General features: G+C 38.3%; 10 protein-coding genes and 1 pseudogene across 12 annotated transcripts; 7 read left to right on the top strand and 4 right to left on the bottom strand.

Moving 5' to 3' along the window:
• Positions 1-569: 569 nt before the first annotated feature.
• LOC129244883 (phospholipid scramblase 1) lies at positions 570-11,971 on the bottom strand. The gene is made up of 6 exons (XM_054882779.1): positions 11,890-11,971; positions 8,383-8,421; positions 8,170-8,319; positions 5,828-6,219; positions 1,357-1,500; positions 570-1,271 (listed from the first exon to the last, which is right to left on the bottom strand). The coding sequence occupies exons 1-6, from the start codon at positions 11,969-11,971 to the stop codon at positions 1,242-1,244; spliced, it is 837 nt and encodes a 278-aa protein (XP_054738754.1). The 3' UTR covers positions 570-1,241.
• Positions 11,972-17,434: 5,463 nt separating this feature from the next.
• Positions 17,435-34,620, top strand: LOC129246272 (protein dopey-1 homolog). The gene is made up of 11 exons (XM_054884963.1): positions 17,435-17,732; positions 18,794-19,054; positions 22,180-22,361; positions 22,437-23,370; positions 26,135-26,454; positions 26,518-26,857; positions 26,928-27,886; positions 27,950-32,799; positions 32,868-33,063; positions 33,133-33,478; positions 33,560-34,620. The coding sequence occupies exons 2-11, from the start codon at positions 18,902-18,904 to the stop codon at positions 33,779-33,781; spliced, it is 8,502 nt and encodes a 2,833-aa protein (XP_054740938.1). The 5' UTR covers positions 17,435-17,732; positions 18,794-18,901; the 3' UTR covers positions 33,782-34,620.
• LOC129246273 (60S ribosomal protein L24-like) lies at positions 24,256-24,661 on the bottom strand (annotated as a pseudogene).
• Positions 34,621-49,812: 15,192 nt separating the features above from the next.
• Positions 49,813-60,080, top strand: LOC129246411 (uncharacterized). 2 transcript variants are annotated; one of them, XM_054885219.1, is made up of 5 exons: positions 49,813-50,018; positions 57,001-57,080; positions 57,172-57,334; positions 59,752-59,886; positions 59,954-60,080. In XM_054885219.1, the coding sequence occupies exons 1-4, from the start codon at positions 49,895-49,897 to the stop codon at positions 59,841-59,843; spliced, it is 459 nt and encodes a 152-aa protein (XP_054741194.1). In that variant the 5' UTR covers positions 49,813-49,894; the 3' UTR covers positions 59,844-59,886; positions 59,954-60,080. The 2 variants fall into 2 exon arrangements, with proteins under 2 accessions (XP_054741194.1, XP_054741193.1); XM_054885218.1 differs by having other exon boundaries at positions 59,752-60,080.
• Positions 60,081-70,844: 10,764 nt separating this feature from the next.
• Positions 70,845-89,851, top strand: LOC129246412 (uncharacterized). The gene is made up of 5 exons (XM_054885220.1): positions 70,845-71,126; positions 74,423-74,502; positions 74,595-74,757; positions 76,894-76,985; positions 89,520-89,851. Exons 1-4 carry the CDS (start codon positions 71,009-71,011, stop codon positions 76,983-76,985), a joined length of 453 nt encoding a protein of 150 aa, XP_054741195.1. The 5' UTR covers positions 70,845-71,008; the 3' UTR covers positions 89,520-89,851.
• LOC129246413 (uncharacterized) lies at positions 80,133-89,851 on the top strand. 2 transcript variants are annotated; one of them, XM_054885222.1, is made up of 5 exons: positions 80,133-80,418; positions 85,014-85,093; positions 85,185-85,347; positions 89,429-89,562; positions 89,630-89,851. In XM_054885222.1, exons 1-4 carry the CDS (start codon positions 80,295-80,297, stop codon positions 89,512-89,514), a joined length of 453 nt encoding a protein of 150 aa, XP_054741197.1. In that variant the 5' UTR covers positions 80,133-80,294; the 3' UTR covers positions 89,515-89,562; positions 89,630-89,851. The 2 variants fall into 2 exon arrangements, with proteins under 2 accessions (XP_054741197.1, XP_054741196.1); XM_054885221.1 differs by having other exon boundaries at positions 89,429-89,851.
• Positions 89,852-95,605: 5,754 nt separating this feature from the next.
• LOC129246410 (uncharacterized) lies at positions 95,606-97,977 on the bottom strand. The gene is made up of 2 exons (XM_054885216.1): positions 96,885-97,977; positions 95,606-96,749 (listed from the first exon to the last, which is right to left on the bottom strand). The coding sequence occupies exon 1, from the start codon at positions 97,839-97,841 to the stop codon at positions 97,032-97,034; it is 810 nt and encodes a 269-aa protein (XP_054741191.1). The 5' UTR covers positions 97,842-97,977; the 3' UTR covers positions 95,606-96,749; positions 96,885-97,031.
• A 3,273-nt stretch (positions 97,978-101,250) lies between these two features.
• On the top strand, positions 101,251-103,448 carry LOC129246409 (zinc finger Ran-binding domain-containing protein 2). Its single transcript, XM_054885215.1, has 3 exons — positions 101,251-101,565; positions 101,695-101,930; positions 102,080-103,448. Exons 1-3 carry the CDS (start codon positions 101,504-101,506, stop codon positions 102,877-102,879), a joined length of 1,098 nt encoding a protein of 365 aa, XP_054741190.1. The 5' UTR covers positions 101,251-101,503; the 3' UTR covers positions 102,880-103,448.
• A 2,841-nt stretch (positions 103,449-106,289) lies between these two features.
• Positions 106,290-108,107, top strand: LOC129245042 (cyclin-dependent kinase 9). The gene is made up of 4 exons (XM_054883004.1): positions 106,290-106,643; positions 106,703-106,787; positions 106,864-107,121; positions 107,185-108,107. Exons 1-4 carry the CDS (start codon positions 106,447-106,449, stop codon positions 107,869-107,871), a joined length of 1,227 nt encoding a protein of 408 aa, XP_054738979.1. The 5' UTR covers positions 106,290-106,446; the 3' UTR covers positions 107,872-108,107.
• A 282-nt stretch (positions 108,108-108,389) lies between these two features.
• Positions 108,390-109,487, bottom strand: LOC129245041 (28S ribosomal protein S15, mitochondrial). The gene is made up of 3 exons (XM_054883003.1): positions 109,185-109,487; positions 108,990-109,123; positions 108,390-108,924 (listed from the first exon to the last, which is right to left on the bottom strand). Exons 1-3 carry the CDS (start codon positions 109,394-109,396, stop codon positions 108,449-108,451), a joined length of 822 nt encoding a protein of 273 aa, XP_054738978.1. The 5' UTR covers positions 109,397-109,487; the 3' UTR covers positions 108,390-108,448.
• A 138-nt stretch (positions 109,488-109,625) lies between these two features.
• Positions 109,626-110,648, top strand: LOC129245040 (39S ribosomal protein L43, mitochondrial). The gene is made up of 4 exons (XM_054883001.1): positions 109,626-109,734; positions 109,800-109,948; positions 110,007-110,113; positions 110,182-110,648. The coding sequence occupies exons 2-4, from the start codon at positions 109,812-109,814 to the stop codon at positions 110,517-110,519; spliced, it is 582 nt and encodes a 193-aa protein (XP_054738976.1). The 5' UTR covers positions 109,626-109,734; positions 109,800-109,811; the 3' UTR covers positions 110,520-110,648.
• The last annotated feature ends 21,656 nt before the right edge of the window (positions 110,649-132,304 follow it).

Raw genomic sequence — 132,304 nt, 5'->3', positions numbered from 1 at the left:
TAAAAAAAATAATTATCTAAGTTTTTTATCGTGCACCTGGTGCGTCGGTGCGACTCTAAAAATCTTCTAGTGATATGGAACAAAAAGCCTGCGGAGGTACTCAAATTCATCAGAAGTCTCCAAATTTTAGGCTTGCGGTCAAGCGCAATAGACCCTCAACAGTGTCAGTCGCAGTGCATTGTGGCCCAATAATAATATGTAATAATACTCTAAGTTTTTTTAAACCATAAATCAACAATATTTTACTTGCAAGTGCATAAAAATATTAAAGTGTCGTGTACAAAATTGTGTATGTATTTGTAAGAAAGCATTCAGGCAAATATATTTGCATTGCAATAGGTTCTATATTTGTATGTACGTATGTCATAGCTGATTAAATTATGTGTACATGTATGTATGTAATAAAATGATATTTGTCTAATCAATTTGTATGTCTGTGTGATTGTATGCATTATAATTGCTATTTAGTAGCTTAACAAAAGAAAACCGCAAGCAACAAGAATAAATGTTTAAACAAGTGATTATTATATAATTGTAAATAAGGTAATTATTATTCAAATTAAATGGTTAAATGTGTATATAAATGAATATATACGATTACTTATACAAATACATAATTATAAATATATATAAAAATATATAAGAACAGGGCCGATGAAAGTGAAATAAAAACGAAAACAGCAAAAATGTCATACATAATGGCTTTAATTTACAATATAAAAAGAAAATTTTACAGTTTTTTGGTTCTGTTTATTTGTTTGTGTTACACTCCTGGTACACTGCTGTTGGAGTGACAGTATTTTGTTGGCGCATATAAAGGAGCACATACACTATTGCATATGTGAGAGGAAATGGATATTGATGTTTGTTGTTATAGCAACGTTAGTAAACTGCAGCTGGTCATGGGTGTTCGCTCAGAGCCGTGTTTGAAAGTACTTGTGCTCCTGCTGTGGGAGTGACAGTATTTTGTTGCCGCTTATAAAAGAGTACCTACATTATTACATACATATGTGAGAGGAAATGAATATTGATGTTTGTTGTTATTAGTAACGTTACTAAACTGTATGTAGTTGGTCATGGATGTTCGCTCAGAGCCGTGTTTGAAAATACATGTGCTCCTGCTGTGGAAGCGACAGTACTTTGCCACATAGAGAAGAGTACGTACACACTTGCATATGTGAGAGGAAATGAATATTGATGTTTGTTGTTATTAGTAACGTTACTAAACTGTAGTTGGTCGCTCAGAACCGTGTTTGAAAGTACATGTACTCCTGTAAGTAAAAAGCAAAACAAAAACAAAAACGCTGTAATCACCGAAGAATTCAATTTCAAGAACGAAGGGAAATCAAAACTCACCAACAAAAATGCCGCGCCCAAAATCAGTGCACGTTCCTTTGCCGATAATTTGGAATCACTAAAATATATGTTTGTGGTATACTGCGATTTTCCGGCCACCCACTTGTGGTCTATGGATGCGCGCAAATCACCGCCAGAGTGAATCTGCAAGTATATGCGTAAGTATTTATGTATTGTATATAATGAGAAAATCATAAGCAAAAATATGCTAAACAATAAACCACACAAACGCGCGTATTGAAGGGATTACATGCGTCCAGAATTTTCAAAAAATTGATTTTTTTTTCTACAGATTATTATTCTTTATAGTTTTAGGCGTATTTCTATGAAATTCAGTTGGAAAAATTCCCCATAGGTACAAAGTAATGGTAAGAAATATAACTGTCCGACAAGAGTCAGACTATAACTGCAACTTTATTTTACAAGATGTTTTTTACTCAACATTTCAAGGAGAAATGATGCAGACCGTGGATCAACTTTTTTTTTTTTTTTTTCATTGTACTTTGGGTCACGTGATTTTTATATACTAATTTTTGTAAAGAAAGATTAAAATACTCTTTTGACGTGATAACGTCTTATAATTCGATTTAACAGGCTGCACGCACGAAAAAATGTGTCGTTACCTTGCTCATTACTGTTCATATGTAGTTACCTTGCTCATATGTAGTTACCTTGCTCATATGTAGTTACCTTGCTCATATGTAGTTACCTTGCTCATATTAGTGTTACCTTGCTCATATGTAGTTACCTTGCTCATATGTAGTTACCTTGCTCATATGTAGTTACCTTGCTCATATGTAGTTACCTTGCTCATATGTAGTTACCTTGCTCATATGTAGTTACCTTGCTCATATGTAGTTACCTTGCTCATATGTAGTTACCTTGCTCATATGTAGTTACCTTGCTCATATGTAGTTACCTTGCTCATATGTAGTTACCTTGCTCATATTAGTGTTACCTTGCTCATATGTAGTTACCTTGCTCATATGTAGTTACCTTGCTCATATGTAGTTACCTTGCTCATATGTAGTTACCTTGCTCATATGTAGTTACCTTGCTCATATGTAGTTACCTTGCTCATATGTAGTTACCTTGCTCATATGTAGTTACCTTGCTCATATGTAGTTACCTTGCTCATATTAGTGTTACCTTGCTCATATGTAGTTACCTTGCTCATATGTAGTTACCTTGCTCATATGTAGTTACCTTGCTCATATGTAGTTACCTTGCTCATATTAGTGTTACCTTGCTCATATGTAGTTACCTTGCTCATATGTAGTTACCTTGCTCATATGTAGTTACCTTGCTCATATTAGTGTTACCTTGCTCATATGTAGTTACCTTGCTCATATGTAGTTACCTTGCTCATATGTAGTTACCTTGCTCATATGTAGTTACCTTGCTCATATTAGTGTTACCTTGCTCATATGTAGTTACCTTGCTCATATGTAGTTACCTTGCTCATATGTAGTTACCTTGCTCATATGTAGTTACCTTGCTCATATGTAGTTACCTTGCTCATATGTAGTTACCTTGCTCATATGTAGTTACCTTGCTCATATGTAGTTACCTTGCTCATATGTAGTTACCTTGCTCATATTAGTGTTACCTTGCTCATATGTAGTTACCTTGCTCATATGTAGTTACCTTGCTCATATGTAGTTACCTTGCTCATATGTAGTTACCTTGCTCATATGTAGTTACCTTGCTCATTGCATTGAATGAACTGCAAGCGAAAGAGCGGAAGGAACGACAAAGCAAACAAAGCAAACGAACGGCAACGTTCGACATCTTGCTCTCCCCTACTTAAGTGAGCGTATATATGTATGTATGTATATGCGCATATGTACATATATAAATTCACGTATTTGTATTGGCATATGCCTTCTTATTGATTATTATTATTTTGATTTACTTGAGAATTTCAAATAAAACCAAGTTTGTTAATAATACCTGTTGTTTTAATGTTATTATTATTATTTTTTTATTATATCTGAAGGAAAAAATGTATGGTAATATTTACCATATCTATACTAATATTATAAAGAGGAAAACTTTGTTTGTTTGGTTGTAATGAATAGGCTCAAAAACTACTGGACCGATTTTAAAAATTCTTTCACCATTCGAAAGCTACATCACGAGTAACATGGATTATATTTTATTTTGGAAATAGGGCTCGAGATATAGGTCAAAACGTGGACCCGGGTAACCTTCGGATGTGTATGTACAATATGGGTATCAAATGAAAGCTGTTGATAAGTGCTTTAATACGGGGTAATTTTCATACCTATTGATGACTAGGGTCTGGAAATATATGCCAAAACGTGGACCCGCCGTGTCTTTGCACCGAATTAAACCAAACTTACACACATTGTTAAGTAGGTATTGAAGATGATTTGCGTATAGTTTGAATACCTATTGGTAGATAGGGTCTCGAGATATAGGTCAAAACGTTGACCCGGGTAACCTTCGGATGTGTATGTACAATATGGGTATCAAATGGAAGCTGTTGGTGAATGCTTTAGTTCAGAGTATTTCCATCCGCTCCGTGACTAGGGTCTCGAGATAGAGACCAAAACGTGGACCCTAGAATGTGTTTGTACAATATGGATATCAAATGAAAGCTGTTGATAAGTGCTTTAATAGGGGGTAATTTTCATACCTATTGATGACTAGGGTCTGGAAATATATGCCAAAACGTGGACCCGCCGGGTCTTTGCACCGAATTAAACCAAACTTACACACATTGTTAAGGAGGTATTGAAGATGGTTTCCGTATTGTTTGGGTACATATTGGTAGATATGGTCTCGAGATATAGGTCAAAACGTGGACCCGGGTAACCTTTGGTTGTGTATGTACAATATGGGTATCAAATGAAAGCTGTTGATAAGTGCTTTAATACGGGGTAATTTGTTATGTTATGTTATGTTATGTTATGTTATGTTATGTTATGTTATGTTATGTTATGTTATGTTATGTTATGTTATGTTATGTTATGTTATGTTATGTTATGTTATGTTATGTTATGTTATGTTATGTTATGTTATGTTATGTTATGTTATGTTATGTTATGTTATGTTATGTTATGTTATGTTATGTTATGTTATGTTATGTTATGTTATGTTATGTTATGTTATGTTATGTTATGTTATGTTATGTTATGTTATGTTATGTTATGTTATGTTATGTTATGTTATGTTATGTTATGTTATGTTATGTTATGTTATGTTATGTTATGTTATGTTATGTTATGTTATGTTATGTTATGTTATGTTATGTTATGTTATGTTATGTTGTGTTGTGTTGTGTTGTGTTGTGTTGTGTTGTGTTGTGTTGTGTTGTGTTGTGTTGTGTTATGTCATGTTATGTTATGTTATGTTATGTTATGTTATGTTATGTTATGTTATGTTATGTTATGTTATGTTATGTTATGTTATGTTATGTTATGTTATGTTATGTTATGTTATGTTATGTTATGTTAAAGTATATGTTATGTTAATGTTAACTCATTCTCTATATCCATACAAAATATGTATCAAACAAATAAAATTAAAATTTTCTTTTGAAAAATGCAACCATTCAATCAGTATTTTCTTATGACGTTATCACGTTAAACTATCGTCAGTAAACCGACTTTGCAGACAACCTCTTTTTTATAAAATTTAAGTACTAATAAACAATGTATACAATTTTTTATATTTATTTCTTTGTTATCCCTTCTAAAAATAGTTTTTCTTTTAGTGCATTTTTGGCTGCTGGATGTATGTAACCCTTTAAAGAAAATATTAGTTGGGGGGGAAAGAAAATCCATTATTTTCATTTTTTATTTTGCGCAAATGGTTTAAAACTATTTTATGGTCGATCTTTAGTTCCTGAGTGATACTACGACTACTAACATCCCGCTAACAACATCAAAAATGCCTGAACGGAATCGACGAAACTAAAATTGGACGTATATTAGCTGTTATGGTGCTCACACTCACCAACGTAAATGTGCATACGCGCCTAGGCTCATATCAGCTGACACGATGAAACAACGATCTATGATACTACGGAACGAAACGGTGGTGAGAATTCATTTACATGGGGCTCTCATCATTGCATCTCTTTCACTGTATCAGCTGATTCGGGCGTACGTTTACGGTGGTGAATGTGAATACCATTACAGAATCGGCACCATAAAAACCATTCACATTTTCAGCCGTTCAGGCCTGGCTTACATTTTCGCCTCCATCAAAACTTTAACAAAAACTGTAAAATGGCCCGAATTTTCTCTTTGCTGACTTCTATTGTTGACACCCTGTAACTCACAACTAAATGGAACAAACAAAAAACAGCAAAGAGATTTTTTTAGTGTGAAATGTCACCTTGACAGCGAGCATAAACTTTAAATTTTTTGTGCGATACTTTACGAAATATCGATCACTGCCAAGAGAATAATGGACTAATATTTTACATTCTTCCTCTTACCCTAAAGAACGACTCTTTTGGCAAACAGAAACAGCAAAATCCCGACTTTTCTGGTCCCTCAATGCAGAAGATCGGCTCACCGGTAACACCATCTTGTATAAAGTATGTGGGTCTGAAGAATGTTGGCGAATGCACTATGCGACCCAATAAATTGCCAGGCATTGTCCAGACCTCTAAGTTTTTGGGATGGCAACAAATTGAGCCGAGAGCAAATTGTTTACGAAACAGCATCGCTTCCTGGTGCGTTTTATCCAGTAAATGCATTTGAAATGGTCGTGCAGAGCCCCATAGTAAACGATTGTTGGACGTTGAACTCTCGGAGGCAGCATAAACGGCATCGCCCAGCGGTGAGCGGACCACATAGCGATTCTCAGAGGACACAGAGGTCAAAGCTAGGATGAAAAGAAAATACACGTTCAATTGGATTTCTTTAAAGTACAGTCAAAAGTAAATAATGTGATCATTCGAGGCATTGGCTACTATTTATCACTCCTATGGTTACAGAGACTTAATATGTCAGGATTCTGCCGGCACTCACTGATCACTAATAGAGGTATATTTAATCGCTGTAGCGACTGATGGCTGTACTTTGAACCATAAACCAGTGAAAATATTTGTCTTTTATTTATAAGCAAATTTTTTTTTTTTGTTTTTTGATAACATTTTTTTTAATAACAACAATTTTTTAGTAACAAATTACATCACGCAGCAGATAGCTAATTAGAAAAATTATATTTTAACCGGTTTTCGCTACTTTTTTATTTTCGTAATTTTTTATGAAAATATGGTTTTTACGTTTACGACCCTCCTACCCTCAGGAGAAGAGTGGGAACGGGACGATGTAAGACAGGGCGAGTCCATCCATGTATACACAGATGGCTCAAAGCTCGAGGGCGGTGTGAGCGGAGGTGTATGTTCCGAACATCTGGGGATCCCCTTCAGTTTTCGGCTCCCCGGCTGTCTTTCAGGCAGTACTGATGGCAATAATAAAAGCCGCGACACTGATACAGTGCGATGCGATATCCGGAAATGATATCTACATTTTCACTGATAGCCAAGCGGCGATAAAATCCCTAACAAAACAGTCGACAACCTCCAAAGTAGCCATGAAATGCCGCACATCTTTTAACGAGATGGCTGAGTCATTTTACCTAACATGGGTTCCTGGCCATTGCGACATTGAGGGTAGCTATAGAGCCGATGAACTAGCGAGACTCGGCACCAAATTGACCGATAAGTACATATATAGATAATAACATAGGGATACCCCTACAAACATGTAAGCTACTCATCCTTGAAGAAATCGTAAGGAAAGCAAACGAAAGATGGAGTAATGAAGCCACCTGCAAAATCGCCCGTCAACTGCGGCCGACTCTAAATACTAAACGCACAGTTTCTCTGCTAAGCCAAAATAAACACTGTCTTAGCACATTGATCTCAGTGAAAACGGGGCACTGCCTAATAGGTAGACACGCCCAAAGGATGGGTGTGCAGACACATGACTTCTGTAGAAGTTGTCTAGATAAGGACGAGGAAGCTATAACCTCACACCTACTGTGCCACCATCCTGCTCTATCCAGGCGTAGGTTTACTATACTATTCTGGGTAAACAATTTTTTAATGAGTTGGAAGATCTCAGTTCTACAGAAATCAGATATATTCTAAAATTTTTAAAAAGCACACACTGGCTTTAGGAGAGATAGGGACCAGCTCCCCACGCGGCATCACAATGGGCTATATGAGCCTGAGTGTGTCCCACAGGACAACCGCTTCAACCTAACCTAACCTATGGTTTTATCTACATTAAATATCGAATAAATCAAAGCTTTAAACTTTGCAAAGAATTTATAAAAATTCCAAAAATTTTCATCAAAAATTCGACATTTCAGTTAGAATCAGAAAGAGAAATTTGTGTACGTAGCCCATTAGATTGTCGTATAATAAAATGTAAATTTAAGTGGCTCAAAACTCTCGTTGAATTTTGATAATTGCGAAGTTGCTATGCCAAATTAGAATTTTTATGGCAACATTAAAAACAATGGAATATCGACAAAAAAAAATAATATCTTTGGCTTGGAAAATTTACAATAGCTAATACTTTTAATATATTTCTTAGTTATAATAACATTTTTATTGAAAAATATGTGAGTTTTTACGCCATTTTCTAGACTTTTTGATACGATTTTATATGAAATTTAATTTTCATGATTTCATCGCTTAATACTTTTATACAAATCGAATACCCAACTACAACACTGACAACTCCACCATTATCTCGAAATTTACATCTGGTTTTTTTTTAGTGAAAACCATCAAGGATTCACTGCATTCGCATGACTTACCTGAATTTAATTCGAATGTCTGCTCAATATGCACTGACGGCAAATCTGTTAAAAAGTCATAACCAGTCATGGGTATGCTGAAAGTGCGTGTGGTGGAGAAGTTGTTATCCACCGTGGAGACTGGTAGGGGTAATGGTATGCGTGCAGCAGCTACGGTGGAAAAATTCATAATAAGTATTAAGTGAAGTTAGATAATATCAAAATCAAACTTACAATTCGGTTGTGACGTAATGCTGACGGGGCCATCATAAACTGGAAAAAAGTGTGAAAATGGCAAATTTGGTACAAAAATTTATTTACAAATAATTATTTGGTTTAAAACAATGGAATATCGACACAAAAAAATTAAAAAATAATATCTACGGCTTGGAAAACCTACAATCGGTGCTGAGTATATCCATAAGTCTATACACTACGCACTATTTCGCCAACGAATTCACGGAAAAGCTATGGACTTTTTACTCATATAAAAGAGGGACTTATAGTAATAAAAACTAGAGTATTATCCACAAATGAAATCTTCATATACTCGGACAGTCAAGCGACAATAAAAGCGCTAGAATCTAAAACCTACTCGTCAAAAAGAGTCTTAGAATGTTTTAAACCTCTAAATGACGTATCAAACTACTACAGAGTACACCTTATTTGGGTGCCAGGCCACAGGAATATAGCAGGGAACTGCAAGGCAAATGAACTTGCTCGAACCGGTACAAGGCTCGATCTCCAACCGGATAAGACGCTGATACCCATCCATGCCTATAGCCACTAGTAAATTACTTATAGATAGGGAAACCATCAAAACGGTAAATTCAAGTTGGCAAAACCTCCCAACATGCGAACTAAGCAGACAGACATGGCCGAAATGGAACGGTGCGGTCGATCGAAAATCTTGTTAAGATTTAACAGAGAAGCTATAAGAAAAATGATAGAGGTATTACTGGTCATTGCCTGATAGACAGCCACGCTAGAAGGTTAGGACTCCCGCACTTCGATTTCTGTAGAAGCTGTGTTAATAGAGAAGTAGAGTGAAGTGAGACACCTTTTATGTGAGTGTGAAAGCTTAGCAACAAGGAGGCTCCGCACCAGGGCCGTAGGGAGCAATTCCGGGCCCCGCGGGAAAATTGCAAATGCGGGGCCTTTCCAATTAAGTCAAATTTATATAATTCGAATTACTCTCGAGTCCGAGCCCCTCTGAGATCTTCGGGCCCAGCGTAAAAAGTCCCCGATCCCCTCCCCCTCTCGTCGGGGCTGCTGCGCACTCTTGATGCGGCATTTTTAACCGATGTAGCGGACATAGCGCATCTAAAACTAACGAAGCTCTGTTCGTTTATTAAAGCTACCGGATGGTTTGAAAAGGAATCCATAGGGTAAGGATAAGCTCCAGTGGTATCACAATGGACCTGCGAAAGGTCTAAGTGTGTCGTTACGACAACCACCCAACCTACCTACCTACCTAGTGTTCATATGCGGGTTACATATATTCTAAGGGACGGTTTTTCAAACAAAACTTAAGTTCTACTTTAGCCGAATCTTAACTAAGTGCAACTAAAGTTTTTTTTTTCAAATTTGCATTTCGCAACGCATGACTTCATTCGGAATATGAATTTATTTTTTCATTTCCAATTTCTTTTATTTTGTGCCCCACAATTTGCTCTCAGCTAATCTCATCTTCTCTTTGCCAAGAAAGCACAATTTAAGTCATTGATGTCCATGACTTAAGTTCAACATAAGTTTCATTCAAAAAGATGTTAGTGAAACGAAAAATCTTAATTGAAACTTAAATTCGACCTAAAAGTGCATTATACTAGGTTGTTCAATAAATTTTTCGGTTCGATAAGAGAGGGCTACTTTTGTTGTTGTTATTATTATTATTATTTTTTTCTTGTTCACTCCTCTCGGAAGCATAGGGCCTCGACAAGACTCAGTCTTGCATTGGTTTCGTTAATCTATTTCGATGTCTGCCAGGGTTGGTGATTAGCCTGTCGCTACCAGTCCTAAGTAGTGGGAATGCCCACCTGTCGTTGCTTAGGAACAACGCCTTTTTACTGTTTAGAGCGCCATCTGTGTTTCACATTTTTCGGCCAGAAGGATCGCACACATGGTTGAGGTCTTCGCTAAATTTTTGCTGTGTCTGCGCTATTGCCGCGGTTGCCCGCTTCTCTTGCTGGCGCCGCCACTGATGCAATATTTAACTGTGTGTTTTTCTTTGTTTTTGCTTATTTTACCAGCCACAATGCAAATAATGCTGACTATTGTGCGGGAGTGAGGATGGAAAGGATAAGTTTGGGTTTGAGAAGTGAGTTTTGAAAATTTTTTTGGAATGGAAAATTATTAGAAAGACGGAAAATATACGGGGGTTTTTAATAAGCGGTGTATATTCAAAGAAAAGTGTTATTTTTTAATATAAATGATCGGATGTTTATTTCATTATAAAGAAGAAGGTATGCCATTAATAGTGGAAAATAACATATGGCAAATGACCACCACGACCACGCTTACGGGACAATATCCTTTTCATGAAATTTTCTATAACCAAATTGCAAAGTGGCTGCCCTATGTCCTCGATAGAATCACGAATTCCATCTTTGAGGTCGTGAATTGATCCTGGGCTGTTGGCGTAGACCTTCTCTTTCACGTGGTTCCCAAGAAAAAAGTCACAAGGTGTTAAATCACAAGATCTTGGTGGTCAATTGTGATCACCTCTTCGAGAGATAACATTCCGGAAACTCATCCCGTAAAAGATCAATGGTTTCCTTGCTTGTGTCGCACGTAGCGCCGTCTTGTTGAAAATAAACGTTATCTAGATCAATACCATCCAATTCTGACCATACAAAATCGTTAATCATCTCTCGATAGTGCAATCCGTTCATCTGTAAGACCTGTTATTGGAAAACCCTTTATTTTAAGAAAATGCAAAAAAAAATCCAAAAACCCCCTAACCCCTTAATCAAATGTTGAGGTCATAACAGCTGTGGAAGCGTTTTTTACAGTTCTGCCAGATTCTCACTTCAGTGATGGAGTTTATAAATTGGAATCTGGCTGGGAGAAGTGTATTGATGTTCAGGAAGGCTATACTGAATACTACAGTGTACTTCAAACCATAAAATTTAGTATTTTTCTTATAGAACCGCAAAATTTATTGAACAACTAGTAAGTCAAGGCCGTAATCTTTTCTCTATAAATAAAAAATAAGGAACAAGTACGCACTTCTTTAATTTGCACTAGAACTTTTTCGCCCACTGACAATTTCATAACGAATTGCCTCGAAATTTCGAAATGCAAGCCATAAAACTTGCACCTGCATTATCTTCACTACTTTTATGGGATGCGCTTTAACGGTTGCATATTGCAAATGAATGTCTATTTTATTTATTTGTATGTTCGATTTTGAAAAGTTATTGCAGCTAATCTGCAAAGTATCGACGTTAACAATAAAAAGACATATCAAACGAGATAAGATAAGTCCGAGCAGGCGGAAAACAAAGACACAAAAATAAATTGAGCCAACAAGGAAGGCTGTTGGTCGCAAAATTGAGTTCTTGAAAACCGCAAACTATTATTTGACTGAACTATACAAATTCTTAGTCACTAGCTTTTCGATATATATTATAATTATCCACTGATTATATGCCAAATTAGTAAGGTAATCGTGCGAAAAAGGTCCGCTATTTATTTACAACTTATCATAGAAATTCGTAAAATTTGTTAAAATTTGTTAACCTCTTGGTTCCGGATTATTTTGTTGAGCGACACGAATTTCACTATCAAATTGTAAATTTCGAACAGCGTCGTTTTGTAACATTTTTAGCGGATATTATTTTTTTATATTTTATTTTATTTTTGCACTTTTTGTTTTTATTAACAAGAAACTCCCGATTGTTTGTTACTTCAGGTTGTTCGTTCAAAAACTGAACACTTGTTCTTGCTGCGAACTAACCACAAACTTCCACCAGCCAAATCAATCTATAAATATTTCTACATTTGATCACTATTGTCTGGAAACCACTCGCATTATTTTTTTTATTTTTATTTTTTTTTTTATCATTATCAGTTGCCGAGGTTTTAGTTACTAATACTTATCAATGACTGATAAAGCAAGTTAAATTTTCCCCTTCACGTAGCACTTAATCAGTAAAAACAAAATTACACATTCACACGCATGTACAGTACGTCTAATAGGAGCGTGACCGCCACAACTTGGAAACCTTTTATTTAGGTTAGGTTAGGTAAAGGGTTTTCCAATAACAGGTGTTATCTATCGCTATCGGGAGATGATTAATGTTTTTTTTATAGCCGGAATTGGATGGTATTGATCTGGACAAGGTTTATTTTCAACAAGACGGCGTTACGTGCCACACAAGCAAGGAAACCATTGATCGTTTACGGGAAAAGTTTCCGGAACGTGTTATCTCTCGAAGAGGTGATCACATTTGGCCGCCGGGATCTTATGATTTAACACCGTGAGACTTTTTCTCTGAGGCTACGTGAAAGAGAAGGTCTACGCCAACAGCCCAGGGTCGATTCAAGACCTCAAAGATGGAATTCGTGAGGCTATCGCGGACATAGGGCAGCCACTTTGCAATTTCATGAAAAGGATATTGTCTTGTAAAAGTGGTCGTGGTGGTCATTTGCCTGACCATTTTTCTTTGAATATCAAAATAATACCTCTTATTAAGAAACCCTATATTATTTTTTTTAATTCTTGAGATGTTTTAAGGGCCCCTATAAAATATAGCTTAAATTATTTTGTTCTTCACAAGCCAGTCATCTAGGATCATAGCGATTAGCCAGGAAATGACTTGCCGTGGGAAACGAGCTGCATCACTATCAGAAGATTTTGGTTATACCTGTGAGAATATGTGAGCCAGTAATGTGCCTGTTAACCCTGAAATCCTGGTGTTCCTGAAAAATGAAACTAAACTAGTGTTTGATACAAGAAGCCATACCAAAAGGTGTGACCAATTTAGAGGTATCGGAAATAAAATAACGAAAATTCAAACTGACGTAGTCGTTAAGGCGAAAATGGGCCTCAGCACTGAACAAAACACTTGAAAAAAAAAAAAACAGTTCAAAACACTACGATGAACACTTCTCACAGATAGTTGATTTTTCTAAGGTCTACGCCAACAGCTCAGGGTCGATTCAAGATCTCAAAGATAGAATTCGTCAGGCTATCGAGGACATAGGGCAGCCACTTTACAATTGGGTTATGGAAAATTTCATGAAAAGGATATTGTCCTGTAAGCGTGGTCGTGGTGGTCATTTGCCTGATGTTATATTGCACTATTAATGGCATACCTTCCTTCCTCTTTATAATGAAATAAACATCCGATCATTTATATTAAAAAATATCATTTTTCTTTGAATATTAAAATAACACCTCTTATTGGAAAACCCTTTATATCCGGTTGATCTGAATAGATGTCACATAGGCCACATTAAACATAGTTCGTGCTACATCTCCTGGGCAGTTTTTACGAACAGTTTAAACTTTTGCAAGCAATATCCTTCAGAGAAGAAAAATATACCGAATCCCAGGCAGTTGTAACAAGTAAGCAGGGCAATGCCAAGGAGGGGTTCTAACTCCCAAACTACCAAAAGGAGGTACCGAAACTCCACATCGATTAGACGCAATGTGTGCAACAGGTGATTCCACATTAAGACCTGCTCAGGCTTTAAAACACATAGAGAATGGCTGTGACTGTGACTGAGTGACTGTGTGGGCCAGTTTGTTGCCCGCCGACAATAGACGTACTTAGCCCCCACGGCCTCTACCTCGCGTAATGCACTGGTGAAACCACCTATTACCACAAACGGAAACTCAAGCACTCCGTCCTATTATATGGCGCAAAAGTTTGGACGATGACAACATCCAATTAGGCGTCCTTGAGGGCGGGTTGACTCCTGATGTCCCCTCTTCAACACCTTCACAACGAGGCACAGGTGCTCCCTATAATGAAGCACAACAAACAAGCAAGCAGTTCCTGTTAGATTGCTACCGCAAGTTTTACCCTTGGAGATACCTGCTTGAGCCAGAGCTGCCTCCAAGGCACGTCAGGAGACACATTCCTCAATTACGCCGACGAGATTCAAGACCAAACGACCAGACATCTACTGGACTAGACAGTGTTTAGACATATAATAAACGACATTCATCGGGAGACCGTCACTTCCCGTAAGCCCCCGACCACCGAATGCCGTAATCGGAGTCCAACCACCACCTACAACAGATGAAGAGCTCCTGCTCCCATAAGACCCGCGTAACCTTAGCACTATTACGTTCGGAATATTGTAGCAGGTTAAACTCCTAGCTCTCCAGAATTGACCCCGACATATCAAACATATGTCCGGTATATGAAGGCACATACACATGACACTAACCACCTTTTCACATGCCCCTTAAAACCTACTCATCTAACACCCTTCTTCCTCTGGACCCCACCTGTCGAAGCAGCAAGTTTCCTGGGCCTACCTTTAGATGAGCTAGACGAAGACGGCCGGTGATATACACTGCACTGACAGGGCTTATATTACTGCTACAACAACAACAATAGGCGTCCTTGAGGTGTTTAAGAGAAAGGTTCTGGGAATGATTTTTGGACTCGTTGGCAAGACCGAGTATCGCTGATGATGAAACAATAAGCTGTACAAGCTTTACGGCGACATAGACTTGGTGAACCGAATAAAGATTCAGCGGCTCCGCTAGCTGATGGTCGCAAAGGAAGAGGAAGAGACGCTGTACCGACAACATAGAAAGTGAGGACGATAGAAGAGATAAGAGTCTTGTGCAAAGTACAACTGTAAGTAAGGGCGAACGCTTTGAAAGCGGAAAAGGGTAGACCTAAAGCTTCCAAAAACTCGAACCATGACTGAAATTTCCGAAGGGGCATCACGTCACCAACTAGGATGTGGATCATTATCACCCCACCTGGCATCACCAAATCGATGATACGATTTTCGCAATAAATCGCCAGCTATACTGGATCTCTTACATACAAGTCGCAGTCAAGCGAGCTACCATCGGTAGGTCAGTTGTCCAAAGACAGTGTTACGCCATTCGTGAGGCCATTCTCGTATTTTGGATTAGAGAACATGGAGCCATACGTAATAGCAGCACGTCGTCGAAGGGAGAAACGTTGGATAGCCCTGTTTACCTGTTTAACTACTGATTTGATAACCAGAGACCTATCGAGCGACACTTGCTTGATGTGTGTTCACAACATTTTAAGTCGCCAGGGTACTCCAGTGCACATTTTGTTGGAGCAGATATACAACTTAAGAAACAGCTGTACGAATTCGAATGTAGCAAGATTGCTTATGTGTTGTCCAAGAAGGAGATGGAATGGATTTTCAATTGCCCTCTTAACCCTCATGCGGGAGGCTGCTAGCAAAGGCGAAGCCCAGAGCATCGTCAATTTCGGTTCGCTAAGACATATTCCCTTAGATTCACCTACCGATGGAACCCTCACTCCCAATCACTTTCTAATAGACAAAGCTATTTCCGAGCAGACAAACTACGGGCGATCAGAAAGCATTCGATAAAGGTGCAGCGCCTCCAAAATCGCTTCTGGAAGAAATGATTTCCGGAATATCTTCCAGACTTGTCGCGCAGGACCAAGTAGCGCCAACCAGTTAAAGCTCTGGCATTTGATGTCGTCGTTTTGGTATGTGATGCCTGCGATCACCACTCAAAATGGCTGACGGCACCAGTCATCCGAGTAAACCCAGTTCCTTACCTGGGCAGTACAGCGGAGGTGGAGGCGAATTTCAGTGTGTTCAAGAGGCCTTACATACAAAGTGAAGTTAGATGTTGGTAAATCTGAGCTGGATAAGATTCACGGAGGCTGGGGTGTTGGGGATATTTTTATTTGATATGCATATCATTGTGAATGCGAACTCTTGCTTCTGAATTGCATTCATTGGTAAAATTCAAAGAAAACCAATCAGGCTGCTCTCATATATCATCAGACGACATTTGAAATGGGACTTATAGTTTTGCGTAGAATTACTTTCTTGATCGCACCAACAGCAGGAGGATGCACAAAAGCATGAGTAGCAATAAATATTGCCTCACACTAAATATTGTTTAAAATTTATTCGTTTTCCAGCAAGGCGAATTGAATACAGAAGGTGTATATTCTCGGAGCCTGACGTCATAGTGAATCCGGAAGGCGCAATCTCTTATTCCATCATTCCTGGTTTTCCAGGAACTAAAACGTACACAAAAAATCGACTGTTTTATTTACAACTCCTGTGGGACTGTAACATATTATATATTTTTACGTTGGTTCAGCTGTTTAAAATTACCAATTTTCAAACCAAAGGACTTTCCTTGACCATTAGACAATAAAGAAATAATTTTTAAATTGTGTTTAATTTCTTAATCTGAGATAACAAGGTTTTACAGCACATTAAATCCAATTTTTTTGAAACCATAACATGTCGGGCACTATTGGACTCCAGAAACGAGGTCCGCCAATATAAAAGAAAGAAAAGTTACAGTAGGCCAAGCATGATAGAATACTTGTTTGCGCTTTCTGAATTCGCTGTGTCGTAAGAGCCCATGAATAAACAACCAAAAGGAAGGGACATTATTTGATTGTGAAGAGAGTTACTTGTTTGTGGGATGAATGAAAGAGTAGGCGAAAGCAATGAAAACAACCAAACAGAAGAAATGTTACGCACATGCACACACACTTTCTTGTCACGGCGTCTTCCGCATAAAAACGCAAACAAACTGCATTTGAGGCTTTATATTAATTTGTGCTTTCCCAATTTAACACACGGCCCTGCGTTTTCATTAGTTTGTTTACTTTAAATCTGTGGCAGCACCGCTGCTCAATCAATTTTATGTCAGTTCGTCAAATAATGTCAACCTTAAAATTCAATGAAAATTTATTCTCTTTTCAACCGGCGACGAGACCACACCATAATTTGATTCAACTTATTTAAGTTCCATTTACTTGCGTATTTAATTGGATATAATAAAAACTCCATAAATCATTCACTGAATTTCCACAAACATGTAATTTCGCCTCGACGTCAGACTTACCAAAATCGCAAAAATTAAAACAGCTGTTTTTTAATGGCGCCACCTAAGATACGCAATTCGCCTTGATTGTTTCCTCTTTAATTAACGGTAACATAAAAATAAAACTCCAACTCTGCTACACAACCGAACTGGCAACTTCGGTTAATTACTGGCCAAACTTGGCAGCACTGCCTGCACTTGTCAAATGAACAAATAGCAGATTCAGATTTTTTCACTGTTTTTCACTTCAAAGTTGCGATAATCGTACGCAATTTTTACATTTCTTGCGAAAAAGCGATAATCGAGAACCGCAATTATGTGAAAAAATTCAAATATAGGTAACATTTAAGGCTCTGGAGCAATATTTTGCCGACAGAAAGGCATTGAAAACATAGAATTAGTTGAAAAGTTTGGGGATTTGGCAAACAAAAGAAAGAAAAAGTGAAGTGGAGTGAAAATAAAACTTGAAAGTTGTAAATTGGGTTGGCATTGGCAGATTGACTGGTGTGTCATCGACAACAACGCAATAGAGGTAAAGTAAAGCTACGGTGGAGAAGCACCTACAACCAATCAGATGTAGTAACAACCAACGCAATGTATAGAATCCAATATCGAATTCAGTGTCCCTTTGTGTAGTTTCTGATTAGCGTGGAAAGGTAAGTGGTGGTGGTGAAGGTAATGGTGCTCTTGCTTCTTTGAAAGGCTCAATAACGTAAGGTCACCCATCACCCATTGATTTGAATAGTTCACACAAAGTTACCGATGCAATGTACGGTGGAGCAACAATCAAAGGAAGAGGCGAGGAAACAAGCGGACAGCAAAATTTAAATACCACAATAGTTTTTAAAAAAATAAACCTACGTTAGAAATTGTGGATACATGCACATATGTATATGTATGTACAGAACACAAAACGACACGAAGTAAATAAACAATTGCTCGTTTGTGTGGAATTAGATTCGCAATAATTGAATGAACACATTGGTGTGGTTCGTTGCTCGAGTGACTGCTCGACGCTGCCTTTCGTACCATATGTGAACGTTGCTAAATTATTGCTTGATTAGTGGAATTATGCGTAAATAGGGGGGCAGATGTATATACAAATTTCATTTTCGCAAAACGACAGTTGCTAAACAAAAAAAGATTACAAAAAAACGGCGAGTCTAATCGACAAAGAAAATCTGTTGTAAGCAATGTATGAAATATCCAAAAGATTCTCACTGGCAAACTTTTTCAAAGCATACATAATAATGCTGCGAAGAGCGAAAATATTACTGCCACATCAAAGTGTTATTATATTGGAATGCTTTCTTACACACTCCGCGCAACAAGTGTTCCTTGCCATGTAAGATTGCTGTGGACAGAGTTCAATGTCAATCGATTTTCCTGCTTACTATATTTTTATCAAATTGATGTGGAATCACAGCTGTGACGTTCTCAGAATAGAAATTTAAAAATGCCACATTGCCTGGAGATACTTTGTAAAATCGTCATGAAAGTTGTTTATCAAAACCTAAGATTGCATTCAATTACAAATTATTGATATATGCACGTATGTATTGTATTGTATAATTAATTGCAATTACTTTACAGGTCTAACAGCATATAAAAGGGCGTCATCATACAAAGGGCAGTCTTAATTCAATTCATTAGAAATTCTAAAATAAACATTTGGAGGGGAAATAAAACGAACACATCAAAATGGATACAGCTGATGCTTTGATGGAGGAGAAAAAACTACTGGCGGAAACTAAGTATCGTAATTATATGTCAAATATTGATAAAGCATTGCGCAACTTTGAATATTCGAGCGAGTGGGCTGACCTGATATCGGCGCTTGGAAAGCTTAGCAAGGTATGCAGCAATAGCGATTGTAATTTTTTTTTTAGTTAAGTGTCATATGGCATACTTAAGTATTTATATAAGTAGATTAATGAAATCATAGCAAACAATTCCCGATACTTTGCAAATGTTTGTTTGCGTGACAATTTATGTCAGATATTGAGTTTATTGAATAAACATTGCAGTTGACAATTAGTAATTGACTCATGCCCAACTATTTATGTACACATAGATAACACATTGCAATGAAGATAACGCGCTAGGTGCTTCCTGAAACCAAGTAATTCATTGTATGACTCCTCGACTGCTTGGTGATAAATTTCTTGAGACCATTGTTCGTGTTGGGAATAATTAATACATATTTTTACGGAATAACTTGAAGCTGATTGTTGTATTAAAGAGAGATGTGAACAAGTAAATAAAAAAAAAATTAACAGTTAGTAAAGCTGATTTCTGCGCTATCAGCAGAATTTATTTTGAATGACTGCATAGTACACGAAAACTTTTACAGAAACGATTAAGTGAGTGGGGGTGCTTACATCAAATGGATGCTGAAGATAACTTTAGGACGTTTAGTGGATGAAAACATTGAAAATATTTGTAACATGAAAATAAAATCTCATGGACAATTTTGCTGATTGATATGTACTACATACATATTTATCAGGGCGGGTCGATTTAAAAATTCCTCATTGTTCTGTGAAAATCGTATTGTAGGGATCAAAATAAGAAACTTTGCCGAAGGAACCATACCTCTAAAACGAACTCTGATGTCCCCCAATTTGGGTTGAACGAAAAATCCCACTTTGACCCCTTCAGAATTCGTTTTAGAGGTATGGTTCCTTCGGCAAAGTTTCTTATTTTGATCCCTAGAATATGATTTTCACAGAGCAATGGGCGATTTTTTTGCCTCCCCACAAATCGACCCGGCCTAATATATATGTATACAAATATGTATAATTGGCGTACACATTTTTAGTGTGCTTGGCTCAGTTCCTTCTCTTATTTGTAATGTGCGTTTTGATGTTGTTCCACAAATGGAGGCGCCTACAGTTTTCAGCCGACTCCGAACGGCGAATGGTTTTTTATGAGGAGCTATTTCATGGCAGAAATACTCCCGGCGGTTTGTCATTATCTGATGAGGGGCTATCGCTATTAGGAAAAGCTATATTTTGGTGTTTAATGCGCGGAGATTCAAACCTACATACTTCCGAATGTTAGTCACGTACCAACGCATTCGGCTACGGCAGCTGTATAAGATATAAGTAAAGGGTTTTCCAATAAAAGGTGTTATTTTGATAAAAGCTCAATGGTTTCGTTGCTTGTGTGGCACGCAGCGCAGTCTTGTTGAAAATAAACGTAGACGTTGTCCAGATCTATACCATCCAATTCTGGCCATAAAAAATCTTTAAGGGTACCCGGTGGTCTAGAGCACGATAATTTCACCTATTTTCACGATTTTTGGTTTTTGCCATTAAAAATTTAAAAAACGATGTTTCAACTTTTCGGGCTTATTAGTACGTTTATTGAGCATGCAAAAAAATTTTATTATTATTATTATTATTATTATGACCCTCTAAAAATCGAACCCGGACGGCGTAGATGATTTCGAGACTTCTACTCATTGGAAACACAAAATTCAAGAAGATTCTTAATCAGAACGAGTGCAGTTATGGTCGGAACTAGAACAAATCGAAAAAATGAAAAATTGACAAAATGGCGCACCTTTGAAAAAAAAGTTCGTAAAATCGGGGTTTTTTCACTGGTTTTTTAGTTTAAAGAATACGAAATTATTTAAATAAAATTATGATTCTAGTTCCGACGATAGCGATACATGTTGTGAACAACATATCCAAATTTCAAGTGATTCGGTTGAATAGTTTTTTTGTTTTCATCCCCGCCGTGCCGAAAAAAGTCGTTTCAAGATAAATGAGTTTAAAGTTTGAGGCACAGAAGCGCGCGGACCGCTCTCTACCTACTTAATGGGCTGTTGAAGCTATAATATTGGGGATTTCCGCATGAAAATTTCACTGTGTATTTTTAAAAGCCTATACCTTCGAAATATCGAAAAAAAATCGATTCTTTGACATTTCTAGACCACGTGGTCCCCTTAATCATCTCTCGATATCGCAATCCATTCACCAGCTTCATTTTCGAATAAGTAAGGTCTAATGACTCCGCCGGCCCACGTTGAGGATAGAGAGGCTTTTCAATAATAATTCTTGGATTTTCTGAGCCCCAGATCCGATAATTTTGCTTGTTGACGAAGCCTCCGAGGTGGAAATGGGCCTCATCACTCAAGATGATTTTTCGTTGGAATTTCAAATCATTTTCATGCATTTCAATGACCCAATTAGCAAAGACACTACGTTGTTGATGATCGGCCGGCTTGAGTTCTCGTGTTAACTGGACTTTATGAGCCTTAAGACCTAAATCGTTCTATTTTTGTTAATGTCGTAGTTTCTACTTGTCAAATATCAAAAAATAACAGCTTCGAAAGTGACATCTACCGAAATAGCGGGATATTCAAAATAACACCTGTTGTTGGAAAACCCTTTATAACGCCGCTTCATTAATGTTGTTTAAGAGTTGATAAAAATTAGTGTTGTTTAAGTTTAAGAATTCTTTTAACAGATCATATCAGCGCTGGTTTACTTAAATTACGTATTTGTTTTAATTTCGGTTTGAAAATCTGCCTTTATAAAGAAGCCCAAATTAGTTACGCTTATTTCACTGGCTCAATTTTATTTTATCAGCTTACATATTTATTTGCTTGCTTTTGTTGTCTATGACTCCTGCCATTAGCACATCCATTTACATCCATTCCTTTGTTATCGGTCTATATTTGCTACTTTAAGAAAAACGACGACCTGATAAGTGTATAAAAATCAGGAAAGAAGTCAAATGTCAGAAAAGTACTTTTACCCAACACTCATCCACACACACACACCAGACATACATGCATATGCAATAAAACGCACACACGCTAAGCGTTTGCTGATAAAAGTATGTGTCCGCTTTAAATGATTATTTTCTTTCTTTTTTTTTGAACAAATTACGCTTTTTGTTTTATAATCTTGTAAATAACTCTGCAATGTTTATCGTTCACTTCACTTAGTTCAATTTTTCCTTTGCAGGCCATATCCAGCAATACACAATATCAGGTGATACCGCGACGCATAAAAATCTCCAAACGTTTGGCGCAATGCATGCATCCAGCACTGCCATCTGGAGTGCATTTAAAGGCGCTGGAGACGTACGATGTCATCTTCAGCAAAACTGGTGCAGAGCGTTTGGCGCAAGAGCTCTTCATCTACAGGTGCGTGTGTTATATTTTTGGTACCTTTCGCCTCATGATTATTCTCACTCTGCCTCACTTTCATAAATCTTTCAGCGCCGGCCTCTTTCCGCTACTTGGCTATGCAGCAATGAATGTGCGTCCCGCATTGTTAGGCATTTACGAGACCTACTTTGTGCCACTGGGTGATAAATTGCGTCCAGCGCTGAGTGGCTTTCTTAGCGGTGTGCTGCCTGGCTATGAGAATGGCTTGGATCACTTCGATCGCACTAACTTACTACTGACACAAGTTTGCACCGCCGTCAATCCTACACACTTCTACTCGGTGCTCTGGGAATGTATGGCTACAAATGCCTCCATTCGCTTGCCTGCCGTCACCTATCTACTGGAGCATTTCAACAAGCGTCTGAGCATGCAAGAGCAAGTATTTATTATGGGACACAATCGCGATATTATGATGTCGGGTTTGTGTGCTTGTCTCAATGACAGCGTGATTTTAGTGCAACGCAATACGCTCGAATTTTTGTTACTCGGATTTCCTATGCATACCATCTACTTAACCGAATCTGATCTAATTAAGTTGGTCACAAACGGTTTGAATACTATTTTGCGACGCGATATGTCATTGAATAGGCGTTTGTATTCGTGGTTGCTGGGCAGCGAAGTGGCAAAGAACTCACCGACATATGACACAACATCCTTAGATGGTGCACCAGCTGAGACGGAAACGTATTTTGAAAAGCATTCAAAACACATCGTAATACAATCCTTGATTTGTACATTGAAATTCAGCTTGGAGAGCACACCCGTGGATTTGAAGCCTTATCGCATTATGGTTTCACTGCTGGACAAAGCTGAAATTGGCAGTGCAGTGTTGGATCATGTGCTGTGCGACATTATACGCACCATGTCGCTATCGAGCAGCAGTAATGTGGAGGTGGTAAAGTCGGCTAATCTGCTCTTTGCCACATTCGATCCGGCGTATATTTGGAGTTTTATGACCACCATGTATGACAAGTCCTGCAAGAAGGTGAGTGAAGCAGAGCAAGAGTTTGCATTTGTATACATTTTTCTACTAGAACAACTGATATTACCAAAATGCAAAAAATACTTCAACATATTTAGTCTGGCCATAAATCCTGTGGCAAATTTTACAATGCATACGGCGAGAAAAAATTCGCAGAAAAAAGTTCGATTATTTTTGCTTTTGTTCGCTTGCATTGTCTGCTCATAAATTATACTCAGTTTCGTGACAAATTTCGCTTGTTAGCAAGGGAGTGGGGAGCTAAGGAAAATCGCATTGCAGTGATTGCCTTACAAAAGTGTGTTAATAGTGCAAGTGAGATTTACGACTTGCTGAAAAAACTTAAAATTTCAAGAAGATTTGTTTCGCAGAATCAATTGCTTTTCACAAACGTTTGAAGTGGCAGACAAACAGACAGAAGTGGTCGTCCTCGCGTGCTTCGAACCAGCGCAGCCATAAAAGTCGTTCGAGAGAGAATTCGCAGAAATTCCCTTAGAAAGCAGAAAATCATGTCTAGAGAAATGAATGTATTGGCCAAATCCATGTCAAGACTAATTAGAGATGATCTCCACATGAAAGCCTTCCGTCACTCCTCTGGTCATCTTTGGACAACGCGCCCGAAGAAAATTAGACTCGACAGCTGCAAGCAGATTCTTCGGTGGCACGCGGTCAAAGGCCATGAAAATATTCTTATCACAGATGCCTAAATTTTCACTGTTGAAGAAGTTTTTAATAACTAAAACGAAAAAATCGATGACAAAGTAAAAGGACGTCTTATGTATACTTCCTCAATACAATTAAATTATCTTATTTTAACCTCAAATGCGTTCACAGCCCACAAAAAAATGCTACCGATATTGCAAAGCAAATCGCTTCGGCATCAGCACTAATTTATCGCTTGCCCCCAACACGGGGCGCAGATTTCTGCTTCACTTTGGCGGTCTTCTGCTTGGGTGCAGCCTTAACCTTGGTCTGAGCGGGCTGTGTGGCAGTCTTAGCAGCACGCTTTTACTCCTTGGCGGCTTAAATAGCCTGCTCGCGTTGGGTCTTTGCGTACTTTGGGTTTCATGTTACGTATAGCCATGATTTCGGCAAGCGAAACACCGACGATCGCACGCTGGATACCTTTGCGGTGTTTACGAGATATAACACAGTCCAGGTAACCTTACGCGGATTGCGCTTGATCAAGTGGGAACGTTCGCATTTCTTGTCGAGGAAAATGAAGGTCTTTCCGTCAATTTTGACCATGGTCAGGGTTGATTTGGTACCCACTGAATGAACACAATCCGATTTTCATCTTGCTGTTGTTGTCAGTAAAAACATTCCCATGGCAGCCGGTTCTACGTTACCGGAATGACTCGGGTTTTTTCTGACCAAGGGCTGCCCCTCAATAAACTAGCCCTGTATAGCGAACCGTTTATCATTATCAGAAAATCGACGCTAAAACTTCTAAAGACGCAAAAAATGTTGTTCCAAGGGTGCAGATTAAAGGTTTGGTAGGGACTGTCTTGTAAAGGCGTTATATCTCTTCATTTCTGCGAAAAAGGTGTTAAGACCGGGGCAAAAGTGTACCAGGAGGATGTCTTAGAAGGCATGGTGAAGCAGTAGGGCAGTACTCTCGTCCTGGAAGTCCAGATCTGAATCTATTGGACTACAGTTTATGATCAGAATTGGAGAACAAGGGCCTGTCGAAGACCTCACAGAAATTTGGAGAGTCTCAAACAATCTTTGGTTCGAGCAGCGGCGTCTATATCCATGGAAACCGTGCTTGCTGCAATAGGCGAATAGCCTAATCGTTTGAAGGCTTGTGTAAAAGCAAAGGGCGACCATTTCGAATGAAAATTATTTTTTTTACTATATTTATTTATGTTTGGCCGAGCTTCTCCTATTTGTGGTGTGCGTCTTCATATTGTTCCACAAATAGAGGGGCATACAGTTTCAAGCCGACTCCGAACGGGAGAAATTTTTTATGAGGAGCTTTATGATGTAAAATGATAAAATATACTCATAGTCTTGCCATTGCCTGCCGAGGAGCGATCTCTATTAGAATTTTTTTTTTTTTTCATTTTGGTGCTTCACCGATATTCGAACCTACGTTCTCTCTGAATTCCGAATGGTAGTCACGCACAAACCAATTCGACTACAGTGGCCGCCGAAACTAACTTCATTAAAAAAAGTGTTATAAAGGGTGGTTAAATTTCAAGGGCCGATGTTGAATGTGAACCACACCTAAACGTCAACGACACCGTTGGACTTCTTTCTTTGGGCTTGAAAGAAAAGGTGTACGTCGATAAACCCTCAACAATTGAAGAGCTAAAGGATGAGATAATTCGGCACATTAACAGCATAGAATCTCAATTATGCCTCTGCGTCATCGAAAATTTGGACCATCGGATGGAGGTGTGCCGCCGAGGCCGTGGCGGCCATTTGTCCAATATTTTATTCCATACGTAATTGAACCATACCAATATTATCATAATAAAGAGAAATGACAATAATTTCGTAAAAAATTGTATTTTATTCAAAACCAACACCGGCCCTTGAAACTTAACCCCCCGTTACTTCCTCATCTATAACGGACAAAACTTGTAACAGAATTTATGGCAGGACTAAGTAATTTCATACAAACAATGAAGAATTTGTGTATTTGGAAAAAGTTCCAATAGAAAAGTTTTAAATCCAATTCTTTTTCGAAAATTCATACCAAGAACTCTTTTTGAACTAAAAAAAAAAACAATATATTCAAAACTAATTATCAAATTTGTTTCAGTCCAACAAAGCTATGAACCGCTCACAATCCAGAGGTAGATTATCCCGCAGCATCTCGCGCAGCAGCACTGAAACCAAGTTTCAATGTGAAGTCGGCTCAGGAGATCCGAGTCTGGTAGAAATATGTTACCTCACTGAATTCCTTTTGGAAACCATCTCCTTGGAAATGTACAACGAGACGACGCGTATTTATTTGCCAAAAGTATTTCTAGCTATCACGCAGATGCTCACCATACATCTGGATAATATAAGCAGCGATGAAATTACCGCTTCCTTAAAGCTGTGCATGAAAATCGTTTCCCGTGTACAGCCCATGATCACGTAAGGAGTTTGCTTTTGTTTTTTTGGTTCAAATATTTAATTTTAAAATATTTGCTCTTTTAGTAGCCCCATTAAGTTGCTTCCGCGTGCCAATCACGGCTATTACTCGTCTTCGGATGAGAAGGGCGGCAGCGCCAACAAGGGCGTGCTTAAGAATACATCGATCGCACAGGTTGCAGGCGCTATGTTTGCACTAGAGAAGAGCAAATCTGATTCCAAGCTAAATCATTTTTCGGGTGACGATAGCAGCATGTCACATGGCAAAAATAAAGAAGGGTCCGTGCACAGCGCATACACCGAACCGCCCATGCGACGCTCCAACTCTAATCAACACATGGAACGCAAAAGTCCTAAGAAGAAGAAGGCCAAATCGACATCGAAGTTGTCGGAATTAGACAAAGAGGTATTTTAGTGCATATTTGAATGTTTAAATAGAGTTGTTGAAATATTTTAAATGTAAAAACATTTTACAGATCTGTCCCGACACTGGCCAAATCATCGAACCACAATCATCTTCAGACTTGGACACGCCGCTAAGCATTAAAAAATTGAAATCCAAAGCAAAAACGCCATATATGCGCATGCGCACCAGTCCCAAGAAGACGCGCCCCAAGGACATTGCACTTTCGGGGCCCAAATCGCTAGATCCAGCAATACTTAAAACCACCGACGAAACAGATGACATGCCGAAGAGCGCACCCGCCACCGAGCAATTGTCGAAGGAACGTGAGGAAGAATTGATTTTTGATTATAACGAAGTGAACGCCAACAATGAAGAAGAGTTCACTATTTTGGAGAAATGCATACGCCAATACGAAATCTTTTTCGAACTCTATCTAACGCGTCATGTGCTACAGATCAGACAAGCGACTGCTGTAGACGAAGAAAAGTGTCGCATCAAAGTCGAAGTTGAACGCGATCAGCCGCTCAGTGTGGAGCATATTTTCCAGAACGAACAGATATATGAGGACCTAAGCCCAGAGCGCTTGTTAGAAATCGAACGATTGTTCGACACATTACGCGTGAATATAATGAGTCGTTCCAAGCAGCTGCACAGTTTGCTCAATCGCTCATTGGGCCACTCGGTTAACGCATCCACGGCCACCGACTCGACTACCAGCGACGCCAGTGATGACGGCGATGAGTCGCAAGATGCAAGGGTTTTGCAAAAATGCGATGACCGAACCGAACGACGCATTCAAGCGCTCATGGACTTACGTTTATCGAATAGCCTGCGTAACGCAATCAAATTGGCTGCCAATTTGTTAGTGGAAATGTCAACATTCCCCAATTGCAATAAGAATATTGTGCTGGACAAGACTGACAAGGACATACCGAGTTGGCTCAAGGTGTTGTGCCTCGCAGCGGCATACACGCAAAGCGACAAAGAATTGCAACTGTCCACAATTACAACGCTCTTCGATTTGATCAGGTACGTATAGAAATTGGTTGTAGAATTTAATGGCACTAATGTCGCTTTTGCATCTGTCAATAGCCTCTTGAAGTCGCAGATTGAGCACACAACCAGTCCTGGCGTCACTTTTGTGGTGATGCTGCCTCTGCTCAAATTCGGGCACGTGAATTACATTGAACACAAGACGCGCATCTTCCAGCTGGTCATCTCAGTGCTGTGGAACTACTTGGGTGAGGCGGGCATCGATCCTGCACAGATAACAGCATTGCTCTATCAGCTGCACAACTGTCTGGAAAGCGGCCTGGTCGAGACCACCATCGGCAATCGTATGTATGCGCACAGTATGCACCAACAATTCGCTGCCGCCGACGCCTTGGCAGCCACCGGCTGGGGTGAGCAATACAGCAGCTTGCTGCCCCAAACCGCCTTGCGTAATTACCGCTACGACCGCGCACGCGATGTACAGTTGGTGTGTGCCTCACCAGCGCGTCCAGTATCACGGGCCGCCATTGAACAACTAAAGGAGAGCGAATCGAAGAGTTTTCGCAAATTCGAATTGCTCTGGCATTTGGGACGCGATAAGCAGCCATCAAAGGGCTTCGAGAAGACGCTGTTAAAGGTGCTAGATACACTGGCGCTGCCGCAATATATGTCCGTACGCACTTGCGTCACTAAATGGCTACAGTCCGCACTGCTGCGCGGCGATTTGCCACGCCTCATTAAGCCGCTGTACAAGATACTACTGGGCCCACAGACAAAACGTATCAGCATAATGCATCTGCATTTGCTGCAGCAGGAGCACGGCGAAGAGGGCGCAGGGCGTTCGAAGGCGGGCGATAATCAACAACAAGGCGGTAACAAAGGCGACAGTTGTCTGGAGCGTGATGTGTACGCCATTAGCTCGGAATATGGAAACATAAAGTATCACATGGACACGTCGAGCAGCAAGAAGCGGAGCCCGATACGAAGTTTTCACAAAAAAATATTCGGCGTTACTTTGAGCAGCAAAAATAAGACATCAAATTTTGTGAGCGACAAAACACTACCACAAACCATTGCTGCAACTGAAGCGCCGGACGCAACCATAGGGCTAATAGTCAATCCCTTAGACAATTCGCCGGACTTTGATGACGAAGGTGACATTGAGACAGAGTGCGAAATGCGGGAAATGTCGCTGAAAAACGACTCACAGTCCATGGCAAAAGCAACAAATCAGTCACAAAGTGCGAAAGCCACAGAGCAGGAGCAGCAAAACGACGATGCGGCCCCGGAGGATGACGATGACAAGGAAGAGTTGGATGCGCATGACTTCGAACGCGACTTCACAGATGATTCCGAGAGCAGCATGTTCGATTCGGAGTCGGAAAATCGCGAAACGAGCGTTGAAAAGGATGACAGCTTGACGATAAGCTCCAGTACTGGCGCCGGAAATGGCACCGCTGCAGTCGGCGGCAATCTCAAGCGTTTCGTGGGCGATTGCGAGCGCGTAACTGAACTACTTTCGCAACACGAGCGCACGAAGAATCGCAAAACTTACAGGCTAACACGCGAAAAAACGCCTGGTGATTCAAGTTTGGCTTCCGTCAATTCAACAACAGACGAACAATCCTCGCTAGGTCTTCAGGGTCAAAATTGTGTACTCGACGACTCTGCGCATGCTGCCGATGAATATTTCAATGCCGCAAGCAATGCGAGCGGCAGCGATGTAGCAGCAGTGGAGACGATTGTCAAAGATTTGGTGGAGCAAATACAGACGCCGCCAGGTGATGCCTCGCAACATCGGGACGAAGAAACGCATAAGCATAAACCACAACGCGCGCAGGGCACGACAAAGTTGCACAAAAAGAAGCACGCGGCCGTCAAAAAATCACCTGGCAGTGGTGACAAGAAACGCATGAGCTGCCTTTCGAAAACCTCCACTGATAGCAACAACAGTTACTCTGGTTTAGCTGAACCGCATAGCTTACAGGAGGAGCACATCGCCTGCAATTCGCTGCAAAGCGACGATGACGATGACGAATTGTATGAGTCGCGCTCACAATCCAACTCGCTCACGACTGCTTCCACAATCAATGTTGAAGATAAACGACGCACTCTGAGCCTGGAGACAAGTCAAAAGCCCAACAACCAGAAATCCGAATGGGGGCTCACTCAGGAAACACTGGAGAAAAGCAAGCAGAATTTACAAATACTGCGACAAAATGCGGCAGCGCAGCAGCAACAGAACGGCGTTGGCGACGCGGGCAGCAAACGCTCTTCTATGAAAAGTGGCAATTCCAGCATAAGCGTAGGTGATGCATCCGCGCGTCTAGCCGCGGACCAGATGCCCTGTTACTACCAACACATGCTCATCTACGCAGGTGGCGCCTACGACACCAAGCAAACGCTATATGCGTTCCAAACGCTGCGCAATATTATCACTTGTGACACGCGCACTTTCCTTTGCCTATCGATCACCACTTCGGTCGCTAGTGGCACGCTGAAGCAGCTGCTTATACGACATCGCAAATGCATGCAGGGCAAAGGTTTCAACGGCAGCATCAGTAATACAGACTATGCGCAGAGCTATCGCGCTTGCATGCATCTGGAGGTGCTTGTGACCATTTGTCTTTACTACGCGCGCGGTTTCTTCCACCATGAAGCGCGCTATGCAGACAGTGCGGCAAACGCGCCCGGCGCCGAAGACGTGATGGGCAACTGCCGCGTGCAGCTCGAGAGCGTCGAGCTGCTGTCGCTAATATGCGCCGAGCTGATTGACATTGTGCGTGGCATGGGCAAAGGACTCGCCTGCTACATCGCCGATTTGATGGCGCGTTGCAAGCTGCAGAAGGTTATACTGCACTGCCTCAACTCCTCGGTGAGCATATTCAACGGGCAACAGCGGCAGCACCGGCAATACGCCGACTCTCTGCCAGCACGCATTCTCAACTTCAATAATCCACTGGACGATCAATTGCACGCTGAATCGTTGCAGCTGCAGCTACTGCGCCTGCTCATGTCTGTGATAAAACTCGAATATGAGGTTCAGCTGTTGAAACAGGAGGGCAACGGCGCAAATGTGAATGGCGCTGCCAGCGGGAAAGAGGACTCCTCGGGTAATATATCGCCAACACGTCTCTCCAACTTTGCCAGCGATGCAAGCGCCACCAATGTGAAATATTTGCCCAACTGTCTGATAAGCCAACAGCCAATGTTCTTGGCAGCGGTGTTAAGTGCACTGCAGAATGAGCAGCTACGTCATCTGCATCGCAACTGGACCGATCTAGTGACTGCGTCACTGAATTGCTTCAGCTGCGGATCGCTCACGAACATTGTAATTAGTGTCGTGCATCAACTTTGTCACAACATTGACCGCATTGCCAAGCTGACACTGAAGGAGCAGAGTGGCTTCCCGCCCGACTATGTCGTCTCGCAGCTAGAAGCCATCACTATTCTCTGCCACTACTGCCTACTCGACAACACACAACAGACTACGCTCTCACACCTTTTCAACCAGGCCTACCCACAAACCAGTGTTTCGGCACAGAGCTCGAATACCGGACAGTTGCTCAACAGTATTGTGCATTCATTCCTCTCTAGCGCTGCTGCCGCCGCCGCCGCCACATCGCAATCATCCGAAGCGCAGGCGCCACGAAACCCGCAATTGCTGGCTGCGCGCAATGCAGTGCTCTCACATCTCTCGCGAATCGTCACAAGCGTTGCTGCTATCTGGGACAGCGAATTGGGTCAGGTGCGCCCGGTGAAGCAACAGTTGATGGAATTCCTCTCACCGGTATCGCTGCATCACGGTGCTAACTTCCTAGCGGCCGTGGCAGTTACTTGGCAAGAGCGCGGTGAAGCGCACATCAAGCGCGCAAAGCCGCTTTCTATGCTCAGCATTACCGAACAGTATCAGCGCAATTCGGCGCCACAAGCATGCGCTGAGCAGCTCAGCCTCGTAACGCTCGTCTCCAGCATACGTGTGATGCCCATGGACTCATTTGTGCAAACGCTGCACCAGGTAGTGCGCAACCCACCACCCATACACCGCCCGCCCGTGCAGCTCACCATCGAAGTGAGCGCACTGGAGCTATTCTACTTTTACATGAAATCGGCGCCCGCACCACAGCTTGGTGATTCGTGGAGCTCTCTATTAGCCTTGCTGCGCGATGGCCTCAGCTTGTCGCCACCAGCACAATTTGTGTTGCTCATGTTGCTCAATGAATTCGTACAGCGCTGCCCGCAAATGCCATTCCCTGACAAAAAGGATATACGCGATTTGCATGATGTGACCGCGCGGCTAGTCGATTCGCTGTCAAATGTGGCCGGTTCTTGTCTGGAACAAACCACTTGGCTGCGCCGCAATCTCGCTGTCAAAGAGGACATCGCACCTGCGCGCTCTGAAGGAAGCGTGCGCGATAGCATTGGCGGCCAACAGCAACAATATGCGGTGCAAGCGCAGAGCGTGTTGGCGGCTACGTTGGCTAATCTGCTTGATGTGGCGTACGGCTCTCAAGAGAAGGATAAGGTGGTGAATATTATAACGACGCTGCTGTACAACATCACGCCGTATTTGAAGAATCACACAGCGCGCAATGTACCTTCATTCTATGCAAGCTCCAGTCTGCTAGCCAGCCTCAGCGGCTATCAGTACACGCGCAAGGCATGGCGCAAGGATATGCTGGATTTGCTGCTCGACAACACCTTCTTCCAGTTAGACATTTCCTGCCTGCCCTTCTGGAAGCAGATCATGGACAGCCTGATGACATATGACAACACAACATTCCGCGAGTTGATGAGTCGGGTTTCGCTCACACAAACCGGCAGTTTGAATATTTTTACGTCGCGCGAACAGGAGTACGAACAGCGCGCCATGCTGCTGAAGCGATTGGCATTTGTGATATTCTGCAGTGAATTCGATCAGTACCACAAGTATATGCCCGAGATACAAGGTGGGTATTTCCTTTAATGCATTGTTTTGTTGTTTCATTTTCATTGCAATGTCTTATTTATGCCGCAGAACAACTCGCCAACAGCTTGCGCCTACTTTCCATGATACCCTCCGTGCAGGCGGCCGTTTTTCTTTGCTTCCGCGTGCTCTTGCTGCGCATGTCTGCCGACCATGTGACTTCGTTATGGCCCATCATCATCGCCGAAATGGTGCATGTATTTTTGGCTATGGAGCAGGAATTGAAGTCCGACAGTGAAGACTTGAGGTGAGCTGTTACTGCCGTTTAAATTTAATACATATACCCATATTCGTTCTCATTTCATGCGCTCTACAGTCAACAAATGCGTTTACTATCCGGCATGGATATTTCGTGGTCATCGAACTCCTCTGGCAATGGTTTGAGTTCGCAAAATCAAGTAACACACTGGCGTTCGGTGCAACTGGAGGCATCTAAACTGCTCGAACTGGGCTGTGTGCTACCTGCCACGAATTTGCCACACTTCCAAATGTATCGCTGGGCCTTTGTCGGCACCGAATTCGATGTGCATGAAGAGGTGCCAATTATGAATGGCAGCACCGATGACCAGACAGTCACTGCTACGCTGCCAACGACAATCTATGTGCCACATATACGTCGCATTGGACGTCTAATGGACATGAAATATGCAGTGCACTCGCCGGTAAGCTAGCAATGATGTCCCACTTGCCCCTTTGCATAACAACATTTCCTATTTTCTTTTGTTCATCTGTTGTTTTCGCAGACCAACAATACGAAGCGTGGCCGACATTTGATGCTCACCTGCCAGCAAATCAATTCGCTGCAGGATTTATACGGTTTCTTTTCAACACTTAGCGTCAATTGCCCCAATCCACATAATCATGCTGACATCGACAAAGAGGTGTCCAGCTGCTTGGCCGAAATTGAAGATGTGCTAGCTAAGGATTTCCTTGAGAAGATGCAAACGAGCACAACGCCTAGGTGAAAATTAGTTACTACGATACGGGAAGTCGCTGGCGAATTGGAGACGAGTGGTAGCGCTTTCAGCAGTCGCGTCACAGCAGCCTGTCACTTCAAACTATTGCATTACCATCACCAGCAGCCGTCGCACGCCGAAACGAGCTACACGCTCAGCAGCAGTCACAGCACCACCACAACTACAACTAAGAAGAGTAATTTCCCATTCTACGTTTGAAGCAACTAGCCAAGAGCAACAGGTGAAGGCAGTGGAGAGCAGTGGAACATAGAATATGCATACATAAATACGAGTATATAAATGTGTCAAGTAACGTGCGTTGGGTTGGAGTAGGAATGAATTCAAGAGTGAAACGTATTACACTTTTATAACTTTTAAGCTAAATGGATATTAAAGAAAAATCACACTAAAAATACTTACCAATATTACGCTCTGTATTTATAATTAATTATTATTAGCTAAAATGCAAAGAAAAAGTTAATTGCTATAACTGCGTATTAAAGTGCGAGAGCTGCATTACTATCAAACACTTATATCTACATTACATACATACATACATGCATACATATACATACATACTATTTGAATGACTACATACATTTAAATAAATCTATATATGATAATCCCGATAGTTGTAACGATGATGATGTTGATTGAAAACTAAACAAAGTAGCTGAAAGACGGGTGGTGTCAATGTTGGTGATGGTGGTGGTGATGGTAGTGGTGTTTGGTGAGTGGTAAATACAAACATATGTACATGCAGCAAAACCGCCCTCACCCATTGCCTCACCAACTGTCACTGTGTGCAATTATGATTGTTAAATATATATACATACATATATGTTCAATTGACTTTTTTATGATATGAGGGAGGGTATTGCAAGTGCATGGGTTGCACACAAATATATATGCAATGAATTTTGCTAACCTTTGCCATTTACAATTAGGGCACAATGCAAAGACAGACATATAAGTTGTAGAGGCGTTACCATCTGTTAAGTTACGGTTTGGGGAGGACAAATGACAAGTTCATATGAGCAGTGCATATCGAATTATTGTAGATTTCGCTTTTAAGATAACGAATTTTTAGGTATACATATACAGTTAGAATTAAAAAAAAAGAAAGTGTGTGGTAGTTCACGGAACCCGCACGATTGAAGTGAAACTTCTTTTATCAACAAATCAATAATTTAACTATTATTTCAATATAATGCATGCAGAAGTCATGGAAAGCATGGAATGGAATTTTATTAAACAGAATTATTTATTTATTTTAATATAAAAAGAAATGAATTTATTGTACTCAATTACATTTGGTTCTCGGCATTGTCATTATCATTATTGGATTCGTTTTCCAAAAATGAAACAAGGGCTTTATGGTAACTGAAATACGTAAAAAATGATCTACATTCTAATCTATCAAGGTATCGATGAAATACTGCATCAATGGTAGTTCCGCATCTTGTTGTTGGTACTACAAATTATCACTTATCGTACAACCGGAGGATTCACTGTCACGGTGTTCAACAGTAGCTCTTAATTTTTTACGCTCCAAATACTCACGTTGCCGTTCAGCACCTGTTTTCGGTTTCCGTTTTTGTTGATTTGATGCCATATTTAACAGAAATCAATCAACAAAACAAAATATGTTTGTAAGATTTGCTCAAAACTACACACACACTCTATGACGCGTCTCGCGTTACTAATATAATATTGTGTTTGGGATAACTGTCAACTGTTTCCACCGAAATGCGTTCGCAAAGTGTATGGTCTTTGGTATGGTAAACAGATTTATGATACATTATTTTGCGGCGACAGCACAGCGCGATAGCCCAGCGGCTAGCAATGTGGGCTTCCGATCCGAAATCCTTGGTTCGAATCACAAGAAAATTTTTTTTTTTTTTTTTTTTATGCATTTATTTCATTTTGTTTTATGATATGTTTATGAGCAGATTTTTTTCATGGCAGAAATACACTCGGAGGTTTGCCATTGCCTGCCGAGGGGCGACCGCTATTAGAAAAATGTTTTCATTAATTTTGCTTTCACCGAGATTCGAACCAACGACCTCTCTGTGAATTCCGAATGGTGATCACGCACCAACCCACTCGGCTACGGCGGCCGTCAATCAAATGTCATATTTACAAATTACATTCGATAAGAATGCAATAATAAACGACCGCATTACATTCACGACGACACGCCACGCCAGTCTTTTAACAGATGGCGCTGGCATAGCGTGAGTTTTACGTAGTTTAGCGTAGTTTTACTCCTCACAGCGTTTCATCCACGCCACGCTTTTAACAGATGGCGCTGGCGTAGCGTCACATATCGATGAAACGCTATGGTTTTACTCCTCACAGCGTTTCATCCTTCGAGACAAAAGAAGTTTCACTTCAAAAAAAATCGATTATTATAATTTTTTTTATTATTTTTTTGACGTGATAACGTCTTATAATTCGATTTAACAGGCTGCATGCACGAAAAAATGTGTCGTTACCTTGCTCATTAGTGTTACCTTGCTCATTTGTCGTTACCTTGCTCATTGCCGTTACCTTGCTCATTTGTCGTTACCTTGCTTATTACCGTTACCTTGAATGAACTGCAAGCGAAAGCGCGGAACGAACGACAAGGCAAACAAAGCAAACGAAAGGCAACGTTCGACATCTTGCTCTCTCCTATTTAAGTGAGCGTATATATTAGCCCTTATTATGAGCAACCAAGGCGAATTTATTACAGGTGACAGCAAACACATATAAGTAAAACCATACATGTATTTGTTGTTGCGTTTGGTGAAACCATCACGTCAAAATCAGCAAGCAAATGTAAACATACGAATGTAAACATACCAATACATACAAACAAAGCATATCATTTTGACGTAAGCCATACCTACGGTGAAAAATTCAGCTGGGTGAATGCTGTCACCTTAATAAATCCAACTAGTGAGCAACATTCGATCTTCGACTGTAGTCGAAAGTGCTGATCGAACGAATTTTCATTTGGTATTATGGTGCTCATTCGTTGAAGAATAGGACTATTGTGAATTTCGATCGCTCGACGCATTTACAATAGATAATTTTTCTCAGCTGATACAGCAAATCAAAATAAAAGAAAAACCGATTGTGTTGAAATTCTTTGCTAACAACATTTTTAAAAGTTAAAAAAAATTTTTTGTGAAAATGAGTACAACGGAGTTGTGGTTCGACGATTCATCGGACGATGAAAGATTAGTGGAACTAGCTAGAAGTAGAAAACAGTTGAGGGACGCATCCAACCCCCTAGAAATGGCTCCCACTGAGTAAATTTAGAATTTTCAAAATGTGTTGACGTACTTAATATTACAGAAATTTCCTTACAGATTTTTATAGAACTTTAGATTATCTAAAGAGGCGTTTATGAACCTACTGTCCAGTACAGAAAACTAGTTGCAGCAGTGCACCCGAGCCAAATCCATTCCAAATATGTTAAAACTAGCCACAGTTCTGCGATTTTGTGCTCAGGAATCGTACCAATTGAGTATTGGTAATGAAGGTATGCTAGGACTTGCTCAGCCCACTGTGTACGATGATGCTGAAGATATTGAAGTGGGGTCAAATAACGGAGAAGTAGAAAACATAACAAATGAAATTTTGAGAATATTATATATAGAAAAATCTAAAAAGTATTAAATAGAAATCTTTACGCCACAGTTTCTGTTTTATTTTTATTATAAATTTTCTTTATTCAATTATTCGTCATTCGAAAAAATATGTATTTCAGTTCCTCTGCGTATTTCAGCCCATACCTACCAAGGGAAAATAAAAATGTATTTCTATAAACATCACAAAAAAAAACCATTTTAAGCTTAATCCTTTTTGCTGCCGTTCTCACTGGTGGTCCCAAGCAATTCAGCTCAGTTGTAAATTCCTCCCATTTTTTTGCTGCTTGAACTTTGGTGCAAATCCCCTTTGCGAATTGTGGATTCGCTTTTCTAATTGTTATTTCGTACTCACGACCTTTCGACCTGCATAAAATTAACAAAATTAGTATATATTTATTAATATATAAATAATCGCAAACAACTTACACTTTAACAAGTTTTTCCACAATACGCCACACAATCGAAAGCAAAATTGCATTCGACTCTAAATTCGGTAAACAACGAAAATTTCGATAGGGTTGCACCGCTCATAATACCAAATTGACATTCGATCTTCGACGACCAGCGAATATCGAAGATCGAATGTAACTCATAATAGCGGCCTATGTTTTTTTTTTTCTTTTATATTTTTTTATATATATTTTTTTTATATATTTTTTTGGAGTTTACTCCTTAAGAAACGATATATAAGACCCACGGTATGAAAAAAATATGAGTAGTAAAATCGTGTGAATCACTGGCGTACGCTGACGGAAGTGGCGCATTGCCCTTTTTCTATATTCTAGTGAGAAAAAGCACTGCCTACCTTGTGGCGCTACTTTGTTGGTGCAAACCAGAGAACTGCAAGCGGTTGTATTTTTCTGACTTGTGATCCACTCACAAAAAAAGCGGTATCAATATGTACGACCAACGCAAACTAAGCGGTGTTTGCGCTGAGCAGAACCGCAACAGAGCAGTAAATGTTCTATGTATATCGTATATCGTTTGTACATCCGAGTCTTTCTTTGTTCAGTCTTTGCTTCGTTTATAACTACCGCTTGTGCGATCACTTCGGCTATGCGGTGCTGCATATAACCGCTACCGAATGACAAAAATACTGAAAACACCGCCTGCACAAATAGATCATAACACATCGCGCGTTCACTCAATACATAAATGAGTAGCACTCGAAAGAGTCCACTTTCTTATTTATGTTTTTTTATCTTTGTTTTCGTCGGCAGTGCATTAACAAAGGGCACGAATCACTCTACTTGCAGATATGTATATTAATGTGTGCATGTGATTATATGTTTATTTTTAAAAGATTTATAATGGCGGATAATTCAAATTTTATTGCTGAGAAAATTTCTTTATATGTATCTTTATACATAAGTATCTTTAGAAGTAAGTTAAAAGAAAAATTATTATTTGTTTTTGTACGATAAGTAGTTTGTAAAAGAATGAATTTGGTTTTAAATTTTTATTTTAAAGTTCATTTTATTTTCTTTCATAATTAATAGTAATATACAATAATATAATAAAATAATATCACTGCTTCAATAAAGAAAAAACTTTTCATTTAAAAATACTGCTACATATGTATAAAAATCCTTTTTTACCGTGCGCTGCTATGAATTATAATATACTGCAGACAATCTCACTATTTGCAAGGGATGACGACGCGGTGTTTGCGGTGTTTTCCTCATGTGACAGATTTCACACGTCACACCGCTTAGCCGAAGTTAAATATACGATTGCTTTCAAATCTAACACCCGAGTATACGAGATATTCATACACTCAACAATCGCGGTAATAGCGGTATTGATCAGCGCACACACCGCTCTTTTGCTTTCCACTCAAATGCGTGCAGTTTTTCTGAAAATGTACTGTGAAGATCGAACAAAAAGAGAGCAGGTTTTGCATTTGACCGTCATGGAAATGAATGCTTGAGCTCAAATCACTTGGCGTTTGAGTATGAGTAGTGGTCTTGAAATTTTATTTGTAGAATTTTTGCGTTTCAGTTATAGAAAAACAGAGTATTGAAGCGGTGTGCAAGCAGTAACATTACACCGCTGCAGTTCTCTGATGCAAACTTGTAAGAAATATATATTTCCTTCTGGTTCCTAATTTTCGATGAGAAACAGCACTGCCTGCCATGTAGCGCTTGTTTGTTGGTGCAAACTTGTAGGAAATATATATTTCCTTGTGGGTGCTAATTTCTAGTGAGAAAAAGCACTGCATACCTTGTGGCGCTTGTTTGTTGGTGCAAACTTGTAGGAAATATATTTTCCTTGTGGGTGCTAATTTCTAGTGAGAAAAAGCACTGCATATCTTGTGGCGCTTGTTTGTTGGTGCAAACTTGTAGGAAATATATTTTCCTTGTGGGTGCTAATTTCTAGTGAGAAAAAGCACTGCATATCTTGTGGCGCTACTTTGTTGGTGCAAACTTGTAGGAAATATATTTTCCTTGTGGGTGCTAATTTCTAGTGCGAAAAAGCACTGCATATCTTGTGGCGCTTGTTTGTTGGTGCAAACTTGTAGGAAATATATTTTCCTTGTGGGTGCTAATTTCTAGTGAGAAAAAGCACTGCATATCTTGTGGCGCTTGTTTGTTGGTGCAAACTGGTAGGAAATATATTTTCCTTGTGGGTGCTAATTTCTAGTGAGAAAAAGCACTGCATACCTTGTGGCGCTTGTTTGTTAGTGCAAACTTGTAGGAAATATATTTTCCTTGTGGGTGCTAATTTCTAGTGAGAAAAAGCACTGCATATCTTGTGGCGCTGGTTTGTTGGTGCAAACTTGTAGGAAATATATATTTCCTTGTGGTTGCTAATTTCTAGTCAGAAATAACACTGCCCACATTTTGGTGCTTATTTCCGTTTCCTATCTAGTGCTTGTGCGTTCGTACCTGCATATATCAGTGATATCGTCTGAACTTTTGGAGGAGATTGTCTTCAAAAACCCTTACAATGGTTCATCTGCCACGCCAATGAACTACCGCTTAGACATTTGTTTGAATACATTGATGGCTCTACGTCTGAAAGCTTTAACGGTGAAATAGAGAAAAAATTGAAGGATTGTGAGAAGCTTTCTTTCGTCAATTATAAACCAATTATAAACCAATTATATTCACACTACCAGATATATCCAGTGAAAAAGATTTAAGTACGGATCAAAAATACCTATTTGATATTTGTAGTGCTATTATAAGTGGACATTGCAACGACAGCTTAAAAAAGAAAAACCCCAAAAAAATTGTTCATTCCAGGTGGATTACTATAGCGAATAGAATAAATAAATTTATATTTTTCCAGTAATATAGAAAAGGTCTTCATTTACTCCTTGTGCATATTAAATATTACAGTAATCGTTCTTAAGGAGTACACTCCAGTCGCGTGTAGGAGCTGACAGACACCTCTTTTTTTATATATATATTTTTTTCTTAATGTACATATATTTAAGAATACACACAGAATATTTAATATCGTTCCGGTGAATATCATGATTCAATTATAGAAGGTTAGGTAAGTAATGACAAGGGCGCTTTGACACTCCCTTATTAACACACTTTTATAAGCTCGGGTTGTATGTATGTATGTATGTATGTATGTATGTATGTATGTATGTATGTATGTATGTAACGGAATCTTTGAGCTTAATTTTCACTGGCTTCTAAAAATCTGATCGACTTGGAATTTTGCACACCTATCAAGGACCGATGACAATGCAATAATTTGATAAAAGTTTTCCATTATCCTTATTAGGATTGCCAGGATTAATATTTTCTTGTTTTACCTGTGGGCAAAAAGTAAGGTGAATTTGGTTGTAAAATGAAAAATCTTTATTCTAATGAAATCCGTCTTTTATGCGTATTTAACCCCAACATCTACCGTTTCTACTAAATGTGTCTTATAATACGTTCACATATAAGTAGTTGATCTACTTTTTCGCGCTTAATGAACGTTGAATCTGCGAATGTATCTATTTGAGTACCTATGTATGTATCGACGCTGCTCCGACAGTATTTATTATTTATTTTATTTATATATACTTTTTTTTACTTTATATTATTGTTTTAATTATTTCTTAATTTTTTTTATTAATTTTAAAAATTTTTTTTTATTAATTTTTAATATTTTTATTTTATATTATTTTTTTTTTAATGAATTTCTTTTTATTTTATTTTAATTAATTTTTTTTTATTTATTATATATTTTTTTATTTATTATATATATATTTTTTTAATAATTTCTTTTAATATATTTTATTTTTTTATTTTAAGGTATTTTTTAAATTTATTTTTTTCTTATTATTTATTTTATTTAATTATTGTATTTTTTTTAATTATTATTTTTTTTAATAATTTTTTTTGTTATTGTTTTTTATTTATTTTATTTTACTGAAATTTTTTTGTAATTGTCGCGATTTCCCTCGCCAACAATTTCGTCAGCTGTTCGTGAAATTTGCAAATTGTTAATATATAAATATAATAATAAAATTGTTAATAATTTACTGGCAAGTAACTCGATAATTTTTACATGAATGGAGCTAATAAATATAATATAAAAAACCCTTTCTAAAACACTCTTCGGAGACAAGTGCGAAAAGTTGCAGCTGTGTTACTTTTTATGAGAGAGCATCACGTCAGGGCGCAAAATTAAGTTCAAATGAAACGAAGTTATTAGTCGATACGAATCAGTCAATTCTGCCCAGTATGAGGGCACCCCTTTTATTCAAGCAAACTCTGGATCAGATCAGTCTGCAACGCACAAGCCAACAATAGGAGCTCACTTGGGAGGTAACTAGACAGGGCTAGAAGGAATGAACAGCGAACTGCATACGTCTATCAATGAACACTTAGACCAGCCTTTTATTAGTACAATGATTGATACCATCACCGGGCGCTACTAGCGTGTACTGTTCCATGGTAAAAATCTGCTTGGACTGACGCTTCCAACGCGGTATGTCATTAAGCGATCTGACGTCTCTGTCAAAAGATACAGGGTTGCCAGATGGGTCCGTCGAACATGGGCAACCCAGTTATGGGAACACATGTAAAAAGTATGTGATTTCCCTCTAATAACTTTGTTACACCTGCAGGAACGATAGCGCTGTCCCGCTCTTGCCAGACCTCGACATCGTGTCTAAGCTCTTACTTTTTTGGATGTCTGGCAGGCTTAGAATCCGCAGCCGTTCACAATATTTCATTACTTATTAGAGACGAACTGGCTACCGAAGGTATCACACCAGCTTCTTCAACTACACTGACGCGATTCAGAACAAAAGACAACTGCACCGGACTGTATATAGAAAGACATCAAGCGGCATTCATCGGGAGACCCTTACCATGTTCCTAAACTCCTGACACCCGAATACCGTTATCGGAGACCAATCAACACCTATTGCAGACGTAGAGTTTCAGCTGCCAGGTGATTTTCCTACTTATACAGAATTGACCTAGACATACTCAATATATGCGCGGCATTTGAAGATACCCCTCACGACATTAACCACCTTTTCATATGCCCCATCAAATCTACTCACCTAACACCCCTCTCCCTCTGGAACCAACCTATCGAAACAGCACGTTTTCTGGGCCTACCGTTAGATCAGTTAGACGAAGACGATCGGTGACTATACCGCACTGGCAGGGTTTAGTAAACTGCTACTACTACAGCAACAACAACGAGCTGATTTTGCCACATTCGGAATTTTAGGAGGAACTTGAGCCCAAACAAATAATATCAAAATGGGCCTCCAAGCCTGCAGCCTCATGTAGAGTGGCATTCCACCATAACTTAACTAAAATTTTACTTAATAAAACAAGTTCAAATAAAATGTAAATCAAATTACTTCCAGAAGATCTTCTACCAGCTGTTGAGGAGTTGAGGTCGGGAAAATATGTGCATACAAACGATCAAGTATGAATTTAAGAAAAATCGATCCGTTAGTTAGTTCTTTTTTCAATGGACGTCCGTACATATCTGTGTAGGGTAAAGCTTGTAATTAGTACGAATACGTGATGCATATATGTAATTATGATCAAGAAAAAAGCTGATTAGCTAAACATACATACATACATACACACCAAAAGCGTTAATAAAGTTTTAACCAGCAGAACATGAAGAAATTTATTAATTTCCTGGTTTATAATTATTTCAATATTTTCAAGATGAATCAACCACGAAAATAATCGCAAATACTTTTTTTTTTATTTATTCAAATATAAGACACTCAATCTTATTTGTATACTCAAGGCGCGAAACTTCTCAGAAATGTAAGAGATGAGATGCATAAAGGAAGAGCGCAAAGCAGAGCACTAAACATATTTTATATTTTGATAATTTTATGGAGAAAAGTGTCTCACTACTTTCAAGCGGAAAAAGAGCTGTTTTGATGTAAAAAATAAATACGGCTATGACAGTATTTCAAATAAAATATATGCAATGTGTTTTTTTCTAGTTTCTTTTTGTAAGTTTTTGAATTTTACAGTCATTTTTTAGTCATTCGTTTAGAAGTAATAGCACATTAACATCAACTTAAGAATTGAGAAGGTTCAGAAACGTTTCACCAGGTTTGTCATTCTTTCTCTTCGTTGGCCTTGTTTGCTGCATATAAAAGTAGATGCCTTTTTTTAGCGTATCGCTTACTACATAAAAACTCTGATATTTCTCTCGAAAGTAGGCTCAATTAGCCCTCAATTTTCTGACTGATCTGAAACTTTGACATTTATTCTTCCAGTAAAAGTGATATAATTCGCTTAGCTTTGCTCTGATTGGCTTGAAATTTCGACACGTAATTGCAGAAGCGTCAGTCTTTCTAAATATGCAAAAATCATGAAAATCGTTTGTCAAACACCATAACTGTCAAATCTGCTCGGTAAAAGTGCTGTAACTCCCTCAATTTTGCTCTGATTAGCCTGAATTAGCCTGAATTAGCCATATAACCTTCCAGTAGAAGTGCTATAACTTAGGCAGCTTTGCTCTGATTGGCATTCAACTTTGTGGCACTGCAGCTAACTCCAACATCGAAATATAGCGTTTTTCAATAGGTGCGCTTCAAGTAGGGAGGGCGAACGGCGCAATATTTTTTATTTTTCGCTTGTCATTTGTAAACTTCATTAGTATACATTTCATCATGGAACGCTACACACTTGAGCAACGGACTCTCGTGTGAGATGAGATCATTAAGATAGTGCAGACTTGAAGATGTCTCTTTTTTTGAAAGACATCTTCAAGTCTGCACTATCTTAATGATCTCATCTCACACGAGAGTCCGTCCACAACTTCCTCCAACCACATCTATCACATTCGAAAAAAAACAAAAAACAACATCATTTTCACAATCGACATGAGGGACAACGGAAGCTCTAAGGGGGACTGGAAACTAGGCCTTTCCGGCTCCCAGCTACGAAGAATCGGAGACTGGAAACCCGTCCTTTCCAGCTCCCAACTATGAAGAATTGGAGATTCACAACCGATTTAATCATATATGTAAATATATGTTCATTTGAGCAAATAATTCGTTTCTTAGCACTGGCAAGGAAACATATTACTCTAGTATATAAGATTTGTAAACTTATTGTTAGTTTCTTATACAAGAAAGATTCAATAAATAAAGAAAAATGGAAAAAAAAACTTGAGCAACGATTGCAAATCGTGCAAAGTTTGAAACGAAAATAATCGTTCTGTTGCTGCTACTTTAACCCATTCGATCCCATTGTACTCGCTTGAGTACAGAAAAAGCATCTTTTTCGAAACGACGTCAAAAGCCAACGCTTACAAATTTTTAAATGTACTCGCCACTTTATAATACAGAGAAATGTCGAAAAGGAATACACATGTTTCTCCTTCTTTTTTTTGAGTCCCGTTATCCGTTATTCACTTGTCTTTGCGTGCACCTTTGCTATTTTTCTTCTTTTCATGGTTTAGTTTGCAATAAGCTCTCTGTTTGACAAAATCTAAGTTATCACGGAAAAAGTTCAGTGTTGTAATATTCATAATACATATAATTTGTATACTTTATACCAAAAAAATGAAAAAAGTTGTGGAAAAGTGCATTTCGGTAGGTTTAAATTCTAGTGTACTCGCATGGGTACAGTGGGAACATTCATATATATTTTGTGTGCATATTTCATGTAGATTTGGTAATGGATGTAAAAAAATTTTACGGAAAGAGGTTTCATAACCTTTCTGCGGCCACCGACTTTATTGAATCAAGCGACCGTAGTCACTTCGACTTCGCTATTATACCGCCAAATACCCACTGTGACACAGATGAGGAGGACATTGAAGAGGATTATATATTGCGTGATGATATTCCAACCTTGGAATCGTATTTTTCGATTCTTCTTTACGTCATATGACCTTCTTAGAATTTTGAAAGAACAAGGATTTAAGGCTACTGGGACTGTTCGTGAACGGCGGACCAAAAAATGTCCTCTGAAAACGAACAAAGAACTACAAAAGAAGCAACGGTTTCCCCGTTTGATTTTATGTAAGTTTATCATAATGATTTATTTGAATAGTTGTTTTGTATCAAATTTTGTAGGTTTTCTGACTCAGGAATACTTTTTGTGATGTGGAATGACAATAGCGTTGTGACAGTGGGAACAAACTTTGATAGAATTGAACCTTTACATACCGTCAAACGATGGTCAAGACAAGAGAGGCGCAAGGTGAATGCCCATCAGCCGAAGTTGATAGCGGAATACAACTCAGGAATGGGAGGAGTTGACCTCCACGACCAAGCTTTGAATACTTACAATATAAAGTTTAGAGGAAAGAAATGGTGGTGGCCTCTTTTCACTACAATGATAAGCTCGTGCGTAGTAAACGCATGGAAGCTTTATAAAATGGCAAGTAAGAGTCAATGCGACTTGTTGCAATACCAACGTGAAATTGCGCGATTTTATTTACGCAATTATAATATCCGGGACATATCTTCAAAACGATCGACAACGGCATCAATAGCTGGTTCCTCATATAACCATTTTCCCAAAAGGATATCGAATCAGCTGAGGTGCAGGGAGTGTCACCAAAGAATTCGATGGATTTGCGAGTTATGCAATGTAGCCCTTTGCATAGAGAGAGAATGTTTCAAAAGCTTCCATACTGTTAACCGAACTAATAACCAAGGAAATCTTTGAAAGTGTCTTTTTATTTAATACTCCATATTTTCATATACAGGCAATGTATATACATATTATCCCATTGTACTCGATTGGGTACAGCCCAAAAAATGCATTTTTTTGATTTTTTTTCGTGTTTTTTTTTTTAAGGAGCTTAATTACACTATTTCAATGAACGTTTTATAAACGCATTTAAAAAAAACATTGTTTTATATAAGCTTGGGATTTAATGGGTTAAGAGTATTACGGCCATTTTACGGTCCATTTAACAAGCCGTTCCGTTTTGGGGTTATGTGAACTCATTGGTCTACAGTAACAAGCCGGCGACGATTTGTAAGCTCAGAGCCAATATTGAACGCGAAATTGCTGGAATTTCGGCCGATTTATGCAAAAGAGTGGTCGAAAATTGGGTTCAACGATTGGACTTCGTAAAACGTGCACGCGGTGGTCATGCAAAAGAAATCGAATTTTATACATAAATGTATATGTTCAAACTCGATAATAAAAAAAAAAATAGTTAAAAAAGTTAAAAAAGTCAAACCGTTTGTGTTTTATTCAAAAAAAAAAGTTGAAGCGCTCTGACTGAAAAACGCTTTACTTCAAAAAGGCACAAATTCATCGTATCATCGCGAAGGTACGGTTTGTTCTTCGTAAGATCTAGCGTTCAAGCTAATATTTCTAACGAGATATAAATTTCTTGAAGTTGAAATGAAGTAGATTCCAGAAAGAAGTAAGAAGGTAGGTAGACAAGCTGCCCTTAAAGTTTTCACAAACTCTCTAACTATTATACAAAATGGTTTCCACAAATGTTATGTACTTAATTTGCTCGAGTTAGGTATGCTAGACAACAAGAGATCTTTTTTATGTGATAGTCCACATCTGATCATCGGGTCAGAGTATTATTTGGCAAGGCTTTCTTTGATGCGCATGCAGTTATAGTACCCTTTTCTTCAGCTAACAAGGCCTCTATCAGAGGGTCGGCGGTTCTTTCACCAATTCAGAACTCGCTACCATACACATAGCCCATAAATTGACTTTTCATTATTTGATCGGTTGGCGAACTCAATTGCACATTTGATTTAAAAATATTAATACGAGGAATTTGAAAACATGAAAACCAAAGTAAGAGAAATTAGTGTATCAGAAAGAAAAAAAGAAATGAAATTGTGGAAAGATGGAAATAGTTTCTGAAATATTGAAAAAGCTATTGGGAGAACTTTTTCCTCTATTTAACGCGTAGTAAACAATTACAAGCAAAACAGGGATGTTAACATCTAATCCCAGGTCTGAGCGTCTAAGAATACTATCGTTCCGAGAAAAACGCAGCATAATCAATATGGCAAAGGTTAACCCTCGAATTACATCATCGAAAATTATTGAGAGCGAAAACCAAACATTTAAAAAGAGTATTTGTGCTAGAAAAGTTTAAACATTAAGCTGGTTACCATAGTCCAGTCGCTCGTTTATTTCACTTGTGAACAGAAGAAAGAGCATTGAATTTGCTAATAATTATATAAATAAGCCTCCCGGGTTTTGGAAATAAGTAATTTTTTCAGACGTAACTAAATTTTGTATATTGGGATAAGAAGTCGTCAAATTGTTTGGCGCAAATCAAACGCAGCTCTTGACAAACAAAATCTGTTGCACAGTCAAACACGGCGGTGGCGGAGTTATGGGTCACAAAATCGAAATTTTTTTTCTTCACTCATCTTATAGTAAATCATTTCAAGAATGTTGTGTTAAAATTTTAAGTGGATCGGAGCAGAACTCTCAAAGTTATAGCCTTTGTAGGCACTCTACCTCGAATGCGGAGCATCGATAATTTTTCAGAGTCATTTTTTCAAACGCGTTTTTCCCGAAACGACTTCTTAAAAGTCGGTGCCAATCACAACTCCGAAACTATTCAACCAATTCTTTTCAAATTTGGCACACGTTTTCTAAATCAAAAATACCTCCCCCCCCACTGGGAGCATTACGTCATACTTTAACTGAAAAATTCGACTTTTTTAGTTTCAGATGATTCTATGACGAATGCCGATTGGCACCGCAGAGCACCTCTCGAAAAACATATCTCCAAAAAAACTCTGTCATGGGCTTATTTGTCAATATTTTATTATTAATATTTTTTAAAAACTTATTGAAAAGCTGTACAATAACATGCAACTGATTTTATTAAAGTATCTTAAGCCATATTTCTGTAAAAAATTAAAAAAAAAAGTGTTTTTTTTTAGCGCTAAACCCTACCACACCCTTAAAGACGAACAAACTCAATGTTATGGACGCTGTGTTGTTTGAGAACAATTTTCTCTAACTTTGTGCTTCCGATTGCAAGCTAAAATTTTGTTATCAAGCTTCCCATAGAGTCACAGAATGATGCGAAGCTCTTGCAAACTGCTTAAGGGGGGACTCTACTGTAAAACTTAAAAAAAATCGATTTTTTACTTTTTGTTGAAACATACTCAGAAACAACTCCAGAATGTTCCATGAAAATCTTAAAAAGAAATCTTGAATAGTTTTCAAGTTATAAAAATTTTAGCAAAGCAGGTATAAACTGAGCGCTCGAGCGGTTTACGGTCATATGCGTGTTTTTCTCGAAACCACGTTTTCAAAATTGCCCACATCACAGCTCCGTGAAAAATTAACATATCAAGCTCAAACTTTGATAGTATATTTTTAACAATATTTACTAGTTTTTAAAGCTATGGTGGGAAAAAATTTATTATTTATAACCCCTTTTTTAATAACAAAATGACAACAAAAAAATGTCGATTTTTTAAAAAACTTCAAAAATTTTACAAAAAAATTTTTTTTTTGCAAGTAATAGGCTTAACAACTAAAAATAATGATATATAATAAAAAAAATTTGGTTTTTTTCATTTCAGATTTTTTTTAAATGCGCGACAGTGTGGGCAGATTTCAAAAGGCGTTTCGGGGGAGCGGCTGTACAGCTGCCATTTTGAAATGAAAATAAATTAAAAAAATTTTTTTGTACACTCAAGACCTGTGTTTATGTAACCCTAAACTTTTTTTTACTAAATAAATTAATACAAGTATGAAAACAAAATCCATAAAAATTTGATTTTTACAGTAGAATCCCCCCTTAAGCTCTCAGCTAAGTTACTTGTTGCACTCTCGTATGCATGATTTTTTAAAATCCAGCAGCTGCCACCTTGACGATCTCACTCAGCCAGCCAAGCATGTTCAGTCTCAATTGAGAAATTGATCGTGTGTGAATTGTTTAGAACTTTGTGCGGCTTTCGAAATACTCTATGCTTACATACATCATACATACATTAATACGTGGAAATTTAAAATAATTTGTAACACTAATTTGTATTCTTTTGGTAACCAGTTTGTAAAAACAAGTGAAGATGCCCAAATTCGTTGCGGACAAATCGCTATGCAATATCAGCCTGCGTAAAGCCTGCCTAAGCATATCGATATTCTTTCTGGTCTCATTGGTGCTGGGTTTCGTAGGGGCACTGATCGATGGCGGTAAGTGAAAACAAAAAGGCAGAGAACGTTAATGTACAGAGAATGTAATGTAATACACTGCTGGTCTTAGGTTAGACGCACGTTTAGTTCCATACAACCTTGCTTCATAATTATTTATTAAAGGACGATAGAAAAGAAGTTGAAATGCAAAAACATTTCTTATTTAATGATACTTTAAATATAATATTCAAATGATTATACAAGAAAAGGACTTTCAGTCCAATACACTTAAAAAAATTAAAGGGCCAACTTGTCCTGCAAATCAAACACTAAAGGATGAAAGTTACAATTACAAAGTTTATTAACTATACAGATAATCAAACGTTACAACTAGAGTTAGTGTCCACTACGCAACTGCCCCTTGATGTGCGCTGTAGGCCTTTATATAGTAGGTGTTGGTCGTTCTGCTGTCTTCAGGTGCGCCGTGTCTTGGTACGCTGGCTCCGCCCCTAGCTTCCCACGGTTGGCATGCACTGGTGGCATGTGCAAGTATTTCACAATCGTGTGAAACATAATTTGCTGACGCTACGTCTGGCTCTGTTCTTATTGCGTAAGCATTAGTACGTGGTACTTGATATGCAATTGGCCTTGACTTAGGGTGTTGGGTTGCATTATGGAATAACAGCGATTATGCCGATGCAGCGGCACGTGTATCGGTAGGGTGTGGGAATGCAATATGTTGGGTGCCGCAGCGTGTTAACTTACATATTTAACAAAATTGTGTTTTTCAAACATTTTCTTAAAGCTAATCAAAATTAGGCAAGTTTTTCTTGGTCATTAGAATAGACGCACTTTGGCTTTTGAATTTTTATAAGAAAAGTATTTGGATTTTAACTTAAATTACTATTTGATTTATTCGAAATAAAAAAATAATAATTTCAGTAATGAGTACTGCCTCCTTTGTTAGTAATAACTTCATAAATCCGATCCTTCATAGAATGATACAAGGAATCTATGTAGTTCAAGGAAATCTCGCTCCAAGCACGTTTAATATCTGCAGTTAATGTTTCCTTATCTTCGTATTGCTTTCCTCCCTTGTATACCTTCCGTGTTAGCCAGCCCCAAACATTTTCAATTACGTTAAGATCTGGAGAATATGGTGGCCAGGTCATGATATTAACGTTTTGATTGATTTTACTACTCGAGAGTTATGAATAGGAGCATTGTCTTGTTGAAAAATCCAAGAAATTGGTCCAAATAGATCTTTTAATTTTGGAAATACGGACTCCAACAATATTTTGAAGCGATCGCCGTTCATCTTTTGATCGATAAAAATCAAGTCAATTGTTCCATAAAACGTGATAGCACCCCACACCATTATTCCCCCTTCTCGGCTATGGTGGCGACTTAAATATAGCTCATCTTTCGCAAATCGTGATAATAATATTGAAATCCATCAGGGCCATCTAAATTAAAACGTTTTTCATCAGTAAATACAACTGAACGCCAATCATTTAGTCGAGTGTCAGATTGGACAGTCCACGTCATGTATTCTTTCGCGAATTGAAGCCGGTTTTCTTTGCGTATTGCATTCAAAGGGGGTTTTTTCTTCAGGTGTTCTGCATTTCTGATCGTACGCTGAACAGTTGATAGGCTTGCTTTTACTCCAGCCAATTCCTTTATCTTAGCAGCAGATTTAGTCGAATTCGAAGCAGTTCTAACAATTTGGCGTACTGCTTGTTTTGACAGTGCCTTTTTCCCCCTTTGAAGTTATTTCCATATGCCTCTGGATCGTTCAAATATCTGTCAACAGTTCTGGAGCTGCGATTTATTTGTTTGGCAATGTTCCGATTGGACAGTCCTTGGGAGTGAAGAAAGTCTACTTTTCGACGTTCCAATAAGCTCATAACAGCAGCTTTTCCCATTTTTTTCTTCAAATGTAGCTCGAAATCACTTTATTTGTTTATTTTTGATATTTTTCAATACGAAAGTTTACACGTGTCCACGCAATACGAAGAAATTTAAGCTGCGTCTAATTCAGTGACCAACCGAAAACACGTGTGATTGCCATAGAAATTTCTATAATCTCCAAATGTACAGTTCTTTTTTCGCAAATCAACCAGCTGTCAGCTGTTTTTTTCGAACAAGATTCGCACTTTGATAAGAAAAGCATTTTGGACAATTAGAAAAAGCATGATAATAAATAATTGATTTTGTTTAAAAAAAACGATGGTGCGTCTAACCTAAGACCAGCAGTGTACATTCACTTTCTCTGAAAATGGGCAGACTTTAATCAAAATAACGGAAATACATACATACATATATTAAATTCTCCTTAAGTGCTTGAATAAAAGACGGTATTCAGCGAAATTAGCGAGTTTAGAATCTTGTTTATATGTACAATTCACGATAGGTCGACATGCATATTTTAATTTTTTTAAAAACCGCACTATTTCAAAACCGCAAAAAAACAGAATCTACTGTACTTGGCGTGGTGTGGTGTGGTGGCCGTCGACAACATCGCTCTGGCTGAGAATTTGGCGCTCATTCCCTGCGTATGCATAAATAACGCTCAAATTACATAAGTCATTTCGACTTTTAAATTTGTCAAATAAATTAAAAAGAAATGACATCATTCCCCATTCTTCAAAACAGCAAGCAACATGGATACAAATTGTTTTCAGTTTTATTTGTTATGAAAATATAATAAAAAAAGTATTCCTTCCTTCCACAAACTGCTCATAGACGTATGGAGAGTAAAATGTAAAGTATGTATGTACATATGTACACATATCCTGGTCAACAAAGAGACAGACTGTTGCATTGTCGCGGATTGACGCGGAGTTGATATCCATTATAGCTGATAGATGGGGAAGCTTTATGTACAAAGCAGAGAACTGCAGCGGTGTAATGTTACTGCTTGCACACCGCTTCAATATTCTGTTTTTCTATAACTGAAACGCAAACATTCCACAAATAAAATTTCAAGACCACTACTCATACTCAAACGCCAAGTGATTTGAGCTCAAGCATTCATTTCCATTACGGTCAAATGCAAAACCTGCTCTCTTTTTGTTCGATCTTCACAGTATATTTTCAGAAAAACTGCACGCATTTGAGTGGAAAGCAAAAGAGCGGTGTGTGCGCTGATCAATACCGCTATTACCGCGATTGTTGAGTGTATGAATATCTCGTATACTCGGGTGTTAGATTTGAAAGCAATCGTATATTCAACTACGGCTAAGCTGTGTGACGTGTGAAATCTGTCACATGAGGAAAACACCGCAAACACTTCGTCGCATAGTGCGGCCGATTCCCGAAAAGCTGGCCAAAACTCAAAAAATTAAGTAATTGATTCAAAATTTCTTACTCGGGGGTTGTCGGGGTCGCTGATTACGAATTTGATCTTAAAATTTTGAAAATCCACCCTCTTCCACCCCTATTGGCCACCCCCTCACGTGAAATAGCGTATATTCAAGAACATAATCAAGATGCACGTAACTTTATATGTTTTCGGGGTCGCAAGGTAGCAAGTGGTAGCAGCTGAATCTTGTTTTATTCAGTAACCATTACTTTTTTGAGTAACCTTTAATAGGTTTCAAAGCAGCATATGACGGCGTTGCATTACTATACAGTTTGAAAACTCAAATTTTATAAAAAAAATTGCAAAAAATGTATCTACGTATTGCTGCAGCTAAAAATTTTGTGTCGAGGTATTGATATGTACTAAAGATTTCTCGTATTTTACTAACCTTCCGAAGATGATTCCATTTGGTTTTGTTCAATTTACTCCATTACAAAATCTTTCAAATGTGTACAACTTTCACTATTCATCGACAGTAATACGATGCTCAAACGAAGGCCACGTTGCGACTGAAAATACAGAGGATACTAAGGGTACAGGACGTTGCTATGAACGGTTTTCACTACTCAAGGCATTACTGTAGCCAACCCAAAGACAAAAAAACTCTATCTAGAAACTTGTTTTTTTCGACTTTTGGCCAGCTTTTTGGGAATCGGCCGCACTGTGCGTCGTCATCCCTTGCAAATAGTGAGATTGTCTGCAGTATAATTCATAGCAGTGCACGGAAAAAAAGGATTTTTATACATATGTAGCAGTATTTTTAAATGAAAAGTTTTTTCTTTATTGAAGCAGTGATATTATTTTATTATATTATTGTATATTACTATTAATTATGAAAGAAAATAAAATGAACTTTAAAATAAAAATTGAAAACCAAATTCATTCTTTTACAAATTACTTATCGTAAAAAAACAAATAATAATTTTTCTTTTAACTTACTTCTAAAGATACTTATGTATGTATAAAGATACATATAAAGAAATTTTCTCAGCAATAAAATTTGAATTATCCGCCATTATAAATCTTTTAAAAATAAGCATATAATCACATGCACACATTAATATACATATCTGCAAGTAGAGTTATTCGTGCCCTTTGTTAATGCACTGCCGACGAAAACAAAGATAAAAAAACATAAATAAGAAAGTGGACTCTTTCGAGTGCTACTCATTTATGTATTGAGTGAACGCGCGATGTGTTATGATCTATTTGTGTAGGCGGTGTTTTCAGTATTTTTGTCATTCGGTAGCGGTCATATGCAGCACCGCATAGCCGAAGTGATCGCACAAGCGGTAGTTATAAACGAAGCAAAGACTGAACAAAGAAAGACTCGGATGTACAAACGATATACATAGAACATTTACTGCTCTGTTGCGGTTCTGCTCAGCGCAAACACCGCGTTGGTCGTACATATTGATACCGCTTTTTTTGTGAGTGGATCGCAAGTCAGAAAAATACAACCGCTTGCAGTTCTCTGGTTTGCACCAACAAACAAGCGCCACAAGGTATGCAGAGCTTTTTCTCAGTAGAATATAGAAAAAGGGCAATGCGTCACTTCCGTCAGCGTACGCCAGTGATTCACACGATTTTACTACTCATATTTTTTTCATACCGTGGGCCTTATATATCGTTTCTTAAGGAGTAAACTCCAAAAAAATATATAAAAAAAATATATATAAAAAAATATAAAAGAAAAAAAAAACATAGGCCGCTATTATGAGTTACATTCGATCTTCGATATTAACAAACACTGCCGACGAAAACAAAGATAAAAAAACATAAATAAGAAAGTGAACTCTTTCGAGTGCTACTCATTTGTGTATTGAGTGAACGCGCGATGGCATAGATATTTTTTAGCGGTACTCTTTTGCTTGTGTGTTATGATCTATTTGTGCAGGCGGTGTTTTCAGTATTTTTGTCATTCGGTAGCGGTCGTATGCAGCACCGCATAGACGAAGTGATCGCAGAAGCGGTAGTTATAAACGATGCAAAGACTGAACAAAGAAAGACTCGGATGTACAAACGATATACATAGAACATTTACTGCTCTGTTGCGGTTCTGCTCAGCGCAAACACCGCGTTGGTCGTACATATTGATACCGCTTTTTTTGTGAGTGGTTAGCAAGTCAGAAAAATACAACCGCTTGCAGTTCTCTGGTACAAAGTCTCTGCAAATAAACATAATTAAAAAAAAAAATAGGTTGGGAAGCCAACGATGTCCATATTCTGCGATAACAAGAATGCCATTCAAGTGGCATTGAATAAATCCTACTCCCACACCTAAACATATACACATAAAGACGAAATGTATTCGTCAACTTATTAAACATAAGCAAGTAATTTTGAAGTATTTACTTACCAGCTCATTTAGGTCACAGGACACAGAGGTAATAACTAGAAACGAAGCAAGATGATAGATTACTGGGTTTGCCAATAACTGTGCTGAAAAACAAAGTTGTGTGGGTAACTACGGCTGCCACGTAACGGGGTGATTCGCTCGCCGAATTCTGCACTAACGTTTCACATATATTCACATACTTGTAAAATTTGTCGTTGTTGAGACGGCAGCGAAGTTTCATTGGTCGATTTTTTTCGTATAACACCAACATATTCTTAGTATTTTCGTAAACAAACAGATTCGTTACCCAAACTACGTCAGTCCATCCGCCCATCAGCTCATTCTCATTCGTTGAGAGCCGGCCAACGGTCCGATTTTGGCCACACCATTAAAAATCGTTTCACCATGAGGCACGAACTAGCGGATGTCCCCTTGCTTGCTATGGGGCAACACACCATCAAGGGGAAGCTTAGAAGTAAAGAGCTAAGGTTTAAAGATGTAGGTAGGTAAGGGAAAAGGTTGAAGTGCCAGTCTGGCACTCCCCAAGTAGCACTAAAGCGCCGTTCTGATACCATTATGAGGCATCCAACAGAGAGATATCTACATCCAACCAGAACTGTTGATATAATGAAGAAGATTGATGGGATTTAGGTTGGCGCACTGCCCCAGGCTGTCGAAAAAAGGAGCAACAGAGACCTTAATCGTTTAGCTGGCAAACCCGGACATTTCCAGAGAAAGTTCTCAGCAGTCTCCTTTTCTGAAAGGTCTCCATAGCTTCTGCAATGAGGGTTAAATGGTAACCCTAGCTTTTCCGCGTGTGTATCGATGTGCTGAGAATTTGATTGTACTGATATCTTAAGAAGATTACCTCTTAACATGCCTGCTACGGGCTTGTGCCATTTCGACTTGTTGCATATGCAATTGAACAAATGTGGAATGCTATCAATGCACCCATCGCGAGAAGCTCGAGCGAGCCCAATAATGTCAAAACTAATGATTCCTCACCTAGCTGCTTTACTGTGTCGCTTTGATAGCTATCAAATATAGGCGCTTGTATTCCTAATAGGATTCTAAATGCTCTAAAAGTGCAATATAGAAACGTTTCACTACGCCGTTGCTGCGGAGGATTATTTAGTTTTAGAAATGAAGAAAGAAGCTACCCATTTCCAAATTATTTTCCAAGAAGTCAGTTTGGTGTAATTTACATACACTTAAGACAGTATTAAAATTTCCATTAAGCTGAAATATTCCCTATTTACATATATTTACATATTCATATATATATATATATATTATATATATATTATATATATACATTTTTTTTGTTTTTAAAATTTCAGACTTGTTCAGCACCTCTATACTTATAGGCTTTTTTGTAATGCTGATTATTAACTTAGCATTGCTTTTCGGTGTCTTATGGGTATGTAAAATATATTCATGAATTCAAAAAATTATTATTCTTATTCAATAAAAATAACTTTTATGCTTTGCCTTTTAATCTATTTTCACAGAGTAACCCCTGGCTGGTCTTGGTTTGGCTTGTGCATGCCGCGCTGTTCTTCATCGGCTGGCCCATTGCAGTGTTGGGTGTAATTTTCAATTTTGGAGATTATCGCAACGATTCGTCCTTCGACAACGTGTTTCTCATACTATTTGAATACATTCTGGCGCTGGGTGAGTATTTTCATTTATTTTATATTTTTTTAATTTTATCTAGATAGTGTTTAGATTGAACGGGGCAATGTATGCCATTGTTTAGCGAAAAGGGGAAAATGTTGTAGTCGTTGCCTAAATCGGTTATGTCGTTAATTAACGTCAACGAGTTAATTTATTAGTAAATCCAAGAAAAACTCGTATGCTGTTTCTACGACGTTAAACCAATGAAAATTTAGTGTAAATGAATCGATTGAATCAGATAAGTGAAGAACTGGTTAGCACCAGGGTTGCTATTTACATTCTATCAAAAAAATATCGGAAATTGTTCATTTAAAAAGCGCGCGTTACACATACAGTCTGTGTCAGAAGAAAAGAACCGCTTTTTTTCCAAGTAACTTTAAGATATATTTCGTTCTGCTTTTTGCTGCATAATAGTCCCACTCAAGGGCTACGTCGCCAGTGGTAACTCAGGTTAGTGTCTTGCGAAACTTTCCAGTAAACGCAACCAAACCAAAATGAGTGAGAAGTACGCGAAACGTTTTAAGTCGGTATTTTTCTGCACGCATTCGAAAGAGCTGAAATTATCTTTCGCGGAATAAATAGATTGAAAATTTTGATGACCTTTCTGAGCGCAGCTTGAAGCGAGTGACGACAAAGTGATCGTCCAACTTTTTAAGTGGGAGCGTTCTTTGTGACTTCGCCAAGCACGATCAGTTCTTGCTAAACATCGGATAGATGTGTGTATCAACATCATCGTACATCGACTGAAGGAGGCGAACATATCCTGCCGTCCCACATCGTCAAAATCATTGCTCTCAGAAAAACACATTGAAAAACAAGAAAACAAGAAAATGGCGTCACAGTATTGAACTGGCCTTTCCAGTCCCGACGCCAACCCCATTGAAAATGTGTGGGGAACTACCTTGCCAGAAGGTCAGTCCATGCCAGAAGGTCAGTCCATGATTGCCAGAAGGTCAGTCCATGATTTAAAGCAACTCGTGCGTCAAGTTCGCAAAGTCTAGTCCTGTTTGTCGACGAGCCACGCAGAAAAACTGGTTGAAGATGCAACGAATGAAGAAGATGCCAGGCTATATCTACTCAACGATTGCGACTCGTAGTTTTTTACATACTTTCATGTAAACAAATTTAAAATATATATCTTTTATACTTCATGAATAATCGCCTTTCCTTTTTTCTGACACGGACTGTTTGTCTAAATTTTTTTTTGCCAATTTGGTCGCCCAAAAATGTCTTCAACGGATGAAAACGTCGACAAAGTCAAGGAAATTGTGCTGGAAAACCATCATTTAAGTTTGAGGGAGGTAGCTCGTGGCCTTAGCATGTGTCACGAATCAAATCGCAACATTTTACACCATCAACTGGGCATGAGACGCGTCGCTGCTCGACTGGTCCCAAGAGAGTTGAATTTCTTTCAAAAAAATCATCGGAAGAAGGTGGCGGAAGACATGCTTAAGCAAGTGAATTCGGACCCAACGTTTATCCAGCGCATCATAACAGGTGATGAGACGTGGGTATATGAGTTTGACATGCATACCAGTTAACCAGTCAACAAGGGTCTGAATGGCGCTATCCACATGAGCCGAAACCCAAAAAACCACATCAAAGTCAGAAAGGTCAGAAGTGAAAGCCACGCTACTCGTTTTCCTTGATTGTCATGGTGTTGTAAGCTCGAAATTCGTTCCCAAGATTTTACGGTAAATAAAGAATATTATTTGGCAGTTTTGCAACATTTGAGAGAGAATGTGCGTAGGAAACGGTCCAATTTGTGGAAAGAAAATTCATGGATCTTACACCATTATAACACACCGTCTCACAAGGCTCATATTGTGAACACTTTTTTGACCAAAAACTCATCAAATATCATCGAACAACCACCGTATTGACCGGATTTAGCCAGCCTACTGTCTTTTTCCCAACTCTTAAATTGCCACTCCGCGGATGCCGCTTTGAGTCGATAGAGGCAATTAAGGAGAACTCGCTGAAGGAGCTGAAGAAGATCTCTTCAAACGCGTTTAAAAGGTGTTTTTATGACTGATGCTAATTTGAAGGCGACAAAATAAATTTTGATGATTAAACAACTATTTTGCGTTTTATTGAACAATTCCCCCTACTTTTTGGACAGAATATATACCGTCAAAAACTAAGAGACTTCTCTGAAAAAAACTTTATGCGAAATCAAATATAACTATACAAAATCCTCACAAGAAATGTTTGTTATGTTTTTATTTCATTTTTTCATTTCCCACTCCACGCAACTTTGCCTTTAGATAGTCGCACAGTGCTATACTCGTATGTATACATAGGTATATGTGGTTCTTTTTTGGCTTTCTTTTTTGTAGGTGTTTTGTGTGTGAATTTGATTCCCATGAGTTCCATGAGTTAAACATTTCTTATTTTTCATTCTTTGATTTCAGTGATTTTCGGTTATTTCACGTATCTGGTCTACTCCTATTTTCATCAGTTGAGAATCAGGCTGTCCGCTACACCTCGCAACGTTGTAGTTTAAATACTTATATAAATTATATGTGCTTATGCATAAGTGTACCAATGTGAGTACAAATATTGTACGAAAACACCAAATTATTAATATCCTTTTCCATGTATGCCGCAATGCAGACACCAAAACTTATGCATTAAGAAATATTATATTTTGTATGCCATTATTGTTCGCTTGACCGAGAAAAAAAGATTGTAACACCTTTTAAAATAGTTACACACTTAATATGCATTTTTACAATTTTTTATATATATGTGTGTATCTTTTAACTTTGTTACTGTAATTAATAAATAAAATAAAAGAAAAATACATGGCAGATGTTGTTTTTATTAAGAGGATTTATATGATTTGTTTCAAAGTCCAGCTCGGTTAGTGCATTCTTCTTCTGGTGGAGCAAAATACGATGTTGGCGTCAGAGAAAAACAAAATTTTTAAAAGCCCACGTAGCCTTAGAAGACCTCAAAAATTTCAAGTTGCCCTGGTTAATTTCTTCAAACGATTCACTAGAAAGGCCTAGTTTACTGAGGCGGCAGCCCTTGGTCGGGGAAAGTCCGAGTCATTCCGGTAACGTAGAACCGGCTGCCATGGGAATGTAACTTCTTTCAGTAAAAGTGCTATAACTCACTCAATGTCAGTGAGCTTTGATTGCTTTGAAATTTCGGCAAGATTGAGGGTTGGTTGGTTAGAGTGGTGATTCATCCTGAATCCAACTAGCGCTTCCGCACCATTTTGTTGCCACATCCTCGTTACCAACTTGTTATTTACGGCATGTCTATACCCAGTCTGTGCGGTTCAGGAACCTTATTAGGTTGTTGACCTCTAAGCCAGACAGTTGTTCGAGCTCCTCGAACAGCGGTTTGCCCAGGGTTAACATTCTGTCCTTCCATAGGGCAGGGCATTCACAGAGGAAATGGAAGATTGTTTCCTTTTTCTCCGGTTGTTTGCAACTGTGACAGTATGTGTTGTGAGGGATGCCCATTTTGGCTGCCTGTTCTCCGACAGACCAAAAGCCAGTTATGACTGCCGTTAGTCTCCAGGCATCCCGTCGTTTCATGTTTAACAATATTGATGATTGTTTAAGGTTGTAGGTGGGCCATAACGTTCTGCTGATTTTGCATTTCGTCTGGCCCCTCCATCTACACTCCGCCATTCGGAGGTATTTTAGGGAAATTGTACTCTTGACTGCACCTAATGGTGTGAATACCGGTTCTGCAAGAGCGTTATTCATGGCAGATCCCCCTCTTGCCAGTTCATCTGCTTTTTCGTTACCTTCAATATTCCGATGTCCTGGGACCCAGATTAAGGTAACATTATGTTTTTCGCTCAAGGTGGAAAGGCTATTCCTACTTTGTTCCACCACCATTGAGGTTGTAGTCGCTGAATCCAGTGCCTGGATTGCAGCTTGGCTATCCGAGAGAATAGCGATATTGCTCTTAAAAGAGAAGTCTGTGATTAGTAGCCTACAAGCTTCCCCAATTGCCAGTACTTCCGCCTGGAAGACACTGCAGGTATTGGGGAGGCGCACAGATTTTTCAATTTTAAGTCTATGAGAATATATACCAGCTCCAACACCACAATCCATTTTAGAACCATCTGTATAGACTGTAGTGTCGAAGTTGTTTAATGAGAATCCCTTATTCCACTCTTCCTTAGATGGAAAGAGAGTGGCAAAATTCCTATTGAATGTTACCGTCGGGACGATGTAGTCAGTCCTCACCGAGGTTAACTGAGTTTGCCGCAATAGTAGACTGGCATGACCATAAGTGTTTTCTTTCCAGCGGCCCGCTTCGTTTAACCTAAATGCACTCATGGTTGCCGTCTTCTTAATATGTAGGTCTATTGGAATAACGTGTGTCAGTGCGTTCAGAGCCTCCCTAGGACATGATCTGATTGCGCCGACCGTTATTGCACAGGCTGATCTTTGTATTCTGCCGAGTAATTTGATGTTGCTATCTCTCCCTAGAGCTTTCCACCAAACTACCGAACCATACGATAAAATTGGTCGTATAACCGCCTTGTACAACCATAATGTATGCTTAGGTTGAAGACCCCATCTTCTTCCAAGCATACGTTTACAGGCATATAGAGCAATTTCAGCTTTCCTTACCCGTTCTTCGACGTTTAATTTCCAGCTAAGTTTGGAGTCCAAAATTACCCCTAAGTACTTTGCACTGGGTGAAAGTGAGAGGGTTTGTCCATTAATATTTGGTAGGGTAAAGCTTGGTACCTTGTATCTGGTGGTAAAGAGCATGAGTTCTGTTTTACGCGGGTTTAAACTTAAGCCACAGCCTGTTGCCCAAGAATTAAGCTCGCCTAACGCCCTTTGAATGATCCCACTGATCGTATTAGGACACAGTCCTGACGCCATTAGCACCACATCATCAGCGTACGCCACCGCTTTTACCCCTCCTCTATTAAGTTTTATTAGGATTTTTCTAATCACACATAACCAAAGAAGTGGAGATAGTACTCCCCCCTGTGGAGTACCCCTGTGGACTCTCTTAGTTATGTTGATGTTACCCATATTAGCTCTAATGATCCTGGTTTCTAGCATAGAGATGATCCAATTGGTGATACAATTTTCCACCCCTAAGTCTATTAACGCCCGTTGGATAGCATTCGTGCTAACGTTATTAAATGCGCCCTCTATGTCAAGAAAAGCTGCCACCGTATACTGTTTGTTTACTAGAGACCCCTCTATTGTTCGGATTACCTCGTGAAGCGCTGTCTCCGTCGATTTGCCTTTGAGGTAAGCATGTTGTGCAGTTGATATACTAAAGCTCTCCAGCGAACTTCTAATGTGCATATCTAAAAGCCGTTCCAAAGTTTTAACAAGGAAGGACGACAAACTGATCGGCCTAAAGTCCTTCGCTGATTCATGTCCTCTTCTGCCTGCCTTTGGTATGAAGACGACCCTAACAAGTTTCCAGATGTTTGGAATATAACCTAGATTTAGACACGCTTTGAAAATTTCCATTAGCCATGGTAGAATACTATCAAGAGTTTCCTGTAACATCTTAGGAAAGATCACATCAGGGCCTGGAGATTTGAAAGGTGAGAATGATTTGATTGCCCATGCAACCTTCTCTTTCGTAACTATTACATCGACAAGATGCTGTGGGTCATATCGGCTCCGCCGGATTCTCCCAGCATCACTGTCATGGGTGCTACATCCCGGAAAATGTGTATCTAAAAGAAGTTCTAGAGACTCTTCCGCCGTAGAAGTCCAAGTGCCATCCGGCCTCTTGACCCAAGAAGCCATTGAATGATCCTTGGACAGAATACGGCTAAGTCTCGCAGAATCTCTGGTAGATTCGATAGAAGAACAGAAATCTCTCCAGCTCTCTTTCTTGGCGGCCCTGATTGCCTTCTTGTATTGTCTCCGACTTTCTCTATACAACTGCCAATTACCTGTTGAGTAGCTGAGATTGAAATTTGATCTGGCTTCTTCCCTTAATTTTGAGAGCTCATTGCTCCACCAAGGAGGATAGGCTTTTTTGCTATATTTAATTGGACATGACGTTTTGTAGGCCCTACTGAATGTCTTTTCCAATGTTGTGACCCTACTCTCAATGTTTTCTGCGAGAGTGATTTGATGGATCGGAATCCTTCCTATCCTATTCCCTACTACATTTTTGAACCGTTTCCAATTTGTTCTAAGTGGGTTTCGATATGGTAAGGGTGGATCTACCTCAAGATCCAGGTGGTAGAGGATCCAGCTGTGGTCCGAAAAGGACTTTTTGCTTGAGACTCTCCAATTTTCTACCCTCACTGAAGTATTTTCAGACAGTAATGTCACATCTATTACTTCCGCCCATCCTCTAAAGCTTTCCGTGCTTGGAAAGGTGAAAGTCGGGGTATTACCCCTGTTACATACTGTTAGGTTAGTATTGATGATAAATTCATATAGGGACTCACCTCGGGAGGGAGTTATAACACTTTTACTGAAAGAAGCTAACCAGGGGAATTTGACTATGTACTAGGGAGGCTTTAGGCTGATTTCACCGATTTTTGATTTTAGCCCGATTGTTGTTTTTAACTTTTTTGAAAAGGGTGACGCTTCCGTAGATTTGCGTCAAAATTTCAAGCAAATCAGACTAAAACTGAGGAAGTTATGCAAATTTGGCCTGAAAGAGTTTGACTGAATTTATTCACTGAAGATCAAATGAACAACGCAAACGAACTCACCCCAAAAAGCGTATATTATCATATTTTTGAGACTTTTGGTAAATATTATATGTTTGACCTTGAACTGACCTCTCAAGATCAAATTAAAAATGAAAACAAAAAACGTATATTATCAATTTTTTGAGATTTTTCTGGTGAGTTTTCTATGTTTAACTCTGAACGGCGACCTTCATGAACGGTGACGACTATTTTGATATGTAGCTGTCCTGCTCTTTTAAGGTACGAATCCGCAAAATTACATATGTCTGATTACCTGCAAAATAAACAATCAGCTGACAATACTGTTTTGAAAGATTTTTCTTCATAGAAATTGGTTTGGTAGAATATTTTACACAGTTTCTTATGAAAACTCACCTTACAACTTAACTGTCGGATACAGGGAAAATATTTTTAATTACCAACCTTCCAAGTCAAGAAGCGTGGGGGAGAACGTTTTCGGTCACTTGAAAGCAAGGGTTAGAAAAATTGATAAGCCAGACAAATTTCGAATTCGCAAATCTACGAAAGCAACCTGAATCGAGGTACTATAATCAAGACCACAACGTTCCCACGACGGTCGGTTCTACGTTCCCGACACGACCCGGATTTATATCTGGCCAAGGACTGTCACTTCTACGTAAACGCATTCAGTTTGCTAATGAGTACATAAATAAGCCTCCCGAGTTCTGGAAAAAAGTAATATTTTCAGACGAAAGTAAATTTTGTATATTCGGAATAAAAGGCCGTCAAATTGTTTGGCGAACACCTGGAACTGCTCTTGAAAAGCAAAATCTTGTTGGCACGGTTAAGCACGGAGGTGGCGGGGTTATGGTTTGGGGCTGCATGGCGGCAAATAGGGTGGGTCAGTTAGAATTTATTGATTCGACGATGGATAAATGGGGATACTTGAACATACTAAAACGGAATTTAAAGGAAAGTGCAGAAAATCTGGGCTTATTAAGAACATTTTGGTTTCAACAAGATAACGACCCGAAGTACACAGCCAAGATCGTTAAGCTTTGGCTCTTGTACAACGCCCCAAAACAGCTTAAAACACCGCCACATTCCCCAGATCTTTACCCCATCGAGCATCTGTGGGATCTATAGGAAAAAAGAATACGTCAGCAAGTGATTACTAGTAAAGAGGTTTTGCGGAGTGTCATGCAGGCCGAATGGAGGAAGATAACAGCAGAGGAAGCAGAGAAACTAGTAAGTTCAATGCCAAATAGGCTGAGTGAAGTCCTAAAGCAACGTGGATATCCAACTAAATATTAGATTTAATTTTTGCATATAGCATATCATGTTTTTGTATTAGACTTTTAGTCTGAACGCAGACTTTATGGTTGTTACTGCCATTATTCACCGTTATCTAAAAACTTATGTGAGGAATCTTGAAATTTACTTTTGTTTTTGAAACTTAAACATATAATAAACATACAGTATCGGACAAAACATTTACAACTGCAATGCAGCCTTCAATTTATTTTTTGTCATAATGTCATTCTTCACTCAATTGCAATTCAATTTCACGCTATGGATACTAGAGCATCTGAGTAATATTTTCCAAAAAATCTTTTCAAGATCCTTCCCTTTTTGTAGCTGTATTTAAAAAAAAATTAAATTATCTGGCAACTATGAGCGACAAAACAATTGCAACCTTGTGAGCTTAGCTATATAACGGTAAAAATGCTTGAGCTTGGTTTTGTTTTCCAACTGTTCTGAGTTTAGTTTAATCGTGTCAATTTGTGAACATCAGTTTTGTGCAGAATTTGTGATAACACAATTTTTTTGTAAAGTTGAGTTAAATGAAGTAATGGCTCGAAATAAGTTCGGTGAAGTATTACGCGCGCGTGTTGTAGATGAATATAATATATAAAGATATATCCATAAAATATAATATTCATAAGTCATCAATTTCTCGAATTATTGCGAACTTTATAAAAAACAAAACTATCGCGGTGGTGCATCGAGGAGGCCGACCAAGAAAAACGGATGAAAGAACTGACAAACTGATAGCGAGAGAGGTAAAAAAATATCCATTTAGAAGTGCCCCCCAATTGGTAAAGGAGCTTGGGTTACCAATCAGCTCAAAAACTGCCAACCGTCGCCTGGCTGAAGCTGATTTACGGACGTACCGACCAGCAAAGAAGCCGTTTATTAGTAAGCGTAACCAACAAAAACGATTGCAGTTCGCAAGGGATCACATAGATTGGCCATTAAGCAAGTGGAAAGCTGTTCTTTTCAGCGACGAATCCAAATTTAATTTGGTGGGAAGTGATGGCGTATCCTACGTTCGACGCCCACGTAACAAGCGTCTTCAAAAATCATACTGGGTAAAGACTGTTAAGCATAGTGCTTACATTATGGTCTGGGAATGCTTTTCTGCTGCTGGTTTGGGACCACTCCATCGTATTATGGGCATAATGGACCAGTACGTTTACAGGGACATTATGGAATCGATAATGCTGCCACATGCTGAGTGGGAAATGCCCTTGAAGTGGGTCTTCCAACAGGATAATGACCTGAAGCATACGGCGAAGGTCCTGAAATCATGGTTCCAGAGGAATAAAGTGGACGTAATGGAGTGGCCCCCACAATCCCCAGATCTTAACCCCATAGAAAACCTATGAGAAATAGTAAAAAAGAGAATTGATCGGACTAATGTGGCAAATACTGACCAATTTTTCCAAAGAGTCCTGGAGGCATGGAGAAATATACCACGAACGATAGTTGACAATTTGATAGCTTCAATTCCGAGACGATGCAGAGCTGTTACTCAGAGCAATGGTTTTGCCACGAAATACTAAGTTTAATAAAAATAGTTTACTGATTTCCTTTAGTTGCAATTGTTTTGTCTTATTAAATACAGGTGTTGGACACATTTGATTTTTAAATTTAAGATATGAACTGTTGAATTTGAATAAATTTGTTTTATTTACGTAAATCAACATCTTTTATTACAAATAAAGTGAAATTAACAGGTTCCAAACAAATAACGGCTGAGCAATCGAAAGTTTTCATTGCCCACATTTTAGTTGCAAATGTTTCGTCCGATACTGTATACATATATACAAATTTATAAAAATTATAAGATCAGGTTGATCAGTGTTTCATTCACTAAAAAGTTTTTGTAGGGTGAACTCAGACTTTGTGTGCATGTGTATGTATTATATATATAATTCCATTTACGCTTCTTGTTTTAATGAGAATTAGACGGCGAAAGAATCTTCTTTGAGGCTACGCAACTTTCGATATGATTGGGTATGCCTCTTTGGAAAATGCGTTAGATGAGACGAAAGTCTAAGCTCCCTACGCTCCACTAGCCAGATTTATTTTATAAATAAATAAAATTAGTTTAATAAACAGTTTGTCCTGTTTCCAAGCCATCCAAAACCACAGCAATTCAAGCAAAATCATCGACTGTATTAAAACATACATAAACATACTCATTTCCCACCGGAGCAGCATCAAAATCATGTGGATACCTAGGCACTCCGGCATCTAGGGTAACGCACTGACAGATACAATTGCCAAGGACATTTCCATTACACCAACAATCACATCTGAAGTCATCCTACCCAGCGACATATACCGACTTATTCATGAACAGAGGCAAACGAAGTTACTTCGTGAATGGTCGTATTATAAACACCGAACACCGTTATTCGAACATTAACCCGAAAGATACAAAACCTCCCTATCCTTCATCGGTACCCACCAACCACATTACCCCACACACACGGCGTCATCTATGCACACGGCTCCGTATTGGGCACACCATAATAACTAGCGCACACTTATTACATGGTAGTATATCCAACAGCTGTCCCTTCCCTGCCAAGCCACAGCCAGTGTGCATCATCTACTGGTATCCTGCCCAGAACTTGCTTCTCAAAGGCACTACCACTTCAACAACAGAGATCCTCTTCAACTTTTAAAAGGTGCCACTGAAGATAACAAAAAAATGTACACATTTGTAAAGGACACCGACCCAATCTGATTAATTATAATAATACTAGCTTATACCCGTGGGTTTCACCCCACATGTCTATCAAAAAGTATGCAATGTTAATAAAAGAACTTTAACTTTTTTAAGTCAGTTTAGGTATATTATTATTTAAAACGATCGGATATACGACATTTTTGTTATATTATTTTGAGTATAAATAAAAAGGTTTTTCGGTGCGCCAACTCTGGAGCAGACTACATATAATTGGCCATGGGTAAAACATGAGTTGGTTAGATTGACTCCTACTACAGCTAATGATTGTCCCTGAGCTTTATTTATGGACATTGCGAAAGCCAGTCTAATAGGAAATTGGAGGCGTTTAAAATTGAAAGGTTATCCGTCGGTATCATTGGAATTCTTGGTATGAAAACTTTGTGGTTTTCAAAATTTCCTGATAAAACCATAGCTTCTATAACATTTGGTAAAAGTTTCGTGATGATTAGCCTTGTGCCATTGCATAAACGTGGAGGATCCAAATTACGCAGCATAATTATCATGGCCCCCTTTTTAAGCATCAGTCGATGAGGAGGAATTCCTGATGGGTCCAAGGAGTTAAGAAACTCAACGGGATAATGAACAGCCTGGGATTCTTCGACGACTGTGTCAATGGAATGATAAGTTGTGACATTTCCTGGTAGTATTTCTTGAATTTTGGAATTAATGACATTTACATCGTCATTCTTAGGTGCCAAAATTGCCCTTTCTCGAAGCCATCTATAATTTGCGTGATTGGCTGAAATATTTGGAAATACCCTTTCTATCAAAGCATCGACTGATAACATAAGTTGACAAAAACCTGGAGGAAAAGAAATTAAATTTGGTGGTAAAGAAACTGGTATTTTTCCATTGCCTATTGTAAGTAGTTGTTCAGAAAAAACTTTTGCTGAAGCATCTCCTCCCAAATTTGCTCTCATATTTGTAGAAAGAGTCAATTTTCGAACGTAGTCCCATAGGTATGACGATTTTAAGCAGGCATTCACTTCATCTGCGGCGGTTCCTTTCGGAATAACTGGAAGAATTTGTCGAAAATCCCCTGCCATTATGAGTAAGGCACCACCCATTGTGCACTCATCCCACACGATTAGCTTACATGTCTTTAGAACCCTACCTTGACCTGAGTTTTTCCTTATATTGCACATCGGTGTGTCAGATATTTGCATAGACAGTGGTAACTTAAAATCTGAGTGAGCTGTTCGTCCGCCACACAAAAAGGTAGCCGCTATTCCTGAAGAAGCAACTGCCACAGCGATTTCATTCTTTTCTCTTACATCAGCCAATATCAAATTAAGCAGAAATGTTTTGCCAGTTCCTCCAGGCGCATACAAAAAAATCAATCCTCCCTTATTTTCAATAATCATTCCTTGAATAGTTTCGTACGCGACTTTTTGATCCGTAATCTCTATCGTTGATAATATAAATTCGTTTCTATATCAAATGGTCTAACCCCCATTTTTCTCTAAGCTCATATTTTTTCTAGGAGTACTAAATACTAACTTCATTAAACTTTTTCCCAATTTTTGTTATTCTTCCATAAATGCGTCCAGTAATATGCAGTATGAAAAATCCCATTTGTATAGGAGGTGTCACGCCCCATTTCTAGCTATCACCAGTTTTCATCTGCACCTGCAGGTATTAACCTTATATAATCTCTTACCAAATTTCAGTTGTCTAGCCCAAATACTTCCGGAGATATGTACAATGAAAAATTGCATTTATATGGGAGGTGCCAAGCCCCCTTTTTCGTTTTTCTCAGTTTTCTTGGAGGTGTTAGGAATTAACCTCATATAACCCCTTCCCAAATTTCATTGGTCTAGCCTAAATACTTCTAGAGATATGGACTATAAAAAATTCCAGTTGTATGGGAGGTGCCATGCCCCCTTTTTCGTTATACGCAGTTTTTCTGCATGTGGTAAGGATTAATGTCATATAACCCCTTACCAAATTTCAGTGGTCTAACGTAAATACTTCCAGAAATACGGACTGTTAAAAACTCCAGTTGTATGGGAGGTGCCACACCCCCTTTTTCGTTATACCCAGTTTTTGTGGATGTGGTAAGGATTACTGTCATATAACCCCTTACCAAATTTCAGTGGTCTAACGTAAATACTTTCAGAAATACGGACTGTTAAAAACTTCTTTTGTATGGGAGGTGCCACGCCCCCTATATATATCAAAATATTTTTTAGCCTATGACCATCCCGGTAAGGTATCCAGTTCGTGTTTCAAATTTGGTTACGATCGGTTTATGCGTTTAGGACGCAAGTCGATCTATAGATACATACATAATTTGAATTTTATATATATAGATAATAATATATAATATATATAATAATTTTATTATCATGTAAGCTAAATTAAAAATACAATAAAATAAATAAATCGGATATCATCTTAAAGATGAACAAACTCAATGTAATGGACGCTGTGTTGTTTGAGAACAATTTTCTCTAACTTTGTGCTTCCGATTGCAAGCTAAAATTTTGTTATCAAGCTTCCCATAGAGTCCCAGAATGATGGGCGTATTCATTTGTGAATTCTAGCAATTTCCTCTCATTTTATCATTTGTAATTCACTCTAAATAAGGTAGAATACACCTGATGGGAATTGTAAAATATTTGAAGATTCTGGGTTCACAGACAAAAAACTGGGCCAAGCCATTTTGAGTCACCCTACATCATGTGTGATCATGAAACTCATGCAATAGCACAACAAATGCGAAGCTCTTGCAAACTGCTTAAGCTCTCAGCTGAGTTACTTGTTGTACTCTCGCATGCATGATTTTTTAAAATCCAGCAGCTGCCACCTTGACGATCTCACTCAGCCAGCCAAACGTGTTCAGTCTCAATTGAGAAGTTGATCGTGTGTGAATTGTTTACAACTTTGTGCGGCTTTCGACTTATTCTGTGCTTACATACATACATTAATACGTGGAAATTTAAAAGAATTTGTAACACTAATTTGTATTCTTTTGGTAACCAGTTTGTAAAAACAAGTGAAGATGCCCAAATACGTTACGGACAAAGCGCTATTCAATGTCAGCCTGCGTAATGCCTGCCTGGGCATAGCGATATTCTTTCTGGTCACATTGGTGCTGGGTGTCATAGTGCGACCGGGTTGTAAGTGAAAACAAAAACCAGAGAACGTTAATGTACAGAGAAAGTAATTTAATACATTAACGTTCTCTGCAAAAGGGCTATCGGATGAAATGGTGAAACAAAAGAGAAAACAACAAACAAATAGATATGGAAACTAATGTCTGCCTTAAGTATAAATAATGCAAAAAAATCATTTTTGGGAAATTCAAGCCAGAAGATTTACAAAAAAAAGATAAAAAGCTATGAATCATTAGTTGTCGAAATGGACAGACTTTAATCAAAATAACGGAAATACATACAAACATATATTAAATGCTCCTTAAGTGCTTGAATAAAAGACGGTAATTCCACTAAACAAATAAAGTTGCAAGCCAGCACTTTGTTGTTGCAGAATATCTGGCGCGCATAGTGGCCACAAATTGCATCAAAACATTTCGCAAGCCACAAACCGCTGAAGTATGATAGTATTGGCGCGATGTTTGCTTTGTATTGAGATTCTGTGTTGCTTTTTTTGTGTTGCTTTGTTTTTTGTTTTTGCTTGTGGTTTCACCTTCTTCTTCAGTATATAGAGAACGTTAATGATCTCTGATATACTGTTTATTTTTTTGTTTTTTTAAACTGATGAAACTGAGACGTAATACGTGGGTGGCCGCAGCATTGAATTTCTTCGATATTTTGCGCTAAAACATGAATTATAGTAAGAATCGCATTCGGTTGTTTCAGCACTGCTGATTACACAAAAATTGTTGTCGTTGTGTTTTGTTGATTTCATTTGCCACTTGTTGACATCATTGCTAGCTTTGCTGTTTGTTTATTGTTTTTTTTTTCTTCTTTTGTGTTTGCTGCTTCTCATTGTTCTTTACCACTTTGCAATTTCGTCATACTTGGCGTGGTGTGTTGTGGTGGGCGTCGACAACATCGCTCTGGCATCCCCATCGCATCGACGTTGAGAATTTGGCGCTCATTGCCTGCGTATGCATAAATAACGCTCAAATTAGGTCATTTCGACTTTTAAATTTGTCAAATAAATTAAAAAGAAATGACATCATTCCCCATTCTTCAAAACAGCAAACGAAATGGAAAACAAATTGTTTTCAGTTTTAATTGTTATGAAAAAATAATAAAAAAAGTATTCCTTCCACAATATGCTCATATACGTGTGGAGAGTAAAATGTAAAGTATGTATATACATGCATATGTACACATATCGTGGTCAACAAAGAGGCAGACTGTTGCGTTGTCGAGCATTGACGCGGAGTTGATATCCATTATAGCTGATAGATGGGGAAGCTTTATGTACAAAGTCTCTACAAATAAACATAATTAAAAAAAAAATAGGTTGGGAAGCAAACGATGTCCATATTCTGCGATAACAAGAATGCCATTCAAGTGGTATTGAATAAATCCTACTCCCACACCTAAACATATTCACATAAAGACGAAATGTATTCGTCAACTTATTAAACATAAGCAAGTAATTTTGAAGTATTTACTTACCAGCTCATTTAGGTCACAGGACACAGAGGTAATAACTAGAAACGAAGCAAGATGATAGATTACTGGGTTTGCCAATAACTGTGCTGAAAAACAAAGTTGTGAGGGTAACTACGGCTGCCACGTAACGGGGGTGATTCGCTCGCCGAATTCTGCACTATCGTTTCACATGTATTCACGTACTCGTAAAATTTGTCGTTGTTGAGACGGCAACGAAGTGTCATTGGTCGATTTTTTTCGCATAACACCAACATATTCTTAGTATTTTCGTAAACAAACAGATTCGTTACCCGAACTACGTCAGTCCATCCGCCCATCAGCTAATTCTCATTCGTTGAGAGCCGGCCAACGGTCTGATTTTGGCCACACCATTAAAAATCGTTTCACCATGAGGCACGAACTAGCGGATGTCCCCTTGCTTGCGATGGGACAACACACCATCAAGGGGAAGCGTAGAAGTCGTTCTGGTACCACTACGAGACCTCCAAAAGGCAGATATCTACATCCAACCAGAGCTGTTGATATAATGAAGAAGGTTGATGGGGTTTAGGTTGGCGCACTGCCCCAGGCTGTCGAAAAAAGGAGCACCAGAGACCTTAATCGTTTAGCTGGCAAACCCGCACATTTCCAGAGAAAGTTCTCAGCAGTCTCCTTCTCTGAAAGGTCTCCACAGCTTCTGCAATGAGGGTTAAATGGTAACCCTAGCTTTTCCGCGTGTGTATCGATGTGCTGAGAATTTGATTGTACTGATATCTTAAGAAGATTACCTCTTAACATGCCTGCTACGGGCTTGCGCCATTTCGACTTGTTGCATATGCAATTGAACAAATTTGGAATGCTATCAATGCACCCATCGCGAGAAGCTCGAGCGAGCCCAATAATGTCAAAACTAATGATTCCTCACCTAGCTGCTTTACTGTGTCGCTTTAATAGCCATCAAATATAGGCGCTTGTATTCATAATAGGATTCTACGCCGTTGCTGCGGAGGATTATTTAGTTTTAGAAATGAAGAAAGAAGCTACTCATTTCCAAATTATTTTCCAACAAATCAGTTTGGTGTAACTTATAGTACATACACTCATGACAGTATTAAAATTTCCATTAAGCTGAAATATTCCCTATTTACATATATTTACATATTCATGTATATATAAAGCGTTTTTCAGTAAGAGCGCTTCAACTTTTTTTTGAATAAAACACAAACGGTTTGACTTTTTTAACTAATTTTTTTTTTTTATTATCTAGTTTGAACATATACATTTAAGTATGAAATTCGATTTCTTTTGCATGATCACCGCGTGCACGTTTTACGAAGTCCAATCGTTGAACCCAATTTTCGACCACTCTTTTGCATAAATCGGCCGAAATTCCAGCAATTTCGCGTTCAACATTGGCTCTGAGCTCACAAATCGTCGCCGGCTTGTTACTGTAGACCAATGACTTCACATAACCCCAAAGAAAGTTTTTCGGCAATCTCTCTTGGATTATCTTTCGCCCAAATGCGGAAATTCTGCTTATTGACGAATCCACTGAGGTGAAAATGTGCGTCCTCACTGAAGATGAAGTGCGCGATATGCATTTTGATTTGAACGCCCGTTTTCATAATAAGCCTGAATAACTTTAACGCGTTGCTCAAGTGTGTAGCGTTCCATGATGAAATGTATACTAATGAAGTTTACAAATGACAAGCGAAAAATAAAAAATATTGCGTCGTTCGCCCTCCCTATCGGAAAAAAGTTGAAGCGCACCTATTGAAAAACGCTTTATATATATACATATATATATATATCTTTTTTTTTGTTTTTTGTTTTTAAAATTTCAGACTTGCACAGCAGCTCTTCACTTATAGGCTTTATTGTAGAGCTGATTAGTAACTTAGCATTGCTTTTCGGTGCTTTATGGGTATGTAAAATATATTCATGAATTAAAAAAAATTGATATTCTTATTCAATAAAAATGACTTTTATGCTTTGCGTTTTAATCTATTTTCACAGAGTAACGCCTGGCTAGTCTTGGTTTGGCTTGTGGTTGCCGTGCTGTTCTTCATCCATTGGCCCATTGCAGTGTTGGGTGTAATTTTCAATTATGGAGATTATCGCGCAGCTGCGTACTTCAACAACGTGTTTCTCATACTATTTGAATACATTCTGGCGCTGGGTGAATATTTTCATTTATTTTATATTTTTTTAATTTTATCTAAATAGTGCTTAGATTTGGCGGGGCAATGTATAATATGCCATTGTTTAGCGAAAAGGGAAAAATGTTGTAGTCGTGGCAGCAGAGAAAAAATTGCCTAAATCGGTGATGTCGTTAATTAACATCAATGAGTTAATTTATTAGTAAATCCAAAAACAACTAGTATGCTGTTTCTACGACGTTAAACCAAAGAATATTGAGTGTAAATGAATCGATGAAGGTTAGCACGAGGGTTGCTATTTAGATTCTGTCCAAAAAATATCGGAAATTGTTCATTTAAAAAGCGCGCGTTACACATACAGTCTGTGTCAGAAGAAAAGAACCGATTTTTTTCAAGTATAGTCCCACTCATAATAGTCCCACTCAAGGGCTACGTCGCCAGTGCTAACTCAGGTTAGTGTCTTGCGAAACTTTCCAGTAAACGCAACCAAACCAAAATGAGTGAGAAGTACGCGAAACGTTTTGAGGCGGTATTTTTCTGCACGCTTCGAAAGAGCTGAAATTATCTTTCGCCGCGGCCGCAAAAGTAATTCGAAAATCTAAAAAGTTTGTTGTGATGTGGAATCAGCGGAATAAATAGATCGAAAATTTTGATGACCTTTCTGAGCGCAGCTTGAAGCGAGTGACGACAAAGTGATCGTCCAACTTTTTAAGTGGGAGCGTTCTTTGTGACCACGCCAAGCACGATCAGTTCTTGCTAAACATTGGATAGATGTGTGTATCAACATCATCGTACGTCGACTGAAGGAGGCGAACATATCCTACCGTCCCACATCGTCAAAATCATTGCTCTCAGAAAAACACATTGAAAAACAAAAAAACAAGAAAATGGCGTCACAGTATTGAACTGGCCTTCCCAGTCCAGACGCCAACCCCATTGAAAATGTGTGGGGAACTATGAAAACGTATTATATCTTGCCAGAAGGCCAGTCCATGATTTAAAGCAACTCGTGCGTCAAGTTCACAAAGTCTAGTCCTGTTTGTCGACGAGCCACGCAGAAAAGCTGGTTGAAGATGCAACGAATGAAGAAGATGCCAGGCTTTACTCAACGATTGCGACTCGTAGTTTTTTACATACTTTCATCTAAACAAATTTAAAATATATATCTTTTATACTTCATGAATAATCGCCTTTCCTTTTTTCTGACACGGACTGTTTGTTTAAATTTTTTTTTGCCAAGTTGGTCGCCCATAAACGTCTTCAACGGATGAAAACGTCGAAAAAGTCAAGGAAATTGTGCTAGAAAACCATTACTTAAGTTTGAGGAAGGTAGCTCGTGACCTTAGCGTGTGTCACGAATCAAATTGCAACATTTTATACCATCAACTGGGCATGAGACGCGTGGCTGCTCGACTCGTTCCAGGAGAGTTGAATTTCTTTCAAAAAAATCATCGGAAGATGGTGGCGGAAGACATGCTTGAGCAAGTGAATTCGGACCCAACGTTTATCCAGCGCATCATAACAGGGGATGAGACGTGGGTATATGAGTTTGACATGCATACCAGTTAACCAGTCAACAAGGGTCTGAATGGCGCTATCCACATGAGGCGAAACCCAAAAAACCACATCAAAGTCGGTCAGAAGTGAAAGTCACGAGTCGATAGAGGCAATTAAGGAGAATTCGCTGAAGGAGCTGAAGAATATCTCTTCAAACGCGTTTAAAAGGTGTTTTGATGACTGATGCTAATCGTCGGCATATGTGTATTGTTTCGAATGGAGCTTATTTTGAAGGCGACAAAATAAATTTTGATGATTAAACAACTATTTTGCGTTTTATTGAACAATTCCCGCTACTTTTTGGACAGAATGTATACCGTCAAAAACTAACAGACTTCTCTGAAAAAGCTTTATGCGAAATCAGATATAACTATACAAAATCCTCACAAGAAATGTTTGTTATGTTTTTATTTCATTTTTTCATTTCCCACTCCACGCACCTTTGCCTTTAGATAGTCGCACAGTGCTATACTCGTATGTATACATAGGTATATGTGGTTCTTTTTTGGCTTTCTTTTTTGTTGGTGTTTTGTGTGTGAATTTGATTCCCATAAGTTCCATGAGTTAAACACTTCTTATTTTTCATTCTTTGATTTCAGTGATTTTCGGTTATTGCGCGTATCTGGTCTACTCCTATTTCCATCAGTTGAGGAACAGTCAGTCCGCTACACCTCACGACGTTGTAGTTTAATACTTATATAAATTATATGTGCAAAAACACCAAATTATTAATATCCTTTTTCATTTATGCCGCAATGCAGACACCAAAACTTATGCATTAAGATATTTTATATTTTGTATGCCATTATTATTCGCTTGACCGAGAAAAAAAGATTGTAACACCTTTTAAAACAGTTACACACTTAATATGCATTTTTACAATTTTTTATATATATGTGTGTGTATCTTTTAACTTTGTTACTGTAATTAATAAATAAAATAAAAGAAAAATACATGGCAGATGTTGTTTTTATTGAGAGGATTTATGTAGTTTCTTTCAAAGCCCAGCTCGGTCAGTGCATTCTTCTTCTGGTGGAGCAAAATACGATGTTGGCGTCAGAGAAAAACAAAATTTTTAAAAGCCCAGGTAGCCTTAGAAGACCTCAAAAATTTCAAGTTGCCCTGGTTAATTTCTTCAAACGATTCACTAGAGAGGGCTAGTTTACTGGGGCGGAAGACGTTGCTCGGAGAAAGTCCGAGTCATTCCGGTAACGTAGCACCGGCTTCCATGGGAATGTAACTTCTTTCAGTAAAAATGCTATAACTCCCTCAATTTCAGTGAGCTTTGATTGCTTTGAAATTTCGGCAAGATTGGTAGTCGCGCACCAACCCATTCGGCTACGGCGGCCGCCGTATATATACATACCTATATATATATATACAGTAAGTAGGTGGTATGCAGACTGAATAATCTCGTCCAAAATAAGAACGAATGATAATCATGTACGCGCTTCGCTAATGTATTAGTTGCTCCGCTTAGCAGCGCAAAATCATAAGACTAAATAAAGATAGCGGAAAAAACTTATAGACAAAAATGTTCACAAAAGAATGCTCTATAAAAAAGCTCCGATGTATATTTTTCATAAAATCTATAAAAAAAAAAGTTATTACGCTTTAAAACAATTGATCCCTTAATTTTTTGCGTAATTTTGTTTATAACTTTTTTATTAAATATTAATTTTACAATAAAAAGTTTTGAATGAAAGTTGTAGATAATATTATTGTCTACAAAAAAGTATCTTAAAAATGTTCGTAACTTTCGGAATTCACGAGATAAACGCAAAAAACGAGTTGCACCCTTATTTCTAAGATGGTGGCCGCGGGACACAACCCCCGACCCCGAAAACTCAAACTTAAGTTCACAGTGATGGGTTTTACATAATAAAACCATAAACTCGCATACTCCTAAAATTACTTACTTGGCTATTTTTTTTTTCGTCTCTTTTGACTGGTCTAAACAGACGTAAACGCATTCAGTTTACTAATGACTACATAAATAAGCCTCCCGAGTTCTGGAAAAAAGTAATATTTTCAGACGAAAGTAAATTTTGTAATATATATTCGGAATAAAAGGCCGTCAAATTGTTTGGCGAAAACCTGGAACTGCTCTTGAAAAGCAAAATCTTGTTGGCACGGTTAAGCACGGAGGTGGCGGGGTTATGGTTTGGGGCTGCATGGCGGCAAATGGGGTGGGTCAGTTAGAATTTATTGATTCGACGATGGATAAATGGGGATACTTGAACATACTAAAACGGAATTTAAAGGAAAGTGCAGAAAATCTGGGCTTATTAAGAACATTTTGGTTTCAACAAGATAACGACCCGAAGCACACAGCCAAGATCGTTAAACTTTGGCTCTTGTACAAGGCCCCAAAACAGCTTAAAACACCGTCACATTCCCCAGATCTTTACCCCATCGAGCATCTGTGGGATCTATTGGAAAAAAGAATACGTTAGCAAGTGATTACTAGTAAAGAGGTTTTGCGGAGTGTCATGTAGGCAGAATGGAGGAAGATAACAGCAGAGGAAGCAGAGAAACTGGTAAGTTCAATGCCAAATAGGCTGAGTGAAGTCCTGAAGCAACGTGGATATCCAATTAAATATTAGATTTAATTTTTGCATATAGCATATCATGTTTTTGTATTAGACTTTTGGGGCATGTGTATGTATATATAATTCCATTTACCCTTCTTGTTTTAATGAGAATTAGACGGCGAAAGAATCTTCTTTGAGGCTACTTTCGATAGGATTGGGTATGCCCCTTTGGAAAATGCGTTAGATGAGACGAAAGTCTAAGCTCCCTACGCTCCACTAGCCAAATTTATTTTATAAATAAATAAAATTAGTTTAATAAACAGTTTGTCCTGTTTCCAAGCCATCCAAAACCACAACAAGTCAAGCAAAATCATCGACTGTATTAAAACATACATAAACATACTCATTTCCCACCGGAGCAGCATCAAAATCATGTGGATACCTGGACACCCCGGCATCTAGGGTAACACACTGACAGATACAATTGCCAAGGACATTTCCATTACACCAACAATCACATCTGAAGTCATCCTACCCAGCGACATATACCGACTTATTCATGAACAAAGGCAAACGAAGTTACTTCGTGAATGGTCGTATTATAAACACCGAACACCGTTATTCGAACATTAAGCTCAAACGAACAAAGCCACCCTATCCTTCATCGGTACCCACCAACCACATTACCCCATACACACGGCGTCATCTATGCACACGGCTCCGTATTGGGCGCACCATAATAACTAGCGCACACTTATTACATGGTAGTATATCCAACAGCTGTCCCTTCTACTGGTATCCTGCCCAGAACTTGCTTCTCAAAGGCACTACCACTTCAGCAACACAGATCCTCTTAAACTTTTAAAAGATGCCACTGAAGATAACATAAAATATTTACACATTTGTAAAGGACACCGACCTACTCCGTCTTGTCTGATCCAATAGACATCACCAGCCAGCCGAAAGCCTCTGCTGCTAGCACTGCGTTTGCTTGAGTTTACTAATAATTTTATTATCATGTAAGCTAAATTAAAAATACAATAAAATAAATAAATCGGATATCATCTTAAAGACGAGCAAACTCAACTAACTAACTTTGTGCTTCCAATTGCAAGCTAAAATTTTGTTATCAAGCTTCCCATAGAGTCCCAGAATGATGCGAAGCTCTGGTAAACTGCTTAAGCTCTCAGCTAAGTTACTTGTTGTACTCTCGTATGCATGATTTTTTAAAATCCAGCCGCTTCCACCTTGACGATCTCACTCAGCCAGCCAAACGTGTTCAGTCTCAATTGAGAAATTGATCATGTGTGAATTGTTTATTATTGAATCATGTGAATTGTTTACAACTTTGTGCGGCTTTCGAAATACTCTATGTTTACATACATAGATTAGTACGTGGAAATTTCAAAGAATTTGTAACACTAATTTGTATTCTTTTGGTAACCAGTTTGTAAAAACAAGTGAAGATGCCCAAATTCGTTGCGGACAAATCGCTATGCAATATCAGCCTGCGTAATGCCTGCCTGGGCATAGCGATATTCTGTCTGGTCATATTGGTGCTGGGTGTCGTAATGATACTGGTCCGTGGCAGTAAGTGAAAACAAAAAGGCAGAGAACGTTAATGTACAGAGAATGTAATGTAATATAATACATTCACGTTCTCTGCAAAAGGGCTATCGGATGAAATGGTGAAACAAAAGAGAAAACAACAAACAAATAGATATGGAAACTAATGTCTGCCTTAAGAATAAATAATGGAAAAACATCATTTTTGGTAAATTCAAATTAGAAAAATTCAAAAAAAAAAAAAAGATAAAAAGCTATGAATCATTAGTTGTCAAAATGGACAGACTTTAATCAAAATAACGGAAATACATACATACATATATTAAATGCTCCTTAAGTGCTTGAATAAAAGACGGTAATTCCACTAAACAAATTCTAAGCAAATAAAGTTGCAAGCCAGCACTTTGTTGTTGCAGAATATCTGGCACGCATAGTGGTCGCAAATTGCATCAAAACATTTCGCAAGCCACAAACCGCTTGCTTTTTTTGTGTTGTTTTGTTTTTTGTTTTTGCTTGTCGTTTCACCTTCTTCTACTGTATATAGAGAACGTTAATGATCTCTGATATACTGTTTATTTTTTTTGTTTTTTTAAATTGATGAAACTGAGACGTAATACGTGGGTGGCCGCAGCATTAAATTTCTTGAATATTTTGCCCTAAAACATGAATTATAGTAAGAATCGCATTCGCATGCCGGACATGTGTTTGGTATGTCGGGGTCGATTCTGGATATGTAGGAGTTTAACCTGCTACAGTATCCAGAACGTAATTGTGCCAGTGTTACACGAGTCTCACGGGGAAGCTGGAGCTCTTCATCTGCAATCGATGGTGGTTGGACTCAGATTACGGCATTCACAGGACGGGAGTTCATGAAGGTGGTAACGGTCTTCCGGTGGATGTCATTTATTGACTGTCTAAATACTGTCCGGTCCAGTAGGTTGCGGTTAGTTTTGTCCTGGATTTCGTCAGCGTAGTCTAAGAGGTGTCTCCTGATGTGCCTGGGAGGCGGCTCAGGCTCAAGCAGATGTCTGCAGGGGTGAAACCTGCGGTAATTGCTTGCTGTTGTGCTCCGCTACTGGGAGCATTTGTGCCTCGTTATGTAGATGTTGAATCGGGGACATCAAAAGGCACCCGGTCGCTGTCCGAATGGCGGTATTTTGACATGTCTGTAGCGTTGTCCACTGCGAATCACTAGTTGCAGGCGACCAGACAGGCGTAGCATAGTGTAGAACCGGCCGGCCAATTGCCTTAAATGTCGAAAGCAACAGTTCTTTGTCTTTGCCGGCCAGCGATTTGAGGACCTTGTTGCGATTTTGGACTTTAGTGGCAATTGCGGTTGTGTGCGCAGAGAAGGAGAGCAAGCTGTCAAAGGTAACACCCAAAATTTTGGGGTTATTTACCGTCGGAATTGGTGTGTCATCGACTTTTACCTTAAGGGACAGCTTGACCTCCTTTGTCCAGGTGGTAAAGAGGGTCGCCGTGGACTTGGTGGGGGAAACTTGTAGATTCCTCGCAGTGAAAAAGCGAGAAAGGTCGGTGAGGTAGTTGTTCACTTTGGAACACAGGCCATCGATGTCATTGCCCGACGCCATTATCGTGCAGTCGTCAGCGGATGAGATCAGGGAAACTCCCGCTGGTGGTTGGGGGAGCTTCGAGATGTAGAAGTTGAACAGCAAGGGAGAAAGGACACCACCCTGCGGTACACCTAGCTTAATCTTTCTCTGCTTTGAAGTTTGATCTCGAAATATCACTGACGAGTGCCGACCGCTCAGATAGTTTGCGGACCACCTCTTCAGCCCTGGCGGGAATGTCGACTGATAAATATCTTCTAGTAGCGTGGAATGGCTGACTGTATCGAAAGCCTTCTTCAGGTCCAACGCTACTAGGAGAGTTCTCTCGCAGGGGCGGTTTTGGTTAAGCCCGCGATTTATCTGGGCGTTTATGGCGGTGAGTGCAGTGGTGGTGCTGTGCACTCGTCGGAATCCGTAGGGCTGGGGCCAGGTGTTTCGTATAGAGTGGGAGTAGGAGGGCTTCAAGTGTCTTCACTACTGGGGAAAGGAGAGTTATCGGCCGATAAGACTCCCCTTGGTTGGCGGGTTTCCTAGGTTTCAGTAGTGGGACCACTCTCCCTGCTTTCCACTTGTCAGGGATGATGAGAGTGGCCAGGGACAGATTGAAGACCCTTGTGAGGAATTCTACTCCCAGGGGTCCCAGATGCTTCAGCATCAGCGCGTTTAATCCGTCAGGGCCAATGGCTTTCGATGATTTCGACTTGTTGATGGCGCCCTGAACCTCATCACCGGAGAAAGTAAGTGGCACACTGTCGTTCGTCAGTTTGTGCAGCCTTCTGCTAGCACGACGTTTGGTTCTGTCGCCCGGAGGATGCGGTATGAAAAGCCGGCTAAAATAGCTCGCGCATCTCTTCGGGTCCGACGAAGTGCAACCGTTGAAGGTGATAGCCACCTTGCCGTTGTGCTTCGTCGGGTTCGACAGGGACCTAACGGTGGACCAGAGCTTACTCACTCCGGAGGTGAGGTTACAAGTCTTCAGGTGCTCGACCCATTTAGTCCGCTTGTGTTGATTTACCAGTTGCCGGATCTCCAAATTGAGATCCCTTATGCGGGGATCCCCGGGATCGGCCTGGCGTAGGTGGTCACGCTCGTTTGCTAAACTGGCTGCTTCGGCTGAGGACGAATGTCCTTGTAACTTTCAGCTGGAATGACGCGAGCCGCAGCAGCTGTGAGCACCTTGCGGAATGCGCGTTCGCCTACGCGCACATCAGTGGGGATGGGAAGAGAGGCGAAGGTGTCCTCGGTGAATTCCGTGAAGCCGGCCCAATTAGTTTTTTTAAAGTTAAAATAGGACCGGTGATTCGCGGAAACGAAGTCGGCAAGTCTCTCAGTCGAGACGATAATGGGCAAGTGGTCTGATGCAAGCGATAGCATAGGTCGCCACGTTATGCTATTTATCAGACCCGCGTTAGCTATTGTTAGGTCAGGCAAGCTGCTGCAATTGCCCACTACCATGGTGGGGGCGTCGTCGTTCACAGTGCTGAATTTGGCGCTCATTGTCTGCGTATGCATAAATAACGCTCAAATTAGGTAATTTCGACTTTTAAATTTATCAAATAAATTAAAAAGAAATGACATCATTCCCCATTCTTCAAAACAGCAAACGAAATGGAAAACAAATTGTTTTCAGTTTTAATTGTTATGAAAAAATAATAAAAAAAGTATTCCTTCCACAAACTGCTCATAGACGTATGGAGAGTAAAATGTAAAGTATGTATGTACATATGTACACATATCGTGGTCAACAAAGAGGCAGACTGTTGCATTTTCGACCATTGACGCGGAGTTGATATCCATTATAGCTGATAGATGAGGAAGCTTTATGTACAAAGTCTCTACAAATAAACATAATTAAAAAAAAATAGTTTGGGAAGCAAACGATGTCCATAGTCTGCGATAACAAGAATGCCATTCAAGTGGCATTGAATAAATCCTACTCCCACACCTAAACATATACACATAAAGACGAAAGTATTCGTCAACTTATTAAACATAAGCAAGTAATTTTGAAGTATTTACTTACCAGCTCATTTAGGTCACAGGACACAGAGGTAATAACTAGAAACGAAGCAAGATGATAGATTACTGGGTTTGCCAATAACTGTGCTGAAAAGCAAAGTTGTGAGGGTAACTACGGCTGCCACGTAACGGGGGTGATTCGCGAGCCGAATTCTGCACTATCGCTTCACATGTATTCACATACTCGTAAAATTTGTCGTTGTTGAGACGGCAGCGAAGTGTCATTGGTCGATTTTTTTCGTATAACACCAACATATTCTTAGTGTTTTCGTAAACAAAGAGATTCGTTACCCGAACTACGTCAGTCCATCCGCCCATCAGCTCATTCTCATTCGTTGAGAGCCGGCCAACGGTCTGATTTTGGCCACACCATTAAAAATCGTTTCACCATAAGGCACGAACTAGCGGAAGTCCCCTTGCTTGCGATGGGACAACACACCATCAAGGGGAAGCGTAGAAGTCGTTCTGGTACCACTACGAGACCTCCAATAGGCAGCTTCTGCAATGAGGGTTAAATGGTAACCCTAGCTTTTCCGCGTGTGTATCGATGTGCTGAGAATTTGATTGTACTGATATCTTAAGAAGATTACCTCTTAACATGCTTGCTACGGGCTTGCGCCATTTCGACTTGTTGCATATGCAATTGAACAAATTTGGAATGCTATCAATGCACCCATCGCGAGAGGCTCGAGCGAGCCCAATAATGTCAGAGATAACGATTCCTCACCTAGCTGCTTTACTGTGTCGCTTTGATAGCCATCAAATATAGGCGCTTGTATTCATACTTGGATTCTAAAGGCTCTAAAAGTGCAATATAGAAACGTTTCACTACGCCGTTGCTGCGGAAGATTATTTAGTTTTAGAAATGAAGAAAGAAGCTACCCACTTCCAAATTATTTTCCAAGAAGTCAGTTTGGTGTAATTTACATACACTCAAGACAGTAGTAAAATTTCCATTAAGCTGAAAATATTCCCTATTTACATATATTTACATATTCATATATTTTGTTTGTGTTTATAAAATTTCAGACTGGCACTTCACCTCTCCACTTATAGGTTATATTATACTGCTGATTAGTAACTTAGCATTGCTTTTCGGTGCCTTATTGGTATGTAAAATATATTTATGAATTCAAAACATTGTTATTCTTATTCAATAAAAATGACTTTTATGCTTTGCGTTTTAATCTATTTTCACAGAGTAACGCCTGGCTAGTCTTGGTTTGGCTTGTGCTTGCCGCGGTGTTCTTCATCTTCTGGTTCATTGCACTGTTTGGTGTAATTTTCAATTATGGAGATTATCGCGCAGCGGCGCCCTCCGACAACGTGTATCTCAATATATTTGCAGACATTCTGGAGCTGGGTGAATATTTGCATTTATTTTTTAATTTTATCAAGATAGTGTTTAGATTTAGCGGGGCAATGTATGCCATTGTTTAGCGAAAAGGGGTAAATGTTGTAGTCGTGGCAGCAGAGAAAAAATTGCCTAAATCGGTGATGTCGTTAATTAACGTCAACGAGTTAATTTATTAGTAAATCCAAGAAAAACTTGTATGCTGTTTCTACGACGTTAAACCAAAGAATATTGAGTGTAAATGAATCGATGAATCAGATAAGTGAAGGACTGGTTAGCACGAGGGTTGCTATTTAGATTCTGTCCAAAAAATATCGGAAATTGTTCATTTAAAAAGCGCGCGTTACATATACAGTCTGTGTCAGAAGAAAAGAACCGGTTTTTTTTAAAGTAACTAAAATATATTTCGTTCTGCTTTTTGCTGCATAATAGTCCCACTCAAGGGCTACGTCGCCAGTGCTTACTCAGGTTAGTGTCTTGCGAAACTTTCCAGTAAACGCAACCAAACCAAAATGAGTGAGAAGTACGCGAAACGTTTTGAGGCGGTATTTTTATGCACGCATTCGAAAGAGCTGAAATTATCTTTCGCCGCGGCTACAAAAGTAATTCGAAAATCTAAAAAGTTTTTTGTTATGTGGAATAAGCGGCATAAATAGATCGAAAATTTTGATGACCTTTCTGAGCGCAGCTTGAAGCGAGTGACGGCAAAGTGTAGAGTACCTTCACTTCACTTTCAAACTTCTTTCGAATTCTTTACATATATTTTTAATAGGTAAATGAACTCAAACTTAAATTATTTAAACCATTTCAATGTCAATGCCATTGTTGTCAAATAAACACTTTAATTTCAATGACAAAATTCTTTTTCTTTTTTTTTTGAAACCCAAAACATAAGTAAATACATGGCGCACACCAAATACATTTTTTCTGTCATATGATACCTCACTCCAAAGCAAAACCATAGCTTACTGTCAAGTAAGTCTGCCTAAGCAAAATTTAAGTCAGCCTGAACAAAATTTTATTGTATAGTCTTTTTTTTGAATTTATAATTTTGTTATTGATTTTTACTTGTAACAATGTTTAGTTGTAATTATATATTTTATTGATGAGAAGACAAAAAGAAAGTATAAAATAGAGCCATTCTATCGGAAGGCGGGCAATTCAGTCTTAGCCTGGTAGTTGGAAGGCAGTCATTTGGCCTAACTAAATAGAAAAGAGGTTGTCTGTAAAGTCGGTTTACTGACGATAGTTTAACGTGATAACGTCATAAGAAAATACTGATTGAATGGTTGCATTTTTCAAAAGAAAATTTTAATTTTATTTGTTTGATAGATATTGTTTTGTATGGATATAGAGAATGAGTTAACATTAACATAACATAATATACTTTAACATACCATAACATAACATAACATAACATAACATAACATAACATAACATAACATAACATAACATATCATAAAGCGTTCACCAACAGCTTTCATTTGATACCCATATTGTACATACACGTCCGAAGGTTACCCGGGTCCACGTTTTGACCTATATCTCGAGACCACAGTCACGGAGCGGCATGAAAAATACTCTGAACTAAAGCATTCACCAACAGCTTCCGTTTGATACCCATATTGTACATGCACGTCCGAAGGTTACCCGGGTCCACGTTTTGACCTATATCTCGAGACCCTATCTACCAATAGGTATTCAAACTATACAGAAATCATCTTCAGTACCTACTTAACAATGTATGTAAGTTTGGTTTAATTCGGTTCAAAGATACGGCGGGTCCACGTTTTGGTATATATTTCGAGACCCTAGTCATCAATAGGTATGAAAATTACCCCGTATTAAAGCACTTATCAACAGCTTTCATTTGATATCCATATTGTACAAACACATTCTAGGGTCCACGTTTTGGTCTCTATCTCGAGACCCTAGTCACGGAGCGGATGGAAATACTCTGAACTAAAGCATTCACCAACAGCTTTCATTTGATACCCATATTGTACATACACATCCGAAGGTTACCCGGGTCCACGTTTTGACCTATATCTCGAGACCCTATCTACCAATAGGTATCCAAACTATACGGAAACCATCTTCAATACCTCCTTAACAATGTGTGTAAGTTTGGTTTAATTCGGTGCAAAGACACGGCGGGTCCACGTTTTATATTTCCAGACCCTAGTCATCAATAGGTATAAAAATTACCCCATATTAAAGCACTTATCAACAGCTTTCATTTGATACCCATATTGTACATACACAACCAAAGGTTACCCGGATCCACGTTTTGACCTATATCTCGAGACCCCAGTTACGGAGCGGCATGAGAAATACTCTGTACTAAAGCATTCACCAACAGCTTCAATTTGATATCCATATTGTACAAACACATTCTAGGGTCCACGTTTTGGTCTCTATCTCGAGACCCTAGTCACGGAGCGGCATGAAAAATACTCTGGACTAAAGCATTCACCAACAGCTTCCATTTGATACCCATATTGTACATACACATCCGAAGGTTACCCGGGTCCACGTTTTGACCTATATCTCGAGCCCTATTTCCAAAATAAAATATAATCCATGTTACTCGTGGATAATGTAGCTTTCGAATGGTGAAAGAATTTTTAAAATCGGTCCAGTAGTTTTTGAGCCTATTCATTACAAACAAACAAAGTTTTTCTCTTTATAATATTAGTATAGACAACATATCTTATAAGGTATATGGTAAATATTACCATACATTTTTTCCTTCATATATAATAAAAATAAAATTAATAATAATCAATAAGAAGGCATATGCAAATACAAATACGTGAATTTATATATGTACATATGCGCATATACATACATATATACGCTCAGTTAAGTAGGAGAGAGCAAGATGTCGAACGTTGCCGTTCGTTTGCTTTGTTTGCTTTGTCGTTCGTTCCGCGCTTTCGCTTGCAGTTCATTCAATGCAATGAGCAAGGAACGACAAATGAGCAAGGTAACGGCAATGAGCAAGGTATCGACATATGAGCAAAGTAACACTAATGAGCAAGGTAACACTAATGGGCAAGGTAACGACACATTTTTTCGTGCGTGCAGCCTGTTAAATCGAATTATAAGACGTTACCAACGTTTATCCAGCGCATCGTAACAGGTGATGAGACGTGGGTATATGAATTTGACATGCATACCAGTTAACCAGTCAACAAGCGTCTGAATGGCGCTATCCACATGAGCCGAAACCCAAAAAACCACATCAAAGTCAGAAAGGTCAGAAGTGAAAGCCACGCTACTCGTTTTCCTTGATTGTCATGGTGTTGTGCGCTCGAAATTCGTTCCAAAGATTTTACGGTAAATAAAGAATATTATTTGGCAGTTTTGCAACGTTTGAGAGAGAATGTGCGTAGGAAACGGTCCAATTTGTGGAAAGAAAACTCATGGATCTTGCACCATTATAACACACCGTCTCACAAGGCTCGTATTGTGAAAACTTTTTTGACCAAAAACTCATCAAATATCATCGAACAACCACCGTATTCACCGGATTTAGCCAGCCCCCTGTCTTTTTCCCAACTCTTAAATTGCCACTCCGCGGATGCCGCTTTGAGTCGATAGAGGTAATTAAGGAGAATTCGCTGAAGGAGCTGAAGAAGATCTGTTCAAACGCGTTTAAAAGGTGTTTTGATGACTGATGCTAATCGCCGGCATATGTGTATTGTTTCGAATGGAGCTTATTTTGAAGGCGACAAAATAAATTTTGATGATTAAACAACTATTTTGCGTTTTATTGAACAATTCCCGCTACTTTTTGGACAGAATGTATACCGTCAAAAACTTCTCTGAAAAAACTTTATGCGAAATCAGATATAACTATACAAAATCCTCACAAGAAATGTTTGTTATGTTTTTATTTCATTTTTTCATTTCCCACTCCACGCACCTTTGCCTTTAGATAGTCGCACAGTGGTATACTCGTATGTATACATAGGTATATGTGGTTCTTTTTTGGCTTTCTTTTTTGTTGTTGTTTTGTGTGTGAATTTGATTCCCATAATTTCCATGAGTTAAACACTTCTTATTTTTCATTCTTTGATTTCAGTGATTTTCGGTTATTTCGCGTATCTGGTCTTCTCCTATTTCTATCAGTTGAGGAACAAGCAGTCCGCTACATCTCACGACGTGTAGTTTCAATACTTATATAAATTATATGTGCTTATGCATAAGTGTACCAATGTGAGTACAAATATTGTACAAAAACACCAAAATATTAATATTCTTTTTCATTTATGCCGCAATGCAGACACCAAAACTTATGCATTAAGAAATTTTATATTTTGTATGCCATTATTGTTCGCTTGACCGAGAAAAAAATTTGTAGCACCTTTTAAAATAGTTACACACTTAATATGCATTTTTACAATTTTTTATATATATGTGTGTGTATCTTTTAAAATTTACGTATATATGTGGGAGCATTGACAACTTTGTTACTGTAATTAATAAACAAAATAAAAGAAAAATACATGGCAGATGTTGTTTTTATTGAGAGAATTTATGTAGTTTCTTTCAAAGTCCAGCTCGGTTAGTGCATTCTTCTTCTGGTGGAGCAAAATACAATGTTGATGACAGAGAAAAACAAAATTTTTAAAAGCCCAGGTAACCTTAGAAGACCTCAAAAATTTCAAGTTGCCCTGGTTAACTAACGATTCACTAGAGAGGGCTAGTTTACTGGGGCGGCAGCCCTTGGTCGGGGAAAGTCCGAGTCATTCCGGTAACGTAAAACCGGCTGCCATGGGAATGTAACTTCTTTCATTAAAAATGCTATAACTCACTCAATGCCAGTGAGCTTTGATTGCTTTGAAATTTCGGCAAGATTGAGGCAGTTATAGCACCTTTACTGAAAGAAGCTAACCAGGACAATTTGAAATTAGAGGGAGACTAGGTACTAGGGAGGCTAATTTGACCGATTTTTCGTTTTAACCCGATTGTTCTGTTTTTTAACATATTTGAAAAGGTTGTCGCCTTCGTAGATTTTTGTCAAAATTTCAAGCAAATCAGACGAAAACTGAGGGAGTTATGCAACTTTGGCCTGAAAGTATTTGCCTGAATTTATTCACCGAAGGTCAAATGAACAACGCAAACGAACTCAACCTTAAAAACGTATATTATCATATTTTTGAGACTTTTGGTAAATATCTATTATATATTTGACCTTGAACTGACCTCTCAAGATCAAATTAAAAATGAAAACAAAAAACGTATATTATCAATTTTTTGAGATTTTTCTGGTGAGTTTTCTATGTTTAACTCTGAACGGTGACGACTATTTTGATATGTAGCTGTCCTGCTCTTTTAAAGTACGAATCCGCAAAATTACATGTGTCTGATTACCTGCAAAATTGATAATCAGCTGACAATACTGTTTTGAAAGATTTTTCTTCATAGAAATTGGTTTGGTAGAATATTTTACACAGTTTCTTATGAAGCCTCACCCTTGCAACTCAACCGTCGGATACAGGGAAAAGATTTTTAATTACCAATTTTCCAGCTCAAGGAGCGTGGGGGAGAACGTTTTCGTTCACTTGAAAGCAAGGTTTAGAACAATTTGTAAGCCAGACAAATTTCGAATTCGCAAATTTATTAAATTAATTGCATCTAATTAAAGTACTAACAACAAATGCATGGAATCTTTGTGTTCGACTAGTTTTAAATTAAAAGCGTTAATTCAATTTATCTGCAAACTTAAAATAAAAATAACAATTTATCACATGTGTATATTTTTTTATTTTTCTAAATTGATATTAACATTTTGCTATTGAACAAAGTTGCATACATTTATTAGGTAAATTGTGAATTTTGACTTTTATTTCCTTCGACGAAAACACAAAGCCTCTTGTGGCCATTTCTACTGTCATGTCTGCATATATACATATGTATGTATGTTTCTTTTGCAACCCTCGTAGTTGTGGCAGATTCTCTTGCCACCACTCCGCAAGAAATTCGACAGCTTCTCTGTAAAAGTGCGTTGGTTTTTTCTGTAAAATGAATGCATAATTAGCAATATTTAACAAAAACTTTATTAAGATTATGTCTACAAACCTGTTTTCTTTGCCGACGACGACACTTTTATTTAGTCTTTACTTCTTCTTTACACTTCTTCCTATATTCGTAAAAATAATTATCGATAACACAGGGTTGTATGTAAAAAAGTGTGGTTATAATCTAGGATTATTTTATATGTAATCTCAGATTTATGGAGAGAAATTTTATATGGGAAATCTCGCTTTTTAATAACGGATTGGGAGTTAAGCACGAAAAAATAGATAATCTGTGATAATAATAAACTTATATGTGAACGTATTGTTACTCGCGTATTTAATACTTAGTAGGGTTGCAATTGTGATTTGAATTGTTGGAATTGTTTTCAAATATTATATTACGTTTCCACCAAAAGCAAACACCGTGTTTGCAGGAGTTGTGTTTGGGAGAACTGTCAACTGTTTCCACCGAAAGTTTGGGAGAAACTGTGTTTGAACTGTCTTTTGTTGACATTGTGAAATAAAGTGGTGCACAAATGACTTGCTTACTACAAAGCAACAAGTCACACATTGCATGTTACACTGTTTGTGAAGACAAAAAGCAATGTAGGCACACAACTTGAACAGCAGCGAAGAAAAACTGTCTTCAACAAGCGATACTACTTCGGCTCTATCGACAGTGCACGAATTGCACGACGCTGCTTATATGCTTGCATGGCAATGGTAGAAAAACATTCACATACAAGCTTTGCCGAAAGACATCAAGTACAATGTGTGAATTGGTGTCATATGTATGTATGTACGTAGTGTGTATTAGCACACCTTCGAGATGTATGAAAATTGCAAACATACAACATTTCTTCGCTCCCCGCGCACTTTTGCGTATTAAAGGGAGAATATTAATAAATAACGGTAAACTTTCGATGAATAATTTTTAAAGCTATTGAAGTTATGAAATAAGACAGCTTTTAGTAAATTTAAAATCCAATAAAGTGCGCAGAAGAATATTTGCAGGCAAAGTGTAAGTTACATTCAAATATTAATCAGAATTTAATTTTTATTCTACAAAACCATCATACCAAACATTAACTGCCTATTTGATTTTAAAATATCAGGAATTCATGTAAGTAAATAATCCACATTTGACACAATTCACTTGTTTGAATTACATACAACCATTTTGACTGTGCGCTGCGGCATGGAAGTACAAAGCTTTTGGTAGAGAGGCTGTTTTTATAAGTGTCCATTGCTTAGTAGTAAAATTTAATCTCCATATATCTGAAAAATATACTTGATCGGCCTGCAAATGGAAAAGGGATATCCAACTTCAAATATAATTTAATAATACTAAATTTAATTATTACGCACCTGCAAGCCTCCCGTAATGAATGCTTCGACCTCACCATTCGATTTCGTGTGCTGTACGCAGGAAAAGCACTTTCGTGGGTTTGGATATCCGGAATTTTGTCGCTCGATTGTTAGATTTGTTTGTGATGTTCGATCGGGTAATGTGACGAAATATTCCCATCGGTTTGTAATTAAATTAAATGCAGGGATGCGTTGTAAATCATACACTAAATTCGATGTACCACCACCCAGCACATATATGTATTGCCCATCGTAGACAACTTCGTGACGATAACGACCCTCTGGATCTTCGCGTATATCTGGACGACAGATATATACGCATTCCCACACTCGTGTGCGCAAATTTAAGCGATGCACTTCACAAGAGTAATCATAGCCAGTTGTTCCCCCAACCGTATATAAATAATGTTCGTGTAAAACTATTCCCGGCCCATATTGCGGAATTGGCGCATCACCAGTAGCCTCTATTCGCTTAACACTCGGTTTTTTACCTGTTTGATATATACATATATAACAGTCGTTTGAGCAAGATTCACCAAATGGATAGCCGGTGCGTCAATCAAATGTCATATTGACAAATTGCAATCATTGTTGCCATGTTTCGATAAGAATGCAACAATAAATGAGGAAAATGAGCAACATTGCCACCACTTAATAATTAAATTAGACGCAAACCCAACAAAACACGCTTTGAAAAGTGAGTTTAGGTATGGAGTTGTGTTTTAATTTTGTATGGGATTTGACAGGTGTTTTGTTTCGTGTTTGCGCTAAGAACACGATAGCGGCAGAGAACCCAAACTCCGGCTGCGGTGGAAACTTAGTATTAGACGAAAATAAAATTATTAACTTTTTTTATCAAACCTATTTGACCTGTAACAATAGGAAATACCTTTGATTCGTCATGATGTGCATAATAAATATTATAAATAAGATCATTCAGTATTCTCTTTTATTCTCTATTCTTTTAGAAGAGCTGCAGAGAACATAAATGTATACATTAGCGACTACTATCCAGTCCTGATAGGTTGTATAGGAGTAAATATTTGAAATGCTTGAAACTCATCCTTATCCAAAGAGCTACTGCGGTAGGAGATTAAAAAAGGACTGAGATTGATTAAGCCTCATCCATGAATTCCTAAAGGAAATTGTCCAATTACCATCACAAACGAGAGTTGTTGCTTTGTTAGTCTTAGAAGGAACTAACCTTCGAGCAGCTTCGATATATTCGTCACCAACTCCGATATACTTCGCCAGAAGTGCTTACAACCTCATTGTCTAAGTAAAAACAACAGGGAGCCAAAAAAAAGGAAAACTTCTCAATATTACCTTGTCTAACCAGATTATCTGTTGCATCTGGCCTGGTACTCATAAAGGGTTTTTCAATAAGGGCGGGTAGATGTTGAAATGGAATAAAATGGCGTTTGCTGTGTGGCATGTAGCGCCGTCCTGCTGGAGCCACATGTCGCCTAGGTCCATATGGTTCAATATGGGCCATAAGAAATTGGAAGGGCCACCACGTCTACCGAAAAATGGGCGCAATGCGCGCAACGTTTGCGATAATAAACACTCATTTTGATAATAAAGTTTTATCATTTGAACGTGCTGTTCAATCGTGTAACTTGCCATGATGATTTGGCATAAATAACTGAATAATAAACAAAAGATTTGGCAGATGCCACCAAAACAAAATGGCTGCCACAGGGCGCCAAAATCGACCCGCTTTAATTGAAAAACCCTTTATAAGCATATATATATAACTAAGTATTCAGTCGAAGCTGTACGAGATCTCAGGCATGCCCTGAGTAATATATTCTACTAAATTATAGGTGTTTCTTGGACTTTCTTCAATTTTGGTTTTTTTAATTATCGGCAAGTCAAGCTGGGCACGATTTTCAAAAAGTATATTCATTCGGCCGTCATACCCAAATGGGTTGGTGCGTGACTACCATTCGGAAATACACGGGTTCGGAACTCGCTGTCGGCACCAAGCACCAAAATAATGATAACAAAGGTTTCTTCTGAGGCGGCATAAAACTGTAAGCCCTTCCATCAAGACATCTACCACAAATGTATACATTAACGTTCTCTGAGAGCAGGTCTTTTAAATAACCACAAACGTAATTAAACAAGCATGAAACTTAAACTTTCCATAAGGAGAATCTAATATATTTTTCCTTCAGTGCTTATCACTTTATGGTTTTAGGGGGACAGATACCTGTAAATGGCCATATTTTCTCTGATTTTCATTAAAATTATTTCAAATGAAGAAGTCAATAAATTTTTTTCAAAATTGGCATACAGTTTATTTATACATTAAAATAAAATTATATAATAACCCAACCCAATTATATAATAATTTTTTTTTAATCATTTAAAATGGCGGATGTGCACTCAATTCTTCCAGGAAGGTCGATCAAAATTTTGTTTGTTTACTAACGTCATAATTTCTATATGAGTTAACAATAAATTGAAAAACAAAAAAAATTCGCGGAATAAAATGCTTCAAAGAAATTAATTTTGGGGCGAATTTTTCTACTATTTTTGCTTCGAAAATTTTTTTTAGTAATATCATAAAAAAGATGTGTGCAAAATTTCAGGGAGATCGGTCAGTAAATTATCGAGTTATCGTGTACGCCAATTCGAGAAATATAGTTTTGAGAAAAACGCGTCTAAAGTTTGAATACATGAAACCTATAAATCTCACAGCGCTCGAACGCAAAGAATAGAGTCGTCACGGTTGACGATCTATAATATAAGAAATACTTAAATTTACGTTCTAAAATTTTTTTGACATATTCTTAAAAGATTATATTAACATTTTATGAAAAAAAATTTTTTTTCCCGAAATTCTACAGATATCTGTCCCCTTAACTATAAATATTTTAATATAGTATTAAATAAATATTGTGTTTTAAAGAATAAATCATTTTAAACAATCAATGTCACATGCGTAAATATTTCAAAGTTTGTGTTGTGTGTTCCAGAACCGATACTAAGAGGGTTGCCCTAATAAAACTTACATAATTAAAGATCCAAGTTTAATTACAACTTTTATATTATTTCTTTATTTAAAAGTATACACATTGATTGGCAAACTTAAGATTGAATTTATGTACACATGCACCTCCTTAAAATTGCATATTCATGTGTATATATGTACATACATATATGTATAGGATATATAATTAGCGCGTATGTATATTCTTTGTTAGATATGTAGCCGAACTCCTTCACCAATGATCATGTGCGCCCTTGATGTCGCTTTAAAAATGGAGGGACTTTTAGTTTTATCCCGCCTCCGAACGACAGATGCATTTTTAAGAGGAATTTTTTCATGGCAGTACACGCGGCTTGCCATTACATGCCTAACCTTGAGGTGTTTCATCATGCCCTCATACCCATTCGGCTACGGGGGCTACAAATGTACATATGTTTGTATAGTAATAATTGGATTATCTATGCAGCATATGTGTAGTTCCGAAGTAAATTATTTACTTCTTTCGCTATTAGTATGTATTTAAATAAAACTAATTTTTCGCCTTAATAAGTAATATCATTATGACCACATGTCTAGGCAATATACTATTTTAAGTGTTTTTTTGGATGTGTGCAAGTGCAGAGTGCTTAACCACAGCTTAGCTCAAATGTAGTCAAATCTATATTCAAATTAAAAACAAAAACAAAAAGATCGTAACCATCCAGCAATTGGTTCCAAATTTAATTATTAGCTTTCCTTTCATACCACTAGAGAACGACCAAACTTCGACTGCGGCCACAAAATTTCAGTTCGGCTTTAGTAAAAAAAAACGGACTTTGGCCGAACATTTCTTTAAATTGTTTTTTTTTTTCAGAAGTTGTAAAAACTTTTAATAATTATAACATTTTTAAATAATGATGTCAAAGTCTAAATTTTATGTTGCAATAAATTATGTGCCCCTCCATCCAGGGCGACTAGTGAGGATTTGTTCATGCTGTGCAGGTCAGCTCTACAGGTATACCGAGAGATGGTGCCACCTGCAAGGTGAAAATGCCGATAAGCTATTATTTCATCAACAAATAATTAATATATGTATAAAAGTTTGGTATTTTTACAAACATAAGTATACTATATGTTACGAGTTGAGAATAATGTGTTTGAAACTTATGTACCTCTTATGCTTCTCGATTAATAAAAATATTGGATTTTTTTAAGTTATTGCTTATTTATTACTTTGGCCCTTGAAAATGTTCGGCTCGGTTTCTTTTCGAATCTTTGTTCGGTCGCTCCTACATTCCTACATTCACACAATTGCACTATTAAGCTTCATCATTTGCTTCGTCGCTACTCTCCGCTGTGATATTTTCTTGTACTAGTACTTCGTACTCGGTTGTGTGCACCTCAATTCCATCATACGGCATATACATTACCCTATGAGATGGATGTACCTTACCAAGCAACGTCTTTTCATTGTATTTCGCACGTGCCACATATAAATTTTCACCAAGTTCAGAATAGCCACCCACTATGGCACCTTCTGGCACATGACCATCTCTATCGGCTACCCACTTGTGTTTAAAGTTATTTAATAATTCAACATTTTGACTAAAGGCATAGCCATTGCAGCCATGAGAAGCATATGCAACGCCCTTGGCGGGTACATAACCAGCCGGCAATAGATCATCTTGGAAATAGACGCGCGCAACATAAGTAGCATTGCCTTCTGAATCAGTTCCAGTTTGAATAGCTTCGTCAGGTTCTGGAGGTGCCATTGGTACACGCGCGGAACCGTGCAACTCTAATTCAAAAAGTGGTGTCCAAATGGGCATATTTGCATATGCATCGGCAGCAGCAGATTCACTCCATTTTACGTCCATCTCTGTACGTTCACCATAATTCAAGAATACCGGATGCACTCTGTTGCGTGTGCAAGGTCGCCGACACTCAGGGCATGATTTCGAATGATTTAATGCGGCAAACAAGCATCGATTGTGAAATAAATGACCGCAGGTCGTGGAATAGATGCGATCTGATTTGTCGTAAAATTCAAAACAAATTGCGCACATAACGTTCAGAAATGTGGGCTTTTTCGTATCCGTAGACTCTTGTTCCTTTTCCTTAAGCTCCATATTAAAATTTCACAATAATTGCACACAAAATAAATGACGCGATTACCAATGTAAAAACACTTTTCTCTTTTCCGAAATGAATCACATATTTCACTAAAAGAAATAAAGCAACAACGTTGCTGAAAATATTTACAAAACAAATCATACAAAATACTAAACACTTTTTCAGGGTTGCCGAGATAATGTAGAAATTTACAAGTTTAATCATTTGAAATGAACCCAAAAACCCGCTGCGTGATTACCGTTCTAAATTCGGAGTACATTGGTTCGAATCTCGCTGAAATACCGAAGTGAAGAGAAAGTCTTTTCTAATAACGGTCGCCCCTCAGCAAGATAATGGCAAACCTCCGAGTGTATTTCTACCATGAAATAGATCATCATAAAAAAGTACGTGTAGCGTAGTACACATAACAGAAGTGAAACTTTCAAGGCAGACAAAGAAAGAGGGAGAGACCCGAAAGAGAATGAGAGAGAGGGAGAGAAGAAGAGAAAGAATATATATAAGTGTATCTAAGATATATATAAGAAAAAGCTCTCTCTCTCATTTTCCTCTACATTATATATTTTTTCTCTCTCGCGGAACGAAAATGCTGAAAACGTTGCATGGCCTTGAAATTTTACTCTCCATTCTCGCTCGTCCATCGACGCCTAAAAAGTTTAATTTGAAAAATATGTGCCATTCGGCAGTAGGCTTTAAGTTTAGGTCCTTCCATTTCCATAAAATGGTACTTTGTTGAGATAAGCACCTCCAAGTTCCTTTAAGAATGTCAAAAAGTCTCTCAGCTGATTTGCGAGCTTTGCACAATGCCTCATTATATAAGTATTTTGGATTGCCTTATGGTTAGTTTGTTAGAGTAGTCATCAGCGAAGACTCCAAAGGGTACCCCGAATCGCCAATTTTTGATCTTCAATTCACTTTTTTTTTTTTTTCTTTAATATATTTATTCAAAGTTCATTCCATTCATTTCAAAATTCCGTTGAATACTATTCACACCGCAGAATAACTCCAAACATATGAATCGTGCCGTGCTCTTAGAAATTTGGCGTTAGTGTTTAAAATTTTAAGAGCAAGGTCACATATCTGTAAGCTATAAAAAGGTAATCTTGATTTTTAAATATGTACTATGTAATTATCTTGCCACCATTTGTACATTAAGCGAATGATAACCGTGGTGGTTGACATAGGCCTCTTCATGATGTTTCGTGACCAAAATCGACACATGCACGCAAGCGATAACTCCAATGGTACCTCCCACAAATGGTGATGTGCTGAAACAAAAATTTAATTTTCCGTTTGCCACTTCACTTGGGAAACATCACCTTTACGCAAAACATGGAGCGGTTGATTACTTCTGTTACACGATGTATACTACGGCTAACAAACGACTGGTTCATGGCTATTCTCCGTTGCTTTACCTACGGGTCGATGATAACATTCAGTTACATGAATTCGCAGCGCAGCTACCATAGAACCTTGTAAATAAAGACAGCGTTTAGAATTAAATTAACTTAAAGATTACAAGATTTACCTGTTTCCAGTCGAAATCAGTGTTATTTTGGAACCCCTAAGGTGACTGTAAAACTGAGAAATTTGTCAAGTCTGGAGTTAACCGGGTTAGTTTTTGGAACTCAAATGCAGCCAAATGGAAAGGATTGTCCACATCCCAGAGCATACGTCCAGCCACAGGGTTCACTTCTCCTTTGCACGCGATAAGTCATAAGCCAAGTACTTAAAAAACATATTTCTGTCTTTCCATTTTTGTAAATGCAATTTAAAATTTTTATTCAAACTACTAATTCTTGTTTTCTCGTTTGATTTAACCACAACAAAATTGTTGTCGTTTAGTTTGCGCTAATCGACAGGTTAACCTAACAGCTGATTTTGTTTTATCGATTATCGTTATGAAATGGGTTACCGCATAGCAAAATCGTTAAAATTGCGGTTAAGGAAAGAAAACAACGCGGATATCGTTAAAATATATTAGTGAATCGCACTACAGTGATTGAATTCAGAGGCCTTTTCTGAGACTTTTATTTGAGATACGTTTTATTTGAGAAAAACTTAACAATATGCGTATTTTCCACCATGAACGCAACTACTCGCCGGGCAAAAATATCAGATTCACAAGATATGAAATTTTTGAATGATCATCAGCGATTTTTTCAAATTTACATTTCACGTTTAGGGGCCTAAGCAAACCTGTAAAAAAATTGTAAAATAAAAAACACGATGACAAAATTTTAAATTTCTGCCTGATATGCCAATTCGTAACTTTTTACGTGGATAACTAGATGCGAAACTCTCTCAAATTATGGGAGAGCGCGATCAGGTACTAGTTTGAGTGCTTGGTAGGTCTGCCAATCCCTGGCAGACAAACAGCTGACGAAAATAGTTCTGTTTTACATTAATGACACGATATATATATTTCGTAGGAATTTATATTCAACTAAGAGCGAGAACTAAAAATGAGGAAGGTAAATAATAATGTTAGTGCAAAGTTGATTTATTAAGCTAATAAAGTATATTATGTACTTGTTTTTTCAGTAGCTACGTAACTAATTTATCTTCTCGCCCCATTTCCAGGCACTTTCTCTTATTCGTAGAAACTGGATTAAATAAACTAATGCAATATTCGCTATAAGACAGAGTAAAATCTTAGTTGTAGACTACTTTTTTCTCCATCACCAATTCACAACAAAAAATAACAGTAAAATTAGAAAATAATAGTAGATTAGCAATAACGCAAATATATCTTCTTTCTTATATGTATATAAAAATGAATGTTTGTCTGTATGTCATCGATGAACTCAAAAACAACTGGACTGATTATTGTAAAAATTGGCATATAGCATATATGTATTTTTCCACGGAGAAGGTTTTTAGAATATGCTCATTGATGCCACTCGCCACCAGTTGGCGCTGCAGAGGGGCAACGCGCGCCGGGTACAGCTAGTTTTTAATAAAAGTGTATACAATATTTCAGTTTCGAACGAAAAAATAGCCAAATAATAAAAATAACTATGAAAAACAATACAATAATAAAATTAAAATTCAAATAATACAATAATACTCGTAAAAATAAACCAAATGTAATTTATAAAATCAGTTTAATCACCAGTTGTTTTGAAATTGTCTCTTTATGTTCCAAAATTTTTTTTATTTCTCATTTTTTATGTTCTCTTCAATACATTTGTATTTTTGACAGCAGTCACAGGAATAAGAAAAAGAATTATTGCAAGTTCTAAAGAAAGATAATAATAGAAAATATAATCTATTAAAAATTCCCTGCAACTTCTCTGTTATATTCCACATTTTTGTGATTCTCAACTTTTTACGTTCCCTGTATCGTGTGTTGCCTGTATTTAGTTTATTTCCAATGCATTTGTATTTTTGACTGCAGCCGCAGGAAAAAGAAGAAGAGTTCACGGAATAGGGAAACACGCGAAAATATCATAAGTAAAAAATCGATTGCAGAATTTTCCTAGCATTTTTCAACGATAAAGTAGCTTAACTTAAATAAAAAGTTAAAAAAGTGTAAGAAAATATAAATATTCCAAACATAATTGTAAAGAATTTAATTTGATGCTAACTACGCTGTAACATTTATCAGACGGCAAGCATTTAGCCGAGCAAGGTAGAAAAACAGTGAAAAATATAAGAAATGTCATCGAGTACTGGTACCGGGACAGGAGCTGGCGTTGGTGCCGCTTTAGGTGATAGCGAGTGAGTTGCAGCTGACTGTCGACTGTCTGAGGAGGGTGGTCGAGTGTTGTTCGCAGCAAAAAAGCCAATTATTTATTTTATCAATCTTACTAAAATTTCTTTCGACGATTTCTGAAATTTGCATTACAGAAGCCGTCATGCGAGTTTTGGGCAACGCAGCCCCGAACGCTCATCTGGCGGTGGAGGTGGTGCGTCGAAGAAAAAATTGGGCACTGAAATCGGTAAGGCTGCTGCTGAAAAGTCGCGTGGTCTCTTCTCCGCTGAGGATTGGCAGTGTAGCAAATGCGCTAACGTAAACTGGGCACGTCGGCAGACTTGTAATATGTGTAACGCACCTAAATTTTGCGATATTGAGGAACGAACCGGTAAGTGCGAAATGTCGAGTTTTTAACTTTTTTATTAATTTAACTAATTTCAAAAGTGAACACTAATAAGAATAAGTACATATATTTAAAACAAACGCACTTTAAACTATGAATATATAAAGATTTACTGTACTGTCTTACATCTACAGGTTACGGTGGTGGCTACAATGACCGAGGCGTAGTTGAGTATAAAGATCGTTCTGATTCAGACAGCGATTATGATGAATATGGACGACGAAAAAAACGCAAGATGCAGGATAATGAAAAATCTAATGAAGATGGTAAAGAATATGATGATACCGACGAAGATGCACTTGAAGAGGAGGAAGATGAAGAAGATGATGGTGGCGATCTTTCGAAATACGATTTGTGGGGTGACGATGAAATAGCTCCTGTTACCCTTGTAACACCAGGAGGTGTTGAACAAAAACCGATAGCAAGCACAAAACCTTTAGAGGAACGAAAATCTCGTAGTCGTTCAAGGTCACGTTCTCATTCACAGTCACGTTCTCGTAGCCGTTCACGCTCCCATTCACAATCTTCCACCTCTTCCAGCTCAAGTTCTTCTTCGTCATCGTACACTTCAAGTTCACGTTCGAGTTCTGCCGGATCGCGTTCAGGTAGCCGACTATCCAAATCACGTCAACGCAGTACATCCAAAGAGCTGAAGAACTCACGATCAAATAGCCTTAAATCTGCACCCTCCACACGTAAGCGTTCACGCGAACGCTCCAAAACGCACTCACAAACATCTCGAACCTCATCACACAAGTCTGGAAAACCTGGAGGAAAAATATCTAAGTCACGATCACGTACAAGATCATCCTCACGTTCGTCATCGACATCAGCAAAACGTAAGCGTCGTTCCTCCCAGTCACCAACTCGTTCTAGGCAGGGTCGCGGCCGCAATCGTACACGATCTCGTAGTACATCACGGCACCGTCGTTGAGATCCGAATAAAAAGAGAATAAAAAATATGGTTGACTTCTTTAACAACAAAAATCTGAATGCAATAGCATTTCAATACTACTAAATTTGCGTCTTCTACCTACTATGACTATATGGATGCCTCGTCAGGATAAGCCACAACCTTCGGATATTAAGAACTTATGCATACTGGAAAATGAATAGCAGTAATTTAAACCAAAAAAAAAAAAAATAAAACAATTTTGATTTTCACAATACAGATTAATTATACAGCACTTAAACACCACATATTTAAACACAATATATAATTTATCTAATATTTAAAAGTTATATACTATTCTTGCGCATACGCCAAACGACGTTTTATTCCTCTGCTTTTCATAACTTAAGTATAATTATAAACGCTGAATTGTAACTTACGAAAACTATATTAGTAATTTGATGGACGTAGTGAATTTCTTTCAGGCTTATTAGCATGTATGCAGCTGGAGTTATTTATGAGTTGTTATTTATGTAAAATGAATAGTTTTATAAACTTTCAAATTTTGACATAATAAATAAAACAAATAAACACTTTTATGAATGTACTCAGCTTACCGATTCCTTAAACTGGCGGCCGCCGTAGCCCAATGCGTTGGTGCGTGACTACCATTCGGAATTCGCAGAGAGAACGTAGGTTCAATTATCGGAGAAAGACCAAAATGAAGAAAAATATTTTTCTAACAGCGGTCGCCCCTCGGCAGGCAATGGCAAACCTCCGAGCGTATTTTTGCCATGAAAAAGCTCCCCATAAAAAATATAATATCTTTCGTTCGGAGTCGGCTTGAAACTGTAGGTCCCTCCATTTGTGGGACAACATCAAGTCGCGCACCACAAATACGAGGAGGAGCTCGGCCAAACACCCAAAAAAGCGTGTACGCTCCAATTATATACATATATATATATATATTCCTTTAACTGAGATGTGCACTCAGTTTAAGTAATCGTTACATCCGATTTAGACTTGAAATTTAAGGGGTCACAAATCGTCCTAGGTGTTAGAAATTCTAACTTAGAATTTGCACTTTCCACGACACACCGGTATCTAAGTATTGATTCCATATAAGTTTGAGTAGGTGCGAGGCGTCAGCGTAAGCAAACACTTTTTCACTTTCATCCGTAGGGTGTGTCACACACCGTGTGTGAACCAGGGCTTATCTTTTAATGGTATAATTTTTTGAATATTATGTCCATTAGATCATACCTACAGTCACGTTTAATTCCTTCCGCAACTTTCGGTTGGTAGATCTCATATCACATACCACGGCTACCAATGCAAAACTAGCGGATTTCAGTGCTGAAATAATTTTAAGCAAAATTGCTTCTGTCATTTGACAATCGTAGCCAAAAAGTATAGGCTGCTTCCATGACTTTAGTAGCCCACATGCCTGTACTACTTGCACATAGTTTGCGGGCTTTCGAACATAGTCTCCTGCCTGTTCATATTCGTATGTTTCAACGACCTTCATCTCGACGAATGCAAGAACTCATATTTTATCATAATTATAAAGATCAGACATGTGTTACATAGAATTGATTGATGCAGTCAGGAGGTTGTTGTTGTTGTTGTAGTAGCATAAACATTCCCCATACTTACATATGCATTCCCCATATGTAAGTATGGGGAATGTTTATGCTACTCAGTCAGGAGGCTCTGTTGTTGTTGTTGTAGCAGCATGCCCGCACGTGACTAATTCACGTTTTGATCTATAATAAGTTTATAGTTATAACACTTCGTACATTAAAAAGGAAAAATTAAGGCATACCGGGGAGTGCGAATTTCAGAATTTTTCCTTCGGTGAATATTTTTTTTATATTGGCCATTACCACATTCGTTTCATTCAACTTCTTGGTTAACTGTCGATATTCCGCCTTCAATTTCTGGAGTTCATTTTCTAGCTTAAATACTTTCTCCTCACTCAAAGATTCCAAAACTTTAAAGCTTCAAGTTGATGGAAAATTAAAATATCAAAAACCCACGTTTTGCTTATGTACACTTACTCCGTAAGCGTTTGGCAGTCGTTAATCTGCGTTATAATTGGTTTTTTTTTTTTTTCAAAGAAGGTGACGAGCCTCCTTTAACGGTCGGCATACAGTTTAAAATGGAGCCATACGAAGATGGGGTGAATGGAATGCCTTTGGCCAGTAATCTAGTTTGATTACCTGTGAACACTACATCTTCACGGGGAAAGTGGTCACAACAAATGAAGTCATGGCCTCTAAGTTGTGTTCGGCATAATGTGGACCACATCAATCGTTCTGATTCCTCCATTGGAACCTTGAAAAATGGCAACATTCCACCCTGTTGTTTCCTAAAACAAATTGCACGCTTTCTCGTTTTATTATTTAATTTTGAAATAATTTTTGAATTGAAATAAATTACAAAATTTGAATGTTTAAAATACGTTGCGTCATTTCATTCTGTGCTGACAGTTACATGACACCGCGAAAGAAAAAAAATACATCAGCTGATTTAATGATATAACCTTTAATAAATTCGCCTTGGCAGATAATTATTAAAACAATTTTAGAGCAACGTTCATAGAATAATTCTAAAAAAACATTCCTTTTGAATGCCAAATACATGAAAATCTAAACCACAACTACAAGGGTACTGTGGATATATTGCGACATTGCTGTGGATATTTGCGACATCGGCTCGTGAGCAGTTCGCTATTTGAGCACAAGTGTGCGACAACGAAGCGTATCTCTCGCGCATATTTTGTCTCATACGCTGCGATGATAATACGAGCCAAGGCGCATCTGTAGATACGCCTTGATATGAACCGTGTGCGAGGGGCGTAAAGCATTGAAACGCCGGTTCGTATCAAGGCGTATCTACAGATGTACCTTAGCTCGTATCGTCAATAAGATTCGAAACTCTTTCATTTTGTGCGAGAGCGCGGTTAGGAACTCAAGGATGATAGAATACAAAGTTGCGCCTTCCGTATTCGCCGTGTCCTCAGGCTCCATGAATAAACAAACAACAGGAAGGGGAATTACTTGTTTGTGAAGAGGAAGATAAAAAAGTCTCAATTACAGGAACACCAGGAATTTTGAGGGGTACTCGTTTTGCGCACGTTATACACCACAGATATATTTGTATGTAGTAGATTTGTGCCTGTTTGTTAAAGTGATTGTTGTGATGTAAATAATATAATATTTTTATATAAGTTTTGATTCATATTATTGGATATTATAATGTACGGCTTACCATATATTTATTGAGCATTTCAAATAGAAGTAGCAGATTTACTATCATAATTTTTTCAATTCGATATGAATATTCGAAGCTTGCTCAATGTGTTTTTATTTGTATTTCCGTAATAAATTTCTTGTTGGGATGCTTCATAAAAACAGATATGTTACACTACATGAATAAGCTGTCAAAAAGAAGCCAACTTCATTCAAGTAATCGTGATATTTCACAACAAAAATCTCCGAATAATAATAAAAAGTATTCTTTTGCTTATTTGGCACGTCTACAAAGCAGAAATTGATAAGGTGTTGTATTAAAACAATTGATTCCTTCCGAGTTGGGCTCTACAGTATGTCCTCACGTGGTCGCGATGATCATATTTCACACCCTCATTCGATCCAGTCTGCATCAGGCGTCACATCTTCCAGTTCTTCGCGCACACTTTCGCTGGCTGAAAAACAAAAATACATCGAAGAATACGATTTTCCATACTGTGATGAGTCGTCCAAATATGAGAAGGTAGCAAAAATAGGCCAAGGAACATTCGGGTAACTACTGCGAAATCGGATTACAATGGCCTCTAAAAAATTATTGCTTTCATTTGCAGTGAAGTGTTTAAGGCGCGTGAAAAAAAGGGTAATAAGAAATTTGTCGCTATGAAGAAGGTGCTAATGGACAACGAAAAAGAAGGCGTAAGCAAAACACTTCCATTTTTTAAGCACAAATATTTTCAAAAACTATTCTATGTACATATTTTCTAAATTATAGTTTCCTATTACTGCGTTACGTGAAATTCGTATACTGCAACTATTAAAACATGAAAATGTGGTAAATCTTATAGAGATTTGTCGAACTAAAGCGACTGCCAGTAACGGTCACCGTTCAACATTTTATTTAGTCTTCGACTTTTGTGAGCATGATTTGGCTGGGCTGTTGTCGAATATCAACGTAAAATTCAGTCTCGGCGAAATCAAGAAGGTTATGCAGCAGCTCCTCAATGGGCTTTATTATATACATAGCAATAAGGTAGTAATATTGAACTATGAAACATAAAATATTATTTAATACAAGCTTTTATTATACTCCCAGATTCTGCATCGTGACATGAAAGCTGCCAACGTACTTATTACGAAACACGGTGTGCTAAAACTAGCAGATTTTGGTTTAGCGCGTGCATTTAGTATACCAAAGAACGATTCCAAAAATCGTTATACAAATCGGGTTGTAACGTTGTGGTATCGACCACCTGAATTGTTGCTCGGTGATCGCAATTATGGCCCGCCCGTGGATATGTGGGGTGCGGGTTGCATTATGGCTGAAATGTGGACACGATCACCCATTATGCAGGGCAACACGGAACAACAACAATTAACATTCATCTCTCAACTATGCGGATCATTCACACCTGATGTATGGCCGGGAGTTGAGGAGTTAGAGTTATATAAATCCGCTGAATTACCTAAAAATCAGAAACGGCGTGTGAAAGAGCGCTTGCGTCCGTATGTAAAAGACCCAAATGGCTGTGATTTATTGGATAAGTTGCTGACACTCGATCCAAAGAAACGCATCGATGCGGATACAGCGCTAAATCACGATTTCTTTTGGACTGATCCGATGCCCAGTGATTTGAGCAAAATGCTTTCACAACATTCTCAAAGTATGTTTGAATATTTGGCACAGCCGCGTCGGAGCAATCAAATGCGAAATTATCATCAACAAATGGCGACTATGAATCAAAAGCCGCAAGATAATAGCTTAATAGATAGGGTTTGGTAGTTCTTACAATTTTTGGGATTTCCACCAATCCGAATTTTGCTAAATTTGCCGTTAGTTACGCGGCACTTTAGTGCTACTTGAGGAGTGCCAGACCGGCACTTCAACCATTTCACCTACACGGATAGTTATAGGATCATATACTAATATATTTAAATTTAAATAAAAACTAGGAAGTGTATTTGAATTTAAGGCTGAAACCGCACGGTGTATGCGCAAATAAACTCGTTTTATATTTATATGAATTTCGATTTTTTCAAAGAAGTAATGGGTTGGTGCGTAACTACAATTCGGAATTCAGAGAGAACTTAGGTTCGAAACAACAAAATGAAGAAAAAGTGTTTTCTAATAGCGGTTAGCTTAGAACTGTAGGTCCCTCCATTTGTGGAAAAACATCAAGACGCACGCCACAAATTGGATGAGGAGCTCTGCCAAACACCCAGAAAGGGTGTACGCGCCAATTATATATATATATATGTATATATTTACCAGTTATTGTAAAAATGTTTTTTTTTTTGGAATTTGATTTTCCCACCTATTTATTATTTTTAACGAAAGTAACAACAGTTTTTTCTTATAGTTATTCCGTAGCTTCTGCCTTTACCTCAACCTTTGATTTAAGAGCCTCTAGCTCTTTCTTGAAATCTTCTATTTGCTGCTCGGTTACTGTAACTGGTATTTCTAAATCAATTTGCTCTTTGCGCACAAACTCCATTTTTTTAATGGTATCTTCCAAAAATGGAATTTTTTGTTCATCCAATAATTTGCGATACTCAGCCAAGCGTTCGTCTTTTATTTTTTCACAATGCGCATCGGTAAGCTTTTGCAACGATTCTTTTCTTGTAATCCAATGGAACTCTGTCGGCGGAGGTTTGTATACTAAATCAAGCTTCTCTAACATCCATTCGAATCGGCGGTAGTCCCAGCGACGTAAATATTTTAAGAACTTTTTCCGCTTTTCAATAAGTTCTTTTAAAGCAACCTTCAGTTTATTATTGCGAGGAAATTGTTCAAGTTCTTGTTGCATACTTCGAATTCTCACAGTCATCCGAGCCACTGCAAAGAATTGACGCAAATAAATACATAATTTGTGATGTCAAAACAATGATAAAATATTTTACATTTGGCTTCCATGGAGCCATAATCGAGTGGATGGCGTTGAACCTCTTTGATTAGCTGATCCCGTAAATAACGTGAAATGTCAGCACTTCGGTTATTGCCAAGTTGAAAGAGTGATTGCACTACTGGATCCGCGCTGCGAAATAGTATTAATATTTACTTATCATTCAACAGTTTAATTACAAACTTCAACCTACCTCTGAAGTTCTGTGCTGTTTTTATATTCAAGTAAGAACTCTTTTTCATTTACCGGAGGTAATTTTCCTAAGTCTCCACTTTTCTCTGGGTTAGTAGATGGTATCTTCACAGGACGAACCCATTTGATTTTCAAATCCGACTTGAAGGCATAATCGCGCGTTAATTGTTGATGCACCACACAGGTTTTCCGAAGTATTCTTCCGAAATTCATATTTTTTATGTGAGAAATTTGGGCAAAAATTGAATGCGAGGAACTGCCCCCTAATATATTTGTGACTTTTGTGTCAATTTGTAGGAAAAAGGTTATGTCACAACAGGGTTGCTATTTATAAGAAAACATAAAATTTACTTCTCAAAAAATTTCAATGAGTCGTAAATATTTGTGATTATGTTTACATTTTTATAATTTTCTGAATGATCATAACAAAATCCTGGTGTTAGAATGATTTAATTATTTCTGTGTTTAACGTACTATAACCTGGTAATCAATTTCACATTTCTACGCGTCACCCTTTGAACAGCTGATCCATAGTTATTTAACAACAAGAGGTTAGTTTTGTTGTTTCTGTATTGAAATACCCATTTAACAATTTCATTCTTCAAAATTAAACCAGAAACCTGACAAAATGTCTAATAAGCATTTATTTCTCAAATCTGGATTTCCACGTGCGCCTCTTCAAAATGGTTTGGGCCGTTATATTTGCCAATTGCAGCGTGTTACGCTTAAGTTCTGCAAGAACCATGGCGCCAGTCGCGGCATGAGGTTTGGATACAAAAACTTATTTAATCTTTTGATGAATTAAATATTTCTGTTTTACTAGAGGATTCATTGAAAATCACCTACTTGATTTTGCCAAAGAAAATCCCGGAGTAGTGGTTTATGTAAAACCGCGCCGTCATCGCGGACCTGTGATAGTTGGTGAATATTGTAAGAATGGAAAGCGTTAGATGACTCTTGCATATGTAAATCTAATTTCTCTCTTTGTTTTATTTTAGTAAACGGAGATCGTGAATGGTTATCTTGTCAAAATGCCACTAAAGACGACATTTCAAAGTGGCTGCAGTTACTGAAAACACAAAATGGAAGTTCAAGCGCACTACGTTTACGTAAAATGTGGCATACCGATATACCTTCAATACAGGGCCCTTGGACGCCTTTTACCCTCCGTAATCCAGAAGATAATATGGAGACATTCCCCAATGAGGCTGCTTCACGTCCACTCGATTTGGAACAATCGGCTACAGAGAAACTTATTGAGTTGTTTAAACAACAACGACTTGCTGATGATAGCAAATCTGCGGAGCAAGTTTTGGAAGAAAAACGTGCTGAATAAGTGTAATTAATAGTTTTAGAGTATTCGTAAAAGCAAAACATTTCAAAATACACATAATAAATTAAAAAGAAAATAAATAAATGGAAGCGTTATACATTTTTGGCTGGTAGATTGCCTATTACGAGAGAAGTTTTTCTATAATTTTGATGCTTAACTCAGTGCGGATCGAACCCATAATCTACTGGCGGTATGCCAGACACACAAAAACAGCGGCAATGAAAAGGGTGTATAGTATTTTGTGAAGAAAATAACTTTTCAAGCTGGACGAAGTAATTTGTAATCATATGCACATATATACATACATATGTGTAAATGCAGTGCGCCTATGAAAATATCCTTAGTACGAATCTTTAACTTACGTAATTCCGGATAGTTCCGATAACGTAAAACCGACTGTCGTGGGAACGCCATTGGTGGTGCCTTCGAAGGATAGTAGCAAGTCGCTGACAAAATTTCATAATTGTAATTGGAGTTTACCGTGCTAAGTTGCCTGTCTACCATCGGCCGCTTTCCAAGTGGCGGACAGGGGAAAGCTAGGCAGATGTGAAGGAAAATATATATGTATACATGTATATATGTACATAACGGTACAATCTATATATATAAAAAGAAGTTACATTTCCTTGGTAATCTTATAACTCAAGAACCGCCGAACCGATTGACACAAAAATTTTAGAGTTCTTTTCTGTCTTTGAGGAGGTGGTTTGTGTGAAGTTTGATTGAAATCGGTGCAGTCGTTCCTGAGTTATGAAATTTTATGTGAGTAATGGTTTCCTCTCATACGAAATGCCTGTATGGGAAAAACAACAACAAATACACAGCCGCTTATGAGCGTACCGCTTATGAGTTGTACTGTTGTGGTTGTAAGTGTATTATGTTAATATTAATTTTGGACGAAATTATAATAAAAACTGGAGCATTCAAGGAACTGGAAAAACATTTTTAACTTTATTTATTTTAGCATAATTTATTTAGCGTAAAAAATTGAAATGGAAATTAAAGAATCAAAGTTTAATTACAAGTTTTTATCGGCTCTTTCACCTTACCTGTATATAGGTGACCACCACAATCAAATTTTAAAAAAGTACAGAAAAGGCTATTGTGACATCTTTAGAAAGTATGTTGAATGAAAAAAATCAACTAATTCAACTGTTTAAACATTTTACGAGTTCTATAAAGAAAACTTAATATGAAAAATTTCTTGCGATATAAAACAAACATTTTATGTATGGTGGTGCGAAGCCCACTGGGAAATGCTAGTATAAAATAAAATTTTTGTTTTTGTGGGTGAGCTAGGAGTCAATAACTTCACACTTACGGCGACTGTCTTTTACTGCGTTGAGTGGTGTGGACACCAAACAATCCCTCCTCCCCTTCTGGGGAGACTTCTTTCCCGGGACTACTTTCTACAACACTTCGTGGCAGAACGGGACCAGAACGGTGCCCATGTTGATGTTGTTGTAGCAGCTTAGTAAACCGTACCAGTGCGGTGGAGTCAACGGCCGTCTTCGTCTAACTTATCTAACGGCAGGCCCTGAAAACGTGATGATTCGATAGGTTGGCTCCAGATTGAGAGGGGTGCTGGATTAATGGGTTTGATAGGGCCTGTAAAAAGGTGGTTAGTGTTGTTGTTGTTGTTGTTAACAGCATAGGTAGCCCTGTCAGTGTAGGCATATCATCGTTCGTCTTCGTCTAGCTCATCTAGGGGTAGGTCCAGGAAGCATGCTGTTTCGACAGGTTGGGTCCAGAGGGAGAGGGGGGTTAGATGAGTCGGTTTGAGGGGGCATGTGGAGAGGTGGTTAGTGTCGTGCGGGGTACCTTCACATGCCGGACATGTGTTTGGTATGTCGGGGTCGATTCTGGATATGTAGGAGTTTAACCTGCTACAATATCCAGAGCGTAGTTGTGCCAGTGTTACACGGGTCTCACGGGGAAGCTGGAGCTCTTCATCTGCAATAGGTGGTGGTTGGACTCCGATTACGGCATTCACAGGACGGGAGTTCAAGAAGGTGGTAACGGTCTCCCGGTGAATGTCGTTTATAGACTGTCTAAATACTGTCCGGTCCAGTAGGTTACGGTCGGTCTTGTCCTGGATATCGCCAGCGTAGTCAAAGAGGTGTCTCCTGACGTGCCTGGGAGGCGGCTCAGGCTCAAGCAGGTGTCTGCAGGGATGAGACCTGCGGTAACATCCGAGCAGGAACTGCTTGCTGAGCAATTTGTTGTGCTCCGCAACTGGGAGCATTTGTGCCTCGTTGTGAAGGTGTTGGATAGGTGACATCAGGAGGCACCCGGTCGCTGTCCGAATGGCGGTATTTTGACAGGTCTGTAGCTTAGTCCACTGCGAAGCACTAGTTCCAGGCGACCAGACAGGCGCAGCATAGTTGAGAACCGGCCGGCCAATTGCCTTAAATGTCGAAAGCAACAGTTCTTTGTCTTTGCCCCAAGTGTTGCCGGCCAGCGATTTGAGGACCTTGTTGCGATTTTGGACCTTAGTGGCAATTGCGGTTGTATGCGCAGAGAAGGAGAGCAAGCTGTCAAAGGTTACACCCAAAATTTTGGGGTTATTCACAGTCGGAATTGGTGTGTCATCGACTTTTACCTTAAGGGGCAGCTTGACCTCCTTTGTCCAGGTGGTGAAAAGGGTCGCCGTGGACTTGGTGGGGGAAAGTTGTAGATTCCTCGCAGTGAAAAAGCGAGAAAGGTCGGTGAGGTAGTCGTTCACTTTGGAACACAGGCCATCGATGTCATTGCCCGACGCCATTATCGTGCAATCGTCAGCGTATGAGATCAGAGAAACTCCCGCTGGTGGTTGGGGGAGCTTCGAGATGTAGAAGTTAAAAAGCAAGGGTGAAAGGACACCACCCTGCGGTACGCCTTGCTTAATCTTCCTCTGCTTTGATATTTGATCTCGAAAAATCACTGACGAGTGCCGACCGCTCAGGTAGTTCGCGGACCACCTCTTCAGCCCTGGCGGGAGTGTCGACTGATAAATGTCATCTAGTAGCGTGGAATGGCTGACTGTATCGAAAGCCTTTTTCAAGTCCAACGCTACTAGGACAGTCCTCTCGCAGGGGCGGTTTTGGTTAAGCCCGCGATTTATCTGGGCGTTTATGGCGGTGAGTGCAGTGGTGGTGCTGTGCACTCGTCGGAAACCGTGCTGATGTGGGGCTGGGGCCAGGTGTTTCGTGAAGAGTGGGAGTAGGAGGGCTTCAAGTGTCTTCACTACTGGGGAAAGGAGAGTTATCGGCCGATAAGACTCCCCTTGGTTGGCGGGTTTCCCAGGTTTCAGTAGTGGGACCACTCTCCCTGCTTTCCACTTTTCAGGGATGATGAGAGTGGCCATAGACAGATTGAAAACCCTTGTGAGAAATCCTACTCCTAGGGGTCCCAGATGCTTCAGCATCAGCGCGTTTAAGCCGTCAGGGCCAATGGCTTTCGATGATTTCGAACTGTTGATGGCCCCCTGAACCTCATCACCGGAGAAAGTAAGTGGCGCACTGTTGTTCGTCAGTTTGTGCAGCCTTCTGGTAGCACGACGCTTGGTTCTGTCGCCCGGAGGATGCAATATAAAAAGCCGGCTAAAATAGCTCGCGCATCTCTTCGGGTCCGACGAAGTGCAACCGTTGAAGGTGATAGCCACCTTATCGTTGTGCTTCGTCGGGTTTGACAGGGACCTAACGGTGGACCAGAGCTTACTCACCCCAGAGGTGAGGTTGCAGGTCTTCAGGTGCTCAACCCATTTAGTCCGCTTATGCTGGTTTACCAGTTGCCGGATCTCCAAATTGAGATCCCTTATGCGGGGATCCCCGGGATCGGCCTGGCGTAGGTGGTCACGCTCGTTTGCTAAACTGGCTGCTTCGGCTGGGAAATGAGGTCGAATGTCCTTATAACTTCCAGCAGGAATGAAGCGAGCCGCAGCAGCTGTGAGCACCCTGCGGAATGCGCGTTCGCCTACGCGCACATCAGTGGGGATGGGAAGAGCGGCGAAGGTGTCCTCGGTAAATTCCGTGAAGCCGGCCCAATTAGCGTTTTTAAAGTTAAAATAGGACCGGTGATTCGCGGAAACGAAGTCGGCAGGTCTCTCGATCGAGACGATAATGGGCAAGTGGTCTGATGCAAGCGATAGCATAGGTCGCCACGTTATGCTATTTATCAGACCAGCGCTAGCAATTGTTAGGTCAGGCGAGCTGCTGCAATTGCCCACTACCCTGGTGGGGGCATCGTCGTTTACTGTGCTGAATGTCGAGTCGTCTATCTGCTCTGCCAGTTGCTGTCCGCTACGATCATTTGGCAGGCTTGAATGCCAAAGATCGTGATGCGCATTAAAGTCACCTACAACCAATCGGTTTTCACCTCTGAGGAGCGCACCTATATCAGGGTGATATCCAGCCGGGCAGCAGGTGACAGGGGGTATATATATATTAAATATTTCGAGCTCGGAATCGCCTGACCGGACAGCTATGCCTTGACATTCTAAGGTGCTGTCCCTGCGGTCGATTCCTTCATCGATAAGACGATACTGCACAGTGTGGTGGACTATAAACGCTAGGCCACCACCATTGTCTCGCTCGCGATCACGTCTGTGCACGTTATAGCCATCCCTGGTGATCAGAGATGACCTAGCGTGCAACTTTGTTTCTTGGACCGCAGCTATCTTGATACAGTGCCGGTTCATAAAGTCGACTATCTCGTCGACCTTGCTCATAAGTCCGTTGCAGTTTAGCTGGAGAAGCTTGAAGCTTCTCGGCGAGGTCAGTGTAATCCGGGGGGTGAGGGACGCGTGGTGTTGTCTGCGTTGGGCCTGCTGCGCAATCCACTGTGGCTGTTGCGGCCTGATGGTGGTGGGCGGCCGCGCCTCCGAGGGCGGTTGTGGGTGCAGAGCTCTGCAGCAGGGGGCAACGTAGGCAGTTGTCCACTCACGGGTGGTGCGCAGGCCGGAACATCTCCGAAAATGGCACCAGCCATTGCAGGAATTGCACTGGACTGTTACCAGATTCCGAGGTATTACGGCCTGACACACGGAACAGACTGTGCGGGGGACCAGGAGCTGCTGGTTTGTCCCCACACTGGGGTTGGAGCTGGAAGGAAGGGGAGGGGTTGAATGGGAGTTTTGTTGCTCCGATAGGCTCCTCACCGTGGAGGTGTTTGTCGTGGTGGCGGTTGGTAGTGCCGGCCTATCAGGGGGTGTGTTAGCCGTGGAGGCATCAGACGCCTGCTGGCGGGAGCAACACGTGGCCACATACCGTGTGGACCACTCCCTATGTGACTTAAGACCCGAGCAGGTCTTAAGGTGGCTCCACCCGTTGCACTTGTTGCACCTAACCGAGGTGGAGTTCGGGTGAAGCCGTTTGTGGCAGACGCAGCAGTAGAATACTTCTGGCCCAGGGTTGGATTCGATTCCAGCTCTGAGGAGAAGTATTTGGAGCAGGATTGCTGCGGGAGTTTGCTCCTGTGACGTAAGGCGAGGGATGGTATGGGTTTCACTAGACAGGGCTAGTATACTGGGGCGGCAGCCCTTGGTCGGGAAAAACCCGAGTCATTCCGGTACGTAGAACCTGCTGCCATGGGAATGGGTGGTTAGTGTCGTGCGGGGTGCCTTAACATGCTGGACATACAAGGTGAAGTCGAAAATACACAAGACTGGCGTCATAAAAATGTTTTTGATACCGCCATCTTTCTAATCAGTTAGTGCGTTGGAAGTTACATCCCTAGCTGACTTCCAGTGAAAGCTTGGAGACATTCGGTTCAGTGGAAGCGAAGTTATTGCGTCTAAAGTGTCAGTATGTTTGTGTCGTCGGTACAAAAATTAGTTGCGAACAAAGAGATAATATCAAATTTTGTTTTAAAATCGGTATAACGTTTACCGAAACATTTGAATTGATAAAAAAAGTTTATGGCGATGTTCATGAGTGACTACACTTTTCAGAGATGATTATGAGGACATAAATGACAATGAATATAAGGGCCGCCCAAAATCAGTAATCACCGAAAACTCCATCGAAATTGTTCATAAATTTATCAAAAATGAACCGAAATCATCGTTGAAATTCATGGAATCGGAGTAGAATATCTCCAAAATCGCAATTGTACCGGTCATTTGGGCTTACGAAAGGTCTGTGCACGTTTCATTCCGCACAAATCAACTGAGAACCAAAAATTGCTCAGAATTCAACATTCGCAAGACCTCATTAAAGAGGCGAGAAAAGACGCGAACTTCCTTTACAACATTGTAACTGGTGATGAAACGTGGTGTTTCCAACATGAATCTGAAACTAAGCGTCAAAGAGCCAAATGGAAGGTCTCAGAGGAGCCACCACCCAAAAACTCGCGTTTGGTGAGGTCAAAAATCAAATCGATGCTCATTTGTTTTTACGATTTCAAGGGCATTGCCCACAAGGAGTTCGTTCCAATGGGCCAAATCAATGCAATTTTCTATCTTGGCGTTTTGAAGCGTTTGTTCCATCGCGTTCGTCCAATTCACCCTGAATACCGCGAAGAAGGAAGCTGGCGCTTATTGCATGATAATGCAGCATCTCATCGATTCACCCTTGTGAGTGATTTTGACTAGAAATCGCATTTTACCCATCCATCACTCACCGTATTCGCCTGATTTGGATCCCTGTTACTTCTACCTATTCGGAAAATTGCATTTGGCCATGCAAGGAAAACGTTTTGCGCCCGTAGAGGCCATCCAAAAGGCTTGGACCGACAACCTGAAGGACATTCCGGATTCCGGATTCCGGTCAATGACGTGAAACACTTTTTCGAAAAGCTTTTAGATCGCGCAAAACAGTGTATCGAGGCCAGAGGGAACTATTTTGAATAAATGAACTCGAAGTTATCAGAACAAATCTCCTGCCGTTTCTATTTTAGCTCAGTCTTGTTTTTTTTGTTCTTCACCTTGTATACTATACTTGTCTATCGCATTATTCGGAAGGTGTTTCCTTTTTTTGAAGTTTGCTTACCATAGAAAAATTGGGAGTAGCACAGAAAATATTCGTGTGAAGAATTCCATGACCACCACAGATTTTTATACTTACTTCTACTTTGGTGATGATGGCCCGTCTTTTGGCATGGCAAAAAGAAGACGTCCTTTGTGAAGGCTGTGCTCTGGGACTTTCACTATGGATAAAAATATCGATCGTAGAATTAAATTTTGTAATTTGAACGGGATTTCGTGTGCCGAATCATTGGAAATGTTGCTGAAAACCTATTGCGAATGTATTTTATAAAAAAACAAGGGTCTACGAGTGGTATAAGGCTTTTGAAGAGGGCCGAGAAGTCGTGGAAGATTTGCCCCGATCTAGTCGTCCACCAACGTCTTCAACAAAAGAAAACGTCGCCAAAGTCAAGGAAATGGTCCTGGAAAACCATCATTTAAGTTTGAGGGAGGTAGCTCGTGACCTTAGCGTGTGTCACGAATCAAATCGCAACATTTTACACCATCAACTGGGCATTAGACGCGTGGCTGCTCGACTCGTTCCAGGAGAGTTGAATTTCTTTCAAAAAAATCATCGGAAGAAGGTGGCGGAAGACATGCTTGAGCAAGTGAATTCGGACCCAACGTTTATCCAGCGCATCATAACAGATAATGAGACGTGGGTATATGAGTTTGACATGCAAAACAGTCAACAAGGGTCTAAATGGCGCTACCCACATGAGCCGAAACCCAAAAAACCACGTCCAAGTCGGTCAAAAGTGAAAGTCACGCTACTCGTTTTCTTTGATCAACATTGTTGTGCACTCGGAATTCGTTCCAATTGGTTCTACAGTAAATAAAGAATATTATTTGGAAGTTATACGACGTTGAAGGGAGAGTATTTGCATAGGAAACGGTGCAATTTGTAGAAATAAAACTCACGAATTTTGCACCATTATAACACACCGTCTCACAAGGCTCATATTGTGAACACTTTTTTTACCAAAAACTCGACAAATATCATCGAACAACCACCGGATTTAGCGCCCTGTGACTTTTTGCTTTTCCCAACATTTAAATTGCCACTCCGCGGATGCCGCTGTGAGTCGATAAAGGCCTTTAAGGAGAATCCGCTGAAGGAGCTGAAGAAGATCTTTTCGAACGCGTTTAAAAGGTTCCTTGATGACTGGACTAAACGTTGGAAATTATGTATTGCTTCGAATGGAGTCTATTTTAAAGGCGACAAAATAAATTTTAATGATTCAACATTTATTTTGCGTTTTATTGAACAATTCCCGGTACTTTTTTGACGGAATGTACTCGTATACTTTAAAAGTTAAACATCAAGTTTGTGGGTGTTCAACATAGTTTTATTTTTTAACAAAATAATTTTTACAATGGAATAAAACGTAACACAACTAAACATTGTTTCTTTATTTTCTAATAGCTACAATACAATAATGTTTAGCTTAAATACAAAATATTTTCAGCGCATAATTTTCAGTCAATAAATAAATTAACCAGGAGGTTTTCACATATTTTGCAACTGGATACTCAAGGAAATTATAACAACTTTATCAATAATATATAAATTTACTAAACTGACTGTTACAAATCGCTCGAAAACATAAATAAATCCGATTCATTCTAATATATATGTATGTATTTTCGGGCATTTTTATTCTAAATAAATATTATGAAATAATTTTTTTACAATACACTTGTTTCATATAAGAATATAAAAACTGCACCATTTGATTTGTACAATAAAAGTTTACAATGCAAACGAACAAGTCTGACATATTTTAGAATATGCATTGTCATAAGTAAGTTTTAAGGTAATGTAATACAAAATGAAAATGTACACCAGAAACCATAATAATTAATTTGAGTGTATTTTTCTATGTAAATATATGCAGATATAATAAGTGCAAACATATTCATAGTGTTATGCGTGTAGGAGTGTTTGTATGCATGTGCATGTCATATGCAAATATACAAACAAATACGAGTACATTGGTATTGGTATTTATCGTTGGTATATCAGTGGGTAGATACGAGTACAATTATTTAAGTTGAGTACATTATTTGAGTAATATAAAGAACGGTAAACGATATGTTTGTTACAATTCTTAGACGAATGTTCTTAGGTTGCTTTCGGATATGGAAATATTAGGTGCGTTAGCTTTTATTAAACAAAATATGTATACATACAATATATGTATGTAACTTTATTAAGCTTAAGGAATGTGGTAAATTGCTTTTCATTTCAAAACTATATTGCCAATTTATTTGAGAAATAGAATTGTAGGTATGTGTGTAGCATATAAGATCTGCTCATGCGGCAAATAATTTGTAACAATTGTTTTTGTTTACTAAAAAACTTGCAAAGTAGGGGAAAGTGAGAGAGCAAAATGGCATTTCATTTTGAGGGGAAGTTGCAAGTTTTTACTGGATACCTTTCTGCTTGTAAGAATTTGCATGTGAGAAAAACAGCTGAGCGCAAAGCAAAAATAAACACGAATTCAAATTTGCGAATGGGGTTAAAGTTCAAATTTAAATGAAAATTGTAAGTAAAATGGAGAATGTACATAAGTATATATATTTTAGATAAAATTTATAAAGTTTATTTCAAGTCAAACATTAAATAGGAATCTTCCCACGACAGTCCGTTCTACGTAACCGGAACGACCCCGGCCTATTCGACCAAGGACTGTTATGTCAGCAACATTCCACGTACATGTGTGGGGAGTGTTTATGCTGCTACAACAACAACAACTTGCCGAATTACAAACCGGAAGCGTTGAAGGTACATATCTTTCGTGTTTTATGCTTGTACTTCTGCATTATTAACTAATTTGGCAATATATTTAAATAAAAGTGCATGCATAGACGGAAGCAAGGATAATATGAAGAAAGCTGTGATTGCGACAGAAAAACAATTGCTAATGGAATGTTCTTCAGCTGACAGCGATGATGAAATGGAACAAATTATTGTGGACAAAATAAGATCATTCGATGCTTAGCTCGCTATTTTACATTGTATTTGCTTTATTTCTTTTTTTTTTAAGACGAGGTAGCTCAACTGAATTTTTTTTTTACTTTTCGTGATTTTTCCCGCCAACAATTTAATCAGCTGTTGGCAAAACTTGCAAATTGTTACTGATTTTGCGTTCGCGTCCTATTTTTCATATTTTTCTCTTTGAAAATCAAGCTACTGGATAATTTTTACATGAACAGACCTTAATGGTAAGGTGTGTAATGGAATATATGTAGGGTAAGGTAAAATCATGCCAATGTAATTGCTTATTTTTCCACATTTCACTTGCTATTTAAAAAGAAAAATAATAGCCTAACATTTTCAGTTTATGAAATTTTGATTTCACAGTGACAATTTTTGACTGACACACGAATCAAAATAGTGTATCGAGGATAATTCCGTTTTTTTCCGTTCATAGACCAAACAAATTTTACATTGAATACAAAAAAAAAAAAAAAAAATTTAATAAAAAATTTAAAAAATTGACGTATTATATTTATTTTTCGATTTAACAATTTTAACTAAACAAAATTGTTTAAACAATTACAAAAAAAATAATAATAACAATTCAAACATGTATGGGGTTATTTTTTGCCTATTTACACATTTTACAAAAAAAAAAAAATTATGTAATAAAAGATTAAAAAAAAATGTATTTATTTTTCGATTTAACAATTTTAACTAAACAAAATTGTTTAAATAAAAAAAAAATAGCAATACAAACATGGTTGGCGTTATATTTTGACTATTTATGCATTTTACCCAAAACAAAAAAACCCATGATAAAAAAAATAAAAAAAAAATACATGTACTTATTTTTCGATTTAACAATTTTAAAGAAAATTATTTAAATAAATAAAAATACTTTAAGAACATATGCGGAATTATTATAATTTTTATTTATCCATTTTAACTAAAAACAAAATGTTTCTAATTCGAATAAATAAAAAGTAAAAATAAAAAAGATGTATTTATTTTTCGATTTAACAATTTTAACTAAACAAAATTATTTCAATAAATAAAAATTCTTTGAAAAACAAAATTTTTTTAATGTCTATTTTTTATTTTATCTTCCTCTATAACTTTAATCCGAAAAATATTTTAGATAGCCTAGATTTTTCCGCTCCTACTAGGCTATTAAACAAAAAAAGAAAACTGGAAAGACCGTGGACGAATGGGTTTTTGGGTGACTATCATTCGGTAGGAAAGTTGAGAACAGTAATCAATGTTCAAAAGGGGCCAAATATTTTTTTAATGAAATATAAAAAAGAAATATAACCGAGACACTAAAAATTGTCTCGTCATATTTTACTTTTTTACTATAGAAAAGGTAAAAATGCTGTTCGAGTCAGAAAAAATTAACCGACGTGTATGGAGAAGATGTGTTGACAAGACGCCAGTGCCAGAACTGGTTTGCAAAATTTCGATCCGACAATTTGGATGTGGATGTGTACGTTCTAGGAAACCGGTTGAAGCTGATAAAGACGCGCTAAAGGCATTCGTTGATACAAACCGGCGAATAATAACACGCGAAATCGGCGAGAGGTTAAATTTATCGAACCGTTTATGACCACCTGAAAGGCTTGGGTTTAACCTCGAAGCTCGTTATATCCCCAAAAAAAAAAAAAAGGAAATTACTTTCCAAACAACTCAATATACTGAATTAGAATTCTATAAAAGGGCAAATTTTTGCTTAAAAAATATGATAAAAATGTTGAGCACAGAAAAAATATTTTATAACTTTTTTTATTAAAAAACCTACATCTTTACATTTCTTTTATGGTGAATAATCACTCACACACAGCAATATATTATTGGTTTTCCTTGGATACACCATTTTGATTCGCGGCTAATACTGAAGCTTGCCAGTATATACATATGTAAGTACATATGGCCCCCCATTGGCTGTAAGCGTGTCGTAATCAAAAATACAACTTTTTTTTTTAATATTATATTTTAATAAGACAAGTTCTTCTTTCATCATGGCGTCATCAAATAACACTATCTCATTAGATGAAATTATGTCTTATGGGGTTAGAAGTAGTCAGGAATTTGAAAAAATTGGACTTTGTTTGCATTTTCTTCAAGTATAACATCTTAAAAATATTGTGTAAAAATTTGAAGTGAATCCGACAAAAATTTTTTGAGTTATTCAACAATTAACAAAGGGCGCTCGGGCGCTCCGGAGTGTTCGTATGCTGAAAAAAATGGATGCTGCACGTATAAAAGTGGCTGATAAGCTCGTTAACGATAACACCCGAGAAGGTAGAATGCTACGTAGGCAACAGCAAATCGATATTTTGGAAGCGGCTATGACGGCTGAAGAACTCTTATATGACCCAGGAGTAGATGACACAGTGCAAGTAATTACATTCGTATAACTCCACATAAATCGATAGCAAAACTTGAAATGCGTTTTTCGCAAAACTATGTTTTTTGAACTGGTGATCACTGTAACTTAAAAACTGTTTGGTAGATTTCAATAAAATTTATACTTTTCAAAAACCTAAAAAAAACTCGTGCTTCGTCCTTCGATCAGAATTTTTTTCCAAAAATTTCCATTTTTTTTTAACAATTAATTGTCAGTTTTCTTCTCGAAAATCTGAAAAATATTTCCTGAGACCGCCATATTGTTAATTTTGAAAAAAAAGCTTCGATCAAGCACAAGATTTTCTATTAATAAAACGAATTTCTCTTGTCCGATTGATTTTAAAGGAATCTCGAAGGACTTGTGATGATCACTGCAAGGGACTTCTGGAGAAACAGGCTCCACACAAGCAGCGATAACTTTTACAATTATTATTATTATTTTTTTTTGGAAATTTTGCTAAAGTCAAGTCGAAATATGATGTATTAATGCTATGTTTTTATTTTTGTAAAATAAAGCAATTGACTAGCAAAAAAAAAATTGTTGAAAACCATAAGCAGATTTAGTAAATGAAAAACTTTGAAGCCGACAATTATATTAGGTTTTTTGGATTATGTCGCACTTGCAGCAAATGAGCCATATGTACGTGGACGTGATGTATGTATGTATATTATAATATGTATGTAAATCCATTTATGTTGTTTGTGGTAAATGACAGGCATGAAACCTATGGCCATTTCGCACACAGGAGATTTCGAATTAGTGGTTTCTACTTTTTGAAGCACTAAAAAACGTGCGCTGCATTTATTTAATTTTTCATTTTCGTAGAAAAATGAAGTGTAGCTTGTAAAAAAACAAAAAACGCATGCATTTACCTATTTATGTATTATCATGAATTCTTTGTGAATGCATTGCAAAAATGGGCGTGAGCTTTCATGGGCGTTAGGTATGCATATACCATTAGAGAAGTTTATATTTTATATTAATTTAGCGATATTTGAATTGAGTTTTGCTGCTAAGCTAAATTTTGATAATGACATTTTAGCTTCACATTTGCAAGCGTTTTATTTATTTTTAGCTCAGAAAATGCTACTGCACATGTGCGCGCCAGGGATGTTCTCTTTGAGACGAGATCCATTAATGAGTCTTTGAGGTTTTTTTTTTTACTTTTTTTTTAAATATTTAAGTACGTTAGCCATGTTATGTTTTAATAGTTGATTTGATGACAATTATTGTGGTTATGCACGACATAGGCATATATGTAGGTACACTGGTGGAAAAAATAATAGAAACAAGAGTGATTTGCAACTCTTACGCGTAAATATTTTTTTACTGATCGTTCAATCGAGGACGCCTTTACTGTAAAGTACCGTTGTCTGACACTGCATATTTTGGCAACTTTCATTGTCTGTTCAGCTTTTCAGTATTTTTTGAACTTTCAACATTGAAGCATTGAATGTCATACGCGTATTTTTGTGGAAAAAATTAGAAACAAATCAAATTAACTTTGATATTTTCATTTGACATGCCATTTGTAAGCCATTTATTTTGCATTTAAGGGGTAACACCACTGTAGAAATTTCAAAAAATTGATTTTTTTTTTATAAGCTTAAAAAATTCTTTGAACCTTTTAAAATACAGAACAAAAAGTTTTATACGTTACCGAAGTCTATTTCATAAATATTTTAAGCTTTTAACCAAGCGTTAGTGACTGCTACCTAACGACTTCTCCAAATTTCCAAACTTTAAACGCGTTTTTCTCAAAACACGTTTTCTGAAATTGGCACGCAGCATAACTCAAACAATTTTAAATATTTTTAATCAGGTTTTTCACTACGTCTGTATAATAACCTTCTTAAAAGAAGAGCGTAGGGGATTTTCGATAGATTAATTTAAACGATTGTTATAATTATTTAAGTGCCGTTTTTTTAGTCCAAAATAGAGTTTTTTCCTTCAAATGCTTGCTAATTCCACAAAAATAAATATTTTTTAAATCCCCTACGTGTTTCTCTAGCTATTCTTATCTAGATTAAGAAAAAAAATGTTTCTTTGTTCCAGATTAAAATTTGCATCGTGTTTATTTTACGCGTGTACAGTGGTGTTACCCCTTAAGCCTAAAAAATACAATTGCTTTTTTCTGTTTTAGTAAAACTTTACACAAACAATAGCAAATACTTATCAAAATAGGTCGAGGAAAACATTCAACTGGCCCGGAGCAGAAATTGATCAAATACTTATGGAATGAAGGCAAAACCATGAACCAAATCGCCGGAATCATGAAGTGCTCCAAGAAAAAGGTGTTCACAGCTGTCCACGCACATGTAAAGAAAAAAACGAGAGGCAGAAAGTGCAAAACCACAGTTCGACAGCCGAACAATCAGATATATATTAAAAGAGGTAGGTTTGCCGGCAAGAAGTCGAAGAAAGTAATATAGTAAAGTAAAGTAAAGTAAAGAAAGAAGTAAAGTAATGGTACTTTACTTCCAAAATGGAACTTCAACCAGAGACTTTCCTTTGCGTTACGACTTTCGTAACGCGAACACTGGTTAAATATTCTATGGTCAGATGAAATCAAGATAAATATTTTCGGATCCGATGGAAAATGTTACGTGCGACGTTCAAAAACCACAGCGTTCGATTCTAAATTCACAAAAAAAAAAACAATCATGCGTGGTAGTGGATCAATAATGTTATGAGGCAGCAACTTTTCTGCATTCGGTATAGGTCCAATTTTTTTGATTAAAGTAAAGATTTGCACCACGGACTATATAAATATTTTAAATACAACGATGCTTTCATTTGCTAGAGAGCAGATGTCTATAAAGTGGGAGTTTATGCACGACAATTACCCCCAAACACCGGCCAGCGGTTGTTAAGGCATGGATGACTCGAAATAGGGTTAAAGGTTTGCAATGGCCTTCAAAGTAACTAGACTTTAACCCTATATAACAACTATGGGGAATACTAAAAAAGGATTGGGGGATATAAAGCGCGATACAAACAAGAAATTTGGGAAAGACAGAGAGTGGTTGGTATTCTATAACACCTGACACTTGTGCTAAGCTCATAATTCCATGCATAGGATGTGCTTGGAAGTACATTAATAAAATATAAAGGTGGAAGTTCGAAATCTTTATAAATTTTTGGGATTGTGTTTTTCCTGTACCAAGAAGTACATACTACAGGGTCCGGTACTCGAAGTGTAACCAACTTCAGACGATGATGCACGGACATCAGCGGTCTGTTAGTTGGCTAAATGACAGTCCAGAGTATTGTTTCCAAGCGCGCGGAAGCATTTCGCCGAGAGTAAACGCGAAAAAAGAAAATCAGTAATGAATTTCAAACGTAATAATGTGATCGCATTATATTTGGCTGGAAAATCACCACCAGCGATTGTGCGTGAACTCGAGCACTTTAAAGTAAAGAAAGTTTTTGTTTATCGCACCATTACTCGTTACAATGATACTGATAGAATCGCGAAACGTCATGGAAGTGGTCATCAAAAGACTGTAACGTTACGTGAAATGGTTGAAAAAGTGAAGAAGCGACTTCAACGAAATCCACGACGAAGTGCCAATCAAATGGCAAAAGAACTGTGTATATCTAACCGTAGCATCCGCCGCATACTGAAAAATGATCTCAAAGTCAGAGCGAAGAAGTTGCTTCGCTCGGCCGAAAGCGGTCAATTTCCGAACATTGTATTTTCTGACCAGAAAAATTTTTAAATTGAGCAATTCGTAAACTCCCAAAACGATAGGGTTTTTTTGACCGACCGTTCATACGAGAACTTGAGTCATGGATTGGCCACAGGTAATGGTTTGGGCCGCTGTAACCGCAGATAGGCGCTCTCCAATCGTTTTCATCTAGCCTAGCGTCAAGGTAAATGCGAAATATTATCGGGAAAGTATGCTGGATGTTGCTTTGAAGTCGTGGGCAGACAAACATTTCGGTGGCAGGCCATGGACGTTTCAACAGGACTCGGTAACGTCTCACAAAGCGCGAGTGCACCAAGAATGGCTAAAAAACAACATTCCGAACTTCATAATGACCGCACAGAGGCTCTCAAGTTCACCAGGTGCGGATCCAATGGATTATTCTTTTTGGGTCACTGTAGAGAGCAAGGTCCGAACTAAAAGATTCACCAGTCTCAAGGCGCTGAAAAAACCCATTGTCCGCGAGTGAGCCAAAATGGCTCGAAGTCACATTCGGGCAGCTTGCGATTCGTTTGGGGACCATTTCAAGGCCAATATCAAGGCAAATGGTGGTCATATCGAGCACAAGTAAATTGATTCTTAATTTTGTATTATTTTCACACATTTTTTACTTTGAATTGAATAAAAGTAATTTTCCAAACTAAACTTATGACCTTTTTAATTAATTACACTTCGAGTGCCGGACCATGTATTTTGTTTTTTTTTTATTATATTAAATTTTCCAACTGTTACACTAGAAATGAATACTATCTCTGACAGTTGTTTATGTTATTTCTTGGTTTAATCGTTAATGCGTTCATATTATCTTTTCCACCAGTGTATGTATGTATGTATTGAGTGATGTTACCACAACTGAAACCACAAATAAAATTTGAATTCCAAAATATTATATAGGGTGATCAATTAAGAGGAGTTTTTTTCATTTGGACTTTTTTCTTTGGGGATTCGTGAAGTCTGGAAGCCAACATTACGCGTGCTATTCACGACATACCAGTCGAAATGCTCGAACGAGTGATTGAAAATTGGACCTTCAGAATGGACCACCTTAAGCGTAGTTGCGGCCAACATTTGAATGAAGTCATATTCAAAAAGTAAATGTCAAAGAATGTCCTTCCAAATGATAAATAAAGGTTTTGAACATAATTTACATTTTTGTTTTTTTTTAACTATTGAAAAAAGCACCTCATGATTGATCACCCTATATAAGAACAATAAGAAGAGTTCCATTTGTTTGCATTCATTTTAGTCTATTACGTGCGCGTTCATATTAGTGTGCACAAATATCTCAATGCAGGCGACCGCAAAATGCGCACACGACAGTAGCATTTTCTGGCTCAATTTCAATTTTCAATACGACACCTTCAGGGTATATAGTACTTATAGTAGATGGCCTAAGGGGAGTTAATTTGATATTTATACGCCAGTTTGTGTTTAGTAACGCATAGTTAGCCATTTAGTATAGAAAATACAAAATTGATAGTTTACTTAGCGGGAGTACTTTGAAATATATACTCGCACATATACTAGCTTACATAGATTACAAGTACACTCATATTATTTAATTTTAATTTTGTTGTCTTATAAACGCTAATGCGTTGAAAAAATCCCTAATGCTCAGACAATAATTGAGCTTTCAAAAAGTTGTATTTTTCATTTTTGTTATTTGTTTATACTTGTACATATTTTGTAGTATAAAAATATTGAAACTGCATACGTACTACATATGTATGTATGTACGTGTGTACATAATATAATTTAGAAAAAGTGTTTTTACTTTTTATTGATTTGCATGTTTTATTCACATCTTTGTCTTTTTTCAATTTGTGTTATTTAGCTGTGAATGCACCGTCAAAAGTCATTTTAGCCTTTTTAATCTTATCTTAGTCTATTAACAATACATTTGATACAACAATCAATACAATCAATAATCGAACAGGACGCCAAATATTATTGCAATTCCATTGTTTTTATGAAAAATATTTTCGTTTAATTTGAATGGAAACTAGGTAGGAAATCGTTCCTACGCACAGTTGGCTCTAAGCTACTCGAACAACCCGTATTTATAGCCAAGCAATGGCTGACACTCTAGCAGCATTATGGCGAGTGTTTAATGCTGCGCCAACAATAACAACAAATAATACAATTTTGGATTTGCTTACTTAAGCTGGGTTTGGCAGCCGTATCGCACATAGAGACAGCGATGCCACTTAGACCACGAAATGGGTCCGTTGTGAGCAAATGAAAAAAACTAAGCTAACTCACATTAATTTCATTAAACTATCTAAATGAAGATAGAGTGAATTTGTTTGTATATCGACTTGCAAAATAAACTTAGTTAAATACATAAATATTCTTAATTAACATATTGTTGACCGGGAACGTCATATGATGTCTTTAAATAACCAAATGTAATTGACGAAGTATTACACAAACAAATTGTGGTTAATGGTTAATTTCTATAAAGGAAACAGTGGAAATCATATCGAAAAGAGGGTTTGCGAAAATAAAAATACTTTCGGAAAGCCAATCGGTTCTCAAAGCCACGAATAGTTTCACATTCAAGTCAAAAGTCCTAATAGAGTGTCACAAGTCAGCCCACAAACTCATAATCAGGTCTCACTGATTTGGGTACCAGGACATGAGGGACTCGAAGGAAACGAGAAGGCAGACTTGTATGCCAAAAAAGGGACAGAAGTACTATTTATTGAACCAACCTCGTTTTTCGGTTTTAACAAAAATAATATAAAAAAAAAAACAAAAAATGGATCCACACTAAAATCAGGAAACACTGGAGCAGCGCGGCCTTAATCACTCCAAAAAGTTTTTGAACTTCAATGACAACAGAGCAAAATCTGCTCTAACCCTAGATAAAAAGAGTCTCAGATTACTTTGTGGAGCACTTATAGGTCACTTTGCCACTAATAAACATTTTAACACAATAGGGTTATCTACCACAAGATCATGCAGGTTCTCTTCTGATGAAGACGAGTCTATGGAACACTTAATCACCAACTGTGAGGCATTAGGCCACAAGAGACACAGAATCCTGGGCTCGTACCTACTAGAAGACCTACACTTGCTCCCTCCTAAGGAGCTGGTTCGATTCCTCGCTATACTAAATAATCATAATTAAGTATCACAATAAGGGGCGCATAATAGATCAACCTGTCGCAGTGCATAAAGGCCTTAGCCCAATCCGTATAACCATTACCATTACTGTTTGCCATTTATCCTCGTTACATTTACAATACAAAGTGTAAATATATATTGTAATTGAGAAACTCTCAGAGTATAAGCAAACGTAGTAAGATCAAGTTGTTTTACATTTTTTCATTAAGCGGTTAGGGGTAGTCAGAATTTTCAAAAAATTGTTTTCGTTTTTGCATTTTCTTAATGTATAATATCCTAAAAATATTGTGTGACATTTCGAAGTAAATCCGACAAATACTTTTCGAGTTATTCCACAATTAACAAAGGGCACTCGGGCGCTCTGGAGTGTTCGTATGCTGAAAAAATGGATGCTGCACGTATGAAAGTGACTGATAACACTCGAGAAGGTAGAATGTTACGTAGGCAACAGCAAATCGATATTTTGGACGCTGCTATGATGGCTGAAGAACTATTTTATGGCCCAGAAATAGATGACACAGTGTGAGTAATTAAATAGTTCGTATAACTCCACATAAATCGATGGCAAAACTTGAAATGCGTTTTTCTCAAAACTATGTTTTTTGAACTGGTGATCAGTGTAACTTAAAAACCGCTTGGTAGATTTCAACAAAATTTATACTGCTTTTGAAAAACATAAAAAACTCGTGCCTGATCGAGGGATTTTTTTTTTTAATTTAAAGTCAAGTCGAAATATGGCTGATTAATGCTATGTTTTTATTTTTGTAAGCTAAAGCAGTTGACTAGCAAAAAATATATATTGAAAATCATCATTTTTACGTGCCTGTGACTACCCCTAACCCCTTAATCAATTGCACAAATGAGTAAATTTTTTTGTACGAAAGTGTTTTGGAATTAACTGAGCATTTTAATATTACTTAAAATTTCTATAAAGACCAGTTTTAAAAAAATTATATATAAAAATTATTAGGTGCGCAACTAAGTTTCCGCTGTTTGTCAATAGATGCCGCCAGCAGGGTGTGCTAGTCGATTCTAACATAACCTAAACGTCATAAACCAAGCTCGGACATATGGTAATCAAACTGCTTCGACACATTAGTGATTTTGTTTTGGTATCATAAACTTTTGGTTTAGTGAAAATGCTTGATTTTGTGCCGAATAATCGTCATTTGCGGAAAGTGTTGATTTTCCTCTTGCATTCGAAAAAAAACGACGGCTGAAGCGCAGCGAGAGCTACAAAAAGTTTATGAAGATGCTACTTTAAGTTAAACAACGTGCCGATATTGGTTCCGTTGTTTCAAAGACGGTGATTTTAATGTTGGCGACCGTCTGCGTGAAGGAAGGCCCAAAACATTTGAAGACTGACTGACTGAATTGGAGGCATTGCTCAATGAGGATCCGCGTCAAACGCAAGAAGATCTTGCTTCAGTATAGGAGTTACCCGCCAATGCATTTCCAAGCGATTGCACATGCTTTGGGAATGATTCAGAAACAGGGGACTTGGGTAAGGAGTTAAAACCAAGGGATGTTGAACGACGTTTTTTCGCAGTTGCTCCAGCGGTAAAAAAGGAAGGGTTTTCTTCATCGCATCGTGACGGGTGATGAAAAATGGATTCATTACAGCAATCCAAAGAAAAGAAAGTCATGGGGACTGCCCGGTCATGCTTCTACGTCGGTGCCTCGGCCGAATATTCACGCTGCGTAGGTTATGGTATGTATTTGGTGGGACCAAGTTGGTGTTATTTATTATGAACTATTAAAACCAAGCGAAACCATCACTGGGGATCGGTATCGACTTCAATTGATGCGATTGAGCCGAGCACTGTGCGAGAAGCGGCCGCAATACGCGGAGAGGCATGAACAAGTGATTCTACAGCATGACAACGTTCGGTCTCACGTTGCCAAACCCGTTAAAACCTACCTGGAAACACTGATATGGGGAAATCCTACCCCGCCCGCCATATTTTCCAGGTATTGTGCCGTCTGATTATCACCTGTTCCGATCGATGGCACATGGTCTAGCTGATCAGGAGTTCCATTCATATGAAGACATCAAAAAATGGCTTGATGCGTGGATAGCCTCAAAAGATGAACAGTTTTACCGCGACGGTATACGAGATCTACCAGAAAGATGGGAAAAAGTAGTGGCCAGCAATGGGCAATACTTTCAATGATCACTTGTAACCATTTTTTCAGAATAAAGTTGTATTTACAAAAAAAAAAAAAAAAAAAAAAAAAAAAAAAAAAAAACAGCGAAAACTTAGTTGCGCACCAAATATAAAGACCAGTTTTAAAAAGTTGTAAAAAAGTGTAAAAAAAGTTTGCCCCTCATCATATAAACGAAAATATTTTTCATAACAAAATTGCGCATATTTGTTTGTTTCGATCTCTTTTAGTTCACTACTGATTTTTTAGCAAATGCTTTGTTGGTTCTTCATTTTGAGTGCTTACAGTAATTTTTTGTTTTGTTTTTTGTATCTTTACCTACTTAATATCATCATAGAAAAATAATCGTTCAAAAATGTTTTGTTTTATACATATAAATATTTGCTACTTTATAATAAATATTATCATCAGTGTTATTTATTAATACCGTTATCGATACCGATGTTAACA

This window comes from Anastrepha obliqua, chromosome 4, assembly GCF_027943255.1.
Source record: "Anastrepha obliqua isolate idAnaObli1 chromosome 4, idAnaObli1_1.0, whole genome shotgun sequence".
Classification (NCBI taxonomy): domain Eukaryota; kingdom Metazoa; phylum Arthropoda; class Insecta; order Diptera; family Tephritidae; genus Anastrepha; species Anastrepha obliqua.
Note: the sequence above shows the minus strand (reverse complement) of the source record. Positions and strands in the feature narration are given on the sequence as shown.

Bases quoted from the DNA above. Each gene is read 5' to 3' on its own strand.
- LOC129244883 (XM_054882779.1), bottom strand. From the start codon at position 11,971: ATGTTACAAAACGACGCTGTTCGAAATTTACAATTTGATAGTGAAATT. The intron at 8,422-11,889 runs GTTAACAAATTT...ACTTTTTTCCAG, and splicing joins AAATAATCCGGAACCAAGAG to TTTATGATGGCCCCGTCAGC. The intron at 8,320-8,382 runs GTAAGTTTGATT...TTTCCACCGTAG, and splicing joins CATTACGTCACAACCGAATT to CTGCTGCACGCATACCATTA.
- LOC129246272 (XM_054884963.1), top strand. From the start codon at position 18,902: ATGGATACAGCTGATGCTTTGATGGAGGAGAAAAAACTACTGGCGGAA. The intron at 19,055-22,179 runs GTATGCAGCAAT...TTTCCTTTGCAG, and splicing joins CGCTTGGAAAGCTTAGCAAG to GCCATATCCAGCAATACACA. The intron at 27,887-27,949 runs GTACGTATAGAA...ATCTGTCAATAG, and splicing joins ACGCTCTTCGATTTGATCAG to CCTCTTGAAGTCGCAGATTG.
- LOC129246411 (XM_054885219.1), top strand. From the start codon at position 49,895: ATGCCCAAATTCGTTGCGGACAAATCGCTATGCAATATCAGCCTGCGT. The intron at 50,019-57,000 runs GTAAGTGAAAAC...TTAAAATTTCAG, and splicing joins AGGGGCACTGATCGATGGCG to ACTTGTTCAGCACCTCTATA. The intron at 57,335-59,751 runs GTGAGTATTTTC...CTTTGATTTCAG, and splicing joins TGAATACATTCTGGCGCTGG to TGATTTTCGGTTATTTCACG.
- LOC129246412 (XM_054885220.1), top strand. From the start codon at position 71,009: ATGCCCAAATACGTTACGGACAAAGCGCTATTCAATGTCAGCCTGCGT. The intron at 71,127-74,422 runs GTAAGTGAAAAC...TTAAAATTTCAG, and splicing joins TGTCATAGTGCGACCGGGTT to ACTTGCACAGCAGCTCTTCA. The intron at 74,758-76,893 runs GTGAATATTTTC...CTTTGATTTCAG, and splicing joins TGAATACATTCTGGCGCTGG to TGATTTTCGGTTATTGCGCG.
- LOC129246413 (XM_054885222.1), top strand. From the start codon at position 80,295: ATGCCCAAATTCGTTGCGGACAAATCGCTATGCAATATCAGCCTGCGT. The intron at 85,094-85,184 runs GTATGTAAAATA...CTATTTTCACAG, and splicing joins TGCTTTTCGGTGCCTTATTG to AGTAACGCCTGGCTAGTCTT. The intron at 85,348-89,428 runs GTGAATATTTGC...CTTTGATTTCAG, and splicing joins TGCAGACATTCTGGAGCTGG to TGATTTTCGGTTATTTCGCG.
- LOC129246410 (XM_054885216.1), bottom strand. From the start codon at position 97,841: ATGGAGCTTAAGGAAAAGGAACAAGAGTCTACGGATACGAAAAAGCCC.
- LOC129246409 (XM_054885215.1), top strand. From the start codon at position 101,504: ATGTCATCGAGTACTGGTACCGGGACAGGAGCTGGCGTTGGTGCCGCT. The intron at 101,566-101,694 runs GTGAGTTGCAGC...TTTGCATTACAG, and splicing joins GCCGCTTTAGGTGATAGCGA to AAGCCGTCATGCGAGTTTTG. The intron at 101,931-102,079 runs GTAAGTGCGAAA...TTACATCTACAG, and splicing joins CGATATTGAGGAACGAACCG to GTTACGGTGGTGGCTACAAT.
- LOC129245042 (XM_054883004.1), top strand. From the start codon at position 106,447: ATGTCCTCACGTGGTCGCGATGATCATATTTCACACCCTCATTCGATC. The intron at 106,644-106,702 runs GTAACTACTGCG...TTTCATTTGCAG, and splicing joins ATAGGCCAAGGAACATTCGG to TGAAGTGTTTAAGGCGCGTG. The intron at 106,788-106,863 runs GTAAGCAAAACA...TCTAAATTATAG, and splicing joins TGGACAACGAAAAAGAAGGC to TTTCCTATTACTGCGTTACG.
- LOC129245041 (XM_054883003.1), bottom strand. From the start codon at position 109,396: ATGAATTTCGGAAGAATACTTCGGAAAACCTGTGTGGTGCATCAACAA. The intron at 109,124-109,184 runs GTAGGTTGAAGT...ACTATTTCGCAG, and splicing joins AACAGCACAGAACTTCAGAG to CGCGGATCCAGTAGTGCAAT. The intron at 108,925-108,989 runs GTAAAATATTTT...AATTCTTTGCAG, and splicing joins TGGCTCCATGGAAGCCAAAT to TGGCTCGGATGACTGTGAGA.
- LOC129245040 (XM_054883001.1), top strand. From the start codon at position 109,812: ATGTCTAATAAGCATTTATTTCTCAAATCTGGATTTCCACGTGCGCCT. The intron at 109,949-110,006 runs GTTTGGATACAA...CTGTTTTACTAG, and splicing joins GGCGCCAGTCGCGGCATGAG to AGGATTCATTGAAAATCACC. The intron at 110,114-110,181 runs GTAAGAATGGAA...GTTTTATTTTAG, and splicing joins TGTGATAGTTGGTGAATATT to TAAACGGAGATCGTGAATGG.